Source organism: Pygocentrus nattereri, chromosome 18 (genome assembly GCF_015220715.1).
Source record: "Pygocentrus nattereri isolate fPygNat1 chromosome 18, fPygNat1.pri, whole genome shotgun sequence".
In the NCBI taxonomy this organism is placed as follows: domain Eukaryota; kingdom Metazoa; phylum Chordata; class Actinopteri; order Characiformes; family Serrasalmidae; genus Pygocentrus; species Pygocentrus nattereri.
In genome coordinates, this window is record NC_051228.1 from 18,942,940 (window position 1) to 19,087,118 (window position 144,179).

Consider the following 144,179-nt stretch of genomic DNA (forward strand, 5'->3'; position numbering starts at 1 on the left):
TGAACGTAGAAAACTGAAAAACCCTTCTGAAACTACCAAAGGCCAGACCTCAGCATCCTCATAGCTAGTTATGGCTATGCTTACAGACTCTGATACTTAAAATGTATTTTGGGGAGATCAATTTTCTAAAAGTGTAGACATGCAAGTGTGCCCATTGCTGCAGAAATGCTCTTGCCCATGTAATATTGTTTTCCTCTAGATAAATCTGGATTAAATATAGCACATTATTGCAAACTAAAAATTAAGTGGAGGTATTTCCAGCCTTTTGACAGATAATGCAAGTCGAAAGAAAACCATCAGAATTGCCTAAACTCGTGTTAACAAGTAACAGGAGTAAAAGTACCATCACACCAAACTCCCAATTCAGATACACTGGCATAAGTATGAATATGATTACACACCAACAGCAAACATCCATGTTTGTCATCAAACTAATGTCTAGGTATTGCATGCTGGTTTTCTTTCCAAGTAGGCACAATTTCAAAAATTGCTTAGCCTACACTGAAGACCAAATGTACAGTGAGAAACCAGTGTGCAGGCCCTTTTGTTTTTCCTTTTCCAGCACAAACATTCACTTCTAATTTATACACACCCCTCACCTCTTTCATCAGTTTAAAAAACAAAACCAATACAAACTTCAGCAGCTTTCATGCATGATCTGTGAAATTTTTGTTTAGCAGATGTTTGACCAGCCGGCCAAATGATAAATTAGCATCAGCACCTAAAGTCAAGCACTAGCCTCCATGCAATTTTCATGAAGCATGCCCCAAGTCATCCAGATGTTTTGGAAAGGAGGCAATATAATGACAGCTTTCAGTGGCTGCACATTGCTCCCCCTACTGAGCAGACTACTAATTCCCCTGGCAAACCTACCCGTTCGAGTTGATGGAATGTTCAGGGCAAAATTGTGAGGCATCTGAACCCCTTAGACAGAAGGCAGAGAGTAACCACTTGGGTGTTCCAAGTGTTTAGAAACCAAAGAGACAAAGCACAGATCAATACGGACATTTTATTAGATCACTTTAGTAAAACAGACAGGACAAACAAGGTCAATTTAACTACACCAGCATTTGTCAAACAATGGGTAGATGCTCAACCTTTGACTGAGGGATCACGCTGGCCAGAAACCTTGTATGATGCAGGCCTGAAGTAGGAATGGTCACTCGGGCCCCCACTGTAGGCATCACCAGTTGAACTTGGGCTTGGAAAGCCACTGTAGCCAAGCGAAACAAGAGCAGAGGAGCCAACAGATGCCACCTCAGCCACAGGGGATCGCTGGGGTTGTGTGAAGCCCACGACAGAGCCTGTCGGGGAAAAGCCAGAGGGGTTCTTCCCACCAGCATGCGCGCTGGAAAGCCCTCGAGACAACTCGTCGGCCCTAGATGTTGGACTTGCTGGACTGTACTGGGAAAACCTTGAAACTAGGCCTCCATGTTGACCACTAGGGGCACTCGGCACCTGGGAAGGGGCATCCTGAAAGCCATGCTGGAAACGTCTAGAAGGCCACCATGTTGCACCTTGAGAAGGCACAGTCAGGTAAGGGCCTCCAGCCTGCTGAGCAAAATCACTAGCAGGCCTTACACTGCTGGATGTTACAGGGGCACCTTGGCTAGTAAAGAGCCTTGCCTTTAACTGCGCGAGGGGACCTGGGCGACTCTGGCTCACTGCCTGTGGATTATACCAGCTGGGGCTAGAGTACGTAGCACCAGAATGGCCTTGAGAAGAGCTGGTCAAGCCACCTCCTAAATTCTTGGGAGGAGACAGAGACTTGTGTCCTTGTCCAGCTGGAAAATCATAGGCAAGTTGGTCTGAGAACCTTTGAGGTTGGGAAGGTGAAGGACCAACATTAGCCAGCTGGGGTCTCCCTGACTGTCCTGAAGTTAGGGCCCAGAAGCCACCTTGTTGCTGAAGGGTCAGGGCCTCATCTCTAGAGGAACTAAGTAACTGGGATTGAGGTGCAACTCCACCAAGGCGTTCATTTTGGAACACAGGTTGATACTTGCCAACAAAGTCACTTGCAGGCCTGGGTACAGAAGAGGACACCTGGCTGTGTAGCTCAACAGGTTGAGACAATCTAGGATCCTGGCGAACGTCAGCAGTCAAACTAGAGCTGGTGCTACTTTGACCAGATACAACCTTGGGATTCCCTCCATCTGTCAGGGTTCTGGAAACATAGGCTCCATCATATGAAAGGCCAGGTTTTAGGAACTGAGGTAGAGGGACAGAGACATCTGCCCTGGCCTGATCCTGAAGAGGTCCTTTATGCCATACTTGGAGGGGGAAAGAAAGGAAAAGAAGATCAAGACTCATAACTTGAATCCCAAACACAAAACCTTTCTGATTTGTTCAATCCTACCTCCATAGCCACTAGCATCCCTCAAGACACACAAAGTAGTGACAAGTATCCAAAAGCTACAACACAAAACACATAACTAATTCACAAAAACTCACATTGTTAAGCAAACTAAGACCACAATGTAAGTCCACATCAAAGTATTACCTTTCACACCACCAAGCCATGTCTCCAGTAGTGACTGCTCTTAGACTAAAGTCCTACAAAACTCCCAAGTGCACCAGCTGCAAATGGAGATAGCTCAGCCTTCACCCTGCCTTCTTTTAAATCCCTCAATTCAGTCAGCTGATGGACATCACCTGCTCACATGTCACATGACTTTTCATTCCCTCTACAGTTAAGAAACAGCAGATTGATAGCCTTCATTATTATATGCCCACAGCACACCATACTTCTTTTCTAATCACTTAAACACCTCTAAGAGTTTCAACACAATTTGAGAGACACACAGTGAAGCATATCAATAATACTGTTGATGTTCTTCCAGATATTGAGTTTTTGCTGATGGCTTATCTTACCTTAATTTGACTTAGGCTGCATTTCTAAAAACAAACATGACAAATGAATTGTCATACTTTGTAAAAATAACACAGGCAAAAGTCCAGTTTATATTACATCACAGAGATTATTAATCAGACTCAACTCATTGACTACTCTCTTTGCCGTTGTCACCAGTGGTGTCGCTCATGGGGACCCTTGACACAGATTTTTTTGTAAAGCTCCTCTTTGTGACAACACCTGTTGTAAAAACATACATAAACTTTGAATTGACTTTGGGTTTTTTAATTTTCCACTCCTCATTCAAACATCAGACAAAACTCGCTCCGCATGATTAATTCTCCTGTGCTTTAGTTTAGACATAAAACTGTTGTCAAACTACAACCCAATTACCAAAAATGTTGGGACCTGTGCAAATTCTAAATGAAAACAAAATGCAATGATGTGCAAATAATTTAAACCCTACATTTATTTGACAATAGTACAAAGACAACATATCAAATGCTAAAACTAAGAAATGTTCTTGTTTTCTGAAAAATATAGGACCATTTTGAATTTGATGACAGCAACACGTTCCAGAAAAGTTGGGACAGGAGCATGTTTACCACTGTGTTGCATTACTTCTTCTTTTAACAACACTCTGTAAGTGTCTGGGAACCGAGGAGACCAATTTCAGTAGTTTTGAAAGTGACATGTTTTCCCGTTCTTACTTGATATAGGATGTCAGCCGCTCAGCAGTTCGGGAATCCTTTTGTCATATTTCTCATCCATAATGTGCCACATGTTTTCAGTGGGTGACAGGTCTGGACTGCAGGCAAGTCAGTCGAGCCCACTTACTCGTTTACTATGGAGCCCTGCTGTTGTAACACATGCAGAATGTGGTTTTACATTGTGTTGCTGAAATAAGCAGGACCTTTCCTGAAAAAGACGTAGTCTGAATGACAACGAATGTTGCCAAAACATTCAGCATCAATGGTGCCTTCACAGATGTGCCAATCCCCAATGCCATGTGCACTAATGCACTCCCATACCATCATGGATGCTGGCTTTTCAACTGTGCACTGATAAAAAGCCTGATGGTCTTTAGCCCAGAGGATACAGCGTCCATGATTTCCAAAAGGAAATTCAAATCTTTATTTGCCAGACCACAAAACACTTTTCCACTTTGCCGCAGTCCATCTCAAACGGCCCAGAGAAGGTGGTGGCATTTATACATGATTTCTGCTTTGCATAGTAGAGTTTTAACTTGCATTTGTGGATGCAGTGATGAACTGTGTTCACAGACTCTGATTTTCAGAAGTGTTCCTGAGCCCGTGCAATGAATCATGTCTGTTTTTAACGCAGTGCCACCTGAGCGCCCAAAAATCTTGGCCACTCAGTACGGGCTTTCAGCCTTGTTCCTTGCATACAGAGATCTCTCTGAATTTGCTGCATCATTTAATGGTATTATGTACTGTAGATGATGAAATCCACAAGTTATTTGCTATTTTATGTTGAGAAACGTTGAATTGTTGCACTGTTTGCCCACAGAGTGGTCAACCCCTCTCTGTCTTAACTTCTAAAAGACTGAGACTCTCTGAGATGCTTTTTTTTTCCAGTGATGTTACTGACCTGTTACTAATCAACCTTCAGGTGTTTTTTTTTTTGTTTTTTAGCAGTACACAGCTTCTTTTTTTTTGTTGCACTGTCCCAACTTTTTTGGAAAGTGTTGCTGCCATCAAATTCAAAATAAGCATACAATATATTTTTCAAAAAACAATAAATAATTCTCAGTTTTAACATTTGGTATGCTGTCTTTTTACTGTTCTCAAATAAATATAGGGTTTAAATGATTTGCACATCATTGCATTTTGTTTTCATTTACATTTTGCACAGCATCCCAACTTTTTTGGAAATGGGGTTGTAAAATCAAGTTAAACATTCTCTGCTACACAAGCTCATTTGGTAGACACATGGTCGAAACGATAGCCCAGTAAATTGGATGATGCAGCACTGATTGTCAGTAATATCTGTAGAATTTTGCTGCAATCGGTGAGAAATCCTTTTACAGTTACTTCACATTTTCATAGATATTTTCAGGATTTCAAGATACAGAAAGACCTTTACCTGATCTTTACATTTCTACAATCTAGGGTAGATTATTAGCATACCACTCAATATATAGTCAAGTTTTTACCCAAAGATAAAGCCACATGTACAAGGAATCCAAACTAATGGGAAGACTTCCTAAAACAATGCCATCAACATTTATGTTCCTGAAAAGTTTATATTTGAGCTCAGATACGGACATGTTTTATTGGAAAATTCAGACTCCCATTATCTAGACATTGAGACATGGACACTGTGATATTATTGATGTTGTACCAGAATATGAGTCTAACTTGATGGTGTATCCTATCTAAGTTAAACTCGGGTTGTATTTCTGATATGAAAACATGAACATTTCACAACAATATGACAAACAAATTTTGTGTAACTGTTTTTCAGAACAAAACACTCAAAAGTGAAGCTTATGTTAAATTAGTGTTACTAAAATATGTTAATTGGACGCTAAAATTTTCACTTAGGGGAGTAATGGTTGAAAACACTTTTTTGGAATTCTATGAAATTATGGAAGTGCTTACAGTGGTTTGAAATCAGTGCCATTGTGAAAATTTATTTCAATTATATCATAAACCTTTTATATGCGTTAGTCAAGGTGACTGTCTCTACCCCTGCATATGACCCAAGAGAATCAAACAGACTTGATATACTCAAGTAAATTCGAGCTAAACTCAATACAACCCTTACTTTAAGGTTGGACACAGTGAGGAATCGTAGGTGATGCTGATAAACTACTTCGTTGTCAAATAGAAAATAAACACCAGAAACTTTTCAGCTTATATTGGCTACGGCAGTGGTTTTCAATCTGTGGGTTTTGGTGGTTCTGCAAGGGGAGCATTGCTGGTCATTCCGTTTTAAACGCAAGACTTCATGTTACGAATACATTCACCCAAGCCAACAATTTAAATATGACAAATACCTGTGATACTGTGGCTGCGGCCCTGAGTTGATCATACATTTAATCTCATGAACGTAGAAAACTGAAAAACCCTTCTGAAACTACCAAAGGCCAGACCTCAGCATCCTCATAGCTAGTTATGGCTATGCTTACAGACTCTGATACTTAAAATGTATTTTGGGGAGATCAATTTTCTAAAAGTGTAGACATGCAAGTGTGCCCATTGCTGCAGAAATGCTCTTGCCCATGTAATATTGTTTTCCTCTAGATAAATCTGGATTAAATATAGCACATTATTGCAAACTAAAAATTAAGTGGAGGTATTTCCAGCCTTTTGACAGATAATGCAAGTCGAAAGAAAACCATCAGAATTGCCTAAACTCGTGTTAACAAGTAACAGGAGTAAAAGTACCATCACACCAAACTCCCAATTCAGATACACTGGCATAAGTATGAATATGATTACACACCAACAGCAAACATCCATGTTTGTCATCAAACTAATGTCTAGGTATTGCATGCTGGTTTTCTTTCCAAGTAGGCACAATTTCAAAAATTGCTTAGCCTACACTGAAGACCAAATGTACAGTGAGAAACCAGTGTGCAGGCCCTTTTGTTTTTCCTTTTCCAGCACAAACATTCACTTCTAATTTATACACACCCCTCACCTCTTTCATCAGTTTAAAAAACAAAACCAATACAAACTTCAGCAGCTTTCATGCATGATCTGTGAAATTTTTGTTTAGCAGATGTTTGACCAGCCGGCCAAATGATAAATTAGCATCAGCACCTAAAGTCAAGCACTAGCCTCCATGCAATTTTCATGAAGCATGCCCCAAGTCATCCAGATGTTTTGGAAAGGAGGCAATATAATGACAGCTTTCAGTGGCTGCACATTGCTCCCCCTACTGAGCAGACTACTAATTCCCCTGGCAAACCTACCCGTTCGAGTTGATGGAATGTTCAGGGCAAAATTGTGAGGCATCTGAACCCCTTAGACAGAAGGCAGAGAGTAACCACTTGGGTGTTCCAAGTGTTTAGAAACCAAAGAGACAAAGCACAGATCAATACGGACATTTTATTAGATCACTTTAGTAAAACAGACAGGACAAACAAGGTCAATTTAACTACACCAGCATTTGTCAAACAATGGGTAGATGCTCAACCTTTGACTGAGGGATCACGCTGGCCAGAAACCTTGTATGATGCAGGCCTGAAGTAGGAATGGTCACTCGGGCCCCCACTGTAGGCATCACCAGTTGAACTTGGGCTTGGAAAGCCACTGTAGCCAAGCGAAACAAGAGCAGAGGAGCCAACAGATGCCACCTCAGCCACAGGGGATCGCTGGGGTTGTGTGAAGCCCACGACAGAGCCTGTCGGGGAAAAGCCAGAGGGGTTCTTCCCACCAGCATGCGCGCTGGAAAGCCCTCGAGACAACTCGTCGGCCCTAGATGTTGGACTTGCTGGACTGTACTGGGAAAACCTTGAAACTAGGCCTCCATGTTGACCACTAGGGGCACTCGGCACCTGGGAAGGGGCATCCTGAAAGCCATGCTGGAAACGTCTAGAAGGCCACCATGTTGCACCTTGAGAAGGCACAGTCAGGTAAGGGCCTCCAGCCTGCTGAGCAAAATCACTAGCAGGCCTTACACTGCTGGATGTTACAGGGGCACCTTGGCTAGTAAAGAGCCTTGCCTTTAACTGCGCGAGGGGACCTGGGCGACTCTGGCTCACTGCCTGTGGATTATACCAGCTGGGGCTAGAGTACGTAGCACCAGAATGGCCTTGAGAAGAGCTGGTCAAGCCACCTCCTAAATTCTTGGGAGGAGACAGAGACTTGTGTCCTTGTCCAGCTGGAAAATCATAGGCAAGTTGGTCTGAGAACCTTTGAGGTTGGGAAGGTGAAGGACCAACATTAGCCAGCTGGGGTCTCCCTGACTGTCCTGAAGTTAGGGCCCAGAAGCCACCTTGTTGCTGAAGGGTCAGGGCCTCATCTCTAGAGGAACTAAGTAACTGGGATTGAGGTGCAACTCCACCAAGGCGTTCATTTTGGAACACAGGTTGATACTTGCCAACAAAGTCACTTGCAGGCCTGGGTACAGAAGAGGACACCTGGCTGTGTAGCTCAACAGGTTGAGACAATCTAGGATCCTGGCGAACGTCAGCAGTCAAACTAGAGCTGGTGCTACTTTGACCAGATACAACCTTGGGATTCCCTCCATCTGTCAGGGTTCTGGAAACATAGGCTCCATCATATGAAAGGCCAGGTTTTAGGAACTGAGGTAGAGGGACAGAGACATCTGCCCTGGCCTGATCCTGAAGAGGTCCTTTATGCCATACTTGGAGGGGGAAAGAAAGGAAAAGAAGATCAAGACTCATAACTTGAATCCCAAACACAAAACCTTTCTGATTTGTTCAATCCTACCTCCATAGCCACTAGCATCCCTCAAGACACACAAAGTAGTGACAAGTATCCAAAAGCTACAACACAAAACACATAACTAATTCACAAAAACTCACATTGTTAAGCAAACTAAGACCACAATGTAAGTCCACATCAAAGTATTACCTTTCACACCACCAAGCCATGTCTCCAGTAGTGACTGCTCTTAGACTAAAGTCCTACAAAACTCCCAAGTGCACCAGCTGCAAATGGAGATAGCTCAGCCTTCACCCTGCCTTCTTTTAAATCCCTCAATTCAGTCAGCTGATGGACATCACCTGCTCACATGTCACATGACTTTTCATTCCCTCTACAGTTAAGAAACAGCAGATTGATAGCCTTCATTATTATATGCCCACAGCACACCATACTTCTTTTCTAATCACTTAAACACCTCTAAGAGTTTCAACACAATTTGAGAGACACACAGTGAAGCATATCAATAATACTGTTGATGTTCTTCCAGATATTGAGTTTTTGCTGATGGCTTATCTTACCTTAATTTGACTTAGGCTGCATTTCTAAAAACAAACATGACAAATGAATTGTCATACTTTGTAAAAATAACACAGGCAAAAGTCCAGTTTATATTACATCACAGAGATTATTAATCAGACTCAACTCATTGACTACTCTCTTTGCCAGTGTCACCAGTGGTGTCGCTCATGGGGACCCTTGACACAGATTTTTTTGTAAAGCTCCTCTTTGTGACAACACCTGTTGTAAAAACATACATAAACTTTGAATTGACTTTGGGTTTTTTAATTTTCCACTCCTCATTCAAACATCAGACAAAACTCGCTCCGCATGATTAATTCTCCTGTGCTTTAGTTTAGACATAAAACTGTTGTCAAACTACAACCCAATTACCAAAAATGTTGGGACCTGTGCAAATTCTAAATGAAAACAAAATGCAATGATGTGCAAATAATTTAAACCCTACATTTATTTGACAATAGTACAAAGACAACATATCAAATGCTAAAACTAAGAAATGTTCTTGTTTTCTGAAAAATATAGGACCATTTTGAATTTGATGACAGCAACACGTTCCAGAAAAGTTGGGACAGGAGCATGTTTACCACTGTGTTGCATTACTTCTTCTTTTAACAACACTCTGTAAGTGTCTGGGAACCGAGGAGACCAATTTCAGTAGTTTTGAAAGTGACATGTTGTCCCGTTCTTACTTGACATAAGATTTCAGCCGCTCAGCAGTTCGGGAATCCTTTTGTCATATTTCTCATCCATAATGTGCCACATGTTTTCAGTGGGTGACAGGTCTGGACTGCAGGCAAGTCAGTTGAGCCCAATTACTAGGTTTACTATGGAGCTCTGCTGTTGTAACACATGCAGAATGTGGTTTTACATTGTCTTGATGAAATAAGCAGGACCTTTCCTGAAAAAGACGTAGTCTGAATGACATCGAATGTTGCCAAAACATTCAGCATCAATGGTGCCTTCACAGATGTGCCAATCCCCAATGCCATGTGCACTATTGCACTCCCATACCATCATGGATGCTGGCTTTTCAACTGTGCACTGATAAAAAGCCTGATGGTCTTTAGCCCAGAGGATACAGCGTCCATGATTTCCAAAAGGAAATTCAAATCTTTATTTGCCAGACCACAAAACACTTTTCCACTTTGCCACAGTCCATCTCAAACGGCCCAGAGAAGGTGTTGGCATTTATACATGATTTCTGCTTTGCATAGTACATCAACCTTTAGGTGTTTTTTTTTTTTTAGCAGTACACAACTTCATTTTTTGTTGCACTGTCCCAACTTTTTTGGAAAGTGTTGCTGCCATCAAATTCAACATGGGCATACAGTACATTTTTCAAAAAACAATAAAAAATTCTCAGTTTTAACATTTGGTATGCTGTCTTTTTACTGTTCTCAAATAAATATAGGGTTTAAATGATTTGCACATCATTGCACTTTGTTTTCATTTACATTTTGCACAGCATCCCAACTTTTTTGGATATGGGGTTGTTAAAACAAGTTGCCTACACAAGCTTATTTGGTAGACACATGGTGGAAATGATAGCCCAGCAAATTGGATGATGCAGCACTGATTGTGAGTAATATCTGTAGAATTTTGCTGCAATCGGTGAGAAATCCTTTTACAGTTACTTCACATTTTCATAGATATTTTCAGGATTTCAAGATACTGAAAAACTATAACATGATCTTTACATTTCTACAATCTAGCGTATATTAAAAATAATAGTAGTAAAAAGAGCTGAACAAAAGCTTCCCAGCACACCACTCAATATATAGTCAAGTTAATACCCAAAGATAAAGCCACACGTACAAGGATGAGAACTTATTAGGAATCCAAACTACTGGGAAGACTTCCTAAAACAATGCCATCAACATTTATTTTTCTGAAAAGTTTAAATTTGAGCTGAGACCCAAGCATATCATGTAGACTTCATATACTCCTATAACTATAATAATCTAACTATATAAATTAACTATATAAATTATAATCTAACTATATCCCTGACTTTAATGTTGGACTCAGTGAGAAATCATAGGTAATGCTGATAACCTACTTGACTGTCAAATAAAATGAAAAACATCAGAAACTTTTCAGCTTATACTGACTACAGCAGTGGTTTTCAATCTGTGGGTTTGTTGGTTCTGCAAGGGGAGCATTGCTGGTCATTCTGTTTTAAATGCAAGACTTCTTCGTGTTAAATATGACAAATATGGCTGTTGTGTTTTCAGTGCAAGTTCCATTTTTTAAAAAAGCATACAACCATCATGGGAAAATATCAATGAGCAGAACATTATAGCACTTTTTTGGTTTGTATTATGTCACTTGGTTTTCAAGTTAAGTGAAATTCCATAGTATATTGTACATTATTTGCTTGCATTTGAATGCTGTAGCCTGTTAAATCCTCTTGTGGACCATGGAGGCTTTTATGGTCAGTTGTGCAGACCATGACTTTGGGTTGGGTTGGGACTCTGGCCTGCATTATTATTATTATTAATCACTCCAGAGGACAGACACCCAGTAAAAGACATACATCTGTAAAAATAAAGAATAATGACTACTCACTAAAGTACTACTGATTGTAGTGTTACAGACAGGGATGTAACTAGGATCAGAATTTTAACGAGGTCCATTTTGCAGAAATGTTGCCTACATCCCATAGTGAATAGAATAACTGCCAAAAATGACAATTACACCAACTGAAAGTTTCTCTTTAAGTTTTTTCTTTTTTCTTTAAAATCATTGCTCCTTTTTACCCATCCACAACTGTTATGCACCTTTTTTTATTATTTGTTATTTCCCCATCCCTATGTTCCTCCATGAACTGCTATTACTATTTCGTAAACTGATTTGATTCCAATTGCCCTGTTTGTTTATTTAATTAATAACTTACAATTCATGTATTGGAGGGTTTAGAGAATAACACAGATCCTTGCAGCTGTTGATTCACCATAATACACTGACAGTGCTCACAAGAAAAAATTTTATTTCATCATCCCAGAAATGCAGCCTAATAAATATTCTTTGCACATTTGATTGGATAAGCCAGTGATACTGTGGCTGAAGCCCTGAGTATATTGTATTATTGTAACAGGGAGTGTGGTTGCGGATGCATATGCGGAGATATACGGCTTTTATTGTGGGTAAATCCAAAATCAGGGTCATAACGGTCCAAAGTCAGATGGCCAACACGGATAGATTTAAAGTCAGACATGATAAACACGGAAACACTCAACCAACATATAAACACAACCAGAACAGTTCAAACAACAATTCAAACATCAAAGACCAGCAAACACAAGGGGCAAACACAGGGCTTAAATACAACAGGGCTGATGAGGGACAGGTGGAAACAATCAGGGGCAGAGTCACTAAACAAGGGGGCTGGACTACAACACCAAAACAAAGAACATGTGGGCTAAATCAAAACAACACGAACACATAGACAGGACTGGGAGGGCCCAGTTGTGACAATTATCATACAATCGTATTGTACTATCATACAATTTCTGTCTTTAATGTATTTGCAAGACATTACTCACTTCACTTCATGAACTACTTAATTTATGGCTGTTGCTAAACAAAAATATTTATACATTACATGTTCATAATTACTGCAGCAAATTTCATGACAATAAAAATGTGATATTTATAAAAATATATTACAGTTCCAGAAGATTTTCCTTACTTTTTAAATAATCATTTCAACTTTTAATTACAAACTGAGAAAACAGAGTGTGGACTACTGAGACTCTGTTTTAGATATTTGTACAGGATCATTACTTATAACATGTAGGCTGAAAAAGAAATAAAAAAAACTACAAAAAGCTTCCTAGCATAGAATAAAATATGTAGTTGAATTATTTACCTGAAAATAAAACCATTTGTGCAAGGAAGAGAACTTGTTAGAAAAATTACTGAGATGACTTCTTAAAAAGTGCAATCAACATTTCCAAACAGTGTGAACACACAAAGTCATTCAGAGACCAGATACTGAATTTTTTTTTTGGAACATTCAGACTTTAGAACATTCAGAGTCCTCTCTCTTGCAGCAATGACTTGTTAACTCTTCTATTGTTCACTGTGGCGTACTCGCACTGAAGTCTTCTATGATTTCAGTTTCACCAGCCTTTTGAAAATCTATTCAACTAATCACCATCTGGTTGGTTTAGATGGCAGGGAAGACTGGCAGTCAGACCTGGTAAGCCCAAGTGAACAGTGAAAGTTTGCTAGGAGTAACTGGCAGTGGCCCCTGTTCAGAATGATTTTAACTCCCACCTTCGGGAGAATTTTTCTCATGTGCTGGAGGAGGTAGGGGACATGGAGTCCAAATGGACTGTTGTCAAAACCTTTCTGTTTCCTTTTACTTTCACTGAGGAAATCAAAACTTTTAAAATGGGGTGTTCAACCCTTGGAATACAACTGTATGTATCTACACTCACCAGCCACTTCAGTTGCTTGTTAATGCAAATACCTAATCAGCCAATCACACGGCCGCATCTCAATGCATTTAGGCATGTAGAGGTGGTCAATACAAACTGCTGAAGTGCAAACCGAGTGTCAGAATGGGGAAGAAAGGTGATTTAAGTGACTTTGAACGTGGCGTGGTTGTTGGTGCCAGACGGGCTGGTCTGAGTATTTCAGAAACTGCTGATCTACTGGGATTTTCACGCACAACCATCTCTAGGGTTTACAGAGAACGGTCAGAAAAAGAGGAAATATCCAGTGAGCGGCAGTTGTGTGGACAAAAATGGGCAGACTGGTTCAAGATGATAGAAAGGCAACAGTAACGCAAACAAATAAACAAAATCTCTGAGGAGTGTTTCCAACACCTTATTGAAAGTATGCCACGCAGTATTAAGTCAGTTCTGAAGGAAAAAAAATAGGGTCCAACCCTTTATTAGCAAGGTGTACCCAATAAAGTGGCTAGTGAGTGTATACCTGGAATAGACTCCCTTGTGGAAGTGTATAAGATCTAAAATGGTCTTATCAATCCACATTTTATTCTCAATTTATCAAGTCCTAAAAAAGATTCAAAATGTTAAGTAACTGTAGGATTTCTCACAAATTACAACAAAATTTGTTTCAACCCAAACCTAACAAAACAGCCTTTGTGGCAGAGAACTACAAGCCCAATTCCAGTGAAGTTGGGACGTTGTGTAAAACATAAATAAAAACAGAATACGATGATTTGCAAATCCTTTTCAACCTATATTCAATTGAATACACTACAAAGACAAGATATTTAATGTTCAAATGGATAAACTTTATTGTTTTTTGCAAATATTCACTCATTTTGAATTTGATGCCTACAGCACGTTCCAAAGACTGGGAAAGTTAAGGAATGCTCAAAAAACACCTGTTTGGAACATTCCACAGGTGAACGGGTTAATTGGAAACAGGTGAGTGTCATGACTGGGTATAAAGGGAGCATCCCTGAAAGGCTCAGTCGTTCACAAGCAGGGATGTGGCGAGGTTCAATTGGAATTGGGGTTGTAGTTTTTAGTTAAATGACAGCTTTAAATTGTGTAGTTTATAAAATCCTTTGTGTCACATCTGGTCTAAACTAAATTTTGAGAATAAATCATGGAGCAAATTTTCTCTGATGTGTGGACAAGCAGTAGAAAATTTAAAAACCCAGTCAAGTCAAAGTTTCTGTATACAGCACTTTTAACAGGCTCATCTCAAATACCCATGAATTAGCCTGATGAAAAAAGGAACCAAGACTTAAAAGGGAAACCCATCCTCTTCTGATCAACACCGGAAAGCAAAACAATAACATAGCAGTGATACGTTGGAGTGGACTAACTCATGTGGAGCAAGTTTTCTCTGATAAGTGAACGATGACTTGCTTTAACTGAGTCTAGAAATAACTTTAATGAAGTGGTGTATAGGTGCCCTCACCCAATTAAAAGCAACGCTCTTTACTAACCAAGGTTCCACTGTAACATCCAGCAGTGTTATGCCTGCCAGCAATTCCACACAGTCCTTTCCTGATTATGCCTTCTCAAGGTGCAACAACTTGGCAAGCTTCTAGCAGTTTCTAGCCTGGCTTTCAGAGTGTCCTTTCCTAGGTGCGAAGTGCCTGTAGTGATCAGCATGGAGCCCTACTTTCAAGGTTTGCCCAGTACAGTCCAGTAAGTCAAACATATATGGTCTATGAGTTGTTTCAGCACCTATGGTGATATGCAGAGCCCATCTGGCTTTACCTAAAAAAAACTCTGTCATAGGTTTAACGCAACCCAAGCAGTCCCCTGTGGTTAACGTAGCGCCTGTTGACTCCTCTGCTTCAGTTTTGCTTAGTTGTGGTTTAGAGTTTAAACCTGAATGAGTCACATGGGTTCTTAAGCTCCATTGCTGTGTTGATAAAGGCTCTAGTTTAAACTAAACCCAATTGCTTCATTTAACACATCGGACGCTGGATGGGGCTGTGCAGCAGGTTTAGAGGTTCATCTAATACCTGCCACAGCCATGGTTTTAGTGAGGTTTAAATCAAGATTATTGTTAGTGAAGTTCATTTTCAGCTCATATCTGGGTTCAGTGTGCAGTATTAAAGCATGTGAGTGTGGGACATGGGGCTCGCCCAGTCGGGTGGAGCCCTACATGAGTGACAACAATGTCGTTTGTGTGCTGGTTTACAGTCAGGAGGTGGCCCTTTGGAGAAGTCTCAGCAGGTACAGGTGCAGAGGGTTGCCTTATAGAACACCACTGTGAACTCCTTCCTCAAGTCAAGTCATACATTTCAGTCAATGTCATTCAGTTTCATGTCAGCTAATTATTTAAAAACACCATGGATAGTCCTATGACTGAGTGGCAAGACAGTTTATAACAGAAATAAAAGACAAAGCACTGTACACAGTGTGGCCCAATGAAGTGTACAGAATTTACATTGCGCTGTTGCTTTAAAACTAAATAAAAATATAAAGGTTTATATTGTGTGCTGTAAGTGTAAATAAACTCAACAAAGACATAGGTTTTAATATTAAGATCATTTTATTTACAAAATGCAGTGTTGTATATTATGCAGCTTATGATGTAATTTAACAACACATCCGGTTTAGCAGAAGTTTAGCGGTGGATCAGTGTGTTTGTTCTGAAGGAAGAATCAGGTTTAATTTTACATGCTGCTACATGTTAACTTACCGAATTCGAGACTGGAGTTACTGTTATCAGTTTAGCTAAAGCATTACACTGAGACTAAGCTGCTGCCAAGCTAATACAGACAAATATCAGATTTCATGTGTTTTTTTTTGCTATCAAAAATCAGTCAGGATACAGTCTGGATATGGCAAAAATTGGATTTGGGCTGGCAGTCTCAAAGAAGAATTTGGAGGGGAAGTCTCTCCAGTTTGCCTACAGCCTGAACATAGCCTTAGATCTCCAGGACCAGATTGATGTCCACTGACCTGAAGTGTTAACAAGACACTACAATTGTCTTGGAAAAGTGTTGGGGGAAAAAGGTGTCTTACTTGGAGAAGTGCTAGGTGCAACCAGGAAAGTCACGATTTTTTCAATTAGCTGGTGGATTGGTTTGATTTAAATAATACTATGCTAAGGTTACACACTAATTATAAATATTTCACGAGTCTGTATAACTATGTGACAGAATCCACTTTGCTTTGTGCAGCTCTGGTGTCTTGGGCTCTGCATTCAACAAGAAAATCAGACTGGCTTGACAAAATTTGCATTTGTATGGCGGCAAAAAGGAGCAGTAAATGAGGCAAGATAAACAGCAGAAAAGTGTATAATGTTCAGTTGCCAGGAACAGGATCCCTGAGCTAGAGCAGTGGTACCTGACCCTCCTCCTGGAGATCTGCCTTCCTGCAGAGTTTAGTTCCAACCTGCTTCTAACATGGTGCCCCTCCCTTTATCTAACACTAATGCATCTGATCCAGCCAGTCAGACTTCTGAAGAAATTCTTTATCTGGAGTAGGTGTGGCTGACTGTTGTTTGAACTACAGTCCAAAGGAATGTATGGTTGCTGTCTGTTCTGTTCTTCAACAGCCAATATTCTATATATTAGGTTATATATTAAAAACTTTCATCTCTGTTTTTGTTGTTTTTGTTTTACTTTTTGAAGCAATACAAATGGTCCACAACTGCTTGGAATAAAATATTCTTTTTCATATTGAATTACATTGAGAGGTAAGGAGGATTATTCATTCTCCTGAAAAGTTACCATTTTGAGATACAAGGTTTTTGTCCAACAGCAACAATATGCATAAGTCAAGACTTATCAAAAATAGTAAGGGCTCTATCCCAATTTAAATATGTTCAAGAACCATTTAGGAACCTTTAAAGTGTGTACTGCAATAGATTCTTCACACATACACATGCACTCTTTTCATCAGCCATCCATCAGTTAATTACAAAACAAGTATTTATTTTATTTGCATTATTTTGCTAGCAAAACCCAGTGCATTACATGGAAACTTCACAGCAGTGATTTTAAAAATTACCTCTGTTCCTCACATCTAAAACTCATCCTCACATTTTTTTCTTTTTCCTTTTTAAATACAAGATATGTGCTCGCAGCAGTGCAGTGCTGATGCCAACGGGAGTGATCTTACATACAGTATAATCTCAGACGCTATAGAGATATGAGAGATCTGAAATAGATCAGATAATGCAGTCTTATGACAGGTATCCTTCTTTTCCCTGACTCATAGTTAACTCAAAAAAGTGAAATGTTACATCATCTGAAAACATCTTTTCTCTTAATGCAAAAAAAAACCCTTTAAGGTGGTGACAGATGCCATCCATAAGTTAATTTATAACTATTAGATATGTAGTATAGCCCCAACTGTAAAATATTTCAGTCTATACTCAAGAAATTTAATCAAATAACATTAAAGTTGAGAAGCCTGCTCAGTCTAGACAAATCAGTTAAAAATTCAATTTTATACCCTCAGATAAACAGCAGTCATACCAAACCAATCCAAGAAAAAAAAATGCTTGGAGAAACTGGAACAAGTCAAAGATGGTACTCACTCTGAAAACCTGTTTTTTTTTCACATGAAGCAGTTAATCTGCATGCCTGATTCTAATAGGTGAATTAATTTGTGAATTGATATTTATAAATAGCATTTATCCAAAACCAGTACACACATTATGACATTATATATACTACATTGCCAAAAGTATTTACTCGTCTGCCTTCACATGCATATGAACTTGAGTGACATTCTTAATCTATAAGGTTTAATATGATGTCGGCCCACCCTTTGCAGCTATAACAGCTTCAACTCTTCTGGGAAGGCTTTCCACAAGGTTTAGGAGTGTGTTTATGGGAATTTTTGACCATTCTTCCAGAAGCGCATTTATGAGGTCAGACACTGAAGTTGGACGAGAAGGCCTGTCTCTGCTCTCATCCCAAAAGGTGTTCTATCGAGTTGGGTCAGGACTCTGTGCAGGCCAGTCAAATTCTTCCACACCAAACTCGCTCATCCATGTCTTTATAGATCTTGCTTTGTGCACTGGTGCGCAGTCATGCTGGAACAGGAATGGGCCATCCCCAAAGTGTTCCCTCAAATTTGGGAGCATGAAATCTCTTGGTATGAAGCATTAAGACTTCCTTTCACTGGAACTAAGGGGCCGAGCCCAAGTCCTGAAAAACAACCCCACACCATAATCTCACTCCACCAAACTTTACACCTGGCACAATACAGTCAGACAAACACAGACTTATCCATCGGATTACCAAACAGAAAGGCATGATTCATCACTCCAAAGAACACATCTCCACTGCTCTAGAGTCCAGTGGCGGTGCTTTAGACCACTGCATTCGACGCTTTGCATTGTGCTTGATGTAAGACTTGGATGCAGTTGCTCAGCCATGGAAACCCATTCCATGAAGCTCTCTACATTTTTCTTGAGCTAATTTGAAGGCCACATGAAGTTTGGAGTTCTGTAGTGACTGACTCTGCAGAAAGTTGATGACCTCTGCATACTATGCGCCTAGCATCTGCTGACCCTGCTGTGTCATTTTACGTGGCCACTTCGTGGCTGAGTTGCTGTCGTTCCCAATCTCTTCCACTTTGTTATAATACCGCTGACAGGTGCACAGGTACCTGTGGCCATGGAAGTGATTGGAACACCTTAATTCAATTATTTGGGTGGGTGAGTAAATACTTTTGGCAATATATAGTGTACTTCAGATTTCATAACCTTCATACAAGTGAAAGGCAAAAATGATACACAAAAAAAATCAGTTTCAAACCTGAAAACAACTACCTTGCAGAGCTGCTGATAATACTGTCAATCAATACATGGTTGCATAAACAAATTATTTGGCAAAATACAACACTGTTAATGAAAAAGCTGGAAAATAAAAACTAAAACCTTCATCATAACCATGAGCAAAATTAGTGAACATTTCTGAGTCAGTCAATTTCCACATATTTATGTACTTTAATAGCTCAGAAAACTTACTTATTTTCCAATTTTAAGTTGCCATATATTATCAATCAAAGTTTGAACTTTTCACTGTTACATGTGTAAGATGGATCTGCTGTGATGCTGATACTCAACAACTTTACAGCTTTTCAATAATTCATAAGAAGAAAAAGAAATGTTAGATCAGTCTAGAACAATGAGCAGAGCTGTAGACCGATTCTATTGGCTGTAGAACATTTAAGTTCTAATATCAAAATTCATATTTGAAAAAAAAGTGTTTAACCAATTATACTGTATAAAAGTTATTAATGGAATAATGTAACAGTAAATACTAATATGACACATGATTCCAATCTTTTGAATGGTAGCATTACTGAGCTGAACTCCTGAGTAAGGCTGCAGTAGAGTTTGCTCGTATTCAGGGGTTGTGGCCTCATAAATTCTTTTAAATTACAAGCATTACTGCAAACATCTATATACATTCTGAGCTTAATATACAGTTACAGTACAATCAATCAAAGCCTCACTGTTCAAACGAGGAAAACATCTTCTGTGAAAAACAACAGTGTACAAGCAAAGTAATGTGCCAAAACAGTCAATAAAAAATGCAATGCACTGAGCTCAAAGGATACATTTACAGTGGTTCTGAAGAAAATATAAAAAAGATTCAGTTCATTTTTATAAAGACCTCTAATTGTGTGGTCAGTGCTTTCCACACAGATGTGTCTGGGTTTTGACAGGCATAGAGCACTGAGGAAGCTGCAGGGTCAAATGCTGTGGACGGGTTCTTCATGCTTTCAAAATTGTGACTTCATGTTCATTTTACTTACATTTTCTTTTTAATATCGTGATGTAATATTTTCCTTCTCATATTGTGATTTTGTAACTTCCACGTTCTTGGTGAGATTTTCCATTTCCTTTTCCCATTTGAGGATAAATAACTATCTCAGGTCAGGGTTCTAGCCCTTGGAAAAACAAAGCTGAAGGCATTTCATGGTTTGGAAAAGTTGTTCACAAGTCTGTGGTATCCAAAGACAGGATCCACTAACCTTGCAGTAAGTACACAAAACTAATCAGTGACAAAAATTCTTTGGTATGAACACTGAACACTTTGGGAACATTCCTGAATATCCAAACATTCCGGATAACTAGATATTCCAGAGGTAGATTTTGGGGTTTATCTTTGGGTTTTCTCATGATGTTCCCTGTCCATGCTGATCCTGCTAAGCTGTGATTTCTATGGCCTCTGTGAATGAGTGAAGTTTGACCTGAGGGTAAGTTTGACCTCCGAAGGAAGCCTTTACTCATCTTTCATTTCCTCCTTCATGTCTTCCACTGATTTTCTCTTGAAGAACCCAGCCTGGGAAAAAGCAAAGCACCAATGTTACATTATAAACTACACACAGGCTTGAACACTCAAGTATTTCCAACACAAGTAAAATAATTATGTAATATTTAAAGTAATCTGTTCAAATAAACTACAGGAATTATAGAATGGTACTTACCTTCCAAAGAGCAAAAATAACTAGTGCCAGTATTAGCAGTCCTATAAGAATACTCAGGATTATGATCCAAAGAGGAATTCCACCTCGAGACTCTTTAGAGATCTGGACCTTCACCTATAATGAAACATTTTAAACAGCAGATCAGTTTACTGAACTGAGTATCTCAAACTACACTGGAAGATTTGAACATGATTTTGAATCTTTGGCTCTGGCATTTCTTTGTATGGATTAATATCTCCTTGTGTATAGAAGCATTGTTAGGGTTATTTATGGACTATTATCTTCTATTCTAGTGCATTGATTCACACCACACCTTTATCAACAATATGTACCAATCTTGGCATAAGATTTCAACCTCAGCTCATCATATCAAACATCTTTGCAAGATTTCCTTTCATTATCTCAGAAATATTGCCAAACTTTGCCCTACACTCACTGCTTCAGATTCTGAAAAGTTGGTTCATGCATCTGGGTCTCCTCCCAGGTGGACTTGCTTGTGACCAGGAGGCATCCTAACCAGATGCCCAAACCACCTCAGCTGGCTCCTCTCGACATGAAGAAGCAGCGGCTCTACTCGGAGTCCCTCCCGGATGACTGAACTTCTAACCCTATCTCGAAGGGAGAGTCCAGACACCCTGCGGAGGAAACTCATTTCGGCCGCTTGTATTCGCGATCTTATTCTTTCGGTCATTACCCAAAGCTCATGACCATAGGTGAGGGTGGGAACGTAGATCGACCGTTAAATCGAGAGCCTTGCCTTATGGCTCAGCTCTTTCTTTACCACAACAGACCGGTAAAGAGCCCGCATCACTGCTGACCCAGCACCAATCTGCCTGTCAATCTCCCGCTCCCTTGTACCATCACTCGTGAACAAGACCCCGAGATACTTGAACTCCTCCACTTGAGGCAAGAGCTTATCCCCGACCCAGAGAGGGCTCTCCACCGTTTTCCGCCTGAGAACCATGGTCTCGGATTTAGAGGTACTGATTCTCATCCCGGCCGCTTCACACTCGGCTGCAAACCGATCCAGCGATAGCTGAAGTTCACGGCCTGATGTCCCCAATAGGACCACATCATCTGCAAACAGCAGCGGACATCCTCCATCCCCTGACTGCGCCTAGAAATTCTATCCATAAAAATTATTAATAGAATCGGTGACAAAGGGCAGCCCTGACGGAGTCCAACTCTCACTGAGAACGAGTCTAACTTACTGCCGGCTATGCGAACCAAACTCCAGCTTTGTTTGTACAGGGCCTGAATGGCTTGTAGCAAAGAGCCATGTACCCCATACTCCCTAAGCACCTCCCACAGAATACCCCGGGGAACACAGTCGAATGCCTTCTCCAGATCCACAAAGCACATGTGGACTGGTTGGGCAAACTCCCATGAACCCTCCAGAATCCTGGAGAGGGTGAAGAGTTGGTCCAGTGTTCCATGACCAGGGCGGAACCCGCACTGCTCCTCCTGGATCCGAGGTTCAACTATAAGCTGGACTCTCTTCTCCATACCCCTGCATAGACCTTACCAGGGAGGCTGAGGAGTGTGATTCCCCTGTAGTTGGAACACACCCTCCGGTCCCCTTTTGTAAAAAGAGGCACCACCACCCCAGTCTGCCAATCCAGTGGCACCGCCCCCGATGTCTTGGAAAGTGACTTAAAGTCACTTTCCACTTTCCGGCATCTCTCACCTGGGGTGTCCACGGTGTTCAAGGATTACCGCCCCGACAGGCACCAACTACCTTACAGCCACAGCTACAGTCAGCCGCTTCAACAATGGAGGAACGGAACATGGCCCAGTCAATGTCCTCCACCTCCCCCGATATGTGGTCAAAGTTCTGATGGAGGTGTGAGTTGAAGATCAATCAGACAGGTTCTTCTGCCAGACGTTCCCAGCAAACCCTCACTATACGTTTGGGTTTGCCTGGTCTGACTGGCATCTTCCCCCACCACCTGATCCAACTCACCACCAGGTGGTGATCAGTTGACAGCTCAGCTCCTCTCTTTACCCGAGTGTCCAATACACATGGCCGCAAGTCTGCTGACACCACTACAAAGTCAATCATTGAACTGCGGCCTAGGGTGTCCTGGTGCCATGTGCACTTATGGACATCCTTTTGTTCAAACATGGTGTTCGTGATGGACAAACTGTGGTTTGCACAGAAGTCCAAAAACTGAACACCACTCGTGTTCAGATCAGAGAGGCCATTCCTCCCAATCACACCCCTCCAGGTCTCACTGTCATTGCCCACGTGAGCATTGAAGTCCCCCAGTAGGACAATAGAGTCTCCAGGAGGAGCACTTTCAAGCACCCTTCCCAAGGACTCTAAGAAGGCTGGGTACTCTGAACTGCTGTTCGGTGCATAAGCACAGACAGCAGTCAGGACCCGTTCCCAAACCCAAAGGCGTAGGGAAGCTACCCTCTCATCCACCGGAGAAAACCCCAACATACAGGCACCGAGTCGAGGGGCTATGAGAAAGCCCACACCTGCCCGCCGCCTCTGACTATGGGCAACTCCAGAAAAGAATAAAGTCCAGCCCCTCTCAAGGAGATTGGACCCAGAGCCCAAGCTGTGTGTTGAGGTGAGCCAGACTATATCTAGCCGGTATCTCTCAACCTCGCACACCAACTCAGGCTCCTTCCCCGCCAGTGAGGTAATGTTCCAAGTTCTAAAAGCCAGTTTCAGCAACTGAGGATCAGAACGCCAAGGCCCACACCTTCGGACACTGCCCGATCCACAAAGCACCGAACCCCTACTACTGCCCCTCCCATTGGTGGTGGGTCGATGGGAGGGGGGACTCTTGTATTCCTTCGGGCTGGGCCCGGCCGGGCACCATGAGAAAATGCCCGGCCACCAGATGCTCGTTGGCGAGCCCCTCCCCCAGGCCTGGCTCCAGGGTGGGGCCCCGGTAACCTTGTTCCGGGCAGGGTACACAAGTCCTGTTTTTGTGTTTTCATAGGGGTTATTATGGATCACCCTTTGTCTGACCTGTCACCTAGGACCAGTTTGCCATGGGAGACCCTACCAGGAGCTTTTGCTCCAGACAACATAGCTCCTAGGATCATTCAAGTATGCAAACCCCTCCACCACGATAAGGTGGTGATCCATGGAGAGGTTTAGCAGAACTTGTTGATTCTTAATTAACTTGACTGGTTTTATGTTGTTTTATACTGGTGATTTTACTTTGTAGCACTTTGAGATTTGTTTCAAATGTGAAGTGTGTTAGAAATAAAATTGATTATTACAATTTATTATTATTGGGGTGTTAACTAAGGTAGTTTATGAATAAATATCTCCTTTTTAGTACATAGGTGCATTTATTAATGTTGTTTATGGATTAATATCTCCTTTTACATATATAGTGTTTATTGAGGTGGTTTTTGGACTAATATCTCCTTTTTAGTACATAGGTGCATTTATTAATGTTGTTTATGGACATATTTCTCATTTTTAGTGTATGGGAGTATTTATTAAAGTCATAAATGGACTGATATCTCCTACTGTAGTCTACAGTTTTTAAAAAATGTCTATAGATTAATATATAATATCTCCAATTGTTTAATAGTGTATACTGAGGTTGTTCATGGCCTAATATATATGTTCATGGAGTGTTTGAGTGCTATATCTCTATAGCCAAGGTGTGCTAAATGTTCTTATCAGAAATTTCAATATGAGTATACAAAAGCAGGGTTGTTGAAGGGGTTGTCATCTTACCTACTTAATCTGTTATTCCTGTAGGGTCTGACCTGAATTTCCTACTGACTCTCAAATACAGAACAGTGTTTGTCATTTCGATTTTTGCAATCTGTCTATGATGGGTATTATTTGGGTGCAGCTTGGAAGAAGTTTATATGAAGTATTTTTCTCGTACAAATGAGAATTAAGCTGGTTTAGCCAGCCAAACAGTTGTTCACACGACACCAGAACTGAGATGAGCTTGAGTGACCATCAGCGAGGAAGCCAGCTAAGTATAATTTCATTTGTCTTATACACGATAAGCTACACCTTATTTCCAAAAAGTATCCACCCAATCCTTGTAATGAGTAAATTCAGATAAGCGGTCAATTGTGCACACCTTGTAAAATCTCTGCAAAATAGCCCAGACTAATAGAATGGGATGCCCTGAAGCAGCTGCACATTCCCAAAACTTTTAATGTTTGCATGGTATATTTGCCAAATTTCTAACTTAATTTTGCCTCTGTAATATGATCTCACACAGATTCAAAACCTGACTTTGGAAAGGTTTAGGCTTAACGTTAGCATTAATCCTACCCATTCTATCTTCAGATTTATGTTGTTTATGTCATTGTGGCTACAGTACCGTCACCAGACTGTTCTGGTAACCCATATAGTCCTGATCAATCAGAGCAGTGTATAGTTCCTATATTTTTAATAATCAAGCTGACAGACTCTTGAATGCAGGACTGCAATTGTTAAAAAAGGGTTCTGTCTCACCTCTCTGACTTCATCGGCCTTGCTTAACTGGAAGAGGGCTGTGTCCTGGTTCTCCAGCTTTGCATGAACTATCATGTCGACACTTTTTTCAGAAAACTCAGCCTGTGGAATAAGCATGAAAAGCATATAAGTCACAGACAGGATGCTATATCTCATACTGTGTTGAGTGCTATTCAAACATAACTCAAAAGAGATGAAGGAGGCTGATGATGGAAAGTGATAAAGACAAAGAGCTTACTTTGATGAATGTTGGCATCCAGACTCTGAAGGTGGCATTGATATAACTGCTTTTAGCATCATTGGAGATTAAACAGCTAAATGACTTGCAAAAAACTGCATATCCTGCACAGCTCTGAGAGAGTGAAAGGAAGAGAGAACTTTCTATTTCAGTTTTACAAAATTTAGTACTCAGTTTGTATTCTGTTAATTTATTGTCCATATTCTAAAATATTCCGTATCTGAAAATTTGGAACCGAACCACTGGCAATACAATTGTACCATCTTGCCAATAAAGAAATGTTACAGAAAACACATACTCACCAGCAGAAAGTTGCTGAGTGTTTCTGTTTTAGGCTTTGGGGTGTAAGGCTTCTGTCGGATTTTCAAAGGGTCGACCAAACGTTTGTCACAGGTGCTTTTCTAAACAATGGATTCAGAATCTAAATCACGTTCAAGCTTTTTCCATACACATTCATTTGTTAAATTTGTTGTGTAAATACATAAAAGCAGATAAGAGTTAAATGAATGGCAGGTTCCACATAGTCGTAGTTCACAGGAAAAGAGATTAAAGCAATAAGAAGAAATTACACTATTAATTACAGCACAGTGTTTACAATGCAAATGCTGTCTAGCTAGTAAAACTTTTACATGGCCAGGGCCTACTGGTCAGCCCAAAGCTTTATTACACACTTCTATAATTTAAGAAAAGCTCAGATAGTTTGAAGTTGAAGTCCCTGTAGTAACTGAAAAATAAGGCTAAGTACACTGTAAAAAAATGGCTCGTCAGATCAACCTAAAAAAATGTATGTACTTGTTTGAGTTAAATAAAATCAGTTCAATTGCTTTTGGGATAATCTGCTGAGCCATGTTTAAAGTGTATAATAATTTTACAGTGTATGTAAGGGTTAAAGCAGTTAAACTGCCATGGGAAAAATCTATTATAGAGGCATGCTCTTCATGTTATCAAAATCAAAAATAAAAAAAATCAACTAAATTAACCGTTGGAAAAATTTGCACTACAATTATTGAAAGAATACTGCCAAAATTGCATAGATTAATACTAATGCAAGACACAATAAAATGTTAAATTAACTCACATAAACCTCACATTTTAATGACAAACTATGAAATGAGTGTTTTTGCCATAGTAGAATGACATATTACAGCACCAGGAGGCAGCAAACCAAAATTATACCCCAAATCTATTCAATCAGTCAAGATATGTTTGGTCCCAGAGGTTTGCTTCCTTAGTTTTCCACTGAAGCTAAGAGGCTAACGTAGATAATTAGTGATGAAGGCATTAGGCACCCAAAATGTAAAGTATCTCCAATGTAGCCCAATCCAGAAAGAAAAACTGCAGCGGTGTGAGAGCAGAGTGAGAGCTGCAGCGTTCAGGAGTTTAAACACACTTACATCGGATGTGGAGATGTCAGTGAGATAGAGAAGCATGTTATCTGCGGTTGTGATGAATGGGAAGGTGACATTCAGCTTCAGAGGAGGACTCTTCAACTCAGGATTTCTCACAATCTATCAAACACAAACAGAGGGCACAATTTAACTGACCTATCCATGCTCTGCCTACAACTGACCGCTTTGATAGCTACTGTTATGAGGTTAAATAAGCTTTACAGAATGCTGGTAGCTGCAGGAACACAGATAAAATTAAATATTAAACGATTTAACTTTTTTTCTGACGTACTGCCATATAAACACTATGCCTAAAACAAAAAGGACTTCAATATGCTACATTAATATAGTATTTTAGCTATTACATGCATACAAAATAAAATTATGTGAAATTAAAAGCGCTTTCTAAATTTTACACACTTAAATGTTTTTTTTCAAGGGATCTTTATTAAGTTATACATATAAAGAACCACATAAAAGCATTTTATGGTTAATTAAGATTATTTTTACAGTTTCAACAAAAAAGTAAAAGGGCCTGAAGCAAACATTTGGACACCCTGCATGGTCAGTGCTTATTAGCACACCCTTTGGCAGGTATCACAGCTCGCAAACACTTTTTGTAGCAAAAAAACTCAATTCTTGTTTGTGGGACTTTCACACATTTTTTTCTTGCAAAAGGCTTCTAGTTCTGTGAGATTCTTGGTCCATCTTGCATGCACTGCTCTTTTGAGGTCTATCTGCAGATTTTCAATAATGCTTAGGTTGGGGGACTGTGAGGGCCATGGCTTCTCAAGGTAGTGCAAGGTAGTGTGTTTAGGATCATTATGCTGTTAGAGAAGCCATCCTCTTTTCATCTTCAGCTTTAAAACAGACAGTGTGATGTTTGCTTCCAGATTTTTATGGTATTTCATTTAATACATTCTTCCCTGTATCGGTGAAATGTCCTACATGCCACTGGCTGCAACACAAGTGCATATCACACACACACACACACACACACACACACACACACACACACACACACACATTTTCTAAGCCACTTCTCCCTCAGGGTCGCGGGGGGGGGTGCTGGAGCCTATCCCAGCGGTCATCGTGCGGAAGGCAGGATACACCCTGGACAGGTCACCAGTCCAGGCGTATATCAATACATGCATAATACAATGCATAATCAATACACTCCCCTGCTTAACAGTTGGAGAGATCATTTTTATGAAATTCTGTAGTTTTATTCTCCAAGCACACCATTGCTCACTTCATCAGTCCACAGGACTTGTTTCCAAAACTCATCACGCTAATTTAGGCATTGCTTTGCAAATGTCTGACACTTAATTCTGAGGATGCAGGAATAGTTTTCTTCTGAAGACTCTACCATAAAGGTCATATTTGTGTAGATATCACTGTGCAGTAGAACAGTGCACCACCACTCCAGAGTCTAATAAATCTTTCTGAAGGCATTTGAACAGGGGTTTGATTTGCCTTTCTAGAAATACTACTAGCAGTCAGAAGCGGATTAGAAGATGTGTGTGAGATGACCTTTTCAGACATTTTGCAAAAATATAAATAAATACATTTGGAATACATTTAATTTTTAACTTGACCACCTCTCCTGTTAACTGCCATTTCATATTTACATCACAAACTCAGGAAACTAAATGAAAATGCTCTGCTATCATCTAAGCCTTCTTCTGCTCTGTGGGCATCAATTACTTTCATTTTCAGAGTGCTGGGCAGCTGCTTAGAGGAGCCCATTGCAGTTGATTGCTGGGATGAGGTTTGAGTAGTACAAGTATTTATAAATCTTTGACATTTCCATCATCTAGCCTGTCCTAACAATGACTGTGAACAAGCCACAGCCCTAACAAGCTAATTAAGGTCTGAGATCTTGGTAAAAGTATCTGAGAACTCAAATCTCTTGGAGTGCCCAAACTTTTTTTTTTTTTTCACTCTGAAATTGTACAAAACAGAAAACCACAAATCTTGATTAAAATGTTGAAAAGAATTTTTCATCTTAAACTTCGTCTTTTAGAAAACAGTTCATCTTCTACTCATTTAACTACTGACAGTAAACAGAATGAGGTGCCCAATTTTTTTGCATGCCACTGTATGTCAACAAAGGTGGCTTAGAAGAAGGTGTGTGTGTGTGTGTGTGTGTGTGTGTGTGTGTGTGTATAAATTCTATTTATACTCACAGTGCATTTAGAAACAAAACTAAATATTAAGGTCACTTTTCATCTTCCTTTAAACATGTTTTTTTTTTCTTACCGCATAGCTAACTTTCATCTCCTCTCCAATCATGCTAGTATCATTGAAAACGTCAGGCCATCTCTCCCCTTCTTTTATGACTATATGATCCTCCTTCATGTACTTCATGCTATAAAAAATGAAGAAGAGTCCTCATTAAAAAATGACAATGTACGTTTTGTTTCATTTTTAACTCATTTTTTAATTTATTTATTAAGTCCTATATGGCTGTGATAAGCCTGTTGAAAGCTAGCAAATGCTGTTAATGCAAAATATCATATTTTCAGTTTGCAACAACTTCACCTATAAGTCTACACAGATTTATTCACAGAAAAATAATTTGACGTGTTAATATTTGTGCCCATCTTCCCATCAGAGTTAACTTTGGTAATAAAGCAAGCTTAGGGCCAAAAAAGGTTCCAAAAGAACTGGCACAGAGCTGCTTTGTGGTTAGTAAATCTTTGCAGGGACTTTTCTTATCTACATTGAGTGTAAGATCTTAAATTTGAAAAGAAGACAGTGTCCCCAGACTCATTATGGGCAGACAAACAGCACTTACACAGTGAATTCCAGGCTAGCCACATACGTCACAGGGATGGATATGTAAACAGAGTTGTCTTCATTCTGAAGTTCTTCGCTATCACTAAAGCAACAAAAACAGTGACGTTATGGAGACCATGTGAAGTTTTGCTGTAGTAGATAATAATCAGTACAGCACTAGTTGTCTCACCTAGTTGCAGTGATGTTAATGATAATGTCTTTTCGAATGTGGGAAGGATTGACCTCGAAGATAATCTTCAGCTCTTCCTGTGAAATCAAAAAATGTTTACTTTACACGGCAACAACACCAGTACGTCTATCTATCTATCTATCTATCTATCTATCTATCTATCTATCTATCTATCTATCTATCTATCTATCTATCTATCTATCTAAGGCAGAATTAGTGCAGGTGTGAATGTATCAGATGGAAGTAAATCCTACCTCTATGTTTGATTTGAGGAATGGGTATCCCACTGCACACACCACTCTGGTTTTATTGGGCTCACAGTCTTTATCTTTAGGCTGCAGAGAAAGAAACATGAGGAGTAGAAGACTACTGTGAATCATTACAGCTGTTGCACTATATTGTGTGTAAAACAGGTTTATCTGCCTTAATCCATTAAACTACTATGTAAATTTGTTGAAATCCATTGTTAGATTAAAAGTCTAAAGGTCTTGAACTGTCAATTAGATTGATAATTAACGCGAGAGTTGAATCATAAACTCTGCGTATTAAATCAATAATTTCGCCAAAAATTCAGTTTACGTATACATTTTTCCCTAAAATTAGCCAAACAGTTTGCATCTATAGATTTGTACTGGAGGTACAAGACTAATATTTATACTGCACCCATCCACATGAAGCTAAATGCATGCCTAAATCAACGCATACTCGCAAATCATACTGAGCTGTTAAGGACGTCGTTCATCTCTACGTCAAGAATTTGTGGTTTCTGTAACAAATCTGGAACTGACCTCCACTTTGACGTAGTTGATATTTTCAGTGGTGCTCAGCAGGACTCTGGTGTTGTAAGCGTTGTCTCTGCTGTTTTTAATTTTAATGGTGACCTGGAATTTCTCCTGGCTGGCTTTGATGATGAGTCTGGGAATGGCAGAGAAAGAGTCACACTGTAATACTGTAAGGAAATTATTAAAGGCATTGAATAGTATCAACATGCTGACTTATTTGTTTAATGATCAAGAACAAATTATACAACTAAGAATCTCTCCTTTAAAGCAAATCATTCCTTCCCATTCTGCAAATATGTAGAGCACCAGTGGTTAGAATGAGAGGTGACTAGAAATTTTCTGAAACCTCTGAAGAGTAAATGTATTACGTTCTTATGCTGCACTGACTAAAACTGAACACAGGGGGGCAGATCAGTACATCAAATTAGGCTAAATCTTATTGCTTCCATGTTTGGCAATGCTTAATGTTTTCCTGTTGTGGCATACTACTGCTTTGCTTTATAAGGACAAAAGGTTTGGTATTATTGATGTAAATCACCGGCGGTCTTAAAGTTATATTACACACTTCTATAAACTAAGAATAGCTCAGCCAGTTTGCACTGAAGTCTCTGTAGTTACTGAATAATAAGCCTTAGTAATGCAACAAGCCTAGAATTATAAGGGGTTAACTTGATGTAATGTACCACATTTCATGCCGCGTATCATGAAATTAGCTTTTTTACATATTGCCCACCTCTAATTACATTCCCCTTGTTAGAAACACCTACATTGTGCTTCCAATTACTGGTCACTTTATTAGGAACACCCACCTTGTGCTTCCACTCCCTGGCCACATTATTAGAAACACCCACCCTGTACTTACCTCCATACCTCATTCATCATTGTTCACTTTCTGCGCTGTTGTCCAGATGTTATTAGGGTGGTGGTCCATTCTCAGCAACACTGACATGGTCATGTGTGTGGTGCTGGTGCAAGTGTATCAGACACAGCTGTGTTGCTGGTGTTTTTGAATACGTCAGCATCATTGCTAGGTTGAGAATGACCCAACACTCAAAATATCCAGAAAAGAGCAGCTCTGCGGTCAGAAAGCGACGCATGATGAAGGGCTGAAAGATGGCTAACACTAACTATACAACTGTACTGTGATCAACATCAACAGATGACCGATCTACCAACTATAGCTGTACAGCAGCAAGGTAGGGGGTTTCTGATAAAGTGACCGGGGCATTATGTTCTTTGTTATTATAACTGAACCATGCATTACCAACTGCAGTAAAAGTTCCTTACTTGCTAATGTTTGCCTCTGCTTTAAGTTGTAAATCAGCAAAGCACTTATCACGGTATCCACAGTCCACCAAAGTGATCTGCAACAAAAGACAACAATGCTGTGAATGTGTGCAAAGACAAATATAATATTCAGGTATTTACACATTCAACTCTGACCCTTGCACTGTCCTGGGCAACAGCAGCAAGCTTTCATGTTCACCCACTCACTGAAAACTCCTCCATAGATCACTTACTGTTTGCACATTAATCAAATATAAATCCTAAAATCATCCTGTTTATGCTCCTACTGTCCACTGCTGCTTCACATACATTTGGCTTGGCCTCTGAGGACCACAGTGGCTGGACTTTATCAAAAACTCTTCTCATGTTTAGGACAGACTGCTTCTGGAGCAGTGACAACACCAACAGAGAGAGAGACAGAGCAAGAGAGAGAAAAGAAAGAAAGAAATCAAAACAGAAAGAGGAAAGGAAGAAAGACATGACAGACAGAGAGAATGGAAAATAAAAAAATATATCGATAGATAGACAGAGAACTGAAATTTTACTGTCCTGAGCAGAGTTTATACTCTGAACATACTTTCCTGCTTTTAAAATATTTTTTTTCAAATATAAACAAACACACATACACAAATCTTTTAGTTAATATTTAATTTACTACTTAATTACTTTATTTACTTACACTTGAGTGTGCATGTGTGAGAGTATTAGAGGGAAAGGCTGAGTGTCTCCTACACTACACTTCAGAACTACTGTCGTATGCAATCATCACACACATGTCCAGTGCTCCGGATGGACAAGAATCATTTTTTGCTCCTACACCCAAGACTGCCATGACTGTTTTAAACTATTTTAATATGTAAAGAATGTGGGCTAACACAGCCAAAAAAAAATTGTGTACATTAGTTTGAAGTAATAAACTACCTTCCTGAACAAATGAATAGTAATGTATCACAAATCACTCACGCTTCATTTGTGATGAAACAAATCAATAATAAGCTCTTACTGATCAACCACCAAAGAAGAGTGCCTTGTACACAACTTGTACACAATCACAGTTTGGCGATTTACCTGCTCCAACACACCTGATTACACTCATCTGTTACTGGCCAGGTTGTGTGGGTGTGTCTGAGAAGGGAAACCTCCAAACTCCAAAAAGTGTGCCTCCCTGCTCTACACAGCTAAACTTTAGGAAACAATGTTACTGTTGTCAATGGCAACGTAACTTTTCAGGCAGCAGATTTTCTTTTTTCTCTTTTGGCCTGGTAATAGGGTCGTCGAGTTCATGGGGTTAAACTGTACAAAACATCTCCGATATGTACTGATCAAAATCACCCCAGGGAAACAATTTAAGGGAATAAAGTGTGTGCACAGGCATGAGAGTATTAAAGGGCAAGAGTGAGTGTCCTGTACTATAATTTAGACCTACTGTTGTATGCAATCTTCACACACATGTCCAGTGCTCCAGATTTATGAGAGGCCTTTTTGGCTCAGACACGCAAGATAACAGGAATTTTTCAGAACACTGCAGTGATTGCGTTCTGTACACTATTCTGAGATGTGAAAAAGTGAGCCAACATGTAGTATGAAAAGAATGTAAACTAACAGATATCAGCATATGAAAGTATGAAGGCAAAGGAAGAAAGGCCCCACAGAAAGTTAAAACTACCCAATTACAAAATGTCAGCTTTCCCATAAACACAAATGATTTCCACCACTGCTGTCCAATCTTTGTGTTTTACTTGCTTCTTTAACTTGGGCAATCGTTAAAGTTGAACCCTGTAGAAAGATAGAGATAAACAGAGAGAGGTAGAGAGAGAGAGGCAAAAGATCTGGCTACAGGAAAATTCACACTACTTACTGATAGGCTCATTTAACTGGCATGTCCAGCTGTGTTGGAACATGTAAAGAGAGAGCAATGCCATTCCAATAGTTTAGAAGCAAAATACATCAGCACAGTGCATTAAACACCCAGACACATTTACGAACAAAAGAGCAGTCAACTCTGACCACACTCAGCTTAAAAAGCTTTACCCTGGTTGTTGTAAGTGATAACAGTACTTTTTCTTTACCATATCTGCATCACTCCACTTACCACTGGTTGCTATCCAACAACCTGCGGTTCACTCTAAACTGTTTGAGTTGTTTTTTGGGATGAAAGAAACAGTCAGTATTTAAAGAAACTAATATATATATATATATATATATATATATATATATATATATATATATATATATATATATATATATATACATACATACATACATACATATATATATATACACTGCTCAAAAAAATAAAGGGAACACTCAAATACCACATCCTAGATCTGAATGAATGAAATATTCTGATTGAATACTTTGTTCTCTACAAAGTTGAATGTGCTGACATCATCAAAGGAAGTTCAATCAGATTCAGGTCTGGGGAACGGGCGGGCCAGGCCATAGCTTCAATGCCTTCATCTTGCAGGAACTGCTGACACACTCCAGCCACATGAGGTCTAGCATTGTCCTGCATTAGGAGGAACCCAGGGCCAACCGCACCAGCATATGGTCTCACAAGGGGTCTGAGGATCTCATAACAATCTCATCTTGGTACCTAATGGCAGTCAGGCTACCTCTGGCGAGCACATGGAGGGCTGTGCGGCCCTCCAAAGAAATGCCACCCCACACGATTACTGACCCACTGCCAAACCGGTCATGCTGAAGGATGTTGCAGGCAGTAGGTCCCTCTCCACGGCGTCTCCAGACTCTGTCACGTCTGTCACATGTGCTCAGTGTGAATCTGCTTTCATCTGTGAAGAGCACAGGGTGCCAGTGGCGAATTTGCCAATCCTGGTGTTCTCTGGCAAATGTCAAGCGTCCTGCACAGTGTTGGGCTGTGAGCACAACCCCCATCTGTGGTCTTCGGGCCCTAATACCATTCTCATGGAGTCGGTCTCTAACCGTTTGTGCAGACACATGCACATTTGTGGCCTGCTGGAGGTCATTTTGCAGGGCTCTGGCAGTGCTCCTCCTGTTCCTCCTTGCACAAAGGCAGAGGTAGCGGTCTCCTGGTGTACTCCTGGTAGCGCCTCCAGCCTCTGGACACTACGCTGACAGACACAGCAAATCTTGCCACAGCTCGCACTGATGTGCCATCCTGGATGAGCTGCACTACCTGAGCCACTTGTGTGGGTTGTAGAGTCCGTCTCATGCTACCACGAGTGTGAAAGCACCACCCACATTCAAAAGTGACCAAAACATCAGCCAGAAAGCAGAAAGGTACTGAGAAGTGGTCTGTGGTCCCCACCTGCAGAACCTCTCCTTTATTGAGTGTGTCTTGCTAATTGCCAATAATTTCCACCTGTTGTCTATTCCATTTGCACAACAGCTGTGAAATTGATTGTCAATCAGTGTTGCTTCCTAAGTGGACAGTTTGATTTCACAGAAGTTTGATTTATTTGGAGTTATATTGTGTTGTTTAAGTGTTCCCTTTATTTTTTTGAGCAGTGTATATATAAAGGGGTGCAAAGAAAAAAGCCTGCAGTTGAGATAACACATATCTGAAATGATCCCAATCTGAATATAAGCAGAGGTTTGGCTGCCAAGGTGCCGCGGCTCTCAGCTGTTGTGTTTTCTGGGTTCAGTGCAGCCAGCGCTCCGAGTATTCTTCCAAGAGAGCATCGTTTGGGTTCACTGCAGCGTCTCCTGCCTCATTTTTCACTGTCGCCTCTTCAATATCACAACAGCTAAAGCATAGCTAGAGAGACTGAAGCAGCGCTGTTAGCTTAACTACATTCTAAGTGATTTCTGGCTAACTACACACTTGGTTCTTCAGAAATATGGTTCTTCATTGGTGCTTTAGTCAAGAAAATGTTTCTCTATAGAACACTCAAAGAAGGGTTATTTGCATCGTGAAAAGGTTGCTCAGATTGCTGAAGAATATGCTGTAAATGGTTCTATATCATGGTTCTATATGAGAATGCATGATTAAAGGGTTTTTGAATCCTGAAATGGTTCTTTAGACAGATGGATAATGTCTTGTCTATGGTTCTACATAGCACCCAAAAGTGTTCTTCTATTGGTATGCTCTCAAGCTTGTAACAAAAGAAGAACCATTTTTGCTGCTGTATATAATCCTTTTTAAAAAAAGTTCTATATAGAACCATCTACAGCTCATTCTCCATTAATGTGAAGAACGAGAGTGTTAATGGTTCTATATAGAACCATTTTCTTCCACTTCATTTTTGAAGCAGTTCAGTAGTCTTTTGTTTTCTGTTATGATTAATAGTTCTAAGCGATGTACTGATGCACCAATTTTTTATAACTTCTGTAAAAAAGTAGTAGAACCAGAGGTTTTGTGTTCCAGCTGTGAAGATCCACTGCAACCAGATCCCAGCTGTGATTTATTCACTCTAACACACCACACTACCTACACAGAACACTGCTGTTCTGCTTAATTGCCACCAATCTCCCACTGCATTAATGCCTTTTCCAGGAGGAGTTGTATAAGGACTGTGTTGGTTTCCCAGCTCAGGAAAAGCTCATTACAGTGCAGTGTGTGTGGGACAGAAATATTCCCCCAACGTGCAGAAAATCTCCCGCTTACATGTGAAACACTTAGATAAACTTCATCCTGATGGCTCACAGCTGTTACGCACAGAGGGCATTCCAAGCCTACTGCTAAATTGGTAACATCAGTATAAGGCAAACCAAAAAGCTTGCATTATGCTCATTGCTCAGGCTGTGGTTAGTGGCACAATTTGCGCAACTGATCATCCACCCTCACATTGTAATACCTTCCTTAAAGGAAGTGTAGTATACAATTTCAGTCTGATACACTTTTTGTTAAATTCAGCGAGAGAAAAAAATCAGTTTCCGTACACAGCCCTGATTCTGTAAACGGAAAATAAACTATGTAGCTATGTTAGGCATGTATCAATCATTTATCCTGTACTTTCTGTACTCATCTAAGAAGTCTGATGGTAGGTTTGGCAGGCTCTGGATATATACATAGTTTGGTACTGAAATGTCTTGATGGGAAAGGTTAAAAGCAAATAAAAACTTTTTGACACTGAGCTCCACCATGAACCTTAACCTTCTGAAATAACAGCCCCAGCACCAACACCCCACCAGAAGAGAAGTCAGAATTAAGTTTACCGTCTTATTAAGCAATGTTGGCAAGTCCCCATCCAGAACTGGTCCATCATCACTTGCTAACCCAAAGTCCAGAGACACCATGAGCGGATCCCTGAAGTCCAGTTTCTCCTGCAGCACAGAACAGAAACATGGCCCATCTGTCAGGCTTTATGGACATCCTTCTCCAGCTACAGCTGTAAACACCCCAACCTGTACATTTACATTAAACTGGTTGTACTGCAAAAAAAATAAATTTGATTATTACCACTTACTCAAATTGTCGCTGAAGAGACATGACGGTTTTGTTTTTTTTTTAGGTAAAAGTGACGTGTTTTTTTTTTTTAGTAAAAAGTAAAAATCTAGTGCACACTCAATACTATGTGGTGAGCACCTGATACTACCAAGTGAGCATCTGATACAATCAAGATATATATTGATAGTACTTGGTAGCACTTGGTAGTACTGGGTAGTAATGATAGTATTTTGTGCACACCAGAATTTTACTAAAAAAAAAAATTGAGAAAATTTCACGTCAAACATTTCTTAGCAAATCAAATTTAGATTTTTTTTTCTATTGAACTATTGACTTAAGGATACAAGAAGATTTCTTTTATACATGTATCCTATTGTTTCTATGGCTGATTCAATGTATGCCCTATAGTGACAGGTGGAGTGGTCCACTTCAGTCCTGTTCTCTGCTGTTTTTAATGGATAGCACATGTAAGCTGGAGATTAAGAGCTGTCATTTCTGCCCTGAGCGATATCGACACAGAGAGATATCTACAGAAGAATGCCCTGCTCTTTCTCTGCGTGGTCTGGATGTAGTTACACCGTAATTTTGCCCGTCTTTTGATGCCACACTCTCTGGTTCTTGTTTACAAAGGCCTTCCTGAAAAGATGTTAAGTTCTAAGTATGATCATCTAGATCCCACATGAAAGCAATTAATGTGATATAAATCAGAGTAGTTAAGAGTCATGTTTTGCGACAAGAACCTCAGCGTAAGAGGGGGAATAAACACAGCAAAACAACACAGAACACACAAATACCTCTACTGGACCACGTGGTATAAAGCTGCACTTTAAAGTGAAATATTCAGAGAAATGTTAAATCATCTTTAAACAGATGATGCTTAGCTCTAAACACTAACACTTTAAAAAGTGTTTTCAATGGAGAACCAATGACAGACTAATAGAGCCTATGATAAGATGTAAGATCATGCAGCCTGCTAGAGTTTACTTGGGTTACTACATGGTAAAAAGGAACTTAAGCTGAACTAAGATGTGAAGTTGTGTGTATATGTGTAACTGTGCGATCTGAGCATTTGTTGTATGTAGGCGAGAGTTTGTTTTTGCTCTATAGTTCCTGACTTTGTAAAGTGCTTTTCACAAAAGCACTATTTCTATTTTCAAAAGCCCTTTTTTGGCTCCCGAGGTTAAAAAAAGGCTTGAGTTGTGATTAGGCTTAGAAAATTCATATTACATATAAATACGTCCACAAACATAATACATTTATTATTAGCTATACAGAAGTGTGAATTTATTCATTTAATTTCCATACAAAACTGACCTTTAGTTCAAGTTATTTTTTCAGCCTCAAGGAAAAAGCAGGAAAAATATCAACTAAATCTAATATCAGCTGTTTGAGTGAGCTTCTATTCTTTTCAGGACACTCACTTTAATTTTATCAAAGCTCCTCCAAACACCTCCACAGTTCAGTCTTAGAAGCTGGTTGATTATTTTCTAAAGTGATCAAACACATTCAGTGATGTTGAGGTCTGGACTCTGGGGTGGTCAGTCCATTCTTTGGACTTCAGCTTCTTTGTTTGTTGTGTCTGTCTCCTTTTCTCAGTGAGGCTTCTTGACAGCCACACATCCTTTCAGACCCATAGTGCTGAGTTGTCTTCTCACAGTGGAAGGATGGACAGAAACACCTGTGGATGTTTTCAAATCTGAAGCAGCTTGATTTTCTTCTCTCTATCAAAGATGAAGGTTTTATGTGCTGTTTATCTGATGGGGACAGTTTTGGTGTCTAGCATGTCTTCCAGGTGTTTGTTAGGAGTCCCATTTTAACAACAGTTTAAACACTTTGACTTTCCCCTTCTGTATGCAAGTGCATCTTGTATCTAATCTCTTCACAAATCTCTCCTTAAAATTAACTGGTGGCTGTTTTGACAGGAAATTAAATAAATGAAGGATATTTGTATGGGACATATCTATGACCTCATGTTCTGATACTGTATAAAACTGTGTGTGTGGGTGTATATATGTGTGTGTGTGCGTGTGTCTGTGTGCGTATGTGATTTTTAGGTGTGATTTACTTGCCGACATGTAAAAGGAGTGATTATTGCATAGATGGTTTTTGATGGTGGCATTTTTCTGGATTTTTCTGTCATCCGTGCCTTTAAACCTCCCTCTGGCAATCGCACGCAGGGAGTCTAGCGTCAGGTTGTAGCGGATCACTGCGCACAGACAAAGAGTGAGAGTGACAGAGACACTTAGCATTACAGCTGCTGATAATGCTATGCTGTAAAGCAATAATTCTGAAGTATTATTACCTTTAAGAAATCAACTATTTTCTTCTCTTATCCAAGATATAGTTGAGCAGCCAAGTCATGTTTGGTGTCTGAAGTTACTTTTAGCGCTAGAGCTCTGAGGCTAATGTGGCTAATGTGGATAACACTTATTTATGAGCCCTCTGACACTGTTATTTATGGGTAACACTTTATTGTAGGGTGCTGTTCATAAGGCTACATAACACCTAAATACTGGTCATGACAACTGACATTACCCTACATAACTCTACATATGTAAAAGCTTATTCCATCTTCCGTGAAGGCTACTTTATCTAACTGATCAAAACTGGCGAAGTGTTAACAAAATATGTCACTGCGTGTCTTTGATGTCAATAACTTTTTAAGCAAAAGTCTGGGCACCCCTGTGACGGACATTGTCGAAAAGAAACAACAATATTAAAGAAGACAAGCAGAGTTTTTGTTTCAACTTTAAATAAAAGGGTAATAAAGGCATTTTTTGCTTACTGGTAACTGGATTTGTCTCTTTCTCAGACTTCACTTTGTATGCAAAACATACAGTTGTCCTCACACACACCATGTCCTTTCCGTTGATCTTACACGTCTGCTGCTGCAGGTTGATCTTCTCCGAGTCGAAGGTCATGTTCGCATGGAGCTCTGCAACATCCCGTGACCTAAAGTACGATACCACAGCAGCAGCTTAGCTAATCATTTAGATTGATTTTGAACAAGTCAATTAGAGAGCTAACCCCATTTGGAGGGCTGAATTTACTTGGGTGAGCTACGACAAAGAAAAACAGATGTTTCATGTTCCTGCCATGCACACAATCTGACTGAGAAATAAAGTTATGTTAGCTGCCAAATTAACCATCAAAGCGCATAGCTTGATTAAATAATATGCTGTAAATTAGCTTTTTTGATTATCTTAATTTTATACTGAGTTATTTAACATTTTTCCATGGACTATGACTTTGGGCTTTGGATTTACTTGTCCTTAGGACAAGGCATTCCAAAAAACTTAAAAGTGAAGCCCTGATAGACTGGAATAGAATAGAATAGAATAGAATAGAATAGAATAGAATAGAATAGAATAGAATAGAATAGAATAATCAGTTTATGTGTTGAATTCTTGCTGGAAAATACAGCTCTAATACACATAGAGGTTTGTTATGCTGCGTTATAGAACAGCAGCTGCTGATCACAAACTGGTTTTAGGCCAAAGAAGCTAAACTCCCATCCAAACATTCCTCTGATTTTGAGGTCAATCACTGGCTAACAGAGTATTCCTAATGGACTGGGTGGAGGAACAGGAAGTGATAGATGGTGAAGGTCGCCAGTTTCCGTGGCTCTGCTGGGCCATGCAGCTGCTCAGTCTGATCTCTTCTACAGCTTCAGTCCAAAGCGCTGAGAAAGGAAGTGCAGCTCAGTTCCTCAGTTTGCTGTCATGCTCCAGAGAGTGAGACTTTTGTGCAGTTTGTAGTCATACTAAATACTCAGTGTAGGATCAGATCCAAATAATTAAAAAATGCTGGGACTCATGGGGGAAAACTGACTGATATCCAGAGGGCTGTGAAGTCAAGTCCTCATGGAGCTTGTTTGTGCATGAATCAAATTCTGTATGATAAATGGAAACAGACCAATGGTAACCTGACCAGAAACTAGTAAATCTTCAGCACAGAAACATCTCATTTATTTTGTTACAGTACATAAATTTTATATTGTGTATATATATATATACACACATACAGACACACACACAAACACACACACACACACGTGTTACGTATTAGTGTGTGTTGCATGGTGCAAGTGGATCACACTTAAACTTTTAAACACTGTGTCCACTCACTGTCCACATTATTAGGCACTTTGACCTTGTTGGTCCGCCTTGTCGATGTAAATGCAGAGGCAATAGCTCATCGGTTGTTGCACAGTTTGTGTTGGTCATCCTCTAGTCTTTCATCAGTGGTGTAAGGACGCTGACCACAGGACGCTGTTGCCTGGATGTTTTTGGTTGGTGGATTTTTCTCAGTCCAGCAGTGACACTGAGGTGTTTAAAAACTCCAGCAGCACTGCTGTGTCTGATCCCCTCAGACCAGCACAACAGACAGTAACACACCACCACCACGTCAGTGTAACTGCAGTGCTGAGAATGATCCACCACCCAAATAATACCTGTTCTACGGTGGTCCTGACCATTGCAGAATAGGGTAAAAAGAATGTAGAGAAACAGATGGACTACACTCTGTAATTGTAGAACTACAAAGTTTTCTTATATAGTCAGGGGAGCTGATTTAATGGAGAATGAGTGTAGAAACAAGGAGGTGGTTTTAATGAAGTGTGGCCAGTGTATGCTGTCACTGTTGAAACAAAATTGTGTATCTTTAAAGAAGTAACTTTACAGTAAAAGGCAAAAACATTCATTTTCTTCATGAATATTCATTCTTTTAATGTGATTTAATGTGAATAGATTTGAAGCATTTCTCTTTGCCCATTTATCATGACATTGTCACAATTTGAGCAGAGCTACTGTTCTCAAATGTTGAAAATTTAAAAATTCTGAAAATAATGAGTGACCTTTAGTGCTGACCCTCACTTCCTTTATGCTGCCAGCCTGTATGCTGTCCCCTCCTGCTGTAACAATAGTGGGTGCTGGATAGTGTATTTGATTGCAGCTGAAAACCAATAAAATCCTGAAGTATTTCAAAATAATACAAAATGAGCTACTTATGAATATTGGTGTTTGATTGGAACTGAAGAATCTGTGATATGACATCAAATGATATGAAATGATTTTATCAGTCAGGTGAGTCCTAATCCATACACTCACACAGAGGAAGACCCACCAGTAGAGTGCAGCTCCTCCTATTCCTCCAATAGTGACGTCAATGATGCCGTCGTTATTCAAGTCCATGATTCCATGAATGGACTGGCCAAAGAACTTCATCTTTTCACCATCACCTCCAGCTGCTATTCTCTACACACACCACACACACACACCAAACACCAAACACTCTGAGTGGTTCTCATCACTCTAACATATGTCTTAGCAACTACATTTTCCATGACTAGATACCATGCAGGAAATATTACAAATGGAAATAATGACTTGTGCTTTAAAAAAGAGGGAACAGTTAAACAAAATAGGGTAAATGGAAAATGTTTCTAAATGATATCATTTAGACTATATATTTTATTTGAATAACGTAATAACGTGCCATTATACACAAATAACGCTATGCATATGCCTGTGAACATTTAACAGTGATTAGTACATTGGTACATTCCAGTGCTGTGAAAAAGTGTTTGCTACATAGCCCAACTGTGCTTGAGCTTTAGGTCACAAACTAATAGGCGGATATTCTCCTTTAGGATTTTCTCATAGAGAGCAGAATCCTGAGGGCAGGTCCTGCAGAAGCAAAGCAGCCCCAGATCATCACACTACCACCAGCATGTTTTACTGTGAGTATGATATTCCTATGGTAGTATGTGATGTTAGCTTTACACCAGATGCAACAATACCCATGTCTTCTAAAACATTCCACCTTTGAGTCATCAGTCCATACAATATTATCCCATAAGTCTTGGGAATCATCTAAATGTTTTTGGCAAATGAGAAACAAGCCTTTATGTTCTTTTTGGTCAGCAGTGCTTTGCGCCTTGCAGCTCTCTCATGGATGCCATTTTTGCCCAGTGTTGTTTTGTGGAATCATGTACATTGACCTTAACTGAAGCAAGTGACGCCTATGGTTCTTTAGATGTTTGTCTACGTTCTTTTATGACCTCCTAGAAAGAGTCATCGATACATTCTTGTTGAAATTTTGGTAGGCCAGCCTCTCGTAGCAAAGTTCACCACCGCTCCAATTTTTCTCCATTTGTGGGTAACGGCTTTCCAACAACCTTGTTTTGCATCAGTACTTGGATCTCTTTAGAATGTGACATCGTGTGCCACTTTTTGTGACCTGCTTCAACTTTCCAGACAGGTTCTATTTAAGTGATGTTTGGATTCAACGGGTCTGGCAGTAATCATGTCTGGGTGTGGCAATTAAACCCAAAAGTCAATTGAGTTTGGTTAACTGGTTGATTTAGCAGCTAGGGGGACAATTACTTTTCACATATGGCCAGGTAAGGCTGAGTAGACATTTTTAAAAGTAGTTTGAAAATGGGAGACATTCAAGTGTGACACATAGAAGAAATTGTAAAGGGGCAAATACTTTTTTCCACAGCACTGTGTATATGCTTGTATATATGCTTTATATAGTCAGAAAAAAAGAGCAACTTGTTTCTACCTGTACGTATTTTTCCCGTATTGACTGCTGGTTGCCATGGTAGATGTACACCGCCCCTCTGTGGTCGTTCTCCAGTGGTGACCCGATTACCACGTCGTTAAAGCCATCCAGGTTGAGGTCGGGAACGGCAGCAATGGCTGTGCCAAATCGGGCTCCACACGGCTCGTTTTTGTTCAAGCTGGTGCAGGACAAGTGGGAGTGGGCAGTGCAGCATGTCTGCTTTACCGGCCGCAGAGTCATCTCATGCTCAAACACACCTTCCTGTGGATAAACACATTTACACTCAACACATTTAGACTCAGACTGAAACAGCACTACTGGAGCCAGATTAGTTTTAGCAGACGAGGTGAGGTAATGTAATTTGTGGGATTTGGTTGGCCAGCTGGTTTGGGACAAAGTGTATGTTTAATTCTTCCATATTGAAAGGACACAGCACAGATGACAACTTCAGCATAAGCCTACAGGACACACCTAAAAACAATAACAACACTGTGCATGGCTGTGTCCATTAGCAACTTTTGATATTCCATTAGTGTGAGGTAGCTTAGAATTGGATTACACTCTTAAAAAGGTTCTTCAAGACTTCTTTGGTAAAGACAGTGGTTCTATATAGAACCTTAAACATTCAAAGAACTGTTTAAATGCCTAAAGAGTTCTTAACTTGATGAAATGGTTCGGCCACCTCCAGCATCATATGGATTTATTAAATTACATTACCAGCACATCTCAGTTTTTCACTCATACACAATGTACCTTACTGATCTTGTATACATAGACTTGTCCCTGTTCGTCTCTCTCTGGGCCCATATACATTGGAGCTCCAACCAGCAGAATATCTGTGTAGGAATCGTTGTCAACATCAAGCGTCTGAAGAACACTGCCAAAGTAGGAGCCAATCTGAGAGAGGGAAGGAGAAGGAGAGACAAAATCTACATTGGCACATTGATCTGTTAATATTCCTCTGTCTTCACACTGCTTGGGGACCATTTTTAAATAAGGAAAGCAAGGAATCCTAAAACTTTTAATGGGCATTAGGTACCTGCTCTCCTTTCAGGTTCTGTGTAATGTTGATGTTTTTCCCATCAAAGCGGTAGATGGTGACCCGGCCCGTGTGGTTAAATCTCGGAGCTCCAGTGATGTAAAAAACTCCAGAGGGTGTGTACGCTGACTGAACATCATAACCTTCATACATAACAACACAGCACAATCACAAACACTCCATCAACACTGTAGCCCCTCTAACCTCAGAATGCAGCTATGACACTAATGCAACACATCTGGAGTTAAAAGGGATAGTTCAAAAATGAAAGTGTACCCAGTTTCAAATTCCAAATGCAGTTCATCAGCAATGTTTGGCTTTTTGAAGTTTCCTTCTTTAGGTTTACAGTGGAGTTAGGAGGCTACACCCACACATACACAAACATAATCTAAACCACTTATCCCTCTGGGTCGTGGGTGGTGCTGGAGTCTATCCCAGCCGTAGCTATGAGGCTAATACTCAACCAATTAGCATTTTTAAATGTATAATAATGGACAGCAACATACATACAATTCCGGCTTCAACATGACTGCTACTTAAGTGTTTAGCTATGTGACGTACTTCTGTCACTTTCTATAGATAACACATGTTATACTTGTTATAGAAGCAAACATCAGACACCAAAAAATCTTGGCAGACCACATTTGGCATAAAAAAGGTGTATCAATCAGTTTTTGTGCTTTAATTTATTATTAATGCACTAGAAGGCATAAACTATTTCATTACTCATGCAGGGTTTGGTCATGTTAAAATGAGCTCAGCCAATGTTTTCTCACTATTAACAAGTTATTGTTATAGATTGTTTCAAAAACTCTCCTCCATGCAGTTTGTCTGCTTCAGACGCGTTTGTATTGAGCAGCATCAACCCCCCTCTATGAGGAACGCAGCAGGGACAGCCTTAAAAGGGGATGTGCGGAGGGTCTGGGCCATTTTTCGCTGGGAGAAGGTGCGAGTGTTTATGGGGAACACAGCAGAGCCTGACGCTCTGTTTAGACTGTGTTTAGACTGGGACCAGCACTCATTTATAACAACAGCCCTGTTTCTTCGCTTGTCTGAATAATTATCACAAAGATTATGGCTGCTACATTCAATCTGTGACCTTTTGTTATTTACAAACCCCTGTCCGGAAAGCTTACAGAAAACCAGAAAGCGACCCGTCCATTAGACGTCCTGTTTGGTGCTGTCACCATAGTTTCCACTGGCACAGCGGCTAACCAGATCCGCCTCTGGTTATGTAATGTCAGGCATGCATTGGCTTAATACATAAGCAGCTGCAGAAGCAGCAAGGATAACAGGGTTGCAGCCACCACTGACGAGCTGCCCTCTCAAAAGAGAAGCAAGAGATAATGAGAGATTGTGAATGAGTATAACAATATTCATATAGGATAGTTAGTAGGGCTGTTCGCTATGAACATAAAGTGTGGTATTCAATAAAGCTGTTGGGTGGATTTAGTGATTTGAGGCAAAAGACTGTGGATGTACAGTTTCACTACACTGTAAAAAATTATATCTGGGCAAGTGAGCTCATCTTAAATCTAGACCTTATATCTAGTATTTCTCATTTTGAGACATTTCATTGTAAGATTGATAAGGTAAGCCTTTGTAATCTAAGTGAATTAAAATATTAAATAATAATAATAATAATAATAATAATAGTAGTAGTAATAATAATGGTTGGGCCCTTTTCAAAGTCATTATAACAACAATAATATTTTTACTAACATAAAATATAATATTTGGCTATTTTATTTTAATTAAAAATTAAATTAACTCCCTAAAAATCTAATTACTATAGAAAGCTGTTTTAGCTTTTATTTACTATTTTTAGTGATATCATTTGCACATGTGAAATTTGAATATTAAATAAAATTAGTAAAAAAAATCAGTTTTTATATGTCAATGTGTTAAATATCATTTTTACGTGTAATTTTCAAGTTCATTTGTAAAATCTATTGTAAATTGGAAAATGCTATTAAAAGCTAAAACTATCTAATAAAATCAATTCAGACATCTCAGTTCATAGAATCTCAGCATGTCAAATTACTCCGTACACAAGACGAAGATTGACCAAACATGGACAAACACAAGACGGCGATTGGCCAAGCATGCAGGAAGAAGATCTACTGATCTGAAATCCTGCTTAAGTGAGTCTTTTGCTTCTCTCTTCTCCAACAGCAGCAGTTAGGTCTGCCGTGCTGCTCCGTTCAAACAGATCAAACAGATCAAAATGTGTATTTTAAATAAATTATTCAATCAGTTGAGAGAGTGAACATGTGTGACCAACCATGTTTAAAAATGTATAATTTAATTTTAATTTAGAAAATATTACACATTGGTTTCTACCAGGGAAAATTACCATCAGTGGTTCAGGCATTTTTACTGAGTCATGTTATGAATGACTACAGCAATATTTCAATAAGATAACAGTGCAGCCACACCTCACATCGCACAGGTTGTAAAACTAACTGGTAATCCTCGGTTATGAACAAGCAAACATGTTACTAACCTATCTGATGTCACCATCATGGTCAATGTGCTGCTGAATTTTATGAATCTGGTCCAATACTAGGTGTGAAAATAATACTACTGTGTGATGCATTTTTATAAACATATAGTTCAGTATGGAGGAGTGTTTGCGCTGTGCACACATATGTCATTTTAATCGGCTGTTTAGCCTAATGGTTAAGTTACTGGTCCCCAGTGTGAGCGAGTAGAGTTCAATCCCAGTAAAGAGAAGCTCTCCTTAGGCTTCCAGTGTTTTAGTTGACAATGGAAATGTCGTCTCTTTGGGGTGTCTGTATGAGGTAATTTGATCATCATTTTATTATAACAGCTCTTAACAAAATCATATCATAATAAAAGATAAAATATGACATTGTGCGGCCCTAATAGTTAGTAATTTATTATTATTTTATCAGGAGATATTCTCCTAATTAACTTTAAGCATAACAACTTATTTACACTCAATGTTAAATATCGATACAGACGGAACCTTCTGTCCGTATTCTGTGTTCATTTTGTCCATATTCATGCGCAATCTGTCTAAAAGCCTACAGATATGGATGAAATGGAGCAGTACCAACAGAAATTGCGGCAGCCATCAGCTCAAGCAATTCTCCATCCACTTTTCACTAAGTAATGAATGGCCTGACAGACCACCAGCATCTACAGACCACCAGCATTGTTCTGAACGCCTAAACCACATCTCAATGTTTGCTGTTGTCAGAAACCTTTGACTCTAGACTACCCTCCAGTGGATGTATTGCTTAATATCAATGCCAACAAAAAGGACGCATGGAAGTATGTGGGTAGTTAGAGTTACATCACTTGAAACTCAGAAGTTTTTCATACAAAAATATAGTATAAATGAACCTTAACGTGAATGGTTTCCTATGTGTTTATTATTTCTATAACGAGCTAGCTAACGTAAGCAAACGTTAATGTTATTCTGCATTCAGCCAGTTATTCATGCGCTAATCATTCTGAGAGCTCTGAATACAAAGCACTAGTCAGAAGTAGATCGTATTTATAAGTGTGTGCTGGTGTGTGGATCCAGGACGTACCCACATATCCCGCCATGCCCTCATACTTCTGCACTAGAGGGTTGTGGAAGGTGTTTCTTTTGGGCACGGTGAAGCGGTTTCCAGACTGCATGACGACGGTGCCATTCCAGTCATATGCTCCAACCGCCCCCAACATGACACCCGCCTACAGAACAGGACAATAATACAGTTCCATTTCAGTTAACCCTACCTCACTCCCATGAATACGGTCTTTTGTAGATACTGTTTTGACATTGGAAAAGCTTTACAGAACACTAGGGAAACCAATTTTAGGGATAAACACCCATAATCACCCTGGTGTTCAGCTGTTTTAATGTTGTTAGATGGCTAAACTTCTATTTAGGGATGTGGGAAGTAGGAGGGCTGATGATGCTGCATTATCCTGCTGATTTCAGGATTGCTGTAAACAGTTGTAACAGTTAAACATTCTGAACTACACAATAATGCAGCATAGTAGTAGTAGTGGAATTTTTATTCTATCTTACTTATGCAGTTTTAAAATCTGCAGTAGCTGCAATGTTTAAGTGAATGCCGTATTTTCATCACAATGAGCCAACAGCTGTAGACCGCTTTCTGCTATTTCATTCAAACACACACACAAGCTGAGGTGCAAAGGAAGCAAGTCTATTCAGAGAAATAGGACAGCTCTAAGCCCCAAAGCAGCCTAATATTTATTTCTTTTTTAAAATCATCCAACATAACAATTAAGCTTTTCTCAACTGTCATATCTTCCGCTCTGTGTGCGTTTCAGCGTTAAATCTCGGTGTGTGTTTGGGGGCGTGACACAATCGGTTATAGTGCCACATATTAACAATCTGACTGGTCACTGTTTAGCTCATTTGCATTAAGTCTGTCCAGAACTAGAGATCAGAGTGAGGATGTGCATCACTAGTTTTATGCGTGACTTAGATGCTCATGTCACCTCTCGCATCATTAGCTTTGGCACTACATGACACACTCTGTTTGATGAAAATTTGCAAAACATATATACAGAAATAAATAAAGGCTTATCATTTTTGTATGATGACATTGGTCACATTACATACATATGCTGCTTAAATTTTCAGCACCCCAAACCTAAAAAACCTTCACATGTCCATGCTTTTATTTGCCTCTGTGGTGGTCAAAGAGTACTCTGAATTTTTAAATATATATTTAGCTTAAAGTGACATGCTGTTGCACTTTCTGTTAGTAAAATATCAGTATATGTGGCAAGAACAATAAGGAAAAACACTGGCAGAAAATCATTTAGGGCAGTGGTTCCAATCCCTGATTCTGGGTCACCATCTGCACTGTACATTTTAGTCATTTTGTTAGCAACATTAAAACAGCTTACTAATTTTGGGCTAATTATTTTATCCATCCATCCATCCATTTTCTAAGCCGCTTCTCCGTCAGGGTCGCGGGGGGTGCTGGAGCCTATCCCAGCAGTCATCGGGCGGAAGGCAGGATTAATTATTTTATATTTATATTTATATTGTCTCAGTCTTCTTCTAATTTCTTAACTCGTTCTACAAGACTTTTTAGGAGAAAATCTAGACATTTTAGTCTGCAAATACTACACATTTTGGACTCAATAAAACTTACTCTAGATGTGTGAACGCTGAAGCCGGACTGAGACATCTCCATCTCAAACGAAGAGGTGTGGTTCCCAGATGTAGCTAATAAACATTGAAATCATAGTGAGACTATAGTGAGTCTGTAACAATAGGTTACAACTCCACTGATGACATAGAGAATTGGATCATAACCAATCCATAAAGCATATTACTGCATACATTTTCAATTCTATGCTATGGATTCTTCCTGTTTTCCTTAGAAAGACACTAAGCATTATTTGTTTTCATGAATGCAAATATCATTTACCTAATATCTTAATATACATTCACCCACAAATAACAAAACCCTTGTCTCACTAAGCCATGCAGTGTTAAGAAAACATTTATCAACAGATCGGTTACCCTCTAAAGCAAAGATTTTGCTTCCTAGAGAATCAACAATGTTGATCAGGGCTGCCTCATCCGACACGTTGAAGAAATGATCCTCTTTTTTGTCGCTTGCAATGTACTTGATTTCATCAATGAACTTTTTCACTTGTTCCACACTTTTATTTTGGCGGTTATAATCACCAAGCACCTGCAAATGAACACAAGTTCAAAGTCAGATCAGCAATGTTAGCTGAATGCTAAACCTATCATCGCTGTCCAAAAAAACAAGTATTTTTTGTGATTTTTAGTTTTTCGACATAATCAAAAGCGATTGAAATGACATTTCTTTACACTGACTTACATTAAAAGTAAAGAACATTTTTGCCTTCTACTATAAAGTTGCTGTCTTGTTTTTCTTTGGACAGTGAAGATATGTTAACATTGAGTGATGTTAATTAAAAACCTTTTTCCAAAGCACGTTATGCAACTTAATTAGCATGAGCATGCTTCATCAGTGGATCTCAATCCTGAGGATCCCAGAGTATGCAGCATTTCTGTTTTTATTCAATTCAGCTCTTCAGCTCAGTAAAGTCAGTCTTACACTAGTAAAACAAAAAAAATCACATTAACCCAAATTTTAACTTCAAATGTAGTCAAACAACCAAGAAACATTTGTAATGTTGTTGTTGACTGTTAGCTACATTAGCCTCATAGCTCCAGTGCGAAACTAAAGAAGCAAAACTCAACATTTGGGATTGGATTTAAGAATAAGATCTTTTACCAGACTGTAGTTTTAAACCCTGTATAAGGCAGAGAATAGAAAAAGGACTCACAGCAATAGAGAATCTCTCAATCCCATCTTTTTTACAGTCGTCAATGACTCTTTTCAGATCATAGTTGTCATGTGACTCCCCATCTGTGACGATTACCATGATCTTTTTGACCCCTGGCCTCGCCCCACGCTCCTCTGTAAACGCCTCCTTCCTGCCGATGGAAAACATCAAAAGGTCAGAGATCACTGAAGTACTGGGTTGGTGAGCACTATAAGCCCAAATGTCCAGCCCCCAAAATAATATCTGGTCAGCAAAAGTCTTATAGAGGCCCCTTGATGACTGGAGTAGGGGTTCTGATAAATTGCAAAAAGTCTGAAAAAGTTCTGAAAACTGATAGATTGCTACAGCCTGTAACTGAACACCAGTTAAACCAGAGCATGAGAGCAGCAAAGCATGCTTATGGTCAGAAAATCCAGAGTCATTTCACTGACTCAAAAGAGTCACTTCACTGACTCAAAAGACACCAGGTGACCATGGCAAGTCCATAACGGTCGCCCCCACCACTACCCTGCAATGACAACACAGACATCCTCAACACACTCAACACCTACTTCAGCCGGGTCGAGGAAAAGAATATTACCACAGTAACGAAAGCTTCTCTCAGTCTGGATGATAAAGTACTCTGTCTCGATACAACTGACATCCAGAGGACATTACACAGGGTCAACCCACGGAAAGCTGCAGGTCCTGACAACATACCAGGGTGTGTACTCAGGAAATGTGCTGACCAACTAATACATGTCCTCATAGACATCTATAACACCTCCCGGAGCCAAGCCATCATTCCTTCATGCTTCAAGGCCACTACTATTATATATATACTGCCAGTAAAGCCACCAGCATCAACACTCAATAACTACTGCTCTATAGCACTCACTCCCATGAGGTGGGATGAAGTGCTCCTCATTGACTTCAGCTCCACCTTCAATACAGTCCTACACATGCACTTGGTAAGAAATCTCTACCCTTGAGGCTTCGACACCCCACCTCTAAAACAAGCATCGTGAACACAATGGGTTTGGAGCCCTCTGTCGTTCACCCTCATGACTCATGACTGTTGTGCCAAGTACAACTCAAACCACATAATTAAGTTTGCAGATGATACAACAGTGGTGGGCCTCATCAGCAACAATGACGACTACAGAGAGGAAGTGAACCAACTCGTCATCTGGTGTGACAAGAACAACCTGTCACTGAATGTCGACAAGACATAGGAAATTACTGTCCACTTCAAGAGACACATGGTACATGGTCAGTGAGAAGCAGCAAGTCTTTGAGAGTGTACATCACAGACGACCTGACAGAGACTACACCCACCACCTCCCTTGTCAAGAGGGCGCAGCAATGTCTTCACTTCCTATGATGGATGAGAAGAGCAAACCTGCCCCTTCCTATCCTCACAACTTTCTACAGAGGTACTAAAGAGAACATCCTGACAAGCAGTCTCCCAGTGTTGAATAACAGTAAAGTTCATTTTGGCATACATATTGAGCCTACAGTTATGTAAAGAACTAAGTACACCCCATGAAATGTTTGTCTTTTTTGAGATATGTGGACAGTAGATATTCTTTAGCAAAGTGTAATCATGTTCCAATGTTCTTTTTAGACACCAAAGGGTTCCTCCCGGCGTAAGAGTTGGCAACATGTGGATCCAGAGCTGCATGTGGTTCTTTTATTGTTCTGTTGCAGTTCCAGGGCAGAATTTGATTTTTAAGTAAAAATAAAATAATCCTCATTTGCAGTAAAATAAAGCTCTGCTGATCATTCTAACACAGTTGTAACAGTAAATGGTCTTAAATACTGGAAGTTAATAGTTCTAACTCAACATTTAACCCTGAGGGTTGGCACAGGGACTGCTGGTCACACGGCAACGACAACAATCTTGCCTAGGTAGTAGCTAACGAAATGGCAAAGTGAAAAATTTAAGACAAACATCAATACTTTGGAGAAGAATGGTCTTATTTGTATTTATAATTACTTCAGCTGTTCCTGTTCCTGATACATTTAATCTGTCACTGAGAAAATGTCAAACACTAAAAAGTCAGGAGGATGAAGTCAGCTTATCATTTGAATTTTCCTGTTCCACCGTAACTGGTGCAGCAGACACATTCTGGCACGCCAGGCACCATTTAAGGTGGAATGGGAAAAGTCAAGAACAAGAAGCTGGAGAATGAGAATCTGACTTCAGCCTTATAAAAAAATTTTATGTTGAGAGTTTACAAGAAACTGTTCTACTTTTGATGAAAGCTTTCCTGCTAAAGATGCAAGAAAAGCAGTTATATATTGTTCACATTATATTTTTTTGTCTATTCCAGTACATCAGCACACACTGACACATATTTACAGCCATCATGGTAAAACGTTACTTCAATAAAACGGATATAAAATGTTGCGGCTCCCAAGGTGGGTTGATTTTTGTTGGAGGACAAAATGGCTCTTCTTAACAGTTAGTTTGCCGACCCCTGTCCTAGTGCACCATCAATGTAGGTCAAATTTTTGCATCCTCTTTCTAATGGCAGATGCATATACTATTACATCAACAGTGACAATAGCTTTAGAGTTCTAAGAGACTTCTTTTGGCATGGCTTAGACAAGTTGGTAGTGGAATCGAACCCAGGCCCTACTTGCTGAGAGGTGAAAGCACCACTGCGCCGCTCCATACTAAATAGGTATGGAAGAATTCCAAAAAAGTAATTAAAATGAAATAATCACTTTGTGAAAAATGGCCCAGCTGTTTAAAAACAACATTTCTCAAACACTGAAAACGTATATTGTGGTCTGATGCGTCGATCTTTCAAAAAGTTTTTTGGAAATAATGGACGTTGTGTTCTTCAGGCCAAACAAGAACAGGATGTTTTCAAAAGGAAAGATGACGTAACACAGTTGTGAACAGGCCTCTGTCTCAACCTTTGCAGAACATGTTACAGGCATCAAATTTAGAATAAGTGTATATATACAAAAATAATAAAGTTCATTAGTTGAAACATTATATAAATTTATCATTACATTACTTTTTCAATTGAACACCGCTCAAAAAGAATTGCAAATCCTCGCTGTCTGTGCTTATCATACTGTCCCAACTCTTTTCCAATTGAATTTGCAGTGGTATATTGTTGCGTAGTTGCACAGAACTGAACTAGAACTGTGACACGTGTGTTTCTCACCACACATTCATCCTCAGTCAGTGTTTTCATAACACCTCTTCTATGCGCATAAAACATGAACAGGTCCGGTCCAGTTTAGCTTTAGTATGTGTCACGTGATAACACAGAGATCTGGGACTCTAAAAGCGCTTTGTGGCAAATCTCATTATGTATGCTGTATCCTTTTTGTCTTATGGAATACTGAGAGCTCTCTCTCTAGAAAAAGACATTCTTTAAATGTTTAAGTGTGTAAAACTCCCCATTTTCAAAGTCTGTTAGGATTGTAAAAGTCATGCAATGTACGTCCAGCTTTAGTATGTAAGTGATGGGGTTCTGGTGCAGTACCTTGCTGTATCGATGCCCAGAGCAGTCATGGTTTTGTGGCCTGTTCTCTGAGGGATTTTGGCAGCTTCTTTAACAAGTTGCGCAGTGCTAGTGAACTGGCTAAGGTTAAAAACATTCCCGACGTCATCTCCATATGATACAATACCCACCTAGCGAGGAAAAATAAGAGACGAAGTCAATTTGCATGCAAGCACATGTCCATTAAACACTGTCTATACCGCAAAACATGCTAACCCTTTGTACCCATGAAATGCAATTTCCATCTGTTTCGAAGGTCCCTCAGTTTTTGCATTATATATTTTAATAATAATAATAATAATAATAATGCTTATTAAATATATGTTGATGGACTAGTTTTCACAGCAGGGGGATCCTTATCCCCTTTCATCTCTTACTGCTCACAACACAGAGTCACAGCATTTCACCCGCAGAGACAACAGTGTCCCAGATTATCTGAAATCGTTTTTTCATTATTACTTTAATTCTAAATATGTGAGTTGATTTCCGTTTCAAAGACGGGATGGCCTGGGGGCCAAAAAAAAAACACAGACACAAATTACATAACACACTCTACACAAATAAATCCACACATACCCACATAGTGTCTCGCTTTGTGTGTGACACAGACACAGTACACAGTGAGTGTACTGACTCAGCTGTGATGTCACTGGTTTGAAATGGACTCTCCAAACACATTGCCCACTATGGAATATGCGGTGTTCTACTGCACACCGCACATTTTCCATCACCACATTCAGGAAAACTTTCATTTCATCGTCTCTATGCCACCCAGGAGCTTCTCCAGAGCAGCTCTCTGTCTAAACGATTCTCAATTGTTTTAATAATACACCACAGCAAAACCACAGTGAGTGTGTTTAAGTGACTGTAGTTGTAAGGTAGGACAGTTACTTTGGGATTCTGAGCGATTATAAACTTGTCTATTTGTTGGATGTACTGGAAAAAACTATAAAATGATATATTAACTGGCTGCTAGATTTACTTACTGTTAATATGGTTGGTGTAGTGGGTAACACCTCTGCCTTCTACGCTGTAGACTGGGGTTCAATCCCCACCTGGGTAAACACCCAACACTATACCAATAAGGGTCCTTGGGCAAGACTCCTAACACCACCGATCAAATTGTAAGTTGCTCTGGATAAGAGCGTCAGCCAAATGCCTTAAATGCAAATATGTTAACCCTTTAAACTGCCAACTTACTTTTCAGTTGTTAATGTTAAGGCGTATTTTTTGTGTCTAATATGAATTATTCAGTGCCTTTTGTAAATGATTTAGTATCTACTATGAAATATGTAGTGTCTACTATAAATTATTCAGTTTGTACAATGAATTATTCAGTGTCTAATATGAATTATTCAGTATATACTATACATTACTCAGTATGTACTGTGAATTATTCAGTATCTACTATAAACTATTCAGTGCCTACTAGAAATTATTCAGTGTATATTATAAATTATTCAGTACCTTCTATGAATTATTCAGTATCTGCTATAAAAGATTCAGTACTTACTATGAATTATTCATCTGATTAGATTAGCCTTACCCTCGCTGGGCCGATGTCTATCTTTGCAAGAAACTTCTCCAGAAACCTTGTGATGTCTTCCCAGGGATAGATGCTGTTAGAGCCATCCAGAACAATGACAATGTCCATGTCTTGCTGACACTCTGCGAACACAAATAAACATGAACACTATGCCAATTCATAACTAGTGTTCAAAAGGTTGAGCACCCTGCCTTCTTTTACTTCTGAGTTTGACATTTATTCTTGCTTTTTATTTACAAAAAGCTCATATTGAAACTATTTTAGCCTGAAGATGGTTTACATACCTGCAAGCGAGGACACAGGAGTGTGTTTAAGTTGCAGGTGTTGAAATATATATATATATATATATATATGTGACATGACTGAATGATTTGTTTTTTTGCTGATTTATATCAAAACAGAAGGTGTCAGGTGGTACCATAATAAGGCAAGAGTTCTGAACTCTCTATAGACTCAGAACTAGCCTATAACTTTCCCACTTTCCCTCTTAGCACTGCAACTTAAGTGTGTTTGAAAACACACCTATGAAACAGCCAGCTGTTTTCTCACTGTAAAACAAGTACACATAGGCCTTTACTACATTGAAACTATTATAAAGTTCAGAAGGTTTTTATTATCATTATTTATTTATAATTATTATTTTAAACCGTTTCAATCCTGGAATTAGGAGTGCTGCAGCCCCCTCAGCATCCCCACTTCCCACCTCCCTGCCTGAAAGGTGGGAGTACTGATGAATCGTAACATAACAACAAGGAAACATCATTTCTGGCACTGGGCTTTATTGCTAAGCTGTGAGTTTCAGGCTTGAGTTTCCTTTGGAAAGCTACATATCTGCAAATGTTTACGGACAATGTATTTAAAATGGAAAAAAAAAATCATATTCCGGCACATAACCGTCAACCGTTATGTGTAGGTTTACATGGGGGAATCAGTATTCATGTATAGGTTTACATCTGTGGCTCTCTGTATTCATTCTTGAGCCAATCAGACTGCAGCACATCACATAAACTAGTCATGAACTATACAAAAGTTGGAAATTGATTGAGACATATTGATATACAGTTCACTGTGACAGAGCATAACAATAATCCATCTGCAGTTTAGCTTAGCATATGATTTAATAAGGATATGACTGGGCTGTGATTGTGTTTGATATATAAAGTGCAATTCACAAAAGCAGCATGAGTGTAACATCTGTTTTCCAGCACATGGCACATTTCTGAGTGTCATGCTCCTATGACTGCTGCCTGCTCAGTCTGAGTACCATCTCATTCCCAGTTCCTATTTTTCTCACTGACTTCCTTTTCACTATCCTAGTTTGCGTGCAAGGTAGCAAGGTAAACTAAACTTGCAGCCAAATTACGCTTAGCAAAATAGTGGAGTGTTCTGCTACCAGGGTGAGATAAACTACTACACAAGGCTAATGTTAGCTTGAAATGAAATGCATTCTGGTAAATGGCACTGCCTGAAGTCTAAAGTTTTAAGTGTGATCTCATGGGTCAGAAAAAGTGATTGCTCAGCTCTCCCAGTCGTTTTTCTGGACTACAGTATCAAGCTCTTGTACTTTTCTCTGGACTACAGTATCCGGATCTCTCTGTTTTTCTCTGGACTACAGTATCCGGATCTCCCATGCTTTTATACAACAGTTAAATAAATAAAGTAAGAAATTAATAAATTGGGCCATGAACATTTAATATGTCATTTAATATGTTTAATGTTAACAGTTTGAGCGTCTCCTACAGCTGTCAAAGTGGTTGCTTAGCAATGGTGCCTCAGCAGCGTGAAACAGTGTTTGGGAAAAACCTGTGATGTTATGGCAAAATAACAGCACAGTTAGAATGCTTCTCAACCAACCAGCTTGCATGGTCGGAACTGTTGTATAATGCAAGATATGACTTCTCTCTGTTCAGGTGCTTGTTCATAGATATGCCCACCACACAGAAAAGAAAGCATGGAGGTCTGAAGAACACATACCGTGCTTTTTATCTGCTGTGTTAAAAAGCATGTGCATCAGTTATTTATATATATATTTATATGTATATATATATATATATATATATATATTTTTTTTTTTTTTTTTTTTTTTTTACATTTACATTCAGTTTAGCATTTTTCACTCTTGCAAAAGGTGAAAGGTTATGTCAAACATCACATCTCACAAATTGGTGTATCATCTACAATCCTGTACAATATGACTTTCTCTGTTGTATAAGCACAATTTACATGTAGGAAAACTGTAATTTCCTATTTCTGACACCACTTTTACACAGCATAAGTACTGAAGTCATGAATATGATGCTGTCAGCTTAAGCACGGTGTCTTATTTAGGCAAAATAATAGAACGAATAAATTATTACTAGCACAGTACACAAGGGAATATGAGTGTGTGTGTGTGTGTGTGTGTGTGTGTGTGTGTGTGTGTGTGTGTGTGTGTGTGTGTGTGTGTGTGTGTGTGTGTGCATGTGTGTTTAAGGCAGATGGGCTGTAAGCATTTGTGATGAGTCACTGATTCCTGTGTGTGTGAGGCTTTAGTAAACTCTGTCCTAAATTGGGCATACAAGGCAGGAAAGGCAAGCCGCAGTTTACAGACTCTGGAACGTGTTAATATACACACTTGCCATGTGTGTGTGTGTGTGCGTGTGTGTGTGTGTGTGTGTGTGTGTGTGTGTACCTTGAACAGTCGGGGCGATGGAGTTAAGCACTTTAAATGATGAACTGACGTTAGAGCAGATGCCTGTGATGTACTGCTGACTTCCACACATGTAACCATACTGAGGACCACAGGCCTGCAGGAGAGAAAGACAGCAAGTGAGACAGAGAGAAGCAGAAGGCAAAACAGAGGTGGAGAGAGAGAAAGAGAGTGAAACAGAGAGAGAGAGAAGTACAGAAATGGAAAAAAGGAGGGAAGGAGATGTGCAAGGACAGAGAGATGGAGCAAGAGAGAGAGTCAGTGGGAAAATGTGCGTCAGCTCTTCTGCATTAAAGCTTCTCTCAGTCCTGAATGACTATTTAACTGAACCACAGTAGACAGAGCCGTGCGGCTTCATAATTACAAACAATAGCTGGAAAATCTGATCGCTTCAATAAATCAGCCCTCATTACTGTTCTGCCCATGTTTAGAGACAGCAGTGTGTCATACAGTGTCAGACAGCAGTCTTTTACAGATTACTGAACATCTCCACATGGTTTGAGACAAGAGGCCAATGCATGATGATGTATGCTGTTTGGTGGGCTATACGCTTCCTTCTTATTTGTTAGCAGAGCTTCACAATATTTCATCCATTAAAACTGCACTATGTAAGATTTTTGTGTTTGAACTGAAAGAATTCAATTCAACTTTACTGAAAGAAGTATCATTACTCAACGAGTGGAACAGAAACAGGCTAAAATATGAGCATGCACTGCTGTGAATCGCCCTTCAAAGCCTGAAATGACCATTTAAAAGTCAGAGGCATTGAGTCAGGAGCTTGTTCGACCACGTCATATATCTTTATGCATTAACATCAAATGTACAGACTCAAACAGAAAGTCTGGCTTGATGTTTAGCACTGCGTTCAGAAACTTTTGCTACTGCTACAGTCCTACCCTGGAAGAACGCAGAGGAATCAAGGCAGAGAAGAAATGGAGGGAACGAGCAGAAATTGGGGAAATGAGACAGCTGATTCCTGTCAATATCATTCATTTTGATATAGACTATTAACAAATGAGCTGATTATTATTATGTGGTCCAACAAAGTAAATCATTTTTTGTCAAAATTGTTTGGGTCAGTTTTGAAGGACACACTGCAACAAAGTATGTTTTAGATTGTGTTTTAGATTTACAAAAAATCTAAGATCAGGTTCTTTGTTTTTTGCTGTCCAGACTATCAAAAATCAATTTGGATACAATCTGGATGAGCCAAACAACAGACACCAAATGTGTCTTGGCTGATCTGTATTTGGGGAAACTATGTTAGTTTGGTTTTTTCACAAACTCTCACTTTAAAGTGCAGTTCCTGAATATATTTTAGTGCCCTTCTCCATAACGATCACGGACATTCAGAGTGACAAAGAGTGAACATCTCCATACCAGAAATCCTTTCCCATCCGGATTAGTGACCAGCGTCATTCCCATGGTCATATTTTCTTTGACTTCATGTATTTTTGGAATTGTTGTTTGGTCTGGGAGAAAATTACAGACAAATAAACACAGACATCAAATCAACTCTGTCATAATAACACCTGAACAGTCATGAAATAATAATTCCTTGATTGTCCCTTAGCAAACATTTTATTGATGATTTTTTTTTACGAAGTTGTACTTGCTTAGCAGGCCTTCTGTGTTTTCCTCTCTTTGCTCCAGTCATGAGTTCATGGAGGTGTGTGTGCCTGTGTGTGATTTTTATAACATAAATAATCTTACATAAGCCTCTGATCATTTACAGCATATCTAGGAGACACAGGCCAACTGCAAAGGCAGACTGTCCTCAGGCTTCTGAAATACGATAATGGTCATGCTTGTCATGCTGATGGTCAGGATGAGTACATGCATCTGGACCAAAGTTCAGAGGAAAACAAGAAAACTCATTTACGCAAAAAGTGTCCAGACTGCTGAGGTTGTCCATTATTTTGCAATCAGTGGCATGCCCAAATGAGGAACTCAGCGTTTGAACTAGTTCTGCCGTGGGTAAAATTCCATTTTAAAAATTTATTCAACAACAGTGAAGCTGTCACTGTGTTTGGTCCTATGTTCAGAGTTACAGGCTTTCCAAAAATTACCAGACGAAAAAGTGTTGCTACTATTTTTATCTTTTTCTCTAAGAATAAAAGCATCTGTTGATGCTTCTAGGACCTTATAATGTGTACAGAACTTATGATGTGAGAAACATTAGCTGATATAGATGACTATATAACTACTGCTCAGAATAATGATACTAATAAAAGCTACACTTTTGCATCCAGTATTTTTTTTAACCATGTCTGGCACTGAAGTGGACGTTGGAGCAATCACAGAGACAGCATTTGAGTCATATTTTATTTGGTCAAGATACCATAATATATATTTTTTTTTGTGATCAAGAATTTTTATTGTTTCACAAAACACCAAACATGGATGGGGAGCAACAGACAGCCAAAAAAAAAGAAACATAAGAGACATGGACAGCAAGAATGATCATAGGTACAGCATCACAAAATTAAATAAAAGAGGAAGTGTCCATATTCAATGCATACCTTGCAGGAAATCCAAAATGTGTAACATAAAAGTTGTGTCTCAACAGTCATGGTTTAGCATAGTTAAGTCACACAGCAGTATAGTCAAGTTTTGCGAAACTAATTAATCTTGTAATCTAGAATGGAACTGCGAATGCCACTCAGACTCAGCTTAGCCTGATGACTTCTTCTCTACCATTTCTCCTGAGGCTGTTTGAAACCGCCTGTTTCATCTATTGTATGAGAGCTGACGCTTGTTTTTACTCATGTTTTTCTCTAAGTACCTGAAGCTGTTTTGTCTGATGTCTGAAACCTGATTCTGTTTTCTTAGAAAGCTCTAAAACATACCTACAGAACATCTTCATGTATATACGGTCAATGTGGTATTTAAGGGAACCTATTACGCTCACCTTCAATGTTCATAATTGCATATTTGGGCTCTACTAGAATAGATTTATATCATTCAATGTTCCAAAAACACACTAATTTTCTCATACTGTGCATCTCCATTCACCCTCTCTCTGAAATGCTCTTTTAGAGCTTCTGTGTCTTTAAGCCTCCCAATGAGCCCAGTGTTCCCTGATTGGTCAGCTCGCCCACTCTGTTTTGACTAGTGTTGTCGAGCATTACAAGATTGCATCATCAAAGGAAATTCCAACAAGGCGTTTAAGGCAGCTGTTGAACATCAGTTCCTTTTACCTCCCATATAAATGACTTATCATTTCCTCAGATGGCTACTGGTGCTCAAGTTTAGTAGTAGCCTTACTTTTGTAAGATTAAATGCACAGGAGACCAAGAGATCTTGTTTGAAGCATGCATGTATATGTAGTATTATATGTTTTTTGACTATAAATTCAGAAGGCACAGGCACATTCAGAGAACAAAATGTTTTGAGCTTGCACCACAAGTCGTGATAACAGCAGTTTTACACCACTTCAGTTTTCCCACAAAGAATAAATGGCTTAGACCCAGAATTCCTTATTTGGGCATAAGACCGACTGCAAAATGACACACAACCTCAGAGGTCTGTACAGAGGCCTGCAGTAAGAGACGCTGAAATGAGCCGGGCTTTACAGCTCTAGTCCAGCTTATCTAGATCATCATAATGAGAGTCAAAATCATTACTACTCCGTTTACATGGGCATTTCCTGTTTTGATGTGCACTACTTCCTGTCCAGCCATGGTTCAGAGTCAGAGCCAACACACACACACACACACACATCCCTTCTGACAGGTGGGTGAACCTGCTGTCCAGACATGTCTCCCTTGCAAAAAACTGCAAGAATGACATTGGCAACCCTTGAGCTGCACTTAATCCAATTAAACTAGACTAATTATGCTCTCATTGTAATGAAACATTGGTTAGCTTTAAGTACCACAATATGAAATGCAAACAAAAGCTCTGGAAGGCAAACGTAATTTCTTAGACAACATAAGCTCCAGAATGCAAATGAATGTAATTTAACTGCTGTGAACCAACCTCACCAAAATGTTACTGAGGAATCAAAACGAAACAGGGTGGCAGAAAACACACAAATACCCCCTCACACACTTTCTCATACAAACCCACACACAAAGCAGAACACACTGGATAGCCAGTTCTCACCAGGCAAGTCTAATTGTATACACTTTGAAGAACCGCCTGCAACCACAGGGCATTTGTAGACATCTCCAGTCCGTTTGGCTGGCTGACCCTTCAGAGGAGAACCAATCAGAACCCTATGGAGGGAGAGAGAGAGATACAGAGAGAGAGAGAGAGGGAGAGAGAAAAACAGAGAGATTTGATTACGTTAATGTGTTTGTTTAACCATTTCCAAACCTCAGCTCTTGGGAGCCCACTATTCATTGTGGTTATCATCCAACACCTGGTTTATCTAATCAATAGTTCATTCAATTAAATTAGGTGCTGCTGATGGACCTGGACAAATCCATGTGATGGCTGGAGTTCAACAAGAAGTCACGCATCAAACCTGTTTTCTTCAAACCAGCTCAAATCAAACTATGAGAAATTGGGTTACTGAACTGTTATTTATTTGTAATCTTATTTGGAATATTAATTTGTTTATTGTCATTTTTTTGTGTAAAATATTACAATATACATGTATACATATATACAATATACTACAAGCAGAAACACTTGATGAATGGACCTAAAGAAACAAACCCAGAAAAGGGCTGGTTTCCCTGACTTACATGCAAAGTAAAGTTGTTTTTTTTACCATTTTGGAGATAGAAGGTTTTGTTCTGATGGCGGCGACACACACACACACACACACACACACACACACAGATTTTGTCTGTCAATTGGATAAGTTTGTGTGTGAATGTGTGTGTGTGTGAGAGAGAGAGAGAGAGAGAGAGAGAGAGACAGAGAGAGAGAGAGAGAGAGAGAGAGAGAGAGAGAGAGAGAGAGAGAGAGAGGCAGAAACATTTCAAACCGCAAAGCCCAAGACAGAATGAAACAGCAAAAGTAAAGGTGTTGTGAAAGCCGACTCCCACTCAAAACTCAAAACTCTGTAGAACTAATTGGTTCTTTGTTTTCGCAGCACAAAAGAAAAACATGCGACTCTACATGTGTCACATTACGTTAATGGTGTGTCCATTAACAGAAAAGAGCCCCAATTTCCACAATTTGCATTACATCAAAAAGGATTTGTGTACTTAAAGCTTTAGTTGTGGTGCTGATGGATGTATAAGACTGTTCTAACTCTAATCCCTATTCTAATTTATAACAGCATATCCATAATGCTGATGAGATATTTATATAGCCAGGTAAGGCTGGGCAATATGACAATATTTATTGTTCTCATGATAAATCATGTCTCAATATGTCACAGTATTCTTTTGTGAGGACATGGCAGAAATCATCAGTACTTAAAACTGAATTTTGGATTTAGTGCAGCATAGTATGTGAAATGAACTGTATAAGGTTCCGTTTTACAGACAAGCATACCCATTATAGCACACTGATATATTTATACAAGCTACGGTAAAATAAACCCCATTTTCCCACCATTATAAACAAAGTTCCATTCTTGGTCTCAAATAAGTCACTAATAAATAAAATCCAATCCAGTGTTTCTTTGTTGACGAGAATCTGTTGCAACCAACTTGTACGGTTCTATATAGAACCCTTTTCAATATGATTCTATATAGAGCCATATAAAACACACTCTGAAACACCTATCTGAAGAACATGCAAAGAACCCGTTATCATGGTTCTTTGAGTGTTCATGCCTCAATATAGACATTTTTTTTACTAAATAAGCCTTGAAGATCTTTTTAAGTGTGTACTAACTGGAATACAAATCATGCTTAAGTCCAAATACACCCTCAATATCTTCCTTCACACCCGGCCAATGGGCACCCGCAGAAAATCTGAAAATGATCAGCCATCTGAGTTCAGCACTTTCTGAAACACAGCCTCTGATTCACAATAAAGCCCTACAGCTTATTTCCATTATGGTCCTCATGGCCTTAAGAAGCGCTAGATGTTGAGTTTATCCTCTGCAGTCCCATCTTTAGTCCATGTTCAGTCCATGTTTATACATGTTTATATATGTTATATATGTTTATACATGTTTATATATGTTTATACATGTTTATTTATAATGTTTATCATGTTTATAGATAACAGTGTGACATACAATATAAGAAACCACATAATCAAGTCTATTTGAAACACTTTGAGACAAGCAAGTGATGATTCAGGCCTGCAGTTAGCATCATGCTAATTGCTATGCTAAAAAGCTTCCATTACGTACTAGCTACATTAGCTTTATAACTCGAGCACAAAATGAAAGAAGAAAACTTTAGAGACGGAACCGAACCACAAAACTGAGAACTGTTTTTGTCTAAGCTATCGGTTTATTTCCACAAACAACACAGAGTGCTTGATTTCACTTCATGTTTTGTGTAATCTCAGTTTTTTCAACTGTGGTTTCTGTGTTATTTTTGTCTTGGTTTTGTCAAGAATGTATCTGTCAACTTTTAATTTGAGGCCAGCTGAGGAACTGTCTGTTTTCAAGGTGAACAATCTGGTGCTCCAGTAAATATGACTTGCACGTATATCCAACCTATCGAGTCCTCCTTACTTTAAGCTCTGAGTTTACTTCCCACCGGCCAACTCTAAGTGGATGTTGTTTCTCAGAAGGAAAAGTGACCCTTCAGCTGCTGGGGTTAACACTGGGCATCAAACTGAGAACATGTAAACGACTCCAGTCTTTAGCATTCCATCAGTCAAATGAGGCCTGATAAAACAGCGCGGATATCAGCAGGCCAAGCACTCTGCGTAAACATCACACTCTCTAACGCTGGCCTTCGACTCAACCGAGAGAGCTGATTAGAATACAAATGACTTGGAAACAATTAAATTAGTGTGTTTTGACAGCAATTCAATTAATTAAATGAATTTGATTCAATTACCTTCTTAAATTTATTCAGTTATTAATATGCGAGTTTTTCAGTAACTGCTGTAATTATTCCGTCTTTATGTGATATGTATCTCTCTTGGCTTTGGATATACTTATGTATGAGTATATAACGTCGCTTGCACACATTTTCTTAAAGCATTCTTCACAATTCTTTCACTGCTTTATGGACAAGAATTATAGTACATATAATATAATATGTATATCTTTTGAATGAGCTTACAAAGTGTTATAGCACCCGGGGCAGTTTATTTACTGAAAAGATTTGAATTTATGCATGATTATGTATTGATGTATGCATCAAGCATCACTGAAATTTTATTCATTCAATACATTTAAGTGTAGTTACGCATTAATGAATCTATGACGTTCAATCTGCTCTTCTCTTTTAATGACATGATTTCTCAGTGCTTTTGTCATCTTTATTTTCTTAGGTAAACAACATCTAACAAAGTGAAAAAAAAACTGCCATTCCAAACATTTACACATCAAAGTATATTCATTTTTATGAGGTAGATGGAGCCTATTTTACACAGTGACAGAAAACATGGTAGCAGAAAAAGCCCCTATCATATGTAATGTAATGTTTTGTTTATATGCATCAAATATGGCCCTGGGGATGGATTTTGGACACTTGATTTTAATTGGCCGTCAGGCTAATATGTTGCAACTGTTTCTTTTGTGTGACAGTGGCAGCAGAACTGTAAACCCACAATTATTTTACAGCTAGCCTGCAAATTGATTTACTGCATGATGTTTTGTCATGACTGCACAGTCAGAATAAACAGTACAGCTGACAGTGACTACTGTCAATTTAAAGAGCCACAGGATACTTCTTCATCAAGTGCCTCATGTCAAAATACTAACGAATTTAATATTAAAATAATATTCAAATTATGAACCCACAGACAATAAGAAATTTTAAAAGAGAGAAGTAGCTTTTAATCAGAGCAAATTCAGCATTTTTTACAATAAATACTACTTGTCCTATTGTAATGATGGGGAGTGATGTTGAGGTGGATGCATGTGCGGAGACAAGCGAGATTTATTATGGGCAAATCCAAAATCAGGGTCAAGATAGTCCAGGTTCAAAAGGCCAATACGGAGAGCAGGAGGGACAGACATGACAAAATGAACACAGAACACCAAACAGACCAGAAATAAACAAAACTCTTCAAACAATACATACGCTTCAAACAGTACAAACTGCACAAACAAACAAAGACCAGCAAACACAAAGGGCAAACACAGGGTTTAAATACAAAACAGGACAACGAGGGACAGGTGGGAAACAGGTGGAAACAATCGGGGTGGAGCCATGAAACAAGAAGGCAGGACTGAAAACCAAAACAGAAGCACATATACAGGACTGGGAAGTAAACAACACGAGCACATGGACAGTACTGGGAGGGGCCAATCAGGACATCTATATTGTTAAGACCTGGTCTAGGGTCAGGCCAGAACACAAAGTGGGAGTGAGCTCTCTCCCCAGACCTGCTGCTAGACCAAACACAGGATACTGTCTATACCAGCAGGCTGCTCAAGTTTATTTTGTTTTATTTTATTTATTTATTTATTTTTTTTATGTCTGCAAGTTTGCAATAGTCTAATCTATAAAAAGGGTGATGGCTTCAAGCAATATGCCAAAATAATAGACAAAACAGCTAAGGATTGTAGCACTAACTAACCTCAAACAACAGAAACAAAAATACAAATGGCTACTGTAAGTCCCTAACTCACATTGAGTTTCACAGTTTAAGAAAAGAAGAGTAGCGTGCCATGCTGATCTGGGGTACTTCATTAACATTAAGTGACCCTTATTAGTCCCACAATAGGGAAATTTCACCCCCACATTGAACCCATCCGTGAAGTGAACACCACATATACACTAGTGAGCACACACACAACCTAGGGACAGTGAGCACACTTGCCTGGAGCCCCTATCCGCAGAGCCCGGGGAGCAGTTGGGGGTTAGGTGTCTTGCTCAAGGACACCTTAATCACGTACTGTTGGCTTTGGGGATCGAACCGGCGACCTTCCGGTCACAGAACCAGTTCCCTAATCTCCAGCCCATGACTGCCCCATAACATGAATGCTTCCAGGTTATGTTAGAGGGGAGAGAGCTCTGAATGTCTTCCAGGTAGTGGCAAAGAAAGACTTTTACAACCAGGGGTCGTAACATATACATTTTTGTTTTCATATTTTGAATACTGAGTATTTAAAATCATGTATGCATAATATTTCAGCAAGGAATGACCAGCCTTCAAGTATTTTCATGTGGAGATCTGTGATATACATTTTACACAACTCAATGTTATAACATTTTTTGTAACATTGTTTGGTCACAGTTTATTTAGATGTTCCCCTCTGCGATGCTTTACAGATATTTAAATCATTAGCAAGCTTTCTGGTGATGTTCATAACAACAGTATCATTAAGATTTAGGGTTAGGAGTAGGTGTAGGTTTTGCCATGAGGCTAAGGTTAGGGTTAGGTTTAGGGTCAGGGTTAGATTTAATAAACTCTATCATACTTGAACTTCAGTTGCATTTAATGGATATTTAGTTGACTTTTACTTCTAGACAGACTGAACATTTACAAAGTATCTACAATGGACCATCCAAATGAAGTGTTACCTTGTTTGAACACCATTTAATGCTTCAAGGTAATATGACTTACATATATATATATATATGGCACATGTATTTTTTTTTGGCTCAATAAACTGCCCAATTAGTGAGGATAATGGGATCTTTTTGGGTTCACTGGTCAGCTGCAGTAAAGACTTCACTGAGGGTGGCCTGGAGTTTACAGCACACAGGAGAGCGTGTACCTCCTGAGAAACATGACACTTCACATCAGTGTGAAACACTCCTCAGCCTTTTACAGCAGCACACATGAGGCTTTATTAGGGTTCACTGTCCAGCAGGTTGTCTCCAGCTGGCTATTTTGTTGGGAGCAAAAATGTGTGACACGGGATGGTTGTGCAGCAGAAGTGACACTTTTTTTTGGAGTGTAATAATGAACCAAGGTTTCGTTCTGCTGATTAATTCGTCATGTTTGTGTCTCCATCTTATCCAAATATGGGTAGCTGGCAAGCGTGCATGTCCAAGATGGTCAGTAAAATGGATTGGTATGTGGAATTGGAGCTTTCTGTGAACTAACAGAAAAGAAAATAAAGCTCCATGCTGCCTTTATTGATGAAGCAATGCAATAGTTTCTGCGTGAGAACTCAGTTCTAATCAATGGGTGGAAACACCTATTACTGACTTATGCCATCAGAGTAAAAATAAAAGAAGACATTTTGATATTTGATATTTGATATAGATGTTGATATTTGTTCTTATTGTGTATGCTTGTTTAAAATGGTAGCTTCTGAAAAGTGTGCATGTGTTACACAGGGTCTCCTGATGTGTTACAGATAGCTAAGTCGGGTTAAGTGCTACACTATGACATCTCTGCTTCACTTGAGTTCACTTGTCTGAAGAGATCAAGTGAGAATAAGATGTAAACAGAGCTGAAGCACAGCCGGAGTGTAAAACTGAGTAAATGCATTCTTCTGAGGCTTTAAAAAGCACATTTCATCAGCCTGCATATACACTATATTTCCAAAAGTGTTGGCACGTCTGCCTTCACACGCATTTGAAATTGAGTGAAATCCCATTCTTAATCCATAGGGTTTAATATTAGGGTTTAATATGATGTCGGCCCACCCTTTGCAGCTATAACAGCTTCAACTCTTCTGGGAAGTTTTTCCACAAGGTTTAGGAGAGAGTTTATGGGAATTTTTGACCATTCTTCCAGAAGCACATTTGTGAGGTCAGACACTGATGTTGGATGACAAGGCCTGGCTCACAGTATCCACTCTAATTCATCCCAGAGGTGTTGAGGTCAGGAGCTGCCTCGGGTTGAGGCAGGCCAGTCAAGTTCTTCTACACCAAACTCACTCATCCACGTCTTTATGGACCTTGCTTTGTGCACTGGTGTGCAGTGATGTTGGAACAGGAAGGGGCCGTCCCCAAACTGTTCCCACAAAGTTGGGAGCATGAAATTGTCCAAAATCTCTTGGTCTGCTGAAGCATTAAGAGTTCCTTTCACTGGAACTAAGGGGCCGAGATAAACTCCTGAAAAACAAGCCCACACCATAATCCCCCCTCCAAAGCTTTACACTTGGCACAACACAGTCAGACATGTACTGTTCTCCTGGCAACTGCCAAACCGAGACTCGTCCATCAGATTGCAATGTGACGTCACTCCAGAGAACACGTCTCCACTACTCTAGAGTCCAGTGGCAACGTGCTTTACACCACTGCTTTCAACGCTCTGCACGGCATTGCTTCGTGATGTAAGGCTTGGATGCAGCTGCTTAGCCTTGGAAAGCCATTCCATGTTGCTCTCTATGCTGTTCTTGAGCTAATCTGAAGGCCACATGAAGTTTGGAGGTCTGTAGCGATTGACTCTGCAGAAAGTTGGTGACCTCTGCGCACTATGCACTTCAGCCATTTTACATGGCCTACCATTTCATGGCTGAGTTGCTGTCATTCTGTCAATTGCTTCCACTTTGTTATAATACCACTGACAGTTGACTGTGGAATATTTAGTAGTGAGGAAATTTCACAACATCCTATCACAGTACCATGCTGGAATTCACTGAGCTCCTGAGAGCGACCCATTCTTTCACAAATGTTTGTAGAAGCAGTCTGCATGCTTAGGTGTTTGGTTTTATACACCTGTAGCTACGGAAGTGATTGGGACACCTGAATTCAATGATTTGGATGGGTGAGTGAATACTTTTGGCTTTAGTGCAAGTATTTAGAATACTTTAGTGCATTACTGGGATGCTTTTGTTAACCCAGCATTTATAGCCAGCATTTATAGCCAGTGATAACAAAAGCATGTTGTAATTTTTACATTAATTCTGATATCTGTGCAAAGTGTAGATTCTAAACTTTCAATACCCTACAGTCATTAATACAGAAAAATGATTAAGTATTCTTCTTGAACATCAGCATATAACCCCATAATTCAAGTTTTTCAGTTTTCACCTGACTTTCCATGATGTAATATAGCAAATCTCACAAGAGTGATTTCAGTATTCAAATACTGTCACCTGCAAGAGTAACTCAAGCACAGTCTCACACAATAACTCACCATTTTCCTTCACTGTTCTCAAACTGTTGCACGGTGTAGCCAAACATGTCCTCCACAGGGCCACTGAATGACATCCCATTCTTCTCATCCACATTAAAGAATGACAAACATGGCAGTAGCACTGCAAAAGAAAATAAAGGAAAATAATTACAGTCTCATTAAAGAAACACTATGTAGGATTTGGGGATTTGGAGCCCTCACTGATGAAAATGTATAATTGCATGCAATGTGCAGAAGAACATTTTGTAACATTGGTTGTGCTGGACCTCCACAAATGAATCTGAATTCGATTGAATGAGAATTCAAAGAGAAACGCACTCTAAACTTTGTGAAAGATGCGTCTTCTGATGATGTGAGTGAATTATTTACTGTTGTCATCATATCACATCAGTATGATGTTGATTTTGAGGTCTTTGAAACCAAAACATTAAGACCTTTTTTTGAGCCTGTGTGACGTTAATACGTAAAGATGTACAATGTGGTGTGAAAAACCCCTGACTCGATGCCTCTGACTTTTAAATGATTATTTAAGGCTTTACAGGGCGACTCACAGCAGCACACGGTCACCATATGTTAGTTTGTTCTTATTTGCTCCACAATCAGTTAAGCTACTTCTTTCATAACAAAAATATTACAAAGTGTAGCTTTAATAAAATGACTGTTCACTTTATGCTAGCATTGAAAACATTAAAAGGTAATTAATGTTTTAAAGGAAACATAGAGGTCATTTGGGTTAGAGGAGGCAAAATGATGATATTTATCATTATGGTCATATCACACTATATCTTTCTAAACACATTGTGGATAAAATTAACACTTCAAGAGCAAATGAGCAAATGCATGTTACAGTGCAAAGACAGCACACAGTAATTAGTCCAATGTAGTGCTTTAATAAAAGTTTCACACACGGCATTTAGTTTTTGATACTACTTTAAATGTGACACTATTGCAGCATTCTGTTTGTTACATCTCATCAAACCTGAAAAAAAATGATTATATATAAATATTGTAATGTATATCATGTATGAAGAAAATCTCCTGAAGTATGAGAGCATATTTAATTTAGGATGAGACATAAATGCAAGGATATCAAACACAAATGTATAAAATCAACTCATGATTTTTAAAAAGCCAGAACAAAAACAAAATAAATAGATATAAAAACTGCAATTATTTTTTTAAAATATGCTGCACTTACTGCACTCTCAGAAATCAAGGTACTAAACTGGGGCGGTACCCCTTTCGTCACTGGGGTGGTACCCTCAAGTCTACATCACAGTACCTTTAGTCAGGGAACATAATGGTACCACACACCCCGTCTCGTCTTCAGGCTTTTTAGTTTATTGCTGTTTTAAAACACTATGTTATGAAAAGGTACAAATATGTACTTTTTCACAGGGAAAACGTATTTAAGGTACACATTTGTACCTAAAAACTACTGCTGTACCTTTGAGAGAACATGTGAATTGTTTATACCCTGGTGAGTGAAAAATGTACCTGCACAGCCCCTTTATTTCAAACAGTGTGGAATATGAAGATACAACATAAAGATGCAGGAGTAGAGACCAAAGATGGTGTAAGAGCAGCACAACAGTTATGCACAATTCAAAAATACGGCAAGAATATGATTAGTCACTTGTATAAAGTTGTCAGAGATGCAGAAATGTCTGATTCAAAGATTCAAGTGGAGCATTTTGTTCCACAGGAACAACAATTCTCTGTTTTGCTCCATTTGTGTATGGGAGTAAAATATGTGATCTCAGTAAAAGAGCACTAAGTGCATGGGAGGAATTTTATAAGGCTGCTGTAGTCCTCTTGGACAATGACTCCTTCACTCATTACTGCATATGAAGGGGACACTAAATATAGTGTTAAAACAGCTCTTTGTGCACAGGCCACAGAGAGCCTCTTCATACATGCAATGGAATTTCCATCCTAATTCATTCAATCCCTCAATTTCTAAAGCAGCGCTGAAGATTTAACAAACCTCTGACATGCTGAGTTGAGCCAGGGCGTCCGCAAAATAGGCCAAACTCAAAGACTGTACAAGGAGCATTTGTCCACCCATTTTTTTCACTTTCTATTGACCATAGTGAATATTTAAGCGCTAAAGAGGAAATTAATGCAAGTACGGTAAAAGCCTGAGGACCCGCTGTGTAAAGTCTAGTGAGACAGATGGATTTCAGGGTATTTATTGAGAATCAACACGTGTGTGACGTATCATAGCAGACACAAAGAAGAGGATGAGAGGCTTATGGGTATGATTCAAATAAACAGCCCTAAAGCAATCAATGGAGTTTAAAAAAAACATCCTGTTTACACAACTTCCCCCTTTTTCCTAATGTATTAGATCAGGCAAGACCTGTCTGATATCTAAAGATGATTTCTCTGCTAGTGAAAAAACACAGATGAAGATCACAGCCATTCTTGCTTTAGCCATGTGGCTAGATTTAGTTTGGCCAAGTTTTAGATTCAGAACAAATGTTCAGTTGTTTAATGTTCAGGGGAAAAACACATGAACCCTTTTTTACAGTAGCCATAAGATTTTTTGGAGGTCCCTTTGTTGAACTATGCTTTTTTTTCAATTGCACTGAAAAAGTGTATACACCAAAAACAAACTGGATTTTCATGTTTGTACAATCTTAAAAAAGATGGATCTTCAAGAGTTCTTTAGTAAAAACGATGGTTTCGCACAGAACCATGAACAAAGAACCCTCCATGATTAAATGGTTCTTTGCATGGTGAAATGGCTCTTCAGATTGATGGAGAATGTGCTGTAGAGAATGTGCTTTCTGAAAATGTTCTATATAGCACCAAAAAAGGTTCTTCTACTGTTATGATGTCAAGTGTGTAACAATGTAAGAACCCTTTTGGTGCAACATAGCCCCCTTTTCAAAAATGTTCTATAGAGAAACATACAAAACACATTCTCCAGCAGTCTGAAGAACATTTATTTCTGATGTAAAGAGGCCCTTAATCATGCAAAGGGTTCGTTGCGTGTTCATGGATCTATGTAGAACCATTTTCTTTACAAAAGAACCCTTGAAGAACCACCTTTTTATATGTGTAGGTGAGCAAGCAAGTCAACAATTAATACAAATGTTTTTGCCATGTTTAAATGCGATCTTTGGGGAGAGGTGTGAATTGTTTTAACAGCAGGGGTTTCTCGGCCCTCCCCTTTCAGCCATCATTGCTCACTAGCAGCTCAACACAGAGACAAATTGCTTCATACACAGTTCATCTGATAAAATTAAAAGGGGAAAAAATTTTATGTTATCTATAAGTTAATGTCCTCTAGGAATGCCTGCAGGCTAAAATCATTCAATACCGATCCAGTCATTTCAAAATGTATAGTTTCAGTATCTATGAAAAATTTAAAGCAAAAGCGAAGGTTAATTATCAATCATCACTAGTTATCAGTAGTCAGATTAGAAGTTGCATCCCTAGACAAAACTTTGTACAGAAGAGGAAGAAACATGGAAAACCTGCTTCAGTAGCAGCAGAAGAAGGACAACAAAAACAAATCAACATAATGACATGACGAAAACAAGAGAGGATAAACAATGATAAAAGCTAATGAGCAAGAAGATGATTTGATGTCTAAGACGTGACTGCACGTAGGTTTGTTTCTCTGGGATTTTGAAGCTTGATAAACACAGTGAGTTATCTCCCCTATAAACACAGACACAGGCGGCCCAAGGCAGACTGAGACTTCCTCCCAGACTTCATGAACACATACACACCACACCATCTGAACATGAAACATTAATCTCCTCTTAATGAAGAGCACAGCTCTGACCCGCACTTCAGGCAGCGTGAGGCGAAGGACAGAGGACACAATGAGTTCACACAGTGAACACACACTTTCCAACGTCACTAAAGGAACTGCTTAGCAAACGAGCAACTTTACACAGTTTTAAAAGATCGTAGATCAATCAAGGCAAGTTTGCAGTCTGAATTTTTGCGCTAAAGACTTTGAATTGAACAGTAGCTGCTAATACTGTTTTTATCAATGCAAGATATTTTGGCCATTTTATATATAACAGTATGTCATACTGTGCCAGCAAAATTCAGCGCGACCCTCGTAGCCTCTTACACTCCTTGCCGCCAATGGTGGTTCCAAAATGCACTTCATCATATTCTTCATAACTTTCAGATTTCATAAGCTACATTCAAAATGTGGGTGAGATATGAGAGCTGTAACTGTCTTCTTTCCAGTCAAATAGATGGGTCATAAATGTCACATAAATGTCATTTTAAACCCTTATAATAAAAGAAGCCGAACTCAATGTTTTTGTCTACTGATAGTCGACCCATTTTCCACAAATCTGGGCTAAAAACTATAAACAGATGGTGTCTCTTCAGTGATAAACCCTGTAAAATTTTTTATAAAATAATACAAAAAGCGTCCAAGATGTTTGGCTTTCAGCAGTCAATTGTAAGCATATACCAATATGTGTGATCATAAAACACATTGTCTGTTGAGGGGAACTTTTACAAAAAATAAATATATAAATAAAATATAAATTTGCATTTATTTCATGCAGTTACTGAATAATTTGCCTTATGATTTGGTCATGTAAATTCAGAATAAACCCTGGAGAATAAGAGGTTATAAAACGGTTCTTGAAGGGTTCTTTGGTAAAGAAAATTGTTTTATATAGAACCATGAACACTCAAAGAACCCTCTGCAAGATTAAATGGTTCTTTGATCATAAAATGCTTCTTCAGATAGACAACGATTGCGTTGTTAGATGGTTCTATATAGAGCCTTTTTGGAAAGGGTTTTATATAGCATCAAAAAGAGTTCTTTTAATGTATCAAGTTTGATGTTATAACAAAATAAGAACACTTTTTAGTGCTATATAACACACTTTTCAAAAAGGTTCTACATAGAACACATTCTCCACCAGTCTTAAGAACCATTTCAGTATGGTTCTATATAGATGAGACCTTTCTAGATGGAAAATGTATTGAATGTAGTTCTATGCAGAACCCTTTTGATATTCTATACAGCACCAAAAGGGTTCTTCTGTTGTTATGATATCAAGCTTGCTACAATAAAAGAGCCCTTTTTGGTGCTATGGTTCTATATAGAAGCATCTACAACACATTCTCTGTCAGTATGAAGAACCGTTTCACTATGCAGCCGTTTAATCATGCAAAGGGGTTGAGCGGTCATGGTTCTGTGTTGAACCACCTTCTTTATTAAAGAACCCTTAAAGAACCATCTTTGTATAACCATCTTTGAGTGTAAGACTAAAGAAGCTAACTAAACATGTCCTGGCGGATAGACTATATTTGGGGAAAGAGGAAAACTGTGTGAATTAGATTTTTTACTAAACTGTTACTTCAAGCGATTTCCATTCAGGCCTTCAAAGCACTTTGGTCCAGTTGTAGTGGGAAAAATCTCTTGGACATGAAAAGCTGGACTGTTTTCCACCAACTGCTGGAACATTCTTCATTCAGTAGGAATTATTCCTTTAATTCATTATGCACACATGCAAGGGAGACACCGTCTCATGGGAATAATGACAGAACAAGGAAAAGAAACTCTAATCCAGACCACACCACTGCGCCACTAATTGGGCTTTGGTTTATTTTTGCTTTGATTCCCGACAGCGGTGGATGATAATTTCTCATCCAGAGAGGAACTGCCGAGTCATACACTGGAAGAGCAGCCAGGTAACCCACCCCTGCTCGCCGTGGAAAAACATCAATCTGAAACCCAGTTAACTCCACTGCCTCATAAACATGGGGGAAAAAAAACTAGTTTAACTGATTCAAGGTGGCTGGCGGCCAAGAAACCCTTTTACATTGATCAGAAAAATGGGGAGGATGTCCAGACAGTCATGTTGATCGAGGCAATTTGAAAACTGCAGATACAAGCCACTTAACTACAGACAGACTCGTCAGCATTACGATGAACCAGGATAAGCTATAAACAAGCTGTAACATTAAAATACACACAACTGAAACCATTTCTCCCATCACTGTTTAGCACTACTCACATTCTATGACAGTAAAGAACCATTTTAAAGTGTAAAAATGTCCATATGATGTACAGGTTCCAAACATATTAAAGGCTTTTCCTAGAACCTGTCAAGTCAAGACACATTTAGGAACATTAAGAATAGTGGTATAAAAATATCAGGACGCTTGAGTGTTGCGACATTATTTTATCTTAACCTGCGATGCTCTATCGATTCTCAAAAATACAGTATTGATTTTACATAATTAATAAAATCATATTACATTGAATCGCAAGCCCTGTATCACACTTTCAGAAATAAAGGTAGTAAACTGTCACTGGGGTGGGATACTCAATGGACCTGCACAGAACCTTTGTCTTACAGTACGATACATACTGTATCACGAGGTTCTTGCCAATACACCGCCCTAAGAAGGACCTTAAGCACGTCAGGGAATTCTTAAGAGTTTATGTCGTGAACTGTGGTCCAGTAAAACTGCGCCTGTCTTACACTGTGGCACTGAGGCCTTGGAGCAACTTTATTTCACTTCTCTACATATGTACATGGATCAAACAACAAAGGACTTCTTGACTGAAATCATAGTCAAACTCTACGAAATGAAACCGTGACGAGACTTAACCAGCCTGCCCTGTTTAAACCCAATAAAACCAGCCTTAAATCAACTCTGACCTGAAAACGACTTCATTCCAATCTTCAGATTCATACCCACTCAAAAAATAAATATATATATTCAGCTTTTGACTTAGTTTGAAAATGTATATTTTACTTTACGTTGTGTGTAAATATGATGAATGGACCAAAAGAAATGGCCCAAAATTGCTTGGAAAAATACTATACTACTTCACCTGTAAAGTTATCATTTTGGAGATACGAGTGTTCGGACAACAGCGTTTTTACATGTATATATATATATATATATATATATATATATATATATATATATATATATATATATATATATATATATATATATATAGATAGATATATATATATAGATATATATATATATATATATATATATATTATATATTATATATTATATATTAGAAAATCAGAATCAGAAAAACAGGCCTAATTACAAATGACCATGTTGAAATGTATGTGGAATAAACTAATTAAAAAAGCCATTTCCACCAGTCCACTGTGACAAACATCCGAATGGCCCAAACATCCAGATTAGGGCTTTTGTTTGTGACTGGAGACACAAGAAAATAGTAAATGACTTCTAGATTGCAGCTTCTGTTTGAACGGGAATATTGCTCAACATACTACACTAGAAACAGGACCTCTTTAATAACAGTATTCACTGGTAATGAATCATTCTTGCTAAATTAGGATTTCTTTTTTTCTGTTGACCGTTTTCTCAGTATCTTTATGGCAATGCAGTTCATCAGCCCAATGTCTGAATTGATGTTTGAAACACATGCTGGATCTTTACAAGCTCTTTGAAGCCCCTGGCTTTGCGTTAGTTCATGGCCAAGATTGAGTCTAAACGCTGATGTGATTTTTCCCCTCCCACGGTTTCTCACGCCAACTCAGACTCCAAATCCATCACGCACACTGAGCTAAAGTTATACACTCAGTGTTTGGGAGTATTTCACCAATGGGGTGTAATTATGTCTATTCAATGCTGATTGTTTGCAAACTTTGCAAAGAATGTGACTCCATTATATGGCATAATGAATATGATGCAATCATCACAGATTTGCATTGCAACAAAAAACACATTGTCAGCCAGTGAATCAGCTTCTGCCTCTTGCTGTTTCTTCTGCAGTTTTGTGGGAAAAAGGCATTTCACTCATGACTAGAATCCAAATGTCCCCACAATGACAAAATATTCATGTTTTCAACATCCTTGGGAGATCTGATGCAGACAAAAAACTAAACACACACACACACACACACACACACACACACACACACACACACACACACACACACACTGCAATGACGAAGCAGCTCTCAGGCTAATCAAATTAAGCGAAAGCAAAGTTAATATCTAAAATGCGTGCCCTTCCTCTTTGCTTCTGCTCACACCATCCCTCCCACTCTCCTCCTGCCCTTTCCCTCTTGTTTTCTCTCTTAAAATTAATTAAAGTCCTAACATTTACTACTCCCCTGCCAATATAATTCTTATGAGCTGATTCCATAACGATTCTGATTGATGTGATGCAATTCGATCACTTGTGGGCTTGTGCAGCATGAGCACCGAGCGACCTCTGACAAAAAAAAAAAAAAGTCCAGACTGACTGAACAACATACAAATGGTACACTGCTAAAAACAAATCCATGCACAACCCACAGAAAAAGAGCCAGTACAGAAACAGAAGTGTTACAGACACTGAGTGAATTAGTGCTGGGGACAAGGCAGAAATAAAAAAAGAATAAAACGTTGAGTGATTAGTGAGAAACACACATCATCACACATACAGTACCAATGCTGCAGTGGACAATTGTGAGAGTTGGGAGAATTCCCGTAGAGCTTTAGGCCTGTTACTGTGAGGTATAATGTATAAGCTCATAAATGTTACATGCAAGTGTATATCTGCAGTAATTTAGTAATCTATAGTAATTCTCACACAGTGGATAGAGATTAGATAGCTTTGAAGTTAGCATGATTTCCTGTTCCAATTTAAATGATATAGAATTTAGCATGTACTAGGCACTAGCATGCAACTACTGCATTATTTAAGGTGGAATGGAAATTTAAATAAGAAGTGAACATCAGCCTTGAGAGATCAGTGAATCCAATTCAGTGTAACTGAGTGAATCTGGCCACAATACCACCCAATCTGGTGCTGGCTGACAAAACAGGCAGGGCTCTGCAGAGTTTATACCATTTGCTTCAAGCCTTCAATCTGTTATCACATGCCAGTGTTTACATTTAAAAGTATATCTGTCCCTTGAACAATGTAGTTTTCTACCCATCTGAAGCCAAAAACAGGTGAATTACACTACATTGCTCTCTTACTACACAAGCTTGCATGGGTCTTGTGATGTCAAAGCTAACATCTAACGCTACGTCAGTGTATCGAGTCACCACAGGTAAGACATAAATAATTGTCCATATATTTCATGCCTGCTGAGGTAAGAGGCTTTTGCCTACAATGAGTAGATTTGGGTTTTTAAGTATGCTATTGCTTTTGCTCATCTTTGCACATCAGTCATTTGCTTTAAAACAACTGATGTGCAAAGAAATTTGTTTAAATATGGTGTTCTTTTGCTGCTGTGAGTCTCCATGTAAAGCTTGAATGACTAATTCAAAAGTCAGACTTTAGCACTTTGTGTGTGTGTGTGTGTGTGTGTATGTGTGTGGTGTGGTGTGGTGTGGGCTGGTCTGTATGATGTAACTTCCAGTCTTAAAACATGTCCCCCTCCTTCCCTGTAGATACAATAAATAATTTTCACACTTCTCCTTCACCCTTATCCACAATAAGCAGCAGAACTAACACCATATTTAAGGTCCACTATGGAAGTGGTGGTCTCCAACAGCACAAGAACATTGCTATCTATGAATAACTAAGACACAGTGCCTGTCTTTAATTACTGACAATACGTCTTAGGTATGGCAGTAATCATGGGCTTATATAATAACATGCCTTCAATCCCTCCTTGCAAGTTCCTACTTGTGATTTCAGACGCCATAAACATGATTTGTGTTCAAGTGGTTTTGGTCAGAAACAAGACAAATGCACTAGAAACAATGCTTTGTCGTTTTTGAACATTCTTTGAATGTTCAGTCACTCATCACTGTATATTGTGATTATTTCATGATTTTTTTTTACTTTTTATGGAATAACAATGAATGTATGATAACACAACACTGTACTATAACATAACACAACATAACACAAGTACTTTCTGGTCACCAAATTACCACCACGAGTCTTTAGCACCAATCCCGAGGCACCCTCTTTTAATGCTGTGGCTGAATCTCGAGGCTCGCTACTCCCTACATAGTGCACTACATAGAAATTTAAATACGGACTCCTTCACCCTAACACTGCAAAATATAGCTAAGAAATAGTCATTTGGGACTCAGACACATACATATTTTATAAATGATGCACTGTTTAGCTGTATAGGCTAGAAGAACCTTCAAAACTAGCACACTATTTAGGGAGTACAGAGCCATTCAGCCTGGGTTTGATACAACTTCTGACTGAAACATGAACTTCTGAAGCCTCCAATCTGTTCAAATGACATTTTTCATTTTACAGTAAATTATATTGTATGTACTTTAATTGAGACCTGTGATATTATTGATGGAGCTGTTTATGCTGTTGGATGTCTTTTAGCTCGTTAGCTAGCTGAACAGCCTAGGTCTAGTTAAAAGCATAAGTTGCCCCTCAGTTTAAACAAAAAAACGGTTCTTACTTCATCAGTACACTCTGTGCTCCACGAGTCAAAGATTATTCCATTAACAGCACAAGGCTTTTTTCATGCAGTGGCAAAGTAATATATAATTCAGTTGGTTATGAGGCTGTCGTAGGTGTGCATATATTGCAGATTTCACAACGGCTTCGAACACAGATCAGCCAATCACATTTTATGACTGGAGCTACCTGTTTTATAATTACATATAAAATAGAACATATTTTTATTTTGGTGTAAAAGAGGGGACTGTGAGTTTAAATCCAAATAAACGTGGCACTATTTCCCATATAGATATTACTGTTAGCTCTATGAATCCTCAAATGCTAGAGCATCTTAGGGCTGCATGGCAGCAGGACTTAACTATAGCTCTATCTGATGCTGATTGGGAGGGCATTCTTCACCAGGTGCAATCATCGTCCCCTTGTGCAAGACACGGATTGATACAATTTAAGATACTCCATAGGCTCCATTTCACTAATTCTAAATTTGCAAAAAATTTTCCTAATACCAGCTCGGCGTGCAATAGATGTAAGCAAACGCCAGCTACCTTAGCCCATATGTTCTGGTCATGCCCTAGGCTGGAGGAGTTCTGGAGGACCTTTAATGACATCTATGGTGTCGTAATTGATCCACATCCTCTACTAGCTCTATTTGGTACACGACCTGAAGGATCATCTCTAACTAAAGACAAATGTCATGTTATCGCCTTCTCTACCCTGCTAGCAAGACGTCTAATTCTTTTAAACCCCCCCCCCCCCCCCCCCCACCACACACACACACACACACACACACACACACATGACAGATGGATTAATGAAGTTATGGCACACATTCAAATGGAAAAGATTAAGTTCACTATAAGAGGCTCAAAAGATAAGTTTTTTGACAATTGACAATTCTAACATACTTTGAGGGTTTACACACATTTGATTGAGGAGACCCTCAGCCTGTTTCTTTATAATATTTCATATGACTTCTATGCGATGCCGAACACCAGCTACTGCCCTAGTTTGCAGGCTATAAATTTGAGGGTTGAGACTGAATTGGCTTAGGCTCCTATGGGGTGACTATTTAAAGGGAATGGGGTAAAAAAAATTATAATAATAAATAATAATAATAATAATAATGGAAACATGACTGATCTAGAAATGGTGTTTCAATGATAATATAATGGAGGTAATTACTAACATTATTATTAATATGGTTTGGTACTGTGTGTGCATGTATATGCAGCTGTATGTGTGAATATGTTGGTGTATGTATCTATATGTAGGTGTATGTGTACAAATTTATATATGTTCGTGTATGTATGGGTATGTACATGTGTCAATTTTATTTTCTATTCACCAAGGTATTTTATCTACCTCCTTTTTGTATTTGCACTTGTGTTTATTTTCACTGTTTTATTATATTGCTTTGAGTGGAGCAGAGAGACCAGGACGGGCCTAGGGTGTAGGAAAACTGAACAAAGAGTTGTCTTATATTAGTTTATACTGTACTGTGCTGTTATTGCTGAATATTACAAAATAAAAAACAGAACGTTCAAAAAAAAAAAAGAGGGGACTGTGTGACTTCTAAAGTAAACCCCATATAGTGACATAGGGCAGGATGTTGTTTTTCACATGTCTCCAAAGCCACAAATAAACGTTAAAAATGGCAGCTGTGGACTGCTCTGTGTGGTAAACCTGTGTGGGTTTTTTAAATACGCATGTGTTCCTCATAACATTTTCACTACTCTCATGGTTGGTAATAAGAGCTAGTCTGAGTGAATAATAAGGATGCTGAGCGTACGTTCAGCTGAGTTACTGTTTTATCTACATTACACTTAAAGTTAACTTAGACAATGTGAGCAAACCACCTAAAGACTTGCAGAGGGTGCTGGTGTGGCATTAGCGTGGCACACTTAGTGCAGCAGCATTTGGTCAAATTTATTCATTTTGTTGTTATTAATATACAGAAAGGCCAAATTTAGGGATAGTAAAAATATCCAAGCAGTTATGTTAGTTGTTTCATTCTCCTTAAGGGACCATTTTGCATTTTCGGATGAAATTTATCACAGAGACAGCACCGCATACTGAAATAAATGTCTAGAGCAGAACGCCATCTTTTGGCTCTTTTCACAAGTAAGTGTGTAAAGTCTGGGTAAAACAAGTTCATTTGTTCAAGTTCTATTCTATATGTTCACAAGTTCTATTGCCTTACAGGCGGTCATTAACCCAAGAAATACAGGCGCTTGCATTACTTCAGCTCACCACAGAAAGGTGGCTCACTTCATCTTTGTCATAGCTGCCAAATCTGAAATTCGAGGATGTGTCCAGAACTGTCGGAGAACCAAACACACAACAGTGTGGGAGTCTAAACTAAATAAAGGATATAAATGATTAGTGGACAAATCCCTTTACAGCTCTCAGTACAATAACATCAGCTAACACCTATAGACTGATAAATCGATGGATGGTGAAAATAACTATAGAAGGATACACTGGATTGATCCTTCACCAGCCAGCTAATCCCAAGTTTCATTGCGTGTCGGCAAGGATTCGAGAACATGGCAGCGAACAGCGGCTGAGGAGATGCTTTTAAATATATGTATTGGGTCAAATAGCTAATGATACAAATGCTTAAAAAAGGCAAATAATGGTCACAAGTTATGCTAATGTTTCGTTTCTGGCTCCATCTTTACAGAACTTTAAAATAATTTGACAAGAGCAGCTTTTCCTGATGCACCGATAAGGACGGGAACAGTGGTGCTGTGACACAAACAGGAAATCCACCATAAAGCAGACCGTCTTATTTCAGTTCAGCCTTCGCGGGTCTACACAGCTTTCAAAGAACACGCCTTTGTAGACCGCATCCTTCAAATTATGCAGCCCCTGAATTGAGACACAGTTTGCATGTGGTAGGCTATTTCACACACAGCATCTATGTTTCATTACTTCCAATCCATTTCTTCTTTGCTAGTTTGTACTTGTGTTTCAACGCCGCTTTCTGATCCAGCTCTCAACTTGACGATGAGAGCTGGATCACCTCAAATAAAGCCATTTCACATTCACGTTACAGTTACTGTAAGCAACTTGCTTGTTTACATGTACCTTTTAACAACTTAGCTAGCGTTAACTTAACTAGCCAGATAGCTAGCTGTTGCCAAGTCAGGATATGCAGCCAAGTTACTGAACTTACAGCTCAAATGATCGAAGATTTGCTTACACACTTTCTAAGCCACTACTCCCTCAAGGTCGCAGGGGGAAGGGTGCTGGAGCGTATCCCAGCGGCCATTGGGCGGAAGGCAGGATACACCCTGGACAGGTCGCCAGTCTATCGCAGGGCAGGTTTGCTTACTGTTACACAATTTTTCTTCAAACACCGAAAAAGAGAACAACTTACTGTCAGTTCAGTTAGCCTCAGGATAACCTCAACTTGCCCGACTGGCTAAATTAACAGGAACATTAGCACTATCGTTTCCTGACATTAACGATGCTAGGTCACAATATACAAATGGATGTGAAGTTGATCATCAGCTCATAATTTATAAGACACATCATAATAATCCCAGTATATGGCGGCACGGTGGCGTGGTGGGTAGCACTGTCGCCTCACAGCAAGGAGGGCCTGGGTTCGATTCCCCGACCGGGGTCCTCTCTGTGTGGAGTTTGCATGTTCTCCCCGTGTTAGCGTGGGTTTCCTCCCACAGTTCAAAGACATGCAGTCAGGCAAAATTGTGTAAAATGATCAAATTGTAAGTCGCTCTGGATAAGAGCGTCAGCCAAATGCCGTAAATGTAATGTAGTATTATGATTTAGGGTAGAAAATATGAGAAAAGCTCTAAGAAAAAAAATACTGATACACATGTACCTGCTGCCTGGGGATGAACCGCTAGGTTTCTGTTGGAATTTTAACTTGAGATGAGCGCACGGACGGCAACAGTGCAGCACATTGTTCATTTTTAAAATGTAAAAAATTTGATAAAATAATATGAACATAAAATAACGATTAAAATGAAGTACAACAGTAAAAGTACAACAGTGCACATGGAAAGGCTAAAACGTAACCAATACAGTTAATACTACAAATAAACTTTTTTTTTTCCCAAAAGATGTTCAGTCCCTTTATTTGTCAGCTTGCTATCATTTTGCAGCCCCTTTTTCTAATTTTTTCTATTTGTTGAGCTCACAGATATTCTGTATCACGGTACCACGCTGGAATTCACTGAGCTCCTGAGAGTGACCCATTCTTTCACTACTGTTTGTAGAAGCAGTCTGCAGGCCTAGGGGCTTGGTTTTATACACCTGTGGTCATGGAAGTGATTGGAACACCTGAATTCACTGGTTTGGATGGGTGAGTGAATACTTTTGGAAATATAGTGTATTTTTCTTAATTAGGCTCAATTTAATTAAATTGCTAAGATGTAAACAAAGTCATTCTGAAATGCTCAGTTTTCAAGAATCTTGCCGAGAATTGTTCACAAAGATGACTGTAGACATGATGGACATCATGTCTTCAACACAAATTTTAAATCCTATCAAACCAATACATATGTACACATATATACATATGTAATGTTGATGATGGGAAAATAGTGTAAAATCTATTTTTGCTTACAAGCTTGCCTGTATGTACTTCTCCCCCATGAATGGTTAAAAAAATTCTCTTTAGGTCAGAAATTCTTCTCAAAACTACCGTAAAACAATGTCTCAGTCATCAGGCAGTGTAGTCATAACTATTTCATGTAATACCTTTCTGTGAGGGAGCTTTTAGAGCTGGACGTCTGGTTCCTATCACCATCACTCTGAACAGTTATTATCTGCATTTTTCTGGTTTGAGTGTTTCACAGCAAACCACTCTAAATGACAGTTCACATCTCAACCATTCAATTCTGCAGAAATTTTGTGGTGGCATTCCCCTTTAGGCGTCTGGGAGTCATCTAATTTTGGACTGACGGGTCCTCTAACTTTTTGCCATTTAAGGTGTTAATGTAATTCATGTTTGAGTCCAGTGTCAATACATTTTGCATACTAAAGTATGATAGGTATACTTACCTGTTAGACAAAGCTGTAACATCTTTCAGTTTCACAGCTAACGCAAGTACAAATAAATTCTAACTTCATTATACTCCTAAAATTTAATATTTTGATGAAAATTTGCATGCATGCATCACTCAGTTATTCTGCTGATTATATTTATAAATATATATATATATAAGTTTGGACCCCCTTTTGCCTTCAGAACTGCCTTAATTCTTCGTGGCACACTTTCAACAAGGTGTTGGAAACGTTCCTCAGAGATTTTGGTTGGTTATTTGAGTTCCTGTTGCCTTTCTATCATCTGGAACCAGTCTGCCCATTCTCCTCTGACCTCTCACATCAACAAGGCATTTTTGTCCACACAACTGCCACTCACTGGATATTTTCTCTTTTTCGGACCGTTCTCTGTAAACCCTAAAGATGGTTATGCATGAAAGTCCCAGTAGATCAGCAGTTTCTGAAATACTCAGACCAGCCCGTCTGGCACCAACAACCACGCCACGTTCAAAGTCACTTAAATCAGCTTTCTTCCCCATTCTAATCTTCAGTTAGAAAATTCAAGATTAAATTATTTTTAAAAAGAAGCATCCATATATGTACAAGCAAAAGGTCACCAAACATAAGCTGTTCAACTACATTTAGGGTGAGTAGAAAACTGTAAATATGATATTTCAACTATTTTTTTAAGAGGATAAAGTACATTACTACTGTAATGAGAGCAGTTGTAATTTGTTTCTTTCCATCTCTGGTGTGGTGGTCTGTGAGGATACACATGGCCAGATGGGTCAATAACCTAATTTGCTGCACATATGAGCACACTGAGACAGGCAGAAATACGAGCAGGACTGCAGAGATGAGAAATAGCCATGATCACAAACTGAGAAAGAACAACGTCAACCGTCAGTGGGAATCAGAGATTCGGCTCATTCATCTTCTGTTAAAGCAAAGAGTGCTGAGTGGCTACATCCGGGTCTGGAGCTGCTGCTTCCAGATGTATCCTCCGGAGGCTGGCTTTCTACTGGCTCTGAGAAAGGCATGCGCGTCCACCCACGCCATGACATAATACTCCCTGCAGCTCACACAGGGTTTAATCGCAACATCCTCCCACCATTACACACCCATATGACCATGTTTCTTTACACACCCACATGCCACACCATGGCCTAGCAACATCTAAAAATAATGAGCACTATGTGGATTGAAGATTACTGATTACGCCACCCAAGTCGCACCTTTTACTTTAATTTGTTAGCTTTCTGTCTCACAATTTATATAACGAGGCCATTAAAGGGTCCATATTAAAGACTTTTAGATATTGTTTTTAATATCCATATTTTGAATAGTTCATTTTTTTCTCAATATTTTTTGGTGAGGCTGTAATGTGGCCATAGTTACTGTTTGAGGATCAAGGAATGCCTTCAAAGAACTCCATAATCATTTCATAATATCTGTACACACATTTGTTTTAAAGAAAACACTTTTATTTAAGACTCTGATATATGACAGTATGTATCATTATTGTGATAAATTATGTCATAATACAATACAATATGCATTTCTGAACATTGTGTATATCATCAGTACTGACACTGACCAACTGCATGTTTTATTATAAAGAGAGCAAAATTTGTCCTGTTTAACTGGATCTTTTTGCAAAATACTGAATAAAATAATTGTTTTCACAGTTTTTGATAGTATTTTTAAAATGTAATACTTCTTCTTCTTCTTTCGGCTGCTCCCTTTAGGGGTCGCCACAGCGGATCATCTGCCTCCATCTTGCCCTATCCACTGCCTCCTCTACTTTTACACCAACCATCTCCACGTCCACCTTCACTACATCCATAAACCTTCTCTGAGGTCTACCTCTTCTCCTTGTACCCGGCAGCTCCATCTCCAACATTTTAAAATGTAACACTGCTGTTTATTTTTTCCCAGTTCCAGCTGATCAGATGTCTAAAAAAATAAGCATCATGACATATTGTGTATCGCGAACATTTCAAAGTATCATGAAACTATACATTTGCCATATCGCCTTTCATAACTAACTTTATTAAGCATCAACCACAAATACTGATAGAGCTCATTCTAGATATGTTATTCAGTGAGTTTTACTTTGCATAGCAGACATGGTAAAATATTGAATCATAAGGCAAATCATTTTCAAACCTAAGGTAATTCTAAAAACTCTGCCCATCATTTGTATTCTATCTGCTAAAAGGCCTCAACTGACACCATTAAGCATGTTGTGGTTGGACCCCAATTATTGCAACTTCTGATTTAAGATAAAATTGGTTGCAAACAATGATCATTTACACATGTATACTTAGGCACAGCTATTCGAAAGCTATATATATATATATATATATATATATATATATATATAAAACTAAACCAACTACAGCTCTCTCACAACTTTCTCATGTCATGTGTCTGACACTATTGTATGTGTATGTAAATAAGCATGATCTGCTGTTGGAGAAGGTGAGTCTTCTTCAGAGTTCTCTTTGTTCACAGCATGAATCAAAATTAAAAACTCTTTCAGTATACACAGTTTAAATGAGTGGCATGCTCAGCGTTCAAAACAGCTAATTTAGCCAAAAGGCAGAAAAAATCTTCTTATTAATCGATGGTGAGCTTCGCCTTGGATTGAAAAGAAAATTAGTGATATTGCCCATCCCATCGCTACTTTGGACAGCTAAACTCACTGCACTTAGGTAACACGCCCAGGTAGTGAAATTTATTATATCCATGGAGTTGTTTTGGCACACTATACGGCATAGAACAATTGGATGTGGTCTAAATCTGGCCCAACTACATTACTGCTCAACCACACTAATGCCAGAATTCACCTACAGATATAGATACGAGACAAAACTGTATAAAGCTGTCCAACATCTGGCCCTAATCTGGCCCTCATGCCTAACATCTGACCGGTAGTCAACCAACACTCACATAGGAAAGCCAAAATCGGCCCATAACTTTCTGCTGTCAGGGCGCCCATTAAGTAGCCAAGAACTGCTGAGGTGAATGCTTCTCTGCAATGTAAACACAGTGTGACACTCCTCAAAAAGTGTCAAACCCACACAGATTTCACACACATACACATACATACACTATCAGAAACATATACAAACACACCCACCCACCCAGAACACACTGGAGAGACAAAATCCCACTCAGATTTCCCACATACACACATACACACACACACACACACACACACACACACACACACACACACACACAAACACACATACACACACTGGCACTCCCCAAAGTGTTCTAAAAACACACTCAGATACAAATACAAACACACTCACCCACTCTAAATACACATCTCACAGAGAGACAAAAAATCTCAAGCAGATGTTACACTTATACATACAATACAAAAATCAGAGATCAACATTCATTAATTTAATTTCCAGTCAAAATGAAAATGGCCATTAACTTTAGGTTGGTTAGATATAAGTCAATCCACTTGCATAAGGAAGAAGAAAGTCAAAACAAAAACGTTTCCAAAACTGGAGCTCAAAAAATATATATTAAAAGCTCCAAAGAAAATGGGGCTTCTAACAACCACCTGGAAGACATGGTAGACACCAAAACTACCCCATCAGATAAACTGTCCATCCTTCCATTGTGAGAAGACAACTCAGCACTATGGGTCTGAAAGGATGTGTGGCTGTCAAGAAGCCTCACTGAGAAAAGGAGACGGACACAGCAAACAAAGAAGCTGAACAATGGTCTGACCACCGCAGAGTCCAGACCTCAGCATCACTTAATGTGTTTGATCACTTCAGAAAATGATCAACCAGCTTCTAAGGCTGAACTGTGGAGGTGTGTCTGCAGATTTCTGTGAGAAACTGAAAGTGAGTCTCCTGAAAAGAATGACAGCTGTAATAAATATTGAAAAATTAATATTTCATACCTTTTGCCATTTTTACTGGAAATTAAATAAACGAAATGTTGTCTCTGACTTTTACACAGTGCTGTATATAGAGGTCTACACACCCTGAAACTCCCTAAAAGTGCTGAACATACAGACTCCACACACACCCCGATGCATATACAAGCACGCTCACCCTCGCCAAACAGACATCACTCAAACAGTCTCGAAATACAAGCAAGGGTCACTTCCTGTATCACAAACAAAGGAAAGTCACCTCTGTTCTTCAAAACTGCAAGTGAGACTCACATCATCTGTTTGGTGTCTGAGAAAAAAAAAAAACAACTTTTCATGTGTCTATATGACACTCAGATTATGAGCAACTTCCAGAAGATCAAACTACCTAGCACTCCAGGGGGAATAGCCTGAGCCTGGACAAACTGCATGTAATAAAGTTTTACTGACCATCTGCTGTGATGGGTCTAAATTGCAGAGCTAGGGTCTCAGACCACTGCATATTGTGCTGCTCTAATAACTCAGACAACTTAGCCAGAAACTCTGTCTGCAAAATTGCATGCACCATCTGATGCATATTGTACACTAGGGCTGGGTAATATGATTTTATTTATCATTATTGTAATAAAATTTTGTGGAAAAAATGTCACATGCATTTCTGAGCATATTATGAATATCTTAAGTACTTACAAAACCCTGAAAGACTGCATGTTTCACTACAAAGAGAGCATAATTAGTCCTGGTTAATCAGATTAAGTACAACATAGAGTGTGAAATGGTGAATGCAAATCATTGTATTCATAACTGAACTTTAATCTGGGTCCAGAAATTTGTGTGGTATTAAAGAATATTCAAAATTCGGGTAACATGGACCTTCTTGTAATTTATCTCTGATATTTACACCTTTGTCAGCTGTTCAAGCGCAGCGTCCTTGTGTTAAAACATTTTACAAGCTGAATGCACCATGAGACGACCACACTGAGGGCTGTGCAATGACATTGGAATATCAGTCTAGAAACATAGTTGTTTAAAACATTCATCTGCTTTGGACAGATGTATTGATTTGACCAATATTACAGACCAACACTTGATGATGTAATTTTTATACTCTCGAAGAACAGGATGTTCATGTACTGTGGTAAAATGTTTGCTGCATTTGTAATCCAACAGAAATAGTCTCTGCAATCTGTAATTTGGTTTCTGTGAGAACTGTTCATTACTTATGTGCCAATATAGTAAGATCATTTAAAGTAAAAATCACTTCAAAAGTAAAATAAGTCAAATACTCATATCAAAATCATACAACAATATCAATATGAGGAATATTAACTATATCAGCTGCATTTAAGATCATTTCATTTGCCAAGATCCCATTTTAAAGCTTTCTAATACAGTTTCTAATAAAGTGGCCAGTGAAACATCCATAGTCTGTGTCCAGCCAAAGTGAGATTTAAAAAAATGCAGCTGATTGCTGGGCGTCTGATGAGGAAGAAAACCTGGCTCTGCTTCAGACATTATCCAGCTCACTTCCTGAAACTACAGAGGCAGCCAAAATTTCCCCAGATTATTCCCAGCTTTTTCCGGCGACAAGTCGGACGAAATTAGAACAGACTTACAACATGTCCCTGCTGGCGGACTGAGTTATGTCCTTAAAGTGGAGCCAAGTCTGATGTAAAAAATATGGACTTAAAATATGGCACGTTAAACTCTTGGTTTATGAAATACCTCAAATTAAACTCTTCATTTGACCTTTTAAACAGATATACAATAATATGTGAAGAAATAAGAAGCAAAGTCAGCACAGTTCTCCCCATCGGACCAAATATAGTCATGAAAATCTGTGAGGCTAATACAGCTAACAAGCAATGGCACCAGTTAGCATGGTGCTTCTTCACACTTCTCTGCTGAAAAATGCAGCAAATACCAGTTTTTGCCAGTAGCTGGTTTCTGATGATCTAAGCTGGTCTTTGGTGGTGTGGTTGGTTGACATCTTGCTAGACTACATGACAACATATCCTGTAGATTAACATGCTGGCCAACAAGTTGGTTAAACTGTTACATCAGCTTAGCTGGCTGACCAGTATGTTTTCATTTGAATTAGGCTTAGCTGATCTGCCAGCAATACCAACTTTACCAGGCTGATCAACCACTGTGGTCATGCTGGTCAACCAGCTTGATCATGCTTGTTGACTAACTTGGTCATAGTGGTCATGCCAGTAAACAACCTAAACCATCAAACTCAAACAAAAACAAACCCTATGCTGGCCAACTAGCTAAACTGAGCTAGGCTAAATGTCATTTATTCCCATGCATGCTGTTCAGAGTAACATTACACAGGACTGAGTTACTATGGTTATAAGGGACCGGAAGCAATTATAACAAACAAAATTACTTAGTTAGTACCCAATTTTATCAGTCAACCTTCACCAGAGTTTATTGCAATTATTGTACAGCAATTATCATGGTTAATACATATAAGAAGTATTGCCATGCTTTTTTATTTCATAGATAATAACACAAGATATTTTAATAACTTATTGACCACTAAACTGAAAATGTCCCATTTTAATTTCAGAAACCTGATCACCTTAAGCTCAAAACAGTAGTAGAAACCTTCAATTACTTGTTAGCTACCTTAGCCTCATATCTCCAGAACTAAAACTAAACAACTTCAGACACTAAAAGTATCTTATCTGACTGAGTACATTTACAGAAGAATTTTAGAGCGGTCTTGTGAATGTTTCATACAAGTCCTGGGAAGAGACTTTGCAGAGGTCAAAGTTCACCCTAAATATAACATCAGGCTGGGAACATTGTTGCAGGAGTTTTTTCAGGGGGGGGGGGTTCTCTAAGACCCTCGCACAGCTGTGTGGTCCAAACCTCCTCTCACTGAAGAGTAAAACCAAGGAAAAGCACCGTCCGTGGTTCTGTCTGTTTACTTTTTGTTTGAAGAGCAAAGACTGGCCTCTAAAACATCACAGAGTCCATCAGGGCTTTCAGGCTGAACACTGCCCACCCCAGTACACTCCAATGAGCTAAAGTTCAGCATGCAGGTCCCAGATAACAGAGCAAAGATGGTGCCATGTGCAGACTGATTGTGTCTGGAGAACAGATGATGGCACTTTGTAATTCTCCGGTGGTCTAACCTCCAAACTCACAGTCAGCTGTTTCATGTTGCATGCATACCTATACGCTCTTTATGGGGACCAACTGTAGCCAGGATTCGATTAATTTCAGTTCAATTAAACTTTTATTTGTTGCAAAGAGGTTATTTTGTCAGAGAGCCCCCACAAAAACACTCTTTCAGTGAAAAGAAATAAAACTGAAAAACTTCATCATTAGTCTCGCAGGGTCAGATCTTGTAATGAGTACCTATCTTGTCCAAAATGCCCATACCCTGCATCTCTCTGTATTTTTCCTTTGGGGTCCACTTATAACATGGTTTAATATATCAAAAACAGCCATGTTTCATTTTCACATGACTACTGTCCCACCTCTTTTTACGCATCGGAATTAAACAAGCTGTTTTTGTTGCCATCTCTTTAAGCCTGATATATTTAAATGAGCTCTTCTCTGATTGGCTGTGCCATTTCAAAACGTTACCCAGGCAGAAACACTCCTTAGAGCTTCAGTGTGAGTAGGCAGGCTAGACTGTTGTAAGTAAAGATATGTGGAGTTGGTTCTTGTGACATCACAGAAGCAGGGTATTCAAAACAAACAGTATAGTGACAACATATGGACTATCCTGACTGGACAGTGAACTGTATATATACACACACACACACACACACACACACACATACATATATATATTTCCAAAAGTATTCACTTACCCATCCGAATCATTGGTTCCAATCACTTCCATGCCCACAGGTGTATGAAACCAAGCACCTAGGGTCTCTCACAGGAGCTCAGTGACTTCCAGCATGGTACAATGATAGGATGTCACCTGTCCACTTGTGAAATTTCCTCACTACTGAATATTCCACAATCAACTGTCAGTGGTATTATAACAAAGTGGAAGCGATTGGGAATGAAATGTAAAATGACAGTGGGGTCAGCGGATGCTGAGGCGCATAGTGCACAGAGGTCACCAACATTCTGCAGAGTCAATTGCCACAGACCTCCAAACTTTATGTGGCCTTCAGATTAGCTCAAGAACAGTGTGTAGATAGCTTCATTGAATAGGTTTCCAAGGCTGAGCAGCTGCATCCAAGCCTTACATCACAAAGGTCAATGCAAAGCAACGAATGCAGTGGTGTAAAGAGCCACCACTGGACTCTAGAGCAGTGGAGATGTGTTCTCTGGAGTGATGAATCACGCTTCTCCATCTGGCAATCTGATGGACGAATTTGGCGGTTGCCAGGAGAACGGTACTTGTCTGACTGCATTGTGCCAAGTGTAAATTTTGGTGGAGGGGGGATTATGGTGGGCGGTGAGGAGTTAGGAGTTGGGCTCGGCCCCTTAGTTCCAGTGAATGAAACTCTTAATGCTTCAGCAGATCAACAGATTTTGGACAATTTCAAATGCCCAACTTTGTGGGAACATCTTGGGGATGGCCTCTTCCTGTTCCAACATGACTGCACACCAGTGCACAAAGTAAGGTCCATAAAGACATGGATGAGCGAGTTTGGTGTGGAAGAACTTGACTGGCCTGCACAGAGTCCTGAATTCAACCTGACAGAACACCTTTGGGATGAATTAATGAGGGGAGACTGTGAGCCAGGCCTTCTCATCCCACATCAGTGTCTGACCTCACAAATGCGCTTCTGGAAGAATGGTCAAAAATTCCCATAAAAACACTCATACACCTTGTGGAAAGCGTTGATGAGTTGAAGCTGTTATAGCTGCAAAGGGTGGGCCGACATCATATTAAACCCTATGGATTAAGAATGGGATTTCACTCAATTTCATATGTGTGAAGGCAGACGAATGAATACTTTTGGAAATATAGTGTATGTATATGTCATGCCAATAAGACTACACTGAACTTGAGAGAGAGAGAGTGAGAGAGAGTCTGTTCAGTGTTGTGTGGTTGGAGAGACGTCATGTTCCTCTGCTGTAAGTGCAGCTCTGCTGTCCTCTAAAGCAGATCAAAGAACTAAGAGTCTGTATACAGTTTGTGCTCTGTGTCTTCAGTTCACTGTGAGTTCTGTAGTAGATCCTGTTCAGTTTTTCCTCTCTGACTCCTTAAACAAATACAATCTGCCAAAACCAAAAAAAAGAACAGAACTTCCTGCCCTTGTCTGTTGTGACATCACTGTATTCTGCAGTGCTACTTCTGTGATCAGGAGAACCTAATTATTTTGGCACTTTCTTCTTTCCATGTTTGTTGTTTTGTGCTTTTGTTGCATAATTCTGGTTAGCCTTTACACTGTTAGAATTTCAAGATGAACGGACGAACAGAAACAGTCCAAATATATCCGTTTTCATTATGAGACTGTTTAGACTATTCAATTTATCTCTGTACATTTTTGCTTAGGTAAAGTGTCTAATTCTACTAGCAGAGCATTTTACTTCTTTTGAGAAATCATACTTAAAACAAGTCAAATGATCTGCCAGTGGAACAAGATGCTTTAATATCACTCTTAAGAAAGATGGGTCTTTAAGGGCTCTTTAGTAAAGAGAGTGGTTCTACATAGAAACAGGAAGACTCAAAAACCATTTGCATGCTTGAATGGTTCTTTGCATGGTGAAATGCTTCTAGAACATGTTTGAAAATTTTACAGTTCTTTTACTGTATACAAGCTCGACGTTTAACATTATAAGAATCCTTTTGGTGTTATACAAATCCACAACACATTCTCCATCAGTCTAAAGAACCATTTCACCATGCAAAGAACCAACATGGTTATTTGAGGGTTCATGCTTCTACACAGAACCACTGTCTTTACTAAAGAACCCTTGAAAAAATATGAGCAGATAAATCTATTGAAATAAAAAAGGCTAGAACCAAGCTAAATAATCTTATAATATTCTAATTATTAGAACTATACTATTCTAGTCGTATAATATACTACTAGATGGATAAATATTAGATGGACTAATAAGATATAAGGTGTTTTACTCGCTAAGATATCATAGCAGTTTGCAAGTTAAGAACATTACATAGTCCTACATTCTATTACAAAGTGGATATTTTGGAGATTTAAGGTTTTGTTTCCAGTAGCTACGGTGTTCTGTGTGTGCTTTACAGACTAATGTGACAACAGCCATCAGAAATACAAAATTCTGAAGTTTTACTTTTTATCTGCATCAGCAAACTGACATGACAACAGTTAATGACTTCAGTGTGATCACTGACGGTGCAATGGCAAACAAGGTTTTTAAAAATGAGTGTTAAAAAAGGTTGTGCCACCTGAACTTTCAGACTAATTTCAGATTAAACAAGCATCCACTTAGACATCCATAGAAACCTTTAGTTAAACCATTAGTTTATACTTACATTTTCATGGTTCTCCTGAGGTTAGACCACCTGACATGGTAAACCACGGTAAACTTCTAACCACCACTCAAACATCACATTTTTACTAAATCTGTGACCTTGTCATTGACCACTGTAGTGGTGCATCGTTCTATAGTCTGTAATAGGAATACCATTTCTCTCCAAAGCTCCATTTTTCTCTATGGCCAGAATGAATAGGGTTTACAAAAAATGGCCTCTATTGCACCCTGTGTTAAATAAAAAAGGTTCAGAATGTTTTGTGCTCTGTACATTTTTCTCCTGAAAACCAGTGAATCCCATAAATTATGAGGTTGTTAAAGAGCCTTAATACTAATATTTCTACATGCAAACTAACGCTGCTGCGCAATCTGATGTCACTAAGCTACACGAAACTAAGGCGGGCTGAGCCGTTGGTTCTGTCTTATTGCAATGTTTTCCATAGCGCATATTTACATATACACCCATAAATAAAACCTCTAGCTAAGCTATTTTGAGCGCCTAAAACTCCTTATCAAAAATACTATCATTGTTGAAACCACAAGGCCAAATTTAGCTGTTTTTTCTTCAGCTTCCTGCTCGAGTTTTCCCATTCAACCTTAAGTGGCGCAGCAGTTGTGATTAGAGATCAGAAACATTAGCAAACAAGACAAAACAATACGGCCCTGTTCCGGTTCTGTTAAACAGCAAAAATAAGCTTATGTTACTCAGCTGTCAAGCAGAAATAGAGAAACCTGCTCATATCATGTCTTCAACTCTCCATGAAGCTGAAGTCAGCTTCTTCAAAATGTAACTGCTGCACCATTTAAGGTGGAATGGGACAAATCAAATAACATCAAATTTTTATTTCAGAAATGGGAGGAAAATATGTTTCTTCATGATATAGGCATTTACATTTTTTTCAAAATATAGGTGTGCCCAAGCTTTTGACCATCATTGTTTGTGTGTGTTGGCCTATGCTGTGTGGTTTGTGACCTCTGGTTAAAAGGTAATGAGGTCACAGACTCTAAATGGAGCATCACCACACAGTCATGATCTCCTTCATTTAAAAAAATGCTCCCAGACCTTTCTTCTTTTTTAATTTTTTAACCTTCTTCTTTTGCTATCTGCTGGTACAACGGCGTAAGTGAACTGCTGCCCTCTTTAGGTAAAGTCATTAGCTCACTCTAGACTGGACATCAATTTTTGCAAATGAAAAATTGACACTGAAATATTTGTCAATACTTGATTTAAATGAACCATCAAGCATTTAGTTATTGTTTCCTCGTATCGTAACAGTAACTACAACAGAAGAAAATCACAACTTAACTTTAATTTCTTCTATTACATACTTCATCACCTGTCTGTCCACCACTTTTAGCTGTCACTGGTATAAAAGTGGTACATACACACACACACACACACATACACACACATACATATATATATATATATATATATATATATATATATATATATATATAAGAATTAAATTAGTTTTTTATTATTATTGTTGTTGTTGTTTTGCAGCCATGTTTGTTTGTTGATATGTAATGATGTCATTGTTATCAACCAGATGGATAAAACTTCTCCAGTGGAAATATCACTGGGTTCACTTTTAGATCACTGGGCTGATATGTGTGCACCCTGAACAACAGTTGCTTAAAGGTTGCTTTAAATGTATTGATTCAAATGCGTACACTGGCTCCACATGAATGAAACATTACCTCAACTCACTCAGTTAGCTTAGTTTAAAGCAGCATTGTGTAATACTGTTGTTAAAACCGAAAGAAGCTGCATTACTGGGTATGAAGAAAAAAAGAACACAATAAAATATGTGAGTTACCCTGTAAAGCCTGAAATAATCATTTTTAAAGTCAGAAGCACCAGGGACCTTAATGTCACAGTCACAGATTTAAAACGAAGGTTCAGCTTTATGTTTAGGTCTCAAGGGACCTCAGAATCAATATCATACTAATGAAGATATGCGGACAATAGTAGAGAATTCACTCACATTCTTGGGAAGATGCGTTCTTCACCAAGTTTTGACTGAGCTCTCTTTAAATTCTCTTTCAACATACGTGCAAAAGTCAGATTCATCCACTTGCGGGGGTCCGACATTACAAAATGTTCTACCACACATTGCATGCAATTACATATTTCCACCAGAGAGGTCCAAATCCCCAAATCTTACATAGTGCTGCTTTAAGGTGATATCATTTCATTTGTATGAACTGCAGTACACTCCCTTGCAAAAAGCAGCCCATGCCCAAAATCTTAACAATAAATCAATAAGCAAGTAGATCAAGTTTTTTTCTTTCTTTAAATGTAGGAGTCTTGTGGGTAAACTTGCAGAGAAAAACAACAGCAAATAGTGTTCGACTGCCAAGCTAGTTTGTGTTTGATGTGAGACGTGTTATTAGTGGCATCTCTCCAGAAGCCTTGGGTGTTTACTTTTAACAAAGCCATTTCCTCAGCTGGCATCAAATGATAAGGAGGTAAAAATTCCTTAAAGAATATCACATAGTCATTTCCTAATTACAAACGAAAGTGAAAGTGCAAAGCCAAGAACACAGAGACTCACCGATGAAAACATAAACACACAGTATACAGAAGCAAAAACTAACTAACAGGAAGTGGGCGGGGCCAGGTAGATCTGGAATGGGGTGGATCAAGCACTAGGGTGTGACAACTGCTGACAATGATCAAAACCCGAAGGCATCCCATCTACTTCTGTGTTGTTTCCTACTCAGTTGCACTGTTTTGTCAGATCACTATTTTGAATCTCAAAATCAAATATTACATCAACGCTGTAAATATGTGTATTATAACAGCCTTACTGCACACTAATCTTAACAGACAGATGCAAAATATTATGTAAAATATAAGTGTACTGATTAAGTGATATCACTGTACCAGTGTATACTGTAGGGTACTTAACAATTATGTCTTGTCATTGACTTATTCTTTTATTTTTTTGAGCTGTCAGAAGAGCACTCAACTCAAAAATGTAAAATTTTCAACCATGAAATTTACATTTAAATATATAAATATATGCCAATGTGCAAATATATATGTAAATATATTCCAAAATATACAAAATATGAAAATATATGTAAGATATTCAATATGTAAAGGCTTGGCAACAAAATTCCAAACAAATATATATATATACATATATTTCCTAATATCCAAAATATATGCCACTTCGCATTTATACTTCTTAGTCAAACGCTGAAATCCAATTGCTGTGTGGGACAGAACATGCAAATCTGCCTGTTACAAATTACCATCTGTTTATCTTCTTTGCCTGCAGTTTGTTTTGTACAGTAGTGTCTGTCCATATTAGTATTAAGCACTGAGTTTCGTCTATTCCTCAACCATGTGCGTCCTCCTCCATTATTATCTTCCTCACAGTCAAAGATCACGAGCCCAGCAATGTATTGCATGGGAGGGGTTTCAGTTGTTCTGGGAGAGGTTTTAGTTGTACTAGGAGGTGTTTCAGTTGTACTGTGAGTAGTTTCAATTGTACTGGGAGGAGTTTTGAGTATACCGGGAGGAGTTTGAGTTGTACTGGAAGAGTTTTTGGTTGTACTGGGAGGAGGTTTATTTGTACTAGGAGGGGTTATGTTTGTACTGGTAGATGTTTCAGTTGTATTGGTAGGAGTTTCAGACATACTGGGAGGAGTTTTGGTTGTACTGGGAGGGGTTTTATTTCCACTGAGAGGAGTTTCAGACATACTGGAAAAAGTTTTGGTCATACTGGGGAGGAGTTTGACTTGTACTAGAAGGAATATCGGACATGCTGGGAGGAGTTTCAGTTGTACTGGGAGGGGTTTTGGTTGTACTGGGAGGGTTTTTTGGTTGTACTGGGAGGGGTTTTGGTTGTACTGGGATAAGTAAAATGCTGAAATCTTTTGTACTGGACATACAGGGAAGAGTTTCAGTTGAACTGGGAGGAGTTTCGGACATACTGGGAGGAGTTTCAGTCGTACTAGCAGAAATTTTAAGACTCCTTAAGAGGAGTTTTATTTGTACTGCGGAAGCTGTGACTGTCGAATGTGTGTTGAAGAGACTGATGTGTTTATGTGGCTTTAACCTGTGGCTCAAATGTGTCTCAGTCCACCTCCTGAAGTGGTCTGAATGATCAGATTTATATCTGTTCAAATGCATCTTGGATGCGTTTACACATTTACACGCATTTTTATGTGGCTTGGCCTCATTCAGATATAATCCAGATATTCAAAACACATGAAGTCTTTGTCTATCAAGTCAAATAGCAAGTAACAGATTTTTTCTGACTTTCTAATCAAATCTTATTTATTGTGGTTCACAATATCTTTTAAATGTGGCATATATGTAAAATTATTCTAAATAGATCCAGCTCCTAAACTGACCCACAAAAGAACAGTGCTTCACGTGGCACCCTCATCCAGAGGTAAACAAATAAGATGAAGTTAACAGTAACAGACAATCTCTAAGCTTTCGGTTTCATCTTTGCCAGCATCACAGGAGCTAATAAAAAGTTCTGATGGGACAGCTGGGCTCATCACCCAGAATGCATTCGAGCTTGTAGTAAAAAGGGTTCATTATTTGCATGTCATTTTCATCTGTAATCTCACCTGAAACAAATCTACACCAAAGAAAGTTTCAAAACTTAAGCCAACCTTTACCAGCCAAAAGATAAATCCAGTCAGAAGACACATGCACACAGACATATAGTGTGCCCTGTAAATAACTTCCTAACATCCACTAAATTGCCAACATCTCCTCTGTCTATACAAACTGGACAGTCATAATCTTGGGCACTGTGTACATAAGCAGTGTCCTTACCAATCACCTTGCTGATGTGGTTTGTCCTGCCCACACAGCATTAACAAAACTCTTGTGTTCGAGTCAGAGAAATGGAAAAAAAGCAAACCACCAAGCGAAAGCTATATAGCTATATATAACTGAGCTAGAACAGCTTAATTTGTCCATTTGTTTTGTCAGGCTGCTGTGTCAGCGTTCCCTGGATGCAGCAGTGAAGTGAATAAGAACCTCCTTTAAGGTGTCTCCATATAAAAGCTGGATGATATTTTTAGTCAGTGGACACAGTGGGGTCTTAAAGACCAGCTGAATATGTATAGCCTGTTTCACTCATTTCTCTCCATGTCATTCATACTGCTCCGTTCAGTTCTGCTTTGGTGCTTTAGTGGGCCGGAAGTGTTAGACTATAATGTTATTCATGCTGTGCTGGGGTAAAAGAGGCAGATTAACAGCTCTGAAGCAGGATTTTTTTATGGCGGGGTTTGTCAACCCCCCCCCAGAGACAGTAAAGTCATCTATTTATCTGCAAAACCATCTTCAGATTTCTGAAGTGCAGATGCTCAGCCAGCTTAAAATGCAAAGGTGTGACTTCCTGTGCACTTACAAATACATCATGCCACTTACATCAGGTGTTTCTGCACATTTCATTCTTTATAAGAGGAAGTGAAAGAAGGCTTGAAAGCACAAGTACTTTACAGTTCATTTCCTGGCTGATTATTTCTTCAGAACAATAGAGATAGAGATAGAGAACTTAACTGATATGTTAATGTACAACTTCACTGATTAATCTCACTTTTATGGACAAATACACGCAAACTCATGGCAATAATTAAACACATTTTATAGTATTTCCAATATGTTCAAGTTTTTTTTTCCAATATAAAGCTTACTAGGATGTTTTGGGTTAATATTATGGGCTATAATTTGTCCTCACACATTGTGCTCAATGTGACAGTTTGGTGAAAAATCAAATTAAGTTTTTTCTTCTTTACCCCAAATGTAGTCAATCAGCCAGGACATGTTTGGTCTCTGAGGTTTCCTTAGTTTTAGCGCTGGAGCTATGAGGCTAATTTAGCTAACAAGTAATGGACACTTATACCCCACCAATTAGGCCCTTAAACTGTGTCGAGCTGTCAAGCAGTCTTAAACAGACACTGAGATCAAACAGATTTATTGTTTTGATAATGTCTATGCAAATATGAAAGTCGTTGATCAGGCTCTGAAGTATCAATTATGGCTTAATTATTTGCCATAAACCGCTGTAGCAGTGCATCTTCATTTTCATGCATTACTGAAATCAGTAGCGTAACCATAATCACACTTTAAAGCCCATTTAAGGTGCATAGTTGGCCGTTAAGGACTGTTGTTGTACCTTTGAAGGTACTGTTAAATCCTTTTTTAGGGGCATGCATGTTTGAAAAGATTTTTGCTCCAAATACACAATTTATGATCAGCCAATTTACTGTTTTACTCTGGCTGATCTGTGTTGCAGTTTTATGAAGTAAATGGCATGAGGCAGTTAAGAGCACTCACACTGTATTTGAATGCTGCTGCTACACCTGATCTACAATGTTGTAGTGTAATATGCATAACTAATTGTCCTAAATAGCCAGTCCACCCTTACTTTACAGGCAGCACTTTATTTGACTCATGTTATTTAAAGAAGAATTCCACAGATGCAAAATTTCTAAATAATTACACCAATTGAAATGTAAACAGAGTCGTTCTGAGCCTCTATAATCAACCATTTCACATCAAACTAATCTGAATGACAGTTTTCATATCAGTGACTGAATCATACAGAAAACTTGACATTTCCCTTTAAATAGGCAACTGAGTGAATAAGGTTATTTATAAATACTGGCTGATAGAAAGTGCTGGAAATGTGCTAGTGTGTTCATTTAGCCCGCACTGGGTTTTTCAAAAATCAGTCAAAAATAATTTTGGAAACATCAGTCAAAATTTATTTTTAAAGGACCATGCCAACCTCTCTTATCCCTTACAATTAAACAGACTGTTGTTGTCACTGTGCCATTAGGATTGATTTAATTAAATGTTGTCAGTTCTGATTGGCTGTCCTGTATTGTGCCTCTTTCAAAAAGCATATCAGCCTGAAACACTCCTTATAACTTCAGTGTTAGTAGGCGGGGCTAATTGCTGTCCGCTTAATTGGGGGGATTATATAAATGCATTGCTTATTGTGACATCACCAGAAAACAGACTGTTTTTGCAGCTTGGTTTTCATATATGTACCAGAGAGTGAATGGTTTATTGCAAAAGTTTTACAATGTTTACATGCTACATCATACCCTTTTGTTTTTTGGGGTCCATAAGATCTGAGGATGAAACGAATGTTTCCAAGCTCAGGTATTTACTGAGTGGAAACTTCAGCGTGTGCCATATGTGATGCTAGCTGATTCCAGCAGTGCCTGTGAGAATGCCAGCCTGCTCACTGAAGTCTCTAGCGCAGCTGGGGTGAGTTCTGTAACAGTCCAAACCAACCGGCCATATTTTCACAGGCTGGACAGGCCACTGGCACACACGAGAGGGGAACCAACCCCCCCAGTGGACTGAAAAGATGTTTAAAATATTTTGGACGCCACCAGTTATCAAGCCGTCATGGTCAAAGAAAACAACTGTCCACTTGTTAGCACAACAGACATCCAGATTGCATGGCAGTCATGTATCACATTAAAACATAAATGTTTTCATAGTTCTATGCGACTGTTTGCATTGTTAAGTTGTTTTGAGGTTTGAAAACAAAACCGTCAGAGATATCTTAGCTGGAGCCCAACCAGACGAGCAATTTAGTCTATTAGGCTCATAACAATGTCTCACTGCAGCATGCAGAGCCCTTAAAGGATCACTGTCAGATGTATTTTTAGCTGTGTATTTTAGTGTGTCCAACCAGCACTGACCCTGCTATTATCTAAAATTTAAAGAACCTAAAGAGCAGTAACATTGAATGATATGGAATGACCTTCTGGAAATAATCTGCTTTCAATGTGAAGCAGTGAAAGGTTTGTGAAAAATCAGACTCCAAATAAAGTTGATCAGCTAAGATATGTATGTTTGTCTCTGAAGTTTGCTTCTTTTGGTGCTAACAAGTAATGGAAACTGTTACCACAACAATTAGCGTGGTGCTAAATGCTTCACTTCAAGGCCTCAATTATCACACGCCTTAAACCATGTCAAGTTGTTTAGTATTTCAAATAGACTAATTTATGTGGCTTGTCACAGTACGACATGCTGTTATCTATAAAAATGGACAAAACGTCAGGCTACCACTGTTATTAACAACGAAACACACTTTTGCCCACAACTCAGCCATGGGTACCATGCAGTGAATCAAACCAAGCTCAATAATATGAACTCACAATTTCACCAGGCCAGGAAATGGTCTTAATAAGATGTAACAATGTAAGTTGCCCAATTACGGAGCCCTGAGACACTCCTCTTTCGTCTGCTGTAATTATGAGTCGGGACAGTTCCTCCGGAGGCCTGCGGCCCATCAGCTAGTGCCGGAATGCCTTTTATAACTGTCCAAGTATGGAAGGAGATGGTTCAGAGCAAGGTCTTCTGGGAGATTTGGGGCATCTGCCAGTGCACAGTGCAGATTTATGAGAGAAAAACCTGTCTTCTTGTCAGAGCAGAGCAGAGGGAGTGGCAGACAGTCTCTACTCTCCACTTTCACTCTTTCCTTCTATTTCTGGACCACATTACAAAATTAGGTATAATAAAAGTTTGCCGGAGATAAACGAAAACACAGGATGAGAGAAGAATCCATTAAAACAAGGGGGGTTAAAATAAGCCAGCTCACTGAGTCCACATTTAACAAGTCATAAATTCAGAAGCAAGGGGATAAAGCATGGCTTAAAAGACTCAGTTCAGCCACCGTGAATCCTCAAGCAGTGAACAAATTTGCCAATTTAATCAAGTGGGAGCTTGCATTCCACACGGTGAGCAAACACAGGAATGCTCACTTAGTCTGAAGATCAACACAACAGACACAGGGCAGATACATGAGCAGAAATATTATCTAAACCACACCATGTATACTTTACAGGCATCTACACTACAGGTCAAAAAGGTTTGGAATGCTACTGTTGTAAAAAGAAACTTGACATTTAGTTTTTTAAGCCCTGTTGATCCTCCTGAAGGTTCAACAGCTCAATCAGGTGTGTTATTTTGGGAGTGTGGAAAGAATTCTAAACTGTTCAGTGTAAGTCAGTGTTTGAAGAATGCAGCACTGCAACAACAATGCAATATTCAACAAACTGTAGCATTTTCCCTACAGATAACAGCGTCCCGATGATTCAGATGAATGGTAAAATAATGAAAACATAATACTTTCTGTTTTTTGTCGATGTTGTTTAAATGTTGATCTACAATGATGGAAAACACCTGTTTTTATATGTAAATCAAGTGGACTGTGCATGTGTAGCAGTCTGAAGTTTATCCAGCAGGTGGTGCTATTGGCATGCATGCCCCTTTTTCGTGCATCATTTAAAGAGAAGAAACAGCCAAGAATGTGTGTTTGCAGTTACAGCTTTCAATTTATTCAGTATTATATTATTTAATGTGTGATTTTCATTTCATTAATGTTAAAGAAAGCAGATGTCTGCTTGGTTATTTGGGGTTAACAAGATCTCCAATTATTACCACAAACAATCCCTAATGACATGTCCACAGGTCACATAACCAAAACTTTCCACAGTGGAGAGTTAATGCCCAAGTGTTGAACTGGTGTTAAGTGTAGGTGTTAATTTACTGTGACTGAAATACCAATTTACTAAACATGACCCTAAAAGAGTTCGTGGGAAAATTCAACTACGCTGTCCCGATTTTTACTCAATATAACACCAAACCCCCCAAAACTATGAGCCACAATGTATAAAAAGTAAAGAATAACCACATTTTAGTTTGTGTATATCCAGGAAACAAATGTAGATACAGCTGCTTGCCTAAATCAGACCACTCAGCATCAAACAGTCCGGATGGGTGATGTGTGTGACCAGGCCGAGTGCATTGCCTCGTCTGGCAGTGTAGGATTTTCAGGGCCCATGTTTAAGTTCACTTGTCCCACACACACTGATTAGAGCCAGATGTTTGCCTTGTGCTATCAAACCAAAAACACCTGTGTGCCCATCTCTCCGCTGGGAGATTAAACATCAGCACTACGATGGCCACATCTGGGTTTCTGGTGCACTGGACACCAGTTCCCAGAAAGTCAAATCTTGTAACCCCCTAATCACAAAAGAAACACTTTATTGATCATTTTAGTAGCAAAATTGAAGCAGTAAGCCATGAGAGGCTGTGATTACAGTGATTTTATCACAGTTATCACAGGGGTGTTATAAGGTACAATTATGTCAAAATGGACTAAATAATTAAGTCATCTTAATAATTTTTGGGCCCAACAAAATATTCTGCTGTACTTAAAAACAGCACCACTTTAAACAGCATGCTTTATTTCAGCGATGCTGATAAATCCATAGAGCCTTAATATTCCTTTTATCAGCTAAATAATATACTGTTCAGGCTCTCTCTTATAAAAAGGGCCACTTTACTACTGCAGAAATTCCTATAGAAAAAAGAAAATTTAGGCAATTCCCTTGTCCATCATATGGGCACAAATGTGTTGGCTAATAGTGACTGTGGTACAAGTTGCACAAGTTTCACAGAGCGCTGTTAAAATCCCATTCAACCTAATTCCACTTGGAAACAGGACAGCCCGCTCTATACGCAGCCATAAAAGCAAAAAGGAACATCCCTACAGTCATGACGACTGATACACCATTTCTATGCATCACCGATTACTAATATTATACAGAGAAAAGAACATTATATAGATTATGAGAGAAGCGTTATTCAACACCTGCAGTGCTTTATTGAGTTGTATGTCTAGTCAGACAGCAGCTTATTACTGCTTATCGTTAGATGTCATGACTTCGGTAGAACAAGTGTTTGAGTGTGTGTAGAGGTTTACATGTGACTGGTGCATGTGTGTGTGTGTGAAGCAGCCCAGGGCACAGACTGAGCCGGTGTGTTACGGTGTGTGTCTGTGTGTCTGATCTCCAGCTGAAACTTTAACTCAATTCTCTAACAAGGGTCACACGCCTGCATCACATGGACAGCTCAGAAACAGAGCAGTGGGGGGAGCAGTTTGTGGAGGGGACTAACAGTGACTGAAATGATGTAAATAACTTATTTTCTAATTTTTTCCTTTTCATGTTTATGTTGAGTGTTAATAATAAGAGAGAGCGAGAGAGAGAGAGAGAGAGAGAGAGAGAGAGAGATCATTTTTTTAATATTTATACACTACACCAAACTCCTATTGGCCAATGAAAAACAGGGTAACAAAGCATGCAGAGAAACATCTGGACTACCAAGATACACCAGTCTAAACACTGCATTAGTGACAGAACGAGACGACTGACCGCAGCGTCCACTGTGCTGCTAACAGATCCTCGGCCAGACGCTCACTAATCTACTCCAACAGCCAAAGTTAGAGAATCATCTGTCAGCAAACTACAGCGGACTGACAGCTACCTCAGCAGGACAGCCTGCACTTCCTCACAGCCTGGACAACACCTTTAAGCAGCTCTGACCGCTCCTGTCTCTGTTTTGCTCTCCAACGTCCCGGGCGAGCGCTTAGTCTCCAGTGGCCAAGAGCTCTTAATGCACTTAGTCCGCTCATTCATAACCCATGACCGCTGCAGAGCGCGCGCGTCTCCACAAACCTCGCTACATCGCTGAGACTGACCAGAGCAAACAGCGTTATTAGAGCCGTATTAGCGCCTCTTACCGAGCAGAGCCGCCGCAGAGAGACCCCACAGCATCGTGACAGATCGTCGGAAGAGTTGTGCAGAGCTTCAGATGCTAAACTGACTGAAGGCTTCTGAATCCCTCCCACTCTCGCTCCCCCTACTTAGCCCAGCCCCACCCCACCCCACGTCTGGATAAATTCCTACAGTTCTACAAAATTTTAATTAAACTGGCCAAGAAGGATATCTCGAAATGTATGGAAAAAACTTTTAGAGTCTTAAAGTGGAAATCTAAAAAATGTTCACACAGAGATTTCTTAGTAGTACTGGAGCAGAAAAAAGAAAATAATTAAGAATATCATAGACAAGAAGAGGTAAAACAGGCTTAGAGATGTGGTTGAGTTAGAGTAATTGTGATATATTGCATGGTGTGTATTGATCAGAGAGGAGATACAGTGATGTGGTTCAGCACAGTTCAGACAGCAGAAGATCAGTACCGTCTGCAGTAAGGAGATTCATTGTAGAGCCTTATAGCAGTGGGTAAGAAAGATCTCACATGGCGTTCTTTAACACAGCGCAGCTGTAAGAGACTACCACTGAATGTGCTTCTCCGTTCATCCAGTGTATCATGCAGGAGGTGTGAGGCGTTATCCATTATGGCTAATGTTTACATTTATGGCGTTTGGCTGATGCTCTTATCCAGAGCAGCTTACAGTTTGATCAATTTACACAGGTAGGCAAAGGTAGTGTTAGGAGTCTTGCCCGAGACAGCTTTGGCCTCTCTTGTACACTGCAAGAGTGTTACAGCTCCAGTCCAGCTTGTTGTCTAAGTGCACACCCAGAAATGTGTAGGTCCTTACTACCTCCACATCAACTCCATCAACATTGACTGCTGACAAGGCAGGTTTGGACTTCCTAAAGTCTTACTGATGTTTAGCTGCAGCTTACTCCAGTCAACAAAGTCCGTCACCAGCTTCCTGTATTCCTCCTCCTGTCCATTCTTCATGCACCCCACAATGGCCAAGTCATCCGAGAATTTCTGCAGATGACACGTCTCGGTGTTGTACCTGAAGTCCGAGGCGTACAGGTTGAATAGGAATGGAGCTAACAGAGTCCCCTGCGGCGCCCCAACACTGCACATAACGATGTCTGAGTCATAGCCCACCAGTTTCACATACTGGGATTGTCCAGTCAGTTAGTCCATTGTCCATGGACTGATGTTGTATTCTTCCACCTGCATCAGCCGTAGTTTCTCCCTGTAAAGGGGTCAGTAAGTCTGTCCCATCACCAGGACTTTGAAAGGACACTGGGGCATAAAAAGGGGACAATGACTGGATTGAAGCTTAGATGATATTAAAATGTACACAGAGGAAATACTTTTCTCAGGGGATTCTCAGGGGAGCACAGGCACCTTCCAGGGCGCCCCTTGTACTGGCCGGTAGAGCCCACGGCTGTGTGTAGAAGTGGGGGAGGTGGGATCTGAGAACCTGTGGGTAAAGACAGAAAAAGGGGTAAGAGTAAATCAATGTAAATTAATATAATTACCGGGAAAAGGAAGCTTCTAATTATGTGTATTATTCGTATTGTGTTTATTGCCCCTAAGTTATTTTGTTATTGTTTTTTTGTGTAAGGATTTATTCAGGGGGAGAGAATGTAGGATGTGTCTATGTGGCCTTGTGGCCTCCAGCACAAGCTGGCTGATGTTTAGCCAGAAATATACACAGGGGATTGCGTAAATGATTAGAACTAATCTGTTTTGTCCTAGCCATTTTAGTTGCACTGCAACCCATTTATTTGATGTTTTTCAGTGTGTTCTTTCACTGTTCGCATGCTTGTGTGCAAATAAAATCATGTGTGTGCAAGTTGAACTTTGGAGTTCTGCCTGATCTTTTTGAAGGGAACCCAGTTTCTACACTATCACGCTACGTGTAAAATAGTGCAGTCCTGCAATCTCTACACCCCTATATTCCCACACTCCCCTAACAGCACAGGCTGTATGGTATTGAATGCACTGGAATAATCGGAGAACATGATCCTCACAGTACTGCCTGATACACATCAGGTGAGTACCAGGTGAGAGTACATTTTGCTGATGGTCACAGGTATGAATGGTTGTGATGGAGGAAGGTGAGGCTGTGGATGTAGGTATAGGTGTGTAGGTGTCTTATTCTGCGTAGGAGACAGACACAATGGAGCAGGAGAAGAGCCATTGTCAAACCGCACAAAGAACTGGTTTAACTAATTTGCCTATTCACGCTTTCCCTCTGCTGGAATAGTTCTGTGTTGGTTGAAGCCAGTGATGTCTTTTAGTCCTGTCCACAAATCACAAGTGTTATTCAGCTCTTTTAGTTTTCCAGCTAGGACTCCTCTTTTGCCTTCTTAATTGAGGTTTTAAGCTCTTTTTGTACACTCTTAGTTGCACCCTGTCTAGTGCTATAAATGCGCTTTTCTTCTGGTTCAGCAGTCACTGGTGACCCAGGGTTTGTTGTTTGGACAGTCCTGGAGGGTACAACAGAGTCCACACAGAAACTGATGTAGTCAATGATGCATGTTGATATTGCATCAATGTCTTCACCATGTGGTTCACGCAGGACACCCCATTGCGTAGCCTCCATACAGCCCCTCAGTGATTCTACAGGTTCAGGTGACCACTTGTTCAGTGTCCTTGTGGTCTCTGCCTGTCTCTGAAGCAGGGATCTATACCACGAATTGAGGTTAACCAAGTTATGGTCTGAATGACCCTGTGGATGTATATGCTTCTTTTGGCATACAGCAGGTCCAGAGTCTTATTCTTTCTCGTCTTCCGGTCCACAAACTGGCTGCAAGTGGGCAGACATGATGAGAGAGTAACATGGCTCCAGACACTGCAATGACTCACACAAAATGCTGCAATCCCAGTATTCCCGTATTGTCTGTGTTAGAGCAGACAGTTCATCGATTTTGTTAGCCAGTGACCAAATTGTTCCCCATTATTATTGCAGGAAGATTTTATTTGTATAATTTCCCACTGTTTCTCTCCCACTCTGCAGTCCCGCTAAGGACGTCTCAGCTCCACTGGAATCACCGTCCACTGTGATGTAAACAAAGCTGCCGGTTTCCGCAGTGCGATCAGCTGATTCCTTGTGTACACAGAAAAAGAAAAGAAAGAAAGTGGTTAAAAAGATGCTATTTAAAAGAAATAAGAAATGCAGACATGGAGCTACTGGAATAGGCAGCCACTTGAAGAGAACAAAGAAATTCAAGTTAAACCTTTACCTAAACTGCTAAACATGAACTCAGTGGTTTGGTGTGAAATGCTCCATTCTAGAGAAACTTACCAAGCCAGAATTGTTCCCAGTGGTTGTGAGAGGAACCAGACATCCACCTCTAAAAGTTCCCTCACAGAAAGTTATTACATGAAATGGTTACATGGTAAAATGGTAAAATTTTGGCCTAAAATGTATTTTTTGATATTCATTCATGAGGGGTACATGCAGGGATTTTCCACTATTTTACCGTCATCAATATTCCATATAAAGCTCAGAAGATGTAGGTTCACTGGTGGTTTTGGATAGTAAATAAAATGTCTATATTTGTGTTGTAGTCATGGCGACCTCCAGTTTCTGTCACCACCACTGTAAAGAAATCTGAACCATTTTACACCAAACCACTCTGAATCACTGTTTACATCTTAGTGAATGAATTATGCAGGGTTTTTGAAAACTCAGTGGAATTCCACTTTAAGGCCTAAACTTAGTCATAAAGAGAGACCCTCTAAACCTAACCTAACTAACTCAACCACATCTCCAAACCCTCCAATTGCTCCAAACCCATAACTTTAGCCCTAATCCTGATTCTAAACCCTTGTTTCTGAGTTCAGACCATGCCCTCAACATGATGGTAGTATGAGGAAAGCCTGACTGAGGGAGGGAGGAGAACTCTGAGAACTTGGGCTGAAGTTATGGGCAGCTTCTATCTGTAGCTAGAAAGCCAGACCCCCTCAGCTGTAGTAGGATTAATGTAGTAATGAGGAACAAGGAAGAGTGAATGCTTAGTCATGGGAATGGAAGCTGAGGATATGAATTTATAGGGCATTAGATTGGAAGAAGCAGGGGTTTTCAGGCATGTTCCTCCCCCCAAACTTCAGTTATAACATAACTACATTGAGAGAACACAAAAAGATATGGCTCCCATGACAAGCTAAAGCCCAACTAAGGGTGACAAGCACAAAAACGGCGAGGAAAAACAACATGATGCTTGTTTGGATTTTACACTTGTTTGAAGCCTTATGTGGAGGCTGAAGACTTGTTTATCTTTTAAGAATAGATTCACTTGGTATGCATTGTTAGTAGAATTCTAGAGAACTGAATATTATTAACCCAGTAAACGGTCAGGGCCCAGAAACAGGCTCAAAGTTTATTACACATTTCTATAACCCAAGAAGACCTCAGCTTGTTTGCACTGAAGTTGTTCTTCCTTGTGGTTACTGAATAATAAGCCTTGGTTTTCAGAGCCGGGTTCAGATCAGACACTCGCGGACTTGAGAGTAAAATATGGGCTTTATGGTCAAGGGCAATTCCAAAAGTCGAAAACAGTCCAGGTCAAATATTCCAAAATAGCAAACATAACCAATAGGGCAAGGCAAAAACAAGGTCAAAAGACAAAACAGGGTCAAGACACCGAAAAAATGCAAAAATGGAGAAACGCTCAGTAAGGCAGGTAATCTGGCAATACTTCGCAATGTGATTATACAAACATGGAGCTTAAATGGTGAACAATACAGGTGTGAATAATTAGTACTCAGGTGAGGGAGAGCGAGTCCTTTGATTGGTTCTTGGAACCTGGGTTTCCTGCAGGGTGTTCTGGGTAATGGAGTCCATGTTTAATGACTGATTTACAGTACCATCCAAGGGCATGACATCAGTATGTAATAAGCCTAGGATTTTAAGGGGTTGAAGTTCAGGATGTTCTTGAAGAAGGTTGTCTATATAAGACGCATTGGCTTCGGCTTGTATAGCAGTATAGATATAGATTTACTGTCCTCTGAAAATAACTCAACACACAGACATTAATGTCCAAATAGCTGGCAACACAAGTGAGTGCACCTCACAGTGAACATGTCCAGATTGTGTCCAATTGTGTTGTTGTCCTTCCCTGGTGTCATGTTACTCAGTTACAAGGTTCCAGGTGTGAACAGGTAGCAGGGCTGTTAAATGTGGTGTTTTGGGTGCAATTCGCTCATACTGGCCACTGGATATTCAACATGGCAGCTCATGGCAAAGAACTCTCTGAGGATGTGAAAAATAGAATTGTTGCTCTGGCCTAGGCTATAAGAAGCTTGCTAACACCCTGAAGCTGAGATATTGCACAGTGGCCAAGGTCATACAGAGGTTTTCCAGGACAGGGTCCACTCAGAACAGGCCTCGCTAGGGTCAACCAAAGAAGTCGAGTCCACATCTTCAGTGTCATATCCAGAGGTTGGCTTGAAAAATATGCATGAGTGCTGCCAGCATGAATTCCAATATGTACCGTGACATTCTGAAGTAGAGTATGATCCCCTTCCTTCGGAAACTGCACCGCATGGCAGTTTTTCAACTCGATAACGATCCCAAACACACCTCCAAGATGACAACTGCCTTGCAGAAGGTAAATGTGATGGACTGGCTAAGTATGTCTCCAGACCTAAACCCAATTGAGCACCCGTGGGACATCATCAAGCAGAATATATATGTATATATATATATATATATGTATACACACACACACACACACACGTATTCGGCTTCCTCTATGAAGAGCATGGACTTCATCTCCCAGAATGCTCTGGGAGATGAGGTGATGGAACATCCACACTTGGACTCCAACCTAGGAGAGGACTCCATTATCCAGGATTCTGTGGAATCCCAGGTGACTTCGAACTCTTGCAAGCGCTCCTATCAGCGCTCTCAGTCTCCTGATTATTATCTTCACCTGTGTATGTGTGGTCATATGACAGATGGCATAGAGTACATAAGCCCGGGCTTTAGCTAGACACTTTGCGAAGTATTGTATCTATGACACTACAGAGCGTTTCCTGTCTGTTCTGATTGATGACCGTGTTTTATTTTTTGTTTTTTTTTGGGGAGCTTTTGCTTCATTTATCCCATTTCCGCATCCCTTGGTACCTTTGCTTGTTTGATTTGATCTGTGTTTTGACTTTTTGGCTTGGACTTTGACTATGGCTTGTGATTTGCCCCTTTTTTGACTATGGTTGCTTTGTGTTTATGAAACAACCTTCTTATATCATCTGCAAGTGTCTGGTACTCTGTCGTCACGTTACACACACGGGCAGGATACACCCTGGATAGGTCGCCAGTCCATCGCAGGGCTATGTGTGTATGTATGTATGTATGTATGTGTGTGTGTATATATATATATATATATATATATATATAGCCCTCCAATGACTGCACGTAACCGTTGCTATCTGCCATCACCTCAAGCCTAGTTCATTAGCAGTTCGCCAGGGTTTGAATTTGAATCTGAAATATGTTGTCGCTACCTGACCTGTGTCCCGTGCTCGATTTGCACTGCACATGTGCATCATTGTCATGTATTTGTAGAGAGTATAACTTTTACCGGCACTACCTGAGCTGTAACACGCATGGGTAAGCATAGACTGTAGTTCAGCTGTAACAAAAAGGCCGGCTTCTTCAGTAGTTATGTGTGTATTTTGCGCTCTTCTCTGCTCAGTTGGCCGGCTGTCCGACATGTTTATCAGTGTAAACAAAGTGGTTTAAGATCTGATTATCTAGCTTTATATATTGCTTGGTGTACAAAGTCATTTTTAGTCTGTATGTTCTTTATAATAACAAGATCTTTAACAGAGCTGGGCAAAATATATGCTCAGTCTCAAATGGCCTCCTACTCCCTGTGTAGTGCACACTGCATAGATCATTATATGCACTGCAACAAAATGAAATCTTGTCAAATTAAGTGATTGTAAATCTAGTTGATATATCTAATACTTCCCATTTTGGGATTGTTGTGCACTTATTATAAAATTGTCTAGCTTAATTCTAGACATTTTTACTAATTTTAGGTCATTTTATTAAGTAAATGTATCTCACTACACTGGCCAATAATTTAGCTGGTTTCAAGCATGTTTCTTACATCATGCAAAATTATCTGCCAATATAGGGAGATCACATTTTACATAATAAAATTACTTAAAACAGGTAAATTATGTTTAAAAATAAGGTACATAATCTTTAATTAAGTTTACAAGAATGTCAACAGGAGAAATACGTTTTTAAAATTATATTTAAAAAATCATTTTATCTGGCAAGATACCATTTTTTTACACAAAAACACTGCATAATGTGTCCATATAAAAGCCTTTCATATTCAGAGGAACCAGTTGAGATTCAGCCACAGACACACACATATTTAAAAAAAACTGAGCTCTAATCTAAATGTTCTTACTCAAAGAAAATAACTTGCCATTTAAAAAAAATGCTATTTCAAAAGATGCTTCTTATGGGTCCTATAAAGAACCAAGGACACTCAAAGAACCCTTTGGATGGTTAAACTGTTATTTGCATCATGACATGTTCTTCAGATTAATGGAGAATGTGCTGTAGAGGGTTCTGTACATAACATTTTTGAAATTGGTTCTATGTAGCACCCAAAGGGGTTTGTTTATTCTTACCAGCTTGACAGTGTTATGTGCTGTACACACCCCATAACCTGTAGAACATTTTCATGAAGCAACAAACCCTTTAGTCATGCAAATGGTTCTGTGAGTGTTTATGGAACCTTTTTCTTTACTAAAGAACCCTTAAAGCATCATCTTTTCTGAGAGTGTTATCATTTAACTAGGAAAGGGAATGAGGCTACTTATATAGTGGTTTCAGCATTAAACACCCCAAGCTGATCTACTAATATGATGTCAGAAAAAAGATGGGCGTTTATGGTACAGATTGAGCCGCATTGTAAAATATGATACAGTACACATGCGCAGATCAGTAGGCATTGTGAAAATATCAATACAAGCATGTATCAAAGGTAAGACTTGAATATGCATTTATAAGCCTGCCATGGTCATATGCTTTACCTACAACGATTAGGTTTAGGGTTTTAAGTTTTATGTTTGTTGTGTCATCATCTTTGGTTCGACATGTTTGAAAATTGTCTACTAAGTTATCCCACCCACTTTTTCACAGGCCTATCCAATGATTTATTTCTGCCTATGCCTGTGGATCAAATGGTTGTAGACTGTGAAGCTGACTATCACTATAAGCTTCTTGCTTGAATGTAGAAGGTACCTGCTGCACCATTTAAGGTGGAATGTAAAAATTAGAAGAAGAAGCTGGTGAATAAGAAGCTCAGTGCAGCCTCATTGAGGAATCTCAGGTGTTTTAAAAATGTTGATGGTTTTAGCGAGTCATAGGCACTGCACACTGCTGAAGAACTGTTGTTCAACCGACTGGATGGATAGCTAGTGTTAGCACATGTGAGCTCAAGTTCAGTGCAAATTTGAGTTTAAGTTTGGTGAGGCTGAAACTGCCTTCCTATTCTCTAGCTTCTTATTAAAGTTTTCCATTCCACCTTAAAAGGTCCAGCAATCACAAGCACCAGATATTAAATATGATACCATTTAAGGTGGAACAGAATATTCAAAAAAGAACCTGGCAACTTCAGCTTCGTTTAAGTTTGTGCAGTAATGGTAAGATTGTGAATGGAAGTACTGCAAGTCGTGAGTTACACTGGGTATAACTATTCCATTGTAGCCCCAGGGCCCCTGAGCAGGTTAAAGTGTCCCTGGTTATCAGAGATGTTTGACTGTATAGCAGCGCAAAGTTGACTTAAACTATCAGGACCATCTCTTCAGTTAAACAAAGGTCAGGTGAAAATGACACCAGGCGTTTAACCATTACCACATGAAGGGGAGAGAGTGGTGGAACCTGCCATTCATCATTCTTTACCGAGTCAAGGTGGAGGAGTCAAAGAACGCGGCAGGAAACATCTGCCATCCAGCAGCAGCTACAAATGTTTCACACCTTCAAAATTATAATATCACCATGAAAAAAAGCTAAAAACTGGTTGAAATAAAAAGTACACTGAAGAAATAATCACTTATGTCATAGCAATCCTTTCTAGATTTTACTATCAGTTTTACTTATAAAACACTTTACATGTTGTCTTCACCATAAAAAACCTTCTAACCTTTTTTTCCTGAATTTAATTCACTGTTTGCATATTTCAAAAAAAAAAACTAACTGTAAATAAACACGTTATGCTTTTTTAAAATCACATATCCTGGGTCCATATCCTGCACCTTTCTTTTATTATAAATGTAAATGTGTTTCATTTGTTTAAATTTGAATTATTTCATTTCTTTCATTAAGACTTATTTTTACATGACTATATCCTTTCCCTTTTACAATGAAACAAGTGTTCCTTGTGTTCCTGGGCCCTTAAGACTGATATATGTAAATGAGCTCTGTTCTGATTAGCTGTGCCTCATTTAAAAAGCAGTCCAGGCTGAAACACTCCTTATTACCTCAGTGTGAGAAGGTGCAGCTAAACTGCTATATAGGCTGAATTAATGGATGTATGTATAAGTGTAGTTTCTGTGACATCACAAAAACAATGAATTAAAATGTTTTTTTTTGCAGCATAGTTTTTATATATCGCTGTTGTCAGAACATTCCAGAACTTTACAGAAGAAGGGAAAAATACTTTAATTTTAATGGACATCAATGTGTAATGGGGAGCGTGGAGGCGGACGTGTGTGTTGATATAAGTGACTTTTATTACGGGCAAATCCAGGGTCATAGTCGATACGGTCCAGGTTCAAATGGGAGAACAGGAGGGACAGACATAACAAAGAACATGGAAATCCAAATGCTGAACTGAACAAGCAAAAAAAAAACAAAACACATCAAACAAATCAAACAAGCTTACAAACAAAGAACAAAGAAAACTAGGAGCAAAAACAGGGCCTAAATAATCACAGGGATGATGAGGGACAGGTGGGAAACAGGTGAAACTAATCAGGGGTGGAGTCAAGAAAACAAGGGGGCAGGACTGACCCAAAACAAATGCACTTGGAATGTCAAAAGGTAAACAAAAAGCATGGGGGGAGTGGGAGGAGCCAAGCGTGACACAATGAGACTAGATGTATAGATGTAAGTCCTTTCATCATGAAATTTACACACAATGTAAACAGTAATATCTATTCTTCTGACAACAATGATATGGACCGTACGGAGTGGTACACTTGTGTATACCCTAAATCAGCTCTTAACAGAAGCCTTCTACTATAAAATTCTGATTTAGGAGATGTTTGTGATTCATGTTTGTTCCTGGCTTTGGTGTCACATATAGCAGCGTATCACACTGAATCAGTTTACTTCAGGTCTTCCTGTGTCCTCTCTGTGCAGGAAGCCTCTGATTAGCTTTTTCCTTTTATCTTCTGATGTTTTTTTCTTTGGCCACACCCTTCTCTGTCTCAGAATTAGTCAAATCCTTCTACTGAAGACGAGATTCACTCGATTCCATGTGTCTGTGTCCTGCAGATGGTTCAGGAGGATACACTTCTCAAACAACTCCTAAGGCCGGAAGGAAATGAGCCAGGCTTGAATCACTCTCGGGACGGACATTTGTCTACTGAGTCGCTGCTCATTAGATTAGAGTAAATTGAGAGCAAATCCGCTCTCGCCCCCTGCAAATCATGATGTTTACATTTTTGTGCAGGGCTGCAGTCATCAAATAATTGTATTCTATTGAATTCAATGCTATATATATATATATATATATATATATATATATATATATATATATATATACACCACGTTCCAAATTTTTATGCAAATTGGATTGAAGTGTCATAAAGATTATTTTTTTTGTTTCTCAATTAAACTCATGGATGGTATTGTGTCTCAGGGCTCTTTGGATCACTGAAATCAATCTCAGACACCTGTGATAATTAGTTTGCCAGGTGAGCCCAATTAAAGGAACACTACTTAAGAAGAATGTTCCACATTATTAAGCAGGCCACAGGTTTCAAGCAACATGGGAAAGAAAAAGGATCTCCCTGCTACCAAAAAAAGCATCAAATAGTGCAATGCCTTGGACAAGATATGAAAACATTAGATATTTCCTGAAAACTTAATCGTGATCATCGCGCTGTGAGGAGATTTGTGGCTGATTCAGAGTACAGATGGGTTTGTGCAGATAAAGGCGGAATGAGGAAGGTTTCTGCCAGGCAAGTTCATCGGATTAAGCGAGCAGCTGCTAAAATGCCATTACAACCTCGGCAAAGTATAGAGTTTGTGACTCACCACTTTCTTCCATGGTACAAAAAGAAGAACCGTGCCTTCCGGAGCAAAATCATCTTCATGCGTCTTCAATGCACCATCTCATGCTGCAAAAAACACCTCTGTCATTGGCTGCTATGGGCATAAAAGGAGAGAAACTCATGGTGTGGCCACCATCTTCCCCTGACCTCAACCCTATAGAGAACCTTTGGAGTATCTTCAAGCAAAAGATCTATGAGGGTGGGAGGCAGTTTACATCAAAACAGCAGCTCTGGGAGGCTATTCTGACATCATGCAGAAATTCAAGCAGAAACTCTCCAAAAACTCACAAGTTCAATGGATGCAAGAATTGTGAAGGTGATATCAAAGAAGGATTCATATGTTAACATGTAACTTGGCCTTTTAGGATGTTATTGATTGATTTCAGTGAATGTGACCTCCTAATGCTGCAAATTCAACAAATGACCATTTTCAGTTCTTTACAACCTATAAAAAGTTCTGAAACTCTGCTGTGCATAATAATTTGGAACAGTGCATTTTGAGTTTTTTTTTTTTTTTTTTTTTGAAGAATATACTGTTATCATTGGGAGGTTTGTTCAATAAAATTCAATTTATACTCTAATGGGTGATGACTTTTATTATACTGACTCATTTGCATCGACCATTTAGCTCCAGAGAAAATGTGACTCCTAACAACCTGGAAGATGTGGTAGACACCAAAACTGCCCCCATCAGATTAACAGCATTTAAAGCTTTTATGTTGGAGAGAGGAGAAAATCAAGCTGTTTCAGATCTGAAAACATCCACAGGTGTTTCTGTCCATCCTTCCACTGAGAGAAGACAACGCAGCTCTATGGGTCTGAAAGGATGTGTAGCTGCCAAAAAGCCTCACTGAGAAAAGGAGACATCAAATAAAGAAGCTGAACAATGGACTGACCACCCCAGAGTCCAGACCTCAGCATCACTGAACGTGTTTGATCACTTCAGAAAATGATCAACCAACTTCTAAGACTGAACTGTGGACGTGTGTCTGTGAATCTCCCGAAAAGAATGGAAGCTGGAATAAAGGGAAAGTTTTATATTAAATTATTGGGTGTTTTTGAGGTAACTGTCTATTAAATACATGTCTTCTGCTTGTCAGCCTGATCCTATAAAATGAATAGAAATTAGTTGTTCAGAGATTTTACATCAGATCATATTTAACAACTGTGCTAAAAAAACAGCACAGACCAGCATGAATTCCATGGTTTATGCAGGTTTATGCTGGTCTGGTGCTGATTTAGCTGGTCACGGCGTAGTCATGCTGCTGATATTAGTTATAATATAGGTTGTGCCCTAATTCTGTGAGAGTTCACAGAATGTAAGAAACTGAAGTACACTGCTGGTTTCATGTTACCTTTTATCTGCATTGATCAAAGCTCAAAGTATGACCTACAGTATGTCAGTCATTTTCCTCAGTTATAAAACTCAAATCAAATGACTGCAGTCAAATGATGAGGTTGAATGTGCTGGTTTGTCTCTGTGACGGTTTAAACTGAATTGTCTAGGAGGAATGAGTGAACGTGGCTGGGCTTCTGGTTTCACCTTGAGGACATTGTTTCCCATGTGACAAAGGCCCTCGTCTTATAGTGACACTTCAGTCAAATATCTGTCACACAGTTTGCTCCATTATGTCATGCCTATATTAGGTAATCCAGGTCTAAACTGTTTTCTCTTTTCCTGTTCATTGCTTAAAGACTCAGGGAACCTAAATCTGTGTTTTCTTTCTAATTAAGTTAATATTGTTCCTGCAGGCAAACAGTTGAACTTAAAGTTCAACCTTTAAATCATTTTCCCATGACTAATAAATGACCAATATTCCACCATATTTCTCTCCTCTCAATGTAAACTGGGCAGTCCTGTGTAAACTGTGACCTGATCTTGGGTCACACATTCATAAGCATTCCCCTGACCAATCACAGTGCTGACATCTCTTGCCCCGCCCACCCCGAACAGTTTCAGAGTCAGGGAAGCTTAGCGGGCTAAAGCTAACCCAGCACAACCAAAAAGAAAGTATTAAAGGCACAGTGACAAAACAGCCTTTTTAATTCTATGCAATAGAGATGTTTGAAACTGGTCAGGAAGAAGTGAACTATGGAAAGTTTAGATACACAAGCACACAAATGTCATTAGAACCAGATGAAAAATGTCATATGGGCCCTTTAATGCAACAGTTCTGCTAATAGTCACATCAGCAGATTCCCCTCCTTACCCACAAATGCAATCAGTCAAAATAAATCAGCTTTGGAACATTTTAATTCACTGCAGGGTGCAATAGCAGAGGTTTTTCAAAAACACTGTTTATTTTTTGAGGCAACCTTGTGCTGATTATGCCTGCATTTAGCACCATGCTTAATAATGCTAATAAGCTTCCCTTGTTTGTTTAAATAGCTTCATAGCTCCAGTGCTAAAACTAAAATGCAAACTTCAGACACCAAACATGTCTTGGCCAGATGACTGCATTTGGGTTGGAGAGTGGACTGTGTATATTTCAATTTCACCACACTATTCCTTTAAACATTACACAAGAAATACTTTAAAAGGTCCCAAAGGAATCCAACATTAGCGTTGTAGGCAAATGATTACTTAACTTTCCACCCAGTCACAATTTAAAAGGTGTCAGAGTCTGGGAGTATTTGCTTGCTTTGGACACTTACAGCTCATTTCCAGACCTTCGAATTCCAACATAGTGCTTTTAAGCTGTCATTTACTTCTTCAACAGGCAATGGACCACACCACACCCTGAAAGAGGCCGACACTCACACTGAGCTAAAACAATAAACTACCCTTAATGTGAACAAGTAAGATGTAAGACAGAGGACAGGAAGTGTCCTCATTGCAAATAAATCCAATTATTCGGGTCAAACACTCGTCTGTTTCTTCCAGTTTACTGTTTTTCACTCCTGCCCTGTGATGGACGATTTGTCCAGGGTGTATCCTGCCTTCCACGCAATGACTGCTGGGATAGGCTCCAGGTCCCCTCATGACCCAGATGGATAAGTGGCTTAGAAAATGTGTGTGTGTGTGTGTGTGTGTGTGTGTGTGTGTGTTTCACTGCAGATTTAAAGGGGTATTCCATTAATTTTTTTAAAATGAGATGTAAACAAAGTCAATCAGATTGGTTTGGTTTGAAATGGTACATCTGAAGCGAACCATACTTAGATTTCTTTACAGCGGTGGTGATAGGAACCAGACAGCCTGATGTCTACAATGCAAGTATAGCCAGTTTATTTATCATTCAAAGTCACTAGTGAACATGCATATGTTTTTTGAGTTGTTATATACTTATATCTATGTACTGTTAACAGTAAAATTGTGGTCAATCTGAAAAAATAAACCAATTTCTTTGAAGACTACGCTGCCTTTCAACACCCTTTTTGTATAATTCCACCATAACTTGATTCAAATACATTTCACACCAAAACTTTTATCACAAAACTACTGTTAAACAGTGTCTCGGGCATCAGGCAGTAAATTCATAACCATTTCATGTTATAACTTTCTGTGAGGGAGCTTTTAGAAGTGGACGTCTGGTTCCTATCACCACCACTATGAACAGTTTTGACTCAGTGGGTTTCTCTGAAAGGAAGCATTTTTTGTTCCATTCTGAAGGATTTAGCTGACACATTTATAATTTATTTATGCAGAAATGTTTAGAAAATTGGTGGAGCTCTGTTTTAAAGGTTTTGATGTAATATGTAAACATTGTAGAACAAGTTAGTTAAACAGCTCAGCCTCTACAGTCCATACATGGAAATGAAGCTGCATTTTGGATTTGTTGTTTTAGTGATGTCACAAAAACCAACTACTAAAAAAAAACTAACTACACCGTAAATCATCACTTGCTTGCCTCAGACAGTGTGGAGTTGTTCAGTATCTCTAAAAGACTTGATTATGTGCTTTCTGACACTGTATGACTCACTGTTATCTTTAAACATGGACTAGCATTGTTTCTGGATTTCGGTCAGCTGAGATGTAGAGAGAAAGTCACTGCAACTCTATGCTCTTCTGTACATGCAGCAGCTCAAGTCATACATCTCCTTCTGCTGCATTTGAGTCAGCATTTAGTTTCAGTTATTTGTTTATCAGTACACAATAAACAGGAAATGGTTTCTAAGGCGAGTCCATTGCACTAATCATATGAGGAAATGATGTAGACAAGCAGATAGATATAGTTAGCTTTAGCTGCCTAAAGTCCAATTTATTATTGCATGGTAAGCCAAGTTTTTCGCTAAAAATGTACCTTAAAGTGTCTGTATCACACTTATTTTATTTTTTTCATGAATCCCTCCTATAAAGCTTTTGTGGTCTTTATGAATAAAATAGCAATAACTCATTTGTACTTAACCATTTCCAACATCTCTTTAAATCATAGAACTAATGAGGCTGGTTTTGTTCACATGCGTAACTGCTATATGTAAATGAACTCACTTCTGATTGGCTACCCTCTATTGTGCCTCATTGCAAAAGCAGGCTGAAACAGTCCTTATAGCTTCAGAATGCTCAAGTTGAAGAAAGTGCAGTGTTTGACCTACTGTAGGCTGAATAGGCAGATGTCTGTAAATGTGAAGATTTGTGACATTGCAAAAACAGTGAACTTCCTGCTGCTATTAGACTACACAACCAGCACTGCTGCCAGTAGAACCCTCATCCTTAGACTTTACACACCTACAGAACATATACTATGAATTCATCGCTATTTTATGTGTGCAATATAATCAGTACTTCATATGCAATATGTGTAGCATATCACTATAGACTTTTTTTGCTTTTCTATCGCTTTTCTAGCACATTTGTGAGGTCAGACACTGATGTTGGATGAGAAGGTCTGGCTCACAGTCTCCACTCTAATTCATCCCAAAGGTGTTCTATCGGGTTGAGGTCAGGACTCTGTGCAGGCCACTCAAGTTCTTCCACACCAAACTTGCTCATCCATGTCTTTATGGACCTTGCTTTGTGCACAGGTGTGCAGTCATGTTGGAACAGGAAGGGGCCGTCCCCAAACTGTTCCCACAAAGTTGGGAGCATGAAATTCTCCAAAATCTCTTGGTCTGCTGAAGCATTAAGAGCTCCTTTCACTGGAACTAAGGGGCCGAGCCCAACTCCTGAAAAACAGCCCTACAAACTTTAAACTTGGCACAATGCAGTCAGACAAGTATCATTCTCCTGGCAACCGCCAAACCAAGACTCATCCATTGGATTACCAGACAGAAAGGCATGAATCGTCACTCCAGAGAACACGTCTCCACTGCTAAAGAGTCCAGTGGTGGCGCTTTACACCACTGCATTCGGCGCTTTGCATTGCGCTTGGTGATGTAAGGCTTGGATGCAGGTGCTCTGCCTTGGAAACTCTCTACGCACTGTTCTTGAGCTAACCTGAAGGCCACATGAAGTTTGGAGGTCTGTAGCAATTGACTCTGCAGAAAGTTGGTGACCTCTGTGCACTATGTGCCTCAGCATCTGCTGACCCCACGCTGTCATTTTACGTGGCCTACCATTCCGCAGCTGAGTTGTTGTCGTTCCCAATCGCTTCCACTTTGTTATAATACCACTGACAGTTGACTGTGGAATGTTTAGTAGGGAGGACTGTTGCACAGGTGACATCCTATCACGGTACCACACTGGAATTCACTGAGCTCCTGAGAGAGATCCATTCTTTCACAAGAGTTTGTAGAAGCAGTCTGCACGCCTAGGTGGTTGGTTTTATACACCTGTGGCCATGGGAGTGATTGAAACACTTGAATTCAATGATTTGTATGGGTGAGTGAATACATATTGTCTATACAGTAACAAGTAACAAACTGTTACCTTGTTAAGGAGTAATTAATAAGGTTAATTATTTTTTTAATTCTCTTCTTCATACTTCTTTGCTTGTGTGCCTTGCCATCTCTTTGCTGCTATAGCAAAGTGAATTTTCCCACTGTGAGGCTAATAAACGACGTGGCTGTTTCTGCTGCTCAGGCTGTTTCTGCTGCTCCCCGTATGACCTGTATGAATTGTTTTGAAACTTTAAGTTTATGTAGTATAAGCCATTTAGGACTCTTAAAGTTCAGTATGTTCCCCAAGAAGACCTTAAACTACCCCTTAAGTTTTCTTATCATTTATATTTTTCTATGAGGAGGATACAGCAATATCAAATGAACAAAATTATATAATATATTTCACTTTATTTGTGAAAATGACATTTGTATCATGTAAATTCAATGCAGCACTCTTTTTAGTGCAGTTTTTTCAATAACATACATAATTATTATTACATGAACCAAGTTTAACCAGTTTAGTCACCATGAAAATAAACATCTCTTTTAATCAGTCAGCTCTGACCAAGAAAGCAGTCCATAAAAAATAAAATGCAATGCAATATTAAATAAAATGGTTAATAACACTGAATAAAGTTTAAAAACACCCATTAATAATAATAGCAAACACAATGCAGAGTGATAATCATAGTGACCTTTTGTGTAGATAGTCTGTCTGCCAACTAGAAGCATTTCTAATGTTAGCTACTGTGAGAAAATACACAGAACTAACCTCAGATCAGCGTAAAAATCAGATCAGAGCTTTTTCCACAGACACGTCACATGAGCCCGGCCTGACTTCTTCTGAGAGGCTGATATTGTGCAGCTAAAGGCTGAGGTCACACAGAGGTCACAGAGGTTCAGACAAGCATGAAGGATGTTTCAGGAGTTTATCTTAACAGTGTGAGGGTTAGAACTCTCTGGGGTCTGAGGTCATTCTCTCTCGACTTTTGCATATATTCTTAAATCCTACTTTAAAGGCTCTTCATATAAAATGATACTCACGTTTCATATCAAAATGCTCTTTTATCTTCATCACTACTTTTCAAAACCCACTGCAGCAACTTCAGCAGCTGTAAACTCTCTGCACACGTGTCTCAGATGTGCAGTGAATGAAGAATGAAGGGTTTCCGGCCTGATGGTCAGTGCTTAGTGATTTCCTGAGTGTCCTTTGGTCAGTTTTACAAAGAATGTAGAAGTCTACCAGTTCAAATCTACAAATCTACCAGTTTCACACGGTGAGAGGCAGAGACTCTTCAGAGCCTCATAACTCACAATAGATTTGAGTTACATACAATCTCATAATAAGATAGAATGGAAATTATGACTCTACAGATTCAGGAAATTTTTGAACTGTATTTCTACACTGGATCATCACAAAGATACAGACAGAGACATAGGAACAGAGAATTTGACACATGGGTGTGTTCGTGGGCCCCAGTGGGTTAAATCAATAGAATAGACCATTTACTTTTCATTTCACTATTTTCACTGTTTCACTGTTTGACTACATTTCAATGAGGCGTGTACGTTTGAAGCTGCAGCGAAATGCTTCTTCAATGTGAAAACATGAGGAAAAAACAATAATGCCATCTCCTGCTGGCATCCCTAAGGGTTCTAGTAGTTTTCCAGAGCTAAGCTTGGTTCACATTAACATTGTTTGACAGTTCTAGATTATAAACAGACACTTGAAGCTTCTTCCATGTTTTACTTGAAGCTTGTAACAGACCTGTTAGTGTATACTTTAACTTGTATTAGTTTCACAGTGGCTCTTTCAGTAGTGAGGCTTGTATAGAGCTGCTGCCACTGTTTTCCATTTCTAACAACAGTCAGTGACGTCTAGAACTTATAGAATCAGAATCAGAATCAAGCTTTATTGGCCAGGTATGCTACGCATACAAGGAATTTGGTTTTGGTTACAGGAGCTCACAGTGCACAGTAATCGGCAGACATTCACATATAGGGAATAAGATAAAATAAATACAAAATAAAGTAAAACAAAAACCTGCATTCCTACTCACTCACTCAGACACACACACACACACACACACACACATCATACCTGTAAACCTTACATTGTGCAATGTATGAGTCTAAAGTTAAAGTGCTAAGTGCACCAGCAGTTAAAGGGTGTATGGTGGCAGAGAAAGGGGTCAATAGAAGTACTAAAGTGACATATCTTGGCTGACTAACTTTTATGTCACTTGCAACATTTTTATGGGTTTTATTTACCAAAAACAGTAATCATTCATTTCTACAAGATCATTTTCCATCCTCACTTTATCGCTGAAAATTAAACAGGCTGTCTTTGTTAGTGTGCCTTTAAAACTCATGTATGCAAATGACCTCTGTTCTGATTGGCTGCCCTGTATTGTGCCTCATTCAGAGAGCAGTCCTGGCTGAAACATTCCTTGAAATATCAAGTTGAGTAGTGGTGCTGAACTATGACAGGCTGCTATGTAAACATGTTGCCTTTCACTGACATCATATAAACAATACATTTAAAACAGGCTGTTTTTGCAGCTTAGTTTTGGTATATGTGCAGCATGGACTGGTGAGCTGTACGTGTTTACATTCTACAGTTCCATGAGATGGACTTTAAGATGCCAGCTAATGTAAATGTGGTTGGTGCAGTGCACCAGTGTGTGATTCAGGAGGTCTCTGTCCAGTGTACACTGGTTCATTTGGCCTGTCAGTTTGTTTTAAACCTACTGATGTTCGCGCTTGTTAGAGGATGTGTTTGTCGGTGTGTTTCAGGCTTCACGGGGCTTAATTAAATTAAGTTTAGGAACTAATTGAACCCTGCTGATTTTACTGTGTACGTGGCTGCGGCTAGAATGCCTTCATTATGCAACAGTGCTGCTCTATTTCACAGGAGGTTTCGAGAACATTGCATTTAATTGGGGGGAAAAAACATTCTTTTCTTTGTTGTGTCTCATGAAAAAACTTCAAACTGTCCCAATAAAAGTTTCTGAGTAATTTGCTGTACTTGGACTAATTTAAATGGTAATGGACTTGCAGAATGTTGTAACCCGAGGACAATTCACACTGGTTTACAGCAGAAGCAGTGTCTTTTCTTGCATGACAGTGGTGGACGTGTGTGTGTGTGTGTGTGTGTGTGTGTGTGTGTGTGTGTGTGTGTGTGTGTGTGTGTGTGTGCGAACTCTGGAATTCAGTGCATGCTAGTGGGTTTGGATCGTTCTGGTTTTTGGGTTTTTTTTCTTCACAGGCTAGTTTTGCAACATGCATTTCTAGGTGTGACTTTGAAATGTATCTGACTAGTGATGGGTAATAGGACAAACATGTAGTTCTGCGATACTTGAGGACACAAATTATATGACACTATTTATTGTTTTGTTTTGGAATGGACAAAACACACCAATAAAGAGAAGTGTAAGAAAAGAAAGAGTATTGTTGACAGAATTTATCACAAAGAAATACATTGCCATATTGCCCAGCCGTGTAGCCCTAAAAATAAAAAATAAGCCTTACTATTGGGAGGTCAGGGGTTTGTTTCCTGGTGATGCCACAGCTGTCCATATCTGGGAGTCAGAGAGATCATAGTTGGCCTTGCTCTCTTCCCATCACTGTGCAATGCTATCCAACGCGTCTGTTAGCTGACATAACAGAATGAGCAGTTAGTGATCTCCTCCAAGCATGTTGAGCTTCATTAACAGCAGTTTGCAAAGATGTGGTAGAGCTTCATGAGGCTCAGGGGAAGGTCATGCTAGCCTTCACCCTCCCAGCCTTGTAGAAGTGTGATAGTAAGATTTAGCTAACGGCTGGAACAGGTAGCAACTAAATTGGAGAGAAAACTGGGTGCAATGTTTTTAGAAAAAGGATAGAACAAGGAAAAAACTTGATCTCATATTAACTCTGCACTGTCTCAGTGTTCTTTAAACTTTATAAATGTTCTTCACGCTCACATCTCATCTACAAATATGGTTCTTTTAAGAACAGGTTTTCAGTGCACTGAACGTTTGATGGATGCTGTTCTGCAACCATGGCATGGCTTGTAAAACAAAACAAATGGCTTACGACAGCAAACTCTGACCTCCAAGCCACATTTTTTCCAGACCCGCTCCTCGTTTCTTTTCAATGATGGACAACCAAGACGTGAAGTATCCATTTCTGATTCTACACTGTTCTGTTTGACAGGTCTCCAGAGGTCAGCGTGAGGGCAGGGAATGAAAACCACATGCACACACTGGTACTGAGAGCACATGTGGCTTATGATGTTAAGAGCTACGAGAGTGCTATTCCAAGTGGTTGTGAAGGTGCTGCTAGACCATTGCTATGCCATCCCAGATGGTTGCTAATGTGTTGCTAGGCCATTACTATGCTATCCCAGGTGGTTGTGCAGGTGTTGCTAGCCCATTACTATGGTATCCCAGGTGGTTGCTAAGGTGTTGCTAGGCCATTGAGTATGCAATCCCCAGTGGTTGTGAAGATGTTGCTAGTCTGTTGCTATTGCAAATGCTTGTTAAGGTGTTGCTAGCAAACTTGTATGATGGTGCCATATGAGGATTGTCCAAAAGCATTTGGCTACAGAGTGTATAGTGTACTGTCGCGGTATAAGAGGAATAAGCATTACACTCTACAAACTATACAGTTGCTTCTGTGGGCTAGAGGGATTTAAAGCCCCCCAGCATTGGGATGTGAACCAGTGGACCTGTGTTCTCTGGAGTGATAGAGCTCCATCCAACACCCGTGGGATGAGCTGGAGTGATCCCGAAATGATCATATCTGAAATTCAACATATCTGACCTGGCCTCACTAATGCTCAATCAAAACCTCACAGCAATGTTCCAACATCTAGTATAAAGCCTTCCAAGAACAGTAGAGGCTGTTACTTTAGCAAACATTTTAGTAATGCCCTTAATGTCAGAAGAAACCAAGTCAGCAGGTGTCTACACACTTTTGAACATCCAGTGTAAAAAGTCTGATTAATGCAATAAATGAGAAATATTAGTTATTACTCTTGCAAACTATTAGAATAATAAAATTGCCAACAAAAGTGTTGCATGTGATTATTTTATTGCTTCGAGTAACTAACATGCTGCACACAAATTCATGCAACACAACCAATGAATAGTAGTCACATTCATGCTTAGTAGTGACATTGAATGTAGAACATGTGGGTCGGTGGTTTCTGCCAAATGCCACAAAACCACACTAAACAATCATCTAAACAAGACGGTCTAATAATGAGATAAATTAAATAAAATAAGCTTATGAAAGTTTTACATCTGTCTGTCATGCAGCCTATTATTACCTCTGATTGGTTAGCCTGTGATTGATTACCCAGTGATTTGTTAGCCTGTGATTGGCTAGACTGTGGTTGGCTATCCTTGGCTTGGTTAGAACATGATTGGTTATTCTGTGATTGACCAGCTTGTGATTGGATGTCAAGCAGTTGGTTAACCTGTGACTGACTAGCCTGTGATTGCTTGGCCTGTTTCTGGTTATCCTGTGATTAGTTAACATGATAGGTTAGTCTGTGATTGGTTAAACTATGACTGGTTTTGCTGCTACAGCCTATGATTAGCTAGACTGTGATTGGTTAGCATGTGAGTGGAAATTTTGTGATTTGTTATTCTGTGATTGGCTAGCTTGTTTAGACTGTGATTTGTTTGCCTGTTTCTGGTTATCCTGTGCACTGTTGCCAACTAGATTTAGCGACTTTTCAGACCCTCTAGCGACTTTCTTTTTTTTAAAAGCGACTAGCAACAAATCTAGCGACTTTTTGTGGTGTTATTGGAGATTTTTGGAGACTCTGAGATGAACCCTCATGCTCTAAAGTTACTGTCCCCGTCCCACAGCACTCACAGTGCAGTCTCACAGTCAGAGCAGACCCACACCGCTCCACGTCCACACCGCAAATGAACTGCGCCGCCGCTGACTGACCCCGCCCTGTATTTACAGAGCGGGATGTACATATAAATGCGTCTTCAGTGTAACACGAAAAGAAATGACTGCATTTAAGTCACACGGTCTCAGTCAGACTCAGTCACTCGCATTCACCACGTAGCCTGTCACTCACCTCGTCCGCAGTCTGTGCGTCTTTGTGAAAAGCTAAGCACCTAGTTAGCTAGCTCATCATGTCTCAGTCTAAACTGTCTTCTCAAAAATACAGGAAGGAGTGGGAATCAAAGCCTGAATTCAAAGGCTGGTTGAAGCCGCTTATTGGAGATGATACACGAGCAGGCTGCCTGTATTGTAAGGCTGATTTCTATGCCAAACTTTGTGATATAAAAAAACACATGACAACTCAAAAACATATTCAAAAGTCAAAGCCTTATAACAGTTCTGTCTAAAGCAACCTGCTGTTTATGAGTAAAAAAACTGACTCTGCAAAAAAAGCAGAAGCCACCATGGCATTAGCTATTGCTGAACACTGCTCCATGCTGGCATGTGACCACATTGGGGAAGCATGTAAAGATGCTTTCTCAGACTCCACTGCTGCTACTCACTTCAAAATGCACAGAAAAGTGCACAGAAATGATTAATGGTGTTCTGGCACCATACTTTCTAAAAAGGTTGGTGGCAGATGTGGGCGGCCAGAGTTTCAGCCTCTTCCTCGATGAGTCCACAGATGTAAGTGTTTCTAAGTACCTGGGGGTTGTGATAAGGTACTTTAGTGACACCAAACATACAATTGTCTTAACATTTCTGGGGCTCGTTGAGTTGGAGTGAGGAGATGCAAGATCTATAGCCAGAGCTGTTGTGGCTTTCCTGGAGAAGTGTTGCCTTAAAAAAGAGAAACTCCTGGGGATAGGGACTGACAATGCTTCCATTATGACAGGGATTAATAATAGGGTCCACAAAGTGCTGAAGGAGGAATATGGCCTCAAAGATCTGATTCTTATTTGTTGTGTGTGTCACTCTCTGCAGCTTGCTGTAAGTCATGCTTCCAATGACACCATCCCCGTAGTGTGGAGTACTTGATACGGGAGACTTATAACTGGTTTTCAGTGTCTCCAAAGCGCAGGGAGGCCTAAAAGGCCATATATGAGACCATCAACTTGGGGCAGAAACCCTTACAAATAACGAAGATGTGTGCCACACGTTGGCTCTCCACTGAACCAGTGGTTTCACACATTTTGGACCAGTGGGAGGCTCTTAAACTGCATTTTGCATTCACCAAGTCCAGTGAACACTGCTACATGGCTGAGGTTTTACACTGCATGTACAGTGATGCTCAATACATCTGACTTTTTTGAAGTCAGTGCTTGGTGAAGTACAGGTGGCCATCAAGGCTTTTGAGGGAGAGCAGGTAGACCCTCTTAAACTTCTTGACAGCTTGGTTAGTCTGATTAAGTCTGTAAGTAACAGGGTGCTGATTCCACTGGCAAATATTGATGTACTCAAAGAGCCAATTGATGGATACATAAGTCCTAAACCATACCTTGATTACCTTTTTGAGTCAAAGGCAGCTGAGCTCCACCTTGCACCTGAGGAGAAGAACAATGTCCGTAAGCGGTGTGTAGCTCCCTCACTAATGAGTTGAGGGCGAGATTGCCAGACAACATTGAAGCATTGCAGTACATGTCAGTTTTCAATGTAGAGAAAACTCTAAAGTACAACAAGAGCCTGGACGAAAATGGAAAAAATATCTAAGCTCATTGACCCTTAACTCATTCCTGTATATCCGATATGGTCTCAGGTTGTCTGGTGAGGCTTGCTATGAGCACAAGCTGCCTGATGATGTTTTGCAGCTTTTTGGCACATCAGCTGCTTATTCACTCAGCTCCCTCAGCTGAACCTGCCATAGAAGACCAAAATGAAGATGACCTACTCTTTCTGTGAGCCAGAACAATTTGTGAACAATAGGTTTGAAACTTAAGAAAACTTTAAAAAAAAAAAAAAACTAAAAAAGAAAAAAAGCTAAGTAACTCTAAGTGTCTCTTTTAAGGTCACTTTGCCGTCCCAGGCCCGGATAAAGGAGGAGGGTTGAACGTAGAACAGCAGTTCCTGCTAACTGCAGAGTTCATTTGTAGTTCTAACATATCTCGGGTGTTTTTTTCTCTCGCACATCGTTATTCCTTTACAGCTTCAAAAACTTAGATTATGCAAATTAGGCGATGACGTGATTTAGCGACTTCTAGCAACTTTTCGGACAGCCAATAGCGACTTTCCTTACTGAAGAGTTGGCAACACTGATCCTGTGCTTGTTTAGACTGTAACTGGTTAGATTGCTTCTAGTCATCCTGTGATTGTTCAGACTGTGATTTGTTTGCCTATTTTTGGTTATCCTCTAATTGTTTAAACTATGATTGGTTATCCTTTTTCTTGTTATCCTGTGATTGTTTAGATTGTGATTGGTTAGCCTGTTTCTAGGTATCCTGTGATTGTTTAGATTGTGATTGGTTAGCCTGTTTCTAGGTATCTTGTAACTGGTCAGATTGTGATTGGTTAGCCTGTTTCTAGGTATCATGTAATTGGTCAGATTGTGATTGGTTAGCCTGTTTCTGGTTATCCTCTAATTGTTTAAACTATGATTGGTTATCCTTTTTCTTGTTATTCTGTGATTGTTTAGATTGTGATTGGTTAGCCTGTTTCTAGGTATCCTGTGATTGTTTAGATTGTGATTGGTTAGCCTGTTTCTAGGTATCTTGTAACTGGTCAGATTGTGATTGGTTAGCCTGTTTCTAGGTATCATGTAATTGGTCAGATTGTGATTGGTTAGCCTGTTTCTGGTTGTAATGTGATTTGCCACCTACTTGCGGCTGACAATGCTCTGTTTTAGCAAACCAGTGCAAATTAGCTGCGCTAGATATCTGACTTGATAAGCAGCAAAGCAGACTGTGACTGAGGATTGCTGTCGGATGAAGTCAGCAGTCTTACACCTCGCATGTCCCCGTCTCTCAGCGGAGGGTCTGTCATTCAGCCTAATCAGCCAGAGCATCAGGGATAAACTCATGTTACAAGGGAACTTACCATTTGACATTTGACCCTCATAGTCCCTGTGCAGCATATGTCTGCTTTCTCATCTTAGAGACCATGTGGTGCAACTTACTCACTCAACCAGACCTGTCCACAGGTCAGATTAAAGCTAAAACTGCAGGCGGTCACCCTTGACCTCCGCAGCAGCTCAATCTGCCTGATTGTGTATCTGTTTGGGCTGTACTGAGCTTTTCTCTGGGTTTAGAGTGTGTGTGTATGCTTTTGTTAAATCTGCTTCCTGAACATTTCCCTGTTCTGTTTCTGTAGGGAGGATGCTGGGGAGGAAAAGGGAGGCTCACATAACACAGGCTTTGGCAGCTTCATACAAACAGCTACTGACAATTTGTATAGCCATAATGTAGCTACACTTGGGCAGGGTAGTGATAATGTAATGTACTGGCCACCCACAAATTGACCACAAAATTCTAACAAACCATGAAGAAGTGGCCACTGAGAGACATGTGCAGCTAGTTATGCTGTACAAATATTTTTCTTACAAAATTGGGGTTTGTAAAGAAATATAATCTTAAACAGGGGCATAACATGTACTCACTGGCCTCTTTATTAAAAAGGCTCAGTTAGTGACCTTCATCTGACCACAGAGCTGCTCTTTGTCGGATATTGGCTGTGACACTATCAAGTCAGTATCACTGCTGTGATAAGAATGAACCAGCACTCAAATAATATCTGGACAACAGCAGTTCTGTGGTCAGAAACTGACCAATGATGAATGTAGTCAAGGGTCTTTGATTGTCTTTGATTATACTCAGTACATGGTAGGTGTTTCTAATAAAGTAATAATAAAGTGATTTGTTTGCCTGTTTCTGGTTATCCTCTGATTGTTTAGACTATGATTGGTTATCCATCCTCTTGTTATCCTGTGATTGTTTAGATAGTGATTGGTTACCCTGTTTCTATGTATCTTGTAACTGGTCAGAAACTGACCAATGATGAATGTATCAAGGGTCTTTGTCTTTGATTGTACTCCTGTGGCAGTACATGGTAGGTGTTTCTAATAAAGTAATCAGTGAATGGAAGCACAAGATAGGTGTTTGTAATAAAGTTAGATGTCATGTAGCCTGGTGTAGCCCCTCCACGTGTCCTTTTGATTTTGGTGGCTGAATTAAGCTGCATAGCACACCAAAAGTATGTGCCTTTACACATGAGTTCAGAGATCCTCTGGATGTGTCGTGACCTTCCAGCTTCTGATTGCATGTGCTTCATTGTTGTCCCCCCCAACCCCTCTGTATTGTTCCTGTGCACTCTCTCTAAGGCGAGGCAGCAGGACGGAGCTTCCGGCCATTGTGCACTTGGTCAGCACTTGCTGAAATGTGTTTTGGTGAGTGAGCAATGCCTCCAAGACATTGGGATCTGATGCCACTGCCTTATTTAGCTTCCTCTGTGAAGAGCGTGTTCTGTTTCCGTAATTGGGACATGTTTGGCGCGCGTCATTGCTCTTCTACGAAACTATGAGGCAGGCGGTAGCGCTTTATTTGGGTAGCTGTTCAGGGAATGTTTAATAAATGTTCTAACATTGTGTCAGTTTTCATTAGAAGAAGGGCCTGTGAGCTGTTTCCAGCCGTTAAATAAAGAAAGTAGGCCTGCAAGTTCTATACAACTTTGAACCCACAGCCTAGAGTCATTTTGCTGTGCGTTCTAGTCACATTATATCATTATTTACATGTAATTATGAAATTAAATTATGAATCATGTAGTGAGATACGTAATAAACTACATTTGATTTATGAGCTGTGTTCACAGTTTTGAGTCTTGACTTCTGATTTTTTTCTATTTGACAATAAAGTTCAAGTCATAATAAAATATTTTCTACTTAAACACAAATATGGTGTGAATTAAAAAGATCAGACTCTGCACTTTCCGCACAATTTCTCCACTTTCTTCAGTGAGCTACAAATGAGAGAGAAAAAAATCACCACCACTGTAAACAATTCTGACTGAGTATATTTCTCAGGAATGAAGCATTTCACACCAAACCACTGAATGATTTCATCAATTTAATTATGCAGATATTGACAAACAATTTGCCTTTTGCCCAATGACAGCTGGGAAGCTGGGATAGGCTCCAGCGACCACTCCAACACCCCCCCACCCCACCCCCTGGCGAGCTAGACGGAGAAGCGGCATCCTACCTTACTCAACCGTAAACTCTACACAAAATCATATCCTCCTCTCAGCCACATTTCTGTCTAATTCAAATCCCCCCTCCCTCACAGATACATCCAGTAATACCTATTTAAACACATAATGAGCCTAAATACAGAACTCAGATATTACTCAAACATTACATTACCAACAATTTATACTTAGATTTCTTATATTTCGCCCCTAAGACATCCTATTACAGTCTAAAAATGAACTAAAAGCACCAGTGTGTAACCAATAGCTCACTAAATCCTTATACTGAATTTTAATAGACAGTCTGTAGCTAACTCTCCAATTCAGAGTGGACAATCCAGCCAGGCAGGCCTTTTGTAATCCTGTACAGATCAATGTGACTAAACAGTGTAACCCATCCTAAACATAAAAAGAGCATCAGTACACTATACATTTAAATTTGGCCAATTAGCTGACACTCATGTCTATGGTAGCTTTCATTTGCCCGTAGTAGGAGCAGCCCCATTGGAGCCAGTTACAGTTAAGTGCTTTGCTCTGGAGTGCAAATGGCCAAAGACATCATCAGAAACTGACTGACATCATGACCTTTGGCGTCATAACCAGTGTTTACATCCAAGACCACTACCTCTACGGACTTTCTAAAGTCTCTTTAGTGCTTTACAGTGAGCACAGAGATGACCTACAGAATAGTATGTGATCTGTTCTTCTGCGAAGATTGCAGTTTACATTGGCATGTCCCCTTTGCCTTTTTCCTCTCTTAATTCTCAACTTCCTCTCCCTCCTCGATTCTGACTTTTGTCTCATATGAAAAGTGGGTGTCAGATTGCGCCCCATGTTTCACTTTTATTACTTCTAGATGACATCTCTACATGAAAAATCACCAGGTTTATACGTACATGTTCCTGGGTTCATTATCAACAGTCGTGCTGTCTCATATTTTGCTGTTCATTTTAGACTGAAGTATATTCATGCACATATTGCTGACATAACATGCCAATTTTTTTCTTAAGCCCTATGTTTACACTAATGCAGATAGGTGCAGCAGATTGTTTGCACCAATATTCTCTGTTTACAAAGCCAAGTTATTATTATTGTTAATCAGCTGTTGTTTTTGAACTATAACCACTGCATGTCGTGGTGTTTTATTTGCTATAAGTTTTGTTGGCTCTCTTTTGGCTTGTGCCTCATATGATGAGGAGAGGAAAGAAGAAGCAGAGGCTCGCTAACATGTGCAAACGGCTGTATCGTTTCTGTTATCAGAATAAAATCTTTACAACGAAACACAACACAGTTTGTTTGTCCATCAGTGGTCAACCAGTTACAGTTATACGCTACAATCTCACATTTAGAAATATTACATATAAGATCATTTCACTTTTATGCAGGGCAACAAACTAGCATCCATCCAATGAACTGTTCAAAATCTCTAAACCTATTAATCATTTGTGCATACTTACAGTTTTTTTTAGAATAAATAATCCAAAAATGTTGTAATAAGTTTATGTTTAATATGTTTATAATAATGAATTAATGCTGTGCAAATAACAAACACCAGCGAGTTTTGCTTTGCTGTCAGTCATGGTGAACAAATATTCCCTTAAATAGTCACTTGTCATCTTTGTTTCACTCGTGGCTGCCATAAATAAGCTCAGCACTACTTCACGGCCCTCAGGAGAGTGAGACGTTGAACAGTGTTACAAATGTCATTATGGCAGAGTGCATTCTTTACAGGCTTCAGGATGGCCGTGTCCTTTGACACACTGTGTCTGTCTTTAGCTCTGTGCGGGGAACAAATCCCCAAAGGATTATGAAAATATGAACATTTTATGGTTGTGGGGACATTTGGCCGCTCTCCATGAAGAAAACCCCCCCAACCCCCCCCCCCCAAAATATCTTTTTACTTAAAAAAAAGGAAAATACGGCTAAAGCTGATCTTCCAGGTCAAGGCTGAGGTTGAGTCTGTTTCGCAAGCAGTGTTTCCTCATGGAGAACATGAGAAATTCGTCATTCGTCATTTATCATGGCTGATAACAGAAATGAGAACCAGTGTGGTGGAGGAAAGCAAATATAAAGAGTTTTCCAAAGAAGGCAAAAACACTGCACTGCAACAAATGACATCTAAGCAAGTAAATACATCTTAAACCCAGCCAGTTATAGCCAATATCAAGTATTTTTTATTATGAGACTTATTAGAATATTACTAGAATTACTAGAATTACTTACTAGAATATTGTAAGATTATTTCACTTGTTTCTAGATATTTTTGTTCTTTATTTTTAGGGATTGTCAAAGTTAAAACTAAAGTCAACTACGTCATTTCTTCTCATCGCAGATGTGTTGAGAGAGGAAAGAAACACAGTTTCTCCAGGACCCAGTGCTACAATTCAACACAGAACAGTAGCAGCAGACAGACATTAATACAATAAATTATGGACAAACTTTTCAGACGCTGTCCCATAAACTCTTTTGTACAATATAAAATAACTATACAATTACGCAACCGTTCAACATTAGACAACAGAGAAAATAGACCACCTGTTGGTCCACAGCAGCAATATCAGTTATCAGTAAACTACTTATTTATTTATTTTTATTTATATGTTAATATTTTTCAAACAAGGAAATGTATCTGCGTTATTTCCTATAACAAGTAACATGATTTGCCAATGGAATAAGACCAACCAAAACCCACAGGCTAAGTAATCTTATAATAGTCATCATTGAATTAGGAATACAGATATATTGACTAGATTTAAGATGCTTTCATATGCTAAGATGTCATTTCTTTGTAGTGTCTACTACAAATCTACTGGTGATTCCTAAAACCCGGTTAAAAATTGGCGAGGGTGCTTTTAGCCACTACGGCCCAAAGCTTTGGAACTCTCTTCCTGAGGAGCTAAGAGGCATTACATCCCTGTACAGCTTCAAGAGTAATCTTAAAACCTTCCTGTTTAGATCTGCTTTTAGTTAAGAAACTTTTGTCTGTTCTATCTCTTTCATTTTATCTTTTTCAGTTTATTTCATTATTTTATTTTGTTTCCTTCTATCTTTATTTCTTTTAATGTGTTTTGCTTATCTTTGTTTTCTTTTTATTTATTCTGTAAAGCACTTTGAGTTGCATGTATGTATGAAAGGTGCTATACAAATAAAGATTATTATTATTATTATTATAGTGTAAGATTTGTACCCCAACCACCAGCATGCTAAACTGGAACTCCCCACATAAATGCCTGTTGTTTTACAGTAATTAATCTTGGTTTAACAGGGTATTTGTACCTCTGCCTGCCAACATCACATTTGGTCGTTGATCAAATGAGGGTTGATGCTGACCTTATCACACTTTATACTGCTGCAGTACATCTGTAAATGTACCCATAATATGTAGCTAACAGGTCATGTAAACTCATATGCTAGCAGCTAGCATGGTGCTAACTGCTCTGAACATGTGTGGAGTTGATAGTGGTGATTATGTGGTTTCTGATGCTCTGTAATCTATAGACATTTGTACAAAATTCAGGCTTCAGGCTGCTACAGTTTTTATCTATGCTAATGTACTTTACTTCATGTTTATGGGTAACAGTTTGTCACACAGTGAAAGAAAACAAAACAAGTCTTTGACAACCAACTTTGTAAAGTTCTTTAAGCTCTAACCAGAGGAGGTCTGAGTGGAGGTGCAAATCACTCCAGAGGGGTGCAAATGCCTCCTCCTGCCCATATTGAAGCCATTTCCTGTTTCAGGTTAGTCTGTGACCCCTCAGTAGTGGGTCTGTAACCAGCGCCCCCCGCAGTGAGGGTCTGAGGGATACACTTACTGCCCCAGTGTGTTTCTTTAAGGTTCCCTGACCTTCACCTCAGATGCTCCACACGTGCAAGAAGTGTCTGATTGTTCTTGGACGCCAGATCGTGTCAGTTGTATTCTGACCTGACGTACACGTTTGCATGTGCACACTTCCATACTCTGGGCTTTATATGTCTGATGGAAAATCAAAGCTAAATGCTGTTTATGATGCTAAATGCTGCATATAGCACCAGTAGTATGCCATTGCCTTTTCATGGGTGTCAATAATTAGTGTTTTGCAGTGAGATGCAGTCACTGGGTTGAAATCAGTATCATGATTTAAAGGAATGGGTTAGAAAAATAAATAAATAAACCAATTTTCCACTTACCCCAGATATAGGTGATTAGCCAAGATCTGTTTAGTGTTCTTCTTTAGGTTTAATAGTGGAGCTAAAAAGACTAATGTAGTTAATACACTAGAGCACAATAGTCACCCAAATTTTTTCTGCACAAAACACTGAAGCTCAGCCTGCTCAAACTGCATCCAGGCTTTAAGGCTTATTGATTTTAATTTTGACACAGTAAATGAAAATGAGAAAAACTTCAGAGAGTAAGCGCTGCAGGCCAACACTTTTTTTTGCACCAAATTTTCATGCTTTTTATAAATAGCTGTTAATCTTGAATTCTCAAACGAGAATTCTGCGTCCATGTGCCTTGATTTGGGTGTACATGATGTGGAGTCAGATTCTGTGGGGATCAGAATTCGGCACAACTGTTGAGTTCAGTTCCACAGAGAAGTTTTGTTCATTTTTATAGTTCACAGTAAGTCTTACATCCTAAACAACATTGATACGTCTGTACCACATTAATGAGGACCTGGATGCAGTTTGAGCAGGTTGAGAAAAGGATCAAGATGAGGCCATGGACTGGCTCACCTTCCCCAAATATTATCATTCTTGGGTACACCTTCTCAAGATGTGAAATACAGGGGGTCCTGGGGGTCTGGGACCTACAGATTAACCTCTTAGGCCCCCTTAATGTAACAAAATCAAAATTCTTGAAAATAAACTCATTATATTGTGTTATGCTGTCCGTTAAGGAAAAATGGATGCTCAAATACAAATTCTAGGAAAGATCATTGTTTATCTGCTTCACCCACAATCAGCTTCTGTCTTCGGTACAATTCGTTACTGTACTTAAGTAGTTTTTTTGTCTGTATCTGTACTTTACTTAAGTATTTCCATTTTAGGCAACTTTATACTTTCACTCCATTACATTTCAAAGTCTAATATCTTACTTTTTCCTCCACTACATTTTGAGAAATCTGTCATTCCTTTTGGTTTTTGTGTGTGAATGAGAGGGAAGCGGGTGGAAAGGTGAAGATGCAAGGAGTAGAGGTCGTAAAGGTGGATGACTTCAAATATCTTGGGTCAACCATCCAGAGCAATGGACAGTGTAGAAAAGAGGTGAAGAAGAGGGTGCAGGCAGGATGATGTGGGTGGAGACGTGTGTCAGGGCTGATGTGTGACAGAAGGATAGCAGCAAGAGTGAAAGGGAAGGTTTACAAGACAGTAGTGCGTCCTGCTGTGATGTATGGTTTGGAGACCTACAAATGCAATGTTAAAATTTCAATATTAAACTTGCTTAAATTTAAACTAATTTATATTTAAACTAAGTTGCAAATAAATCGTAAACCGAAACTTCACTTGTTCGCAGAAGGTTATTTCATGGCCACTTGGCCACAATGGAAACTGTTTGCCTTCAGTGTTTTGTACTTATGATCATTTTAATAGAAGTTAAATAGATCATTTTAATTATTATTTAATAATAATAATTAATGACGTTCGATTAAAAGACTGGTTTACCAAGAGAGACACTGTATTTCTCCTAAAATGAGTTGATGAGTCTTGTTACAAAAACAGTAAAAGGACATTAGAGTCATAATTAATCTTTTGGTACTTTTACTTTTGATCCTTAAGTACATTTGAAGGCAAATACTTCTACTTCTAATTTTACTGGAGTAATATTTTACCTTGGGTATCTTTACTTTAACTCAAGAACACGGTTTGTGCACTTCGTCCACCACTGATAGAAACTGCCCCCGATTTCTCTAAGAAGCTCTACAATGTGCAGCATATCTGTAAATCTGAACAGTTGCACAGTTTCACAAGACTTTGGTGTAGAGAGTGACTTCCTCATTTCTCATACTGAAGACAGGAGAGGGGATGGGTAAGATCTCAGTTCTCAGATCTCAAGATCTCAGAAGAGCGCAATACCAAACTACTGCAGAGCATTTACAGAAGAGGAACTGATAAACTAAATATTCTGCTGCCATTGTTGCTGTGGAGAGTCAGCAGCCACCCACTGCTAGAGTGGCCAGCGAACATGAGACCCCTCAAATACGGGGGTATTTCAGTGGTCAGTACTGCAGCAGTATATCTCCCCTGAGTAGCTCCAACCTGTCACATATGCACACTTCACCACAGAGCAGGAAATCTGTTTAAAGTGTGATCATTTCAGCATCATCTTCACTAATGTGGTTCATTTGAACAACAGCCAAATGTGATGTTGGCAGAGGCACAAATACATTTTAGTATTAATAATGTAATAATTAATTAATTATAGTTACAACCAATTCATAATTAGTGCATGGTGTACTGGGCGGTTGCAGTTTTGCATGCTGGTGGTTGGGGTACAAATCTTACACGGGAAAGAAATGATAGCATATGAAAACTTAGATCTTAAATCTAGTCTATATATATATATCTTATAATGAGGAATATATATATTTATACTGAGATCTTACTCATAAATGAGATCTTACTCAGAACTGAGATCTTACTCATCCCCTCTTCCTCATTATAAGATGACTATTATGAGATGATTGAACCTATTTCTGTGTTTTTTGTCTTATTCCATTTGAAAATTACTTTATCAGCGACCAGGGTCCTCTCTGTGTGGAGTTTGCCTGTTCTCACTGTGTCTAGGTGGGTTTTCTCCCACAGTCCAAAGACATGCAGTCAGGCCAACTGGATATGCTAAATTGCCCCTAAGTGAGAGTGTGTGTGAATGTACATGTACATGTCTGTCTGTCAGCCCTGCGATGGGCTGTCAGCCCTGCAACCAGTCCAGAGTGTACCCTGCTTTCCAGCCAGTAACTACTTAGATAGGCTCCAGCGGCCAGAAGGATTAGAAAATGTATGTGTGTGTGTGTGTGTGTGTGTGTGTGTGCATGTGTGTGTGTGTGTGTGTGTGTGTGTGTGTGGCCTAACATCCAGTTATTTCATTTTTACTGTGCAGTTTCAGTTTGATCATGTGGCATCACTGGTTGTAATCGTGATGATACCTGTGAACTTTGGAAAGCATATCATGACTTGTTGCAATGATCGCAACATATCATAAAAGTCCAAACCTGCCTTTATTGCACTGGCTGGGAAATGATGGCAGAAACTCTCTTGGTTTGTATATTTCCATCATCACAGCGAGGCAGAAGGCAGACCAGCACAGAGCCCGTCTATAACGACATGGGACGAAATCTGAACCAATCTCTGTGTGTATATTGTTTTAAGGCCATCAGGAAGTTTATCTGATGGATTATTTTGCAATGATATAATGGAAAGTTATTAATTAGCACCGATCCGCTCTTCCGACCACTCTGTGGCTCAAATATCACCAGACATATTTCCTGTTATGATATGATGGCTAATTTGAATATTTCCTGTAGAGATATTCCTACTAAAATTGAACCCAGACGTTACAGTCAGTGAAGAAATGCTGAATGAATGATGGGTTTTCTGCAGCTTCAATCTCCAGCCAGTTTGGAGATTCAGTGGTGAATCTACTCTTTTTGGATTGTGTACAACTATGTTACCGAAATGGTCAGAGAGCGGAGTGCTGGACTTGCCTGTTTACACTGGACATATTTCAGCACCTTTAGGAGAGCACTCCTCAGCGGGATCATCAACACAGG

General features: G+C 39.3%; 3 protein-coding genes across 3 annotated transcripts; all 3 read right to left on the reverse strand.

Annotated features, from left to right (window-relative positions):
• Window positions 1–989: 989 nt before the first annotated feature.
• LOC119265965 lies at window positions 990–2,607 on the reverse strand. Its single transcript, XM_037547084.1, has 3 exons — window positions 2,501–2,607; window positions 2,357–2,412; window positions 990–2,270 (listed from the first exon to the last, which is right to left on the reverse strand). Exons 1-3 carry the CDS (start codon window positions 2,518–2,520, stop codon window positions 1,093–1,095), a joined length of 1,254 nt encoding a protein of 417 aa, XP_037402981.1. The 5' UTR covers window positions 2,521–2,607; the 3' UTR covers window positions 990–1,092.
• Window positions 2,608–6,910: 4,303 nt separating this feature from the next.
• LOC119265964 lies at window positions 6,911–8,528 on the reverse strand. The gene is made up of 3 exons (XM_037547082.1): window positions 8,422–8,528; window positions 8,278–8,333; window positions 6,911–8,191 (listed from the first exon to the last, which is right to left on the reverse strand). The coding sequence occupies exons 1-3, from the start codon at window positions 8,439–8,441 to the stop codon at window positions 7,014–7,016; spliced, it is 1,254 nt and encodes a 417-aa protein (XP_037402979.1). The 5' UTR covers window positions 8,442–8,528; the 3' UTR covers window positions 6,911–7,013.
• Window positions 8,529–19,186: 10,658 nt separating this feature from the next.
• Window positions 19,187–108,355, reverse strand: itga1 (integrin, alpha 1). The gene is made up of 30 exons (XM_017711262.2): window positions 108,272–108,355; window positions 70,939–71,059; window positions 62,965–63,077; window positions 60,238–60,329; window positions 58,840–58,954; window positions 56,169–56,290; window positions 54,605–54,753; window positions 51,117–51,267; window positions 50,317–50,491; window positions 49,943–50,016; window positions 48,356–48,500; window positions 44,793–44,935; window positions 44,507–44,650; window positions 43,754–44,014; window positions 42,311–42,441; window positions 39,972–40,138; window positions 39,256–39,392; window positions 36,955–37,062; window positions 31,816–31,892; window positions 30,535–30,661; window positions 30,001–30,081; window positions 29,747–29,823; window positions 29,576–29,659; window positions 29,038–29,146; window positions 26,782–26,895; window positions 25,690–25,788; window positions 25,388–25,501; window positions 25,150–25,251; window positions 20,697–20,810; window positions 19,187–20,551 (listed from the first exon to the last, which is right to left on the reverse strand). Exons 1-30 carry the CDS (start codon window positions 108,303–108,305, stop codon window positions 20,492–20,494), a joined length of 3,540 nt encoding a protein of 1,179 aa, XP_017566751.1. The 5' UTR covers window positions 108,306–108,355; the 3' UTR covers window positions 19,187–20,491.
• Window positions 108,356–144,179: the final 35,824 nt, after the last annotated feature.

What these genes read in the sequence shown, in the direction of transcription:
- LOC119265965 (XM_037547084.1), bottom strand. Translation starts at nt 2,520, where the DNA reads ATGGCTTGGTGGTGTGAAAG. An exon ending in ATGGCTTGGTGGTGTGAAAG is followed by an intron (nt 2,413 to 2,500) that starts GTAATACTTTGA and finishes TTTGTGTTGTAG; the next exon opens with CTTTTGGATACTTGTCACTA. An exon ending in GGATGCTAGTGGCTATGGAG is followed by an intron (nt 2,271 to 2,356) that starts GTAGGATTGAAC and finishes TCCCCCTCCAAG; the next exon opens with TATGGCATAAAGGACCTCTT.
- LOC119265964 (XM_037547082.1), bottom strand. Translation starts at nt 8,441, where the DNA reads ATGGCTTGGTGGTGTGAAAG. An exon ending in ATGGCTTGGTGGTGTGAAAG is followed by an intron (nt 8,334 to 8,421) that starts GTAATACTTTGA and finishes TTTGTGTTGTAG; the next exon opens with CTTTTGGATACTTGTCACTA. An exon ending in GGATGCTAGTGGCTATGGAG is followed by an intron (nt 8,192 to 8,277) that starts GTAGGATTGAAC and finishes TCCCCCTCCAAG; the next exon opens with TATGGCATAAAGGACCTCTT.
- itga1 (XM_017711262.2), bottom strand. Translation starts at nt 108,305, where the DNA reads ATGCTGTGGGGTCTCTCTGCGGCGGCTCTGCTCG. An exon ending in CGGATGGGAAAGGATTTCTG is followed by an intron (nt 58,955 to 60,237) that starts GTATGGAGATGT and finishes TCTCTCCTGCAG; the next exon opens with GCCTGTGGTCCTCAGTATGG. An exon ending in AGATGAAAGTTAGCTATGCG is followed by an intron (nt 26,896 to 29,037) that starts GTAAGAAAAAAA and finishes TGTGTTTGATAG; the next exon opens with ATTGTGAGAAATCCTGAGTT.